At 43.7% G+C, this 144,179-nt stretch overlaps 1 protein-coding gene and 3 long non-coding RNA genes across 7 annotated transcripts; 2 read left to right on the top strand and 2 right to left on the bottom strand.

The window, feature by feature from the left end:
* The first annotated feature begins 43,239 nt into the window (after positions 1-43,239).
* On the top strand, positions 43,240-44,027 carry LOC101829024 (proteasome subunit beta type-5-like). Its single transcript, XM_040737743.1, has one exon. The coding sequence runs from the start codon at positions 43,240-43,242 to the stop codon at positions 43,873-43,875; it is 636 nt and encodes a 211-aa protein (XP_040593677.1). The 3' UTR covers positions 43,876-44,027.
* Positions 44,028-52,068: 8,041 nt separating this feature from the next.
* Positions 52,069-79,068, top strand: LOC121137257. 3 transcript variants are annotated; one of them, XR_005874506.1, is made up of 4 exons: positions 52,069-52,144; positions 53,600-53,831; positions 57,882-57,973; positions 78,775-79,068. It is a non-coding gene; the product is annotated as an uncharacterized LOC121137257 (long non-coding RNA). The 3 variants fall into 3 exon arrangements; XR_005874507.1 differs by lacking the exon at positions 78,775-79,068 and adding an exon at positions 65,284-65,599; XR_005874508.1 differs by lacking the exon at positions 78,775-79,068 and adding an exon at positions 58,381-58,458.
* LOC121137258 lies at positions 70,906-72,940 on the bottom strand. The gene is made up of 2 exons (XR_005874509.1): positions 72,759-72,940; positions 70,906-71,192 (listed from the first exon to the last, which is right to left on the bottom strand). It is a non-coding gene; the product is annotated as an uncharacterized LOC121137258 (long non-coding RNA).
* Positions 79,069-92,242: 13,174 nt separating the features above from the next.
* LOC121136862 lies at positions 92,243-134,795 on the bottom strand. 2 transcript variants are annotated; one of them, XR_005874033.1, is made up of 3 exons: positions 134,568-134,795; positions 126,675-126,871; positions 92,243-92,487 (listed from the first exon to the last, which is right to left on the bottom strand). It is a non-coding gene; the product is annotated as an uncharacterized LOC121136862 (long non-coding RNA). The 2 variants fall into 2 exon arrangements; XR_005874032.1 differs by lacking the exon at positions 134,568-134,795 and having other exon boundaries at positions 126,675-127,436.
* Positions 134,796-144,179: the final 9,384 nt, after the last annotated feature.

Here is a 144,179-nt window from a genome sequence, read left to right as displayed (position 1 = left end):
AATAGAGTATTTGAACTTTTAAGCCTCGCTGTTTATTTTTTTTGTAGTTATATTCATGTAGTGATATACATACACAATATCAGTTAATCATTTAGAGCCCATTTTTAATGAATCCATATCATTATTGCTCAAAGCCAATATAATCTATATTTAGCACCCTTTCTGGTAGATAGTAGAAAGTGAATATTCGTTGAGGATTTTTTAAGCTAAGGGGATGAGAAATAAGCTGTTTATTTCACAACAGTGGGTGTGTGGGAAACAAGCATTGGGGAAAACTGAATCAGATGCTTGCCTCACTTTGAGCTTCCAATTCCAAGTGGGCTATGGAGGCAAAGCATAAAATGTAGCTGTAATTATAACTGTTAGAATCTAGACCATAAGGAATTAATGTTTGATAGAGAAAAGGGCCTTTAGTCTAAAAACTAGGATAGTCATAAATAGGTGACATGGCCTGGCAGAAACAAGGGGGCATGCTGTGTAGACAGAGTATAGAGAAGGCACCAGCCAGTTCAGCGAGCCACTGTTGGCATGAGTGTCATATGTTACTTGCCATTCTGTTCTTCTACAATGTCAGATTTTATTGGGTTAATTAATAATAAATTCACAAGGTCCAGGAGTTTCAAAGGCAATATACTTGGCAGTCTGGCTTAGGCAGACACACGGGTTATTTTACTCCAATCGTAATTACCAATAGCAACTCTCCTGTGCAGGTCACATGTTACATGATAGATCTGTTTCTCTGCAAGTGTAAATGCGGGCTACAGAAAGGATAGGAGTGGAGCTCAGGGTCAGGCTCAGCCTGAAACTCGCCCCGCCCCTCTGTGTTGGACACCATGGAGGCGGGGCAACTTAGAGCAGGACACAAGCTGACCTCAACAACTGTGCTTCATTCACAGTCGAATTTTATAAACCCACTAAGAAGCTACGTACAACAGCAATCCCCAGACTGCAATTTCACAATTTACAAAAGAAACACAAATGGCCAGTTTAAAAAGTTCAAGTTATTTGTTCATCCTTGAAACCCAAAAGAAAAACAGGATGCTATACTTCAATACATCAAAGCAGCAAATCATGAAAGGGAAGCAATGATGAAATCCATTTTTTTATAGTGGTCACATTTCCTCAGAGCATCTCTGGGCTGTGATGATGCAGAAAACTCAGCTCTGGAGCAGGGTCAGGGCAGTGGTGTTGAGTTTTGGAGCAGGAGACAGAGGGGGCTCTGCCAAGAGGGTGAGGGCTGAATTTTTACTTGTCTTATGAGTAGCTCATTGCTTCTAGTGTCCTCACCACCAGAAGACACTTTGAACCATGTGACGATGCAGGCTCTGCTGCCTGTGGTCCAGAGCTTTGGAAAGAGCAAGGATGCTTTCAGAGGCAGAGGTAACCACTGGTCTTTGGGGTCTGTTGATTTTGAATGCTTTCCCATTACCTGCTCCTTGGATTTTTAAAATTTTGTTTATTTATTGAAGGCAGGCTCAGGGAAGTGCATGGAGGCAGGAATAAAGAATGACAGATATTTATTTACCAATACACAGTGATGGTAAATAACCACCACAGTCTTCTGCCCCTGGAGGCACAGGGTCTGCAATGCAGGATGCTCAGACCACAGCCCGAGAGAGGGCCCCAGTGAGTCCCTTCTTTTCCTTATAAGGGGTCATGCCCATGTATTGAAGTCACATTTGAGGCCATTACCTCAAATCTATTGGTAGAACAAGATGCCACTACATTTCCCTTTCTGTCTAAATAAGAGGGTTTTAAACCTGATTCAAAAACTATATACAATGATAATAATAGGTATAGTCCAGGAGAGAAATCTCAACAATTTACTTTTTATTTATTTATTTTTAAGTATTGAGAGTATTAGACTAGAGAAACTCTCATGTCCCTTGATTCTCTTTTCCTGTTACTTACAGGAGACCCTGAACATATGGAATACAACAAGAGGCTTGTATGATTTCCTCCAGGCCATGAAGAGCAGCCAGAAAGGTCTGGGGAAATTTCTGTAGTATTTTCAGGCCTTTGAAGGGTGGAGCTGGCCCTACACAGTGTATTAATGAGGATCTGCCTTGCTCAAGGAGGGAGGCCGGGTCAAAGTTCACCTGTGAGGTGACTTGCACAGAGTGCAGCATTTTGTGTTTGAGATGTGATAGTGAGTGATGGAGAATGAAGACCTGGATGGTCTAAGTGGACAGCTGTGTTTGGCTCCTGCAAGTGCTGGGGGAATCCAGCCTCCCTCATATCCATCTTGGGAATGCTAGAGAGAAGTTGGAAACTTGAATCTTGTATTGGCAACAGAAGTGAAAATGAAAACGACACAATACTATGTTCCAGCAACATTCATGCCAGGCAGGCCTTGAGGTTGCAATCTCCAGTTTAGACTTGTCTGGGGAAATGTGGGGCATCTGGGAGGTCCTTCATGATGACATACAGCTGTTTGTCATGGGGACTCTGGGGTAAACAGAGGCCTCCCCTTCTCTCCTTCAGAGATGAGCACATACTTTCTCACCAACACAAGATGTGCCAGGGGCAACGTCTCTTGTCTGAGAGAAGCCCAAGAGTGGAGGACATGTATCTCTTCTCCCGGTGAGTCCACATTTGCTCTTTTGTGGAAACCAAGGTAAGGTCCAACAACAGTGCAGTCAGCCCCTCTGCACCTCATCAGGATGGGTGTGGATTCTGCCCAGTGCGGGGTTGTTAGAAATGGATTCTTTACTTACCTGGCTTGGTCTCTTTGGGATCAATTCTTAGTTTTTTTACATTCTTGCCTTGCCCTTAATCCTAATCAAGAAAGTATCTGAGTATGTGGAGGAGGGCAGGGATGCACCCTCCTGGTGGCCAGAGGACCCTGGAAGCACCAACACAGACCTGGGGCTCTGTCATCTCCCTCCTCAGGCCTTTGTGGTAACGGCCCTTCCCTTGGCCATTCTGCCATCTTGTGATGCTGAAGTTTTGGGTGATGAGTTCTCTGGTCTCCCAAGCTGAGTTTTTTTGTGGTGATCTCTCCCAATCATACTCTTCAGCAGTCCTCACTGTAGGCATAACTCCCCTCTGCCTGCCCTCAGTGTCATTCAACTTTGTGTAAGGAAGCCTTGAAACTGACCATGCTGATTCTCAGAGGCTGCTTCCTCTGGGGGATGTGGGGAAACTGACTCTTTGCTCATCAAATGGGAACAATAGTCCACGTTGTCCCTTTCTGGGTCTGTGGCAGTTATAGGCACCAGCCAGTGGGAAACCAGAATGGACACCGTCCTTCTTCTGGGTTTTTTCCTCCTTCTAAAACGTACCCCACATCAGGCCGGCAGGAATTTGAATGCTATATATATATTCTTTCTTTCATATTGTGTAGTTTTAGATATGATGTAATACCGAAGGTGAGTTTTCATACAGGCATGGTAGTGCTCGCTTGTAATCCCAGCACTTGGAGTGTGGAGATAAGATGACCTGAAGTTCAGGGTCCTTCTCAGGTAGACAGTAAGCTGGAAGTTGGCCTGGGCTACACGAGACCTTGTCAAGAAGGAGGGGAAAACAATGAAAAAGAAGGTGATTCTAAAATTATGGTCTTTGGAAAATGCTGTTTGTGTCTTGTATTAAAATTGAGATGTTCTAGAGCTGTCTCCACCACTGAAATGGCTAAGCAGTTCAGAGTTCACCCTGGGCAGAACGGTTATCACGGCTAGGGTAACGGAGGCATGGGGTATAGTCACACAATGGTCTCCTCAGCCAGATCCCTTTCATCCTTTTCCCAGAGGGAGACCCACTGTTCCTGCAGGCAAATGAGAAAATGAATGTGATACTCAACCCCTAGTGTTAACCACCCAATGGGCTCACTTTTTTATTAGTTTTAATGAGAGAGGGTTTCTCTGTGTATCAGTCCTAGCTGTCCTGGAGCTCTCTCTGTAGACCAGGCTGGCCTTGAGCTCACAGAGATCCACCTTCCTCTGCCTCCCGAGTGCTGGGATTGAGGGTGTGTGCTGCCATCTCCCTGCTTGAAGGTCTCACTTTTTAAGGAGCATAAATTTGAACATTTGGGAAGGGGAGCTATACAGTGGGCAGAGAAGAGACAGGTCTCTGTGAGATTTGGCAAGAAAATGGCCTTGTAGAATTGGCTCAGTAGGGCTGTTGGTTCTCTGTGAAGAGGAATTTCTGGAAAGAGCCTGACGTCACCATAGCAGCCTCCTTCCAGGTCTGCCCAGTGCTGGATGAGGAAGCCCCGTTCAGCTTGTTCAGCCCCAGTCATTTCTTGAACTTCAGTGACAGCCTTGCAGAACCATCTTGCAGGAAATGTCTGTACTATGTTTTGCAGACATCAGAAATAACCTGAGGAGAGAGTTAATGGGAGGGAACATAATAAGCCTTTTTGTGCAAAGAGTAAGATGTGGAATATATTTTATCTTAACAGTTTTCAACAAAGCCCCTGGAGATTGTTTTTATGTGGTTAGAAGTTTTTCATTAAAATAGAAGTCTATTTTCATTTTTAATTTGAAGCACTATTTTTTTGTTCTTAAATATCTTTTATCCCTGAAGGAAACCTCAGGCCAAACCCCTTCATCTCCTGTGGTCCCCAAACTGAAGTGGTTAATCAGGGTTGTAGATATGCGAGGATCAATGAGGAAGCTTCCTTTTCTCTCCTTTGATAATTTTCCTTGGGGGAGGAGCTCTTTTGACTAAATTTTCTTGTTAATAAGACACAGGAAGGGATAAAATCCCATTAAGTGATCTCAGGGCTGCCTTGTAGATTAAATAAAGCAGAACCTACAAATTCATGGGGTGGTGTGGCGTTCAGCCCCGAAGTGTGAGTTAGACTGAGGTGGAGGCTCAGTGTGGCGTCAGCAGTGACGGCAGGGTCACTGTCCCTCAGTGTCCTCAGGTCCCACTTCTCTGAGCCACACTCACGGTCTGTCACTTCCCTTGTCCCGACATCCTGAGAGCTCCTTTTCTCTCGGTCTGACCCGCTGTGGTCGGCCAGCCAGCGTTCTATCTCTGAGCTACAGCCCAGGGCCATTTTACATAGGTGTTTATCTTTGATTTGTGTACACACATTGAACTCAAGTCACCAGTTTCGGAGGCAAGTGCCATCTCGCCTGTCCCACACCATTCTTATTTTTAATTTTTTAAAAATTTGTTTTGAGACAAGATCTTAACTAAGTTATCAAGGCGGCTTTAAACTCACTATGTAATCCAGCCTGACCTGACACTTATGAGCTCCTTGCTTTAGTTTCCTAATAGTTGGGATTAGAAGCAATTACTTCAGTTTTGTCTCAGCATAGTAAAGGGTGTACATGGTCCACAGATCACCTCATACTGAATAGGAAAGAGTTCAAAGCTTTTTCTTTGAGAAATGGGCCAGGACAAGGATGTCTGCCTTCTTCACTCAGATTCTGGAAGTCCTAGGCAGAGTAGTCAAGACAGAGACTGGAATGGAGGATGCCAAATTGTCAGTGTACAGGTGGCATGATTTTCTATGTGGGAAACCCCAAGGACTCCATCAAAAAACCATTATGACTAATTAACAAATTCATCAGGTTTATTCTCACTTGATATCACATTAAAAAGTCTTGTATTTGCCGGGTGTTGGTGGCTCACACTTTTAATCCCAGCACTCGGAGGACAGAGGCAGTCAGATCTCTGTGAGTTCGAGACCAGCCTGGTCTACAGAGTAAGTTCCAGGACAGCCTCCAAAGCCACAGAGAAACCCTGTCTCGAAAAACCAAAACAAATAAACAAACAATCTTGTATTTAAGAACTGAAAAGTATCCAATACATAAGATCTAACAGTGAAGGTACCTACTCTTAACTGTTGATTGATGATAAGTAATTATAATGAGTTTGGAAGCAAAGGGCTCTGGGATGAATCCCTGTTCAATTTCTAGGTAGCTGCATTGTTACGAAGTATGTTTATGCTTTACACTTTTTTAGAGACTGGTTCTGATAACTTAATATAATGTAAAAGTGGTAAAAATGAGAAAGAGTACTGAGTCACTTACATCTTTATTTATATTTTGTTTTGATCTATTTCTTTTGTTTTTCTGAGGCACAGTCTTGCTAGTTAGCCCAGACTATCCTTGAACTCATGATCATCTTATCCCAACATTCCAAGTGCTGGGATGATGGGTAAGCCAGTTTTAAATAATAAGAATGATGTGTGTGGTATAGGCAACTATGCATTAATTTGTGTTCCAAACATGCCATGTCGCATATATGGGATAGTTGTGATTAGGTTTGTATATAGAGTTCCAACCAGCATTGCTACAAGTAACATAGTATCAGCTATACTCAACACACACACACACACACACACACACACACAATTTTGTTTCTTTTTACATTTATTTTTTATGTGTATGAGCTTTCTGCTTTTGTGTATGTATGTGCAAATGTGAGCCTGGTGTCCATGGGTTCACAAGAGGATATTGGATCCTCTGAAACTGGAATTATGGGTGGTTATGAGCCACTACGTGGTTCTGGGAGCTGGGAATCAAACCCAGGTCCTCAACAAGAGCAACAAATGCTCTTAACTACTAAGCCATCTCTCCATGTCCTGGTAACAGATATATTTATTCACTTGACTTAATCAGTCCATATTGTATGGATGGGCAATAATCTTATTTAGCACCCCATAAATAATTATAGTTTGTTAATTAATAATATTAAAAGATAAGCATACTCTCTAATGTACATGCACAAATATAGAGGACTACCACTATCACAATCTGAAGTCAAAGGAGAATTTATTTGGCTAGATCATAGAACATGCTCTTGAGTTACTGCTTGCCATTCAACTTGGAGTGCTGGCTCTTCTGTGAAACATTGTATGTATGTGTGAGTGCCTGTGAGCTTGGGCTTAGCTAATTAGGCTAATTGTCCTCCTGTTGACTAACTGAATTCTTAGGTTTTCTCTAAGGGTTAGCTTCCAGTGGCTTGTTTATCTTTAACTAATATTGAACCTCACCCTAACCATGGGTAGATAATTGCTTGATATTTTAGCCTTTATCCCCACATAAAAGGGGAGCAATCCTCACTATATCCAAAGATATTTTAAAGGTCTTTCCAAGATGATGCAAGATCTGTGTGCCTTGGGCATGAGAAGAACTTAGTGTTGGAACCCACACAGAGTGAACATGGAGTGACTTCTGGAATGCCCTGCTAGGTTCTGGTTCTGTGGGAGGAAGAAAGGATGGAGTAGAAACACAAGGAAGCCATTCAGCAGCCCTCGACCCGGAAGTACAGTCATGTACCACGTAGTGATATCTTCTGAGAAGTGCAACATCAGGCGACTTTATTGTTTAGTGAGCATCCTAGCACACTCACATTAAGACACAACAGCACTACAGCCTCCAGGACCCACTGGGGAACATGTGGGCTGCTGTTGACTGGAACACTGTGTGGTGGTTTGCATTAGGACGTCTCATGCTTGAATGCTTGGTCCTCAGTTGGAACTGTTGGGGAAGAGTTAGGTGTGGTCTTGTTGGGGAGGTGTGTCGCTGGGGAGCAGGCTTTGCGATGTCAAGAACATGATACCATTTCCAGTGTGCTCTGTTTCCTGTCTGTGGATGTGGTGTAAACTCTCAGTGAGGCAGGAAAGGTCCAGCTAAGGCTGTGGGTTTAGAAGCTCCCTGGAGAGCAGCCAGTTGGAATCTGCATTTAGAATGGGAAGAACTCAGAGTCTGGTATCTGCGGAAGAGGACAGCAACAAAACTTGGGAAGTTCAAGAGGACTCGAGCCTGACCATGGTGCAAGATTCTCTCTGCTTTTGTTCTTTGTTCTATTCGGGTCCTGGGCCGACCGGGTGGTGTCACCCATAATATCTCTACTTGTTTCATCGACTGACAGAGCCAGTCTCTGGTAATATCCTCAGAGACACACATATTGCTTTACCAACTTTCCAGGCATCTCTCAATGCAGCTGACAGCCAAAACAAGACATCTCTTGCACAGAAATTGTGGCAGCCACTGTGGGCCCATGAAGGAGTAGCTGAGGACCAAGGACCCTAGCTGAGGTAGTGACACATAGAGAGAGACATCTGGATCCTCAAGGAACTCACCTTGCCACTGAGTTATCTGACCCTGAGACCTCGTTTCGGTCACTTGAGATCATGAACATATATGTAATGCCCTGCATTTAATACTGTTATGGCCTTATTGACCACAGAAAACACAATAGAACACTTGAAATATCGTCAAGATCATGGAGGTAAGTGTCAACCAATGTAGCTGATAAGCCACCTGAGTTGCAAAAAGACAAGTTGGGAGTAGCAGAGTCTTTTATCAGGAGGCCTAGGGTGCACTGTGCTTGGGGTGGAGGGGACAGTAGCCCTCGATCAGAAGTAGCCACTGTGAGCCTGTACACACACGAGAGGACATGCCATTTCTCCTTCCGCTTCTAAACTTGGTGACTGCTGTTTGAAAACCTGTCGTTTTTACTCTGGTGTCTTCATTAAACCTGTTATTGTGCTACCAAAGGCAGGAAGTGGGAAGCAGAGGATGCTGGCTGGTGACAACATTTGATACTAATAAAACACGCTCAGATGCTCTGGGGTGATGACAATGGTCCTTTACATGACAAGCCCATCGTTTTTGGACCTTGTTAAGATGATAACTTCATGCAGTGTCACTCACAGCCGAGGAGCCTGAGTCCAGTCCTGGGTTGTGACCATGCCGTTGACCTCATTCTCCTATGTGCCACGGCTTTCTGTTACCAGCTCATCTGTATGGTGAATGGATCTGGCCTCACCCCTGCCCAGGCTGGTGGAGCACAGGCCTGGAGGAGGAAGTATTTTGTTTTCCCACACCTAGTCACTCCATCCCTGCCTGCTGGAGCTGAGGCTTGCATTAGAGGGTCATGAAATTCTCTTGAAGTAAGATGAACATTGAGAAATAAGACAGAATAGCTTTAATGAAATTGAATAAAAAAACAGAGTTGGCCAGGAGGCCCCAGAGAACACTGTGACTATAAAACTTATGATGTCTCAGTTTGGTTTTTATTTTTATTCTACTGTATTTGAGATGGTGTCTCACGTAGACTAGTCTAACTCCAAACTTCTGTTCTTGAGATTCTGTTCTGAATCCCCTGCGTCTACCTCACCAGTGCTGGCACTGCAGGCATGTACCACCAAGACCCTGGTTTCTGTGATGACGAGAATTGAACCATTCTACAAACTGAACCTCTGCCCCGCCCAACCTTTCATCTTGATTTTAGATGTATTCTCAAGAATACACTTAAAATATTTAATTTAGATATGTGTGGTGGCTTTTCTATAATCTCTCAGCTCTTGGGAGGCTGAGGCAGAGGGGTCATAAGTTTGAAGCCAGTCTGGGTTATATAGCAAGACTCTCTCTCTCTCTCTCTCTCTCTCTCTCTCTCTCTCTCTCTCTCTCTCTCTCTCTCTCTCTCTCTCCCTGTCTCTCTCAGTTACTCACACACAAGAATATGATAAAGTTTTAAAAAATTAAATAACATCTCCCACAAGTCTGCTCTAGGTGAGCTGTAGTACTCCTTTTGCGTGATCCTCTGATGGTTTGAAACTGTGCTTGTGGCTGGGTATGACGGCACACGACTATAAGCTCACCAGGAGGGAGGTAGAGGAGGAGGCAGGATAGAAGGAGGTCAAGTCCCATCATTGGCTCCATGAGACCGGATAACATACAAACACACACATGCAACAACAACACCCAAACAAACACACAGACAAGAAAGCAAACCAACCCAGCCCAGGTCACTAGAATAGCCTATATTGCTTGTTGAACTCTCCAGTCTGCTTGTGGATGAATGCCTGTTCAGCAAGACACATTTGGAAGTCACTATTCTAGATTAGTACAAATCTGTGCTCAGTTCCAGCACATGGATCCAATATGATTTTTCAAATATTTATATCATCTGTGGGTGTAGGCATTAATTAGCCTTTGACTCAGAATCCCTAAAGCAGTTAGATAGAAGGCCCCCAAAAGTGGCAGAATGCATTGAAAGTCAAAGCTAAGCTCTCTGCTCCTCAATTTTCATCATTTCCTATTTGTTTCAGAGAAACATATGTTCTTGGCAAAGCAACCAGATGAGGGGGTCTGTGGAACGTGGCTGTTAGCATTCTCATCAGAGATGGAAAGGGATAGGCAGGGCCTGGCCAGTCAGAAGGGAACAAAAAGGAGGGGCCAAGAAATTGTTGAATCTCTTCAGGTTTATCTGTCCATTTCTGTTACACACACACACACACACAGAGAAAGAGAGAGAGAGAGAGAGAGAGAGAGAGAGAGAGATGGAGAGAGAGGATTTATTTCACTAAAACACATTTGAAAATGTGCCAAAGTTTAAACCTCAGAATGCTTGCATGTGGTCTATGTATAATGTCTACTATTGTCTGTCTACATATCTACATACACATCAGTCATCTATCTTATCCTTCCATCTGTAGTCTGTTTTCTGTCTTTGTATCATCTATCTATTCATCTAGCACTGTTATCTGTCATCATCATCTATCTCTATCATTCATCTATCTATCTATCAATCAAATATATGACCATCTATCTATATCATTTGCCTAAATATCATCTATCTGCCTACATGTCTATTATGTACCTATCTATCATAATCATCTATCTGTATCATTTATTAAAATATCATCTATCTATCTATATTCTATCTATCTATCTATATTCTATCTGTCTATATATCTATCTATCTACAGCTATTCCAAAGAATGAATATCTATCTATCTATCTACAGCTATTCCAAAGAATGAATATGAATATCTATCTATCTATCTATCTATCTATCTATCTATCTATCTATCTATCTAGCTATCTATCAATCTATCTATATTTATGGCTATTCCAAAGAAGGTTTGTGAGCAGTGGCTCTTAAGCAGGCAGTCTGCTAGTCCCTGGGGTAATGCAGAAATATGGTGAATTATCCTCAATCTCAAGTGTGTCAGTCTCATTCAGAGACATACATCCCTTAGTGGCAAGTAGCATTTAAGTGCTAGATGGAAAGCCATTCAGTGTGTAAACCCAGGTACCTGAACAGCCATGGAGAAAGATGGTGTGAGAAAGCTTCTAGATTAGATTTTAACTGAGTTCAAGGCAGCTAGGAAGTGGAGAGCAATGGAAAGGGTAGGGACAGGTATATAAAAGATTCTCCAAGCTAAAATTTGTGAATGTGTGCAAAGATACAGAGGATTAGAGCACAGGTATGGGAAGAGCAAGTGATGTTGACACATGGGACTTGTGGGGTACAGGGCTGGAGGGTGAGGCTGGGAGCTGGATGGTGTTGGAGTGTGAGTAACGGTAGATAATGAAGGTTTACCTTTTTTCTACTGAATGTTTGAAAGTCCCAGCCTCCCACCCCTCGCTGGTTCTTCTTCTCTCTGTGTGTTACAGACTAGGGGTTCTTCAGAATCAAAATAACCTGGAAGACTTAAAAAAACAGGTGTGTGTGTGTGTGTGTGTGTGTGTGTGTGTGGTGTATGTATATATGCATGTGTGTGTGTTCATGTGTGCATATGTGTGTGCATGTGTGTATATGTATGTGTGTATGTGTGGTGTGTTTATGCATTTTGACTGATTTCTCCCTTAACAACAGGAGTTGGAGTCTCTTGAATTTCATATGGTTGATTTCCACTACAACAAATTTGTTTTTATTTATTATTGTGTGTATTGTACCTGTGTGTGATATGTCCATGTGGGTGTACTCTGATGCATATATGCAGGTTAGAAGACAACTTGGTGCAGTTGAGTCTCTCTTCTCCTTTATGTGGTATGATAGTTTCAGTCAGCTGGAAAAGACTACCTATGAGGGATTAGAGTTGGCCTGTGGACATGTCTGTGGGGAATTCCACGCTATGTTCATTGGTACAAGGAGACCCAGCCCACTGTGGGCAGCACCATTTCCTAGGCAGAGGATTCTGGAGCAAACAGAGTGTGAGCTAAGCTCTAGCAGGCATGGGTATACACACTCCTCCACTCTAACTGTAGACGTGACTTGCTGCTTCAAGCCCCTGCCTTAGCTTCTGCACATGCATCCATTGTGACCTGGAACTGTAGCTGAGTAGACCCTTTTCTTCCTTAAAATTGCTTTGGTCAAGCGTTATATAGTAGCAATGGAAATGATACTAAAGTAAGTGTGTTCTGGGGTTGAAAACAGTTCACCAAGCTCGTGCAATAAGCACCTTCACACTCTGTGAGGGTTTGGATGAAAATGCTCCCCATAGGCTCAGGAATTTGGATACTTGGTCCCCACTTGGTGGTTTGAAGAGGTATAGAGCCTTGTTGGAGGATATCATGCTGGAGATAGGCTGTGAGACTTGGCTTGCTTTCTTTGCTTTGTGTTTGTGGTTTAAGGTGTGGCCTCTTGGCTTCCTGCTCCTACTGGTTGCTTTGCCTCCATGGCAATGTACCCCTATCCCACTAGAACAATGGTTCTCAACCTGTGGGTTGTGAACCTTTTGAGGGGTTACCTAAGGCCCTCAGAAAATACAGACATTTGCATTATGATTTATATGGTTATGAAGCAGCAATGAAAATAATTTTATGGTTGGGGTCACCACAGTATGAGGAACTGTGTTAAAGGGTTCCAGTGTTAGGAAGATTGAAAACCACTGCTCTAGAATGGCAAGTCCCACCACCCAACCTCTTTCTTCTGTGAGTTTCTTTTGGTCGTGGTATTTTACCACAGTGAGGCTCAGAGTGATGACTGGTGACATCTATGAGGGTCTCCCCATCTGCTCATCCTTGAGGTATGTGCTTTTGCAGTTCACAAGGGTATGCTTGGGAGGGATGGTGTTCCCTAGAGTCTTAGTTGTGGCCTTGCTTGGCTGAGTCCTGTGAACGTATGAGCTGGATATCAAGCAATGAATTCATAAATTCCTTTTTTCAAAATCTCTGCCAGGAATCACCTTCTTGTTCTCTTCAATGATTCAAAGCCTTCATGAATTTATAATTTCACTTGATGCCCCATTGCTTACAGCAAGACTTTCCCAGGAGAGCCCTGGACTGGGAGGGCAGCACCCAGAAAGGGCCTTGTATTAGGATCATCCCCATTCTCTTCCTGCAATGGGGGCTGATTCACTTGGAGGTCTTGGAGAACTTCCCAGGTCAGTAGACCAAACATTCCCACAGTGCCTTGTTGATTACAAGTTTAACTGTGGAGCAAAACGGCAAACAGTATGTCTCCTTGGTGGAAGGTGTGGTTGCTGGAGGATTAGTATGCCAAGGTCTAAGTCTGGAATCACCTGCTGATAGCTGAGTCTAAATCCAGTCTTTCATGAAGACAGAAGGTAACTCTAGTAGGGGCGGGGCCTCTCAAACTCACCTCCAGTGAGTGTTGCAAGGATCCTTGCAAAAGGCAAGAACCTCAACCTTTTCTTCTTTCTTTCTTCTCCAGTTCCCTCCCTCCCTCCCTCCCTCCGTCCCTCCCTCCCTCCCTTCCTCCCTCCCTCCCAGGGCTTTGAGCATGCAAACACTATCATTGAACTAGATTCTCTAGTCCCTTGATTTTCCTTTAGTAGATGTAACTCTTGTCCTAAATGAGAGGATCACCGCACTTAGGTAATAAAGCTGTAGAAGGAGAAATAAAATGTGTGTTTATGTGCACATGTTAGGCAAATGGGTAATCAAGGAAAGCTTCTACTGACAGCATAGATATTTTTCTGTGTAAATGACAGAAACTGTGATAATATGTACAAGGGATATTATTAATGTTTGAGACTGAGTCATGAAAGCTCAAATAAAGCAATTCTTTCTAGCTTAGCCTAGATACTATAAAACAAATTTAATAACAATTTTTCATCTACCACTATGCTCTTAAATATATAATAACACATAAAATAAATGGGAACGATGGAGACTCACTGTGAAGGCAAAGTCTCTCGGAAATTTATGAACCTCCTCACAGCTCAACATGGGCAAATCGATGGTGCCGTTAAGCGTGCCAAAGTCTTAATGGTATGTTTCAAGGTCCTGTCTGCTGATTCTCCAAGGGTAGATGTCAGCGTGGTGTCTAGCCGGTGAGGAAGGGCCAACTGGGTGGACATTTGTTAGATGTCCACAGAGAGCCAACACTGAGCTAGGTGTTTCAGAGCTGGGTCACTAAAACAACCTCATGCATTTCTGTCAACCACCCTTAGTGACGAGGAAACTGAAGCCTGAAAAGTTAACTGACTAGAAATAAGCAGAGAGAATCCCACTGGTTCTGAGTTTTCTGTTTTTTTCCCCCTTATTTCTTCCTTTTACATTTTTTTTTGTCACAGGACCTCACATATCCCATGGTGACCTTCAGCTCTCTGTGTAGCTGAGAATGACCTTGACTTTCTGGTGCTTCTGTCCCTCCCTCCTGAGAGCTAGAATTACAACTGTACATCGCCAAGCCCGGTTTACGCAATGCCGAAAAGTTGGACCCAGTGCATGGTAAGTTAGCATTTTATCATTTGAGTCACATTCCCAGGCTTCTGGCTGTGAGTTTTCTGACCTACTCAGGGTATCCTACTAGAGGAAGTGGTGAAAGAGGCATATCTCCTTCCGGGAGTCTGGGCATCCCTGGGAGAAGTAGTTCAAGAACAAAATTCTGGTGTAGAAGGAAAAGCCTTCTCACGTCAATATTCAACAGTGTTGCCATCACACACACCGTGCTCCTGTGCCAGCTGAGGGTTGGGGTTCTGCTGCAGGCAAGAGCTGTGTGCTGCTGTGAAGATGAGGACACAGGGACCTGCACAGGTCAGGATGGAGCAGACAAGGACACAGGGACCTGCACAGGTCAGGATGGAGCAGACAAGGACACAGGGACCTGCACAGGTCAGGATGGAGCAGACAGGGACACAGGGACCCGCACAGGTCAGGATGGAGCAGACGAGGACTCAGGGACCTGCACAGGTCAGGATGAAGCAGACGAGGACTCAGGGACCTGCACAGGTCAGGATGGAGCAGTGCATCTCTGGACCCCTTGATGGGGGACTCTCACTGCAGGACACGGAGCCACTTCTCAGAGACTTCTGCTGATAACAGCAAGCCTGAACTTCCCACCCCAGTCAAGAAAGTGAGTAGAAAGCACTGCTGCCTGTCTGGATACATCATGTCGACCCATGCTATCTAAAGGAGACTTGGGTCTCTGCTCCCTGGGAAAGCAAGGGAGTGTCAAATCTGGAGAGATGCACCAGACCAAAGGTCTCCCAGGCATTTCTTGTCAGGTGGAGGTCTGACATATGACACAGAATGGGCTTGGCTCAGATCTCTAGCATGGGTCTCTAGCAGCAGGACACACCAAGACCAAGATGAGAATCAGACCCTATGCTTCCTCTCGGAGCCAGAGGCTCTGGAGTTGGCAAGGGTGGGGAAGGTTCTTCAGCCTCTGGCTCAGGCAGTGTATGCCGTGCTCAGTCTTCTGCTCCCATCTCCAGACCTCTGCACCCAGTGGAGTCCGGTCCTCAGCGAGCCTTGCAGGGGACTGGCTATGAGGTCGGTTGAATTCTTGTCCTGGGAGCTAATGGATTTCATGATGCAGATTCCAGGATTCTATACTCCAAGCAAGGACAGCACCATAGCAAACCCTGGTCTGCCTTGTCAGTCCCAGCTGGACTTCAGCCCTTGCTCTACCCACTGCCCTCTTCTCTCAGAATGTGAGAGTCTTGAGGGGGGAAGATGACTGGAGGGGTGAAGTTTTGGAGACATATAGTGAAGTTTTAGCATTCTCTCTCTCTCACTGTGTGTGTGTGTGTGTGTGTGTGTGTGTGAGAGAGAGAGAGAGAGAGAGAGAGAGAGAGAGAGAGATTCTTTGCTTCTTTCCCAGTCTCTCTTCCCCAAGAAAAAGAAAATGACTCTGAGGACACAGGCAAGTGTGCTATGCACAGTGTATAGCAAGACTATGGCACGAGACTAAAGATCCTTAGTGGCCTAAACTACAAGATCTTCACTCTTCCTTTGGTGTTAGTAGCTGCTTCCAAGACAGCTTTACAGTCAAAACTAACTCAGAGGCTGGCTAGTCACATTCACTGTTATGACATGCAAATAGAAAGGCCAAAGATAAGTTAGACCTTTGCCTCATTATTAATTTATTTATTGACTTATTGCAGTGATAGGATCTCCATTTTTACTTCAGCTTCTCTTTGAACTGTTTTATTTCCTCTTGGAACTGGGTTGCACTGGGATTAGTGTATTGAACAAATGATTCCATAACATTTGTTGTGCAGAATGGCACAAAGGGGTATAAAAGTACAAGTACACAGCCTCTGGCTCTGGAAGTCTTTGTTGTACACAGAAGACGCACTGGGGCTGTGACCTGCAGGAGAAAGGCCCTTCAGCTGCAGAGGAAGCACACCTCGCCTGTGTGTATTCGCAGGACCAGCACAAGCAGGGAAGGTAGCACTCAAGAGAGATTGTCCAGGTGGTTGTTCAAATGGGGAAGAAACTTAGATCAGAGCCCTGTGATAGAGGAGAGACTGAACTCCACTGCAACTGTACCAGGGACCAGTGGGGATTTATAGACAACTGTTGGATAAGGGAATTGTGTTAGGCATGTTTCCTTAGAGCAACAGTGTACCTGGAGTTTCTTTCCAGCCTGGTCTCATAGCCACTTTGCCCACAAAAAAACACACGGATGCTTTATTGATCATAAAACTGTTGGCTGATGACTAGGGCTTCTTATTGGCTAGCTCTGTCTTAATTATTACCCCATAACTACTAATCTATGTATTTTTAAATAACCTTATCTTACCAGAGAATGCCTGGCACGTCCTATCTTCCGGGTCTCTACACGGCGTCTCCTTGCAGTCTCTCTCTGCCTACATTTCCCAGCATTCTCCTCATCTCCTAGCCCCACCTATCTTCCTGCCTCTACTGGCAAGTCAGTGTTTTATTCATCAACCAACAAGAGAAACACATATACAGAAAGGACATCCCCCATCAGAACAGGACCAGTAAAATGTCTAAGTGATAAAAAGAGACTCACTAGAATGACTTGCAGAGTAGGCGCTTTGTAGTCCACAATGACTATTAACGTCTTGCTTGGGAGTTTGAGAACCTGGAAGTTGCTAAGTCCACTAGGATGGATGCGCAAGCATTCATGATGTGATACTGAAGGACCAGAAGGTTTCTGGAGAGCCACTGATATTCAGTCCATCCTGGGGAGAAGAAGGAGAAGGGATGGAGATGATGATGGTGGTGGTGGTGATGATAAATAGGTACATTATCAGAAAGATCAAAGGGAGGCAAGCTGACCATGCTGATATTTCCTCGGACCTCTTTATATCTGCTAACCTATCCACTCTGCGGGGAGGGCTTTCTCCCCTAGGGTAATTATTCCTAGAAATGTTCCTATAGACTGTCCAGAAGCATGCCCCTTAGTGGATTCCAGGTCCTGTGAGGTGGACAATCGGCATTAACCATCAGAGTGCATAGGAAATTGCTAAGAGAGATGTAGTTAGGTGTTGAGGTGGGAAGAAAGGAACTTGGATGAGGAAGAGCTCAGTTAGATAGAAAAGTGTAAAGGGCTTGGATTCCCTCTGACCGGTGGCAGAATTATTGACTTAAAAAGGACTCAGGATGAAGTTTGATTGAGGAGGGGTCTTGGTCAGCTGTCAGTCTGCATTTGTGGATGAATGAGGAGACTCATTTGGCAAGGGGGTGGTGTAAGGATTCAAGCATTATGCTGGCCTGCCCCTGTCACCTGGCAGAATGCATTCAGGCAGTACCCTGGTCAGCCCAGGGTTCCATGGAGATGCAAAGGGCCCCTTTAAGAGAAAGACCCCGCCCACTTAACAGTGTCTGCTTGCTTGTCTTTTTCTGCTCTCTTCTCTTTCCTTGCTCCTCTCTTTCCTGCTGCTCCCCTGGGGCAGACCGGACTTTTCCTGTCTCCCTCTTCTTTCCTGTCCTCTCTCTGTCTCTGTGTCTCTTTATCTCTTTTCTCTTGCCTTCCTCTTCCATCTCTGTTCCTGGTTGGCTAACACCTACCCCTCCCTCTGCTCCCTTTCCCAAATAAACTCCATGTGGGTGGCGAGGCTATGAGGCATCCTAATCCTGGCCTGAGTAGTGGAACCTGAAAGTCAAGCATCCATAAGTGAACATGCGTTTGCAGAACCAGGCTGTCTTGGTTAGCTTTTATTGTCGATTTCACACAATGTGGAGAGCATGGGAAGAGGGACCTGAATTGAAGAAACACCTGCATCGGATTGACTCATGACCATGTCTGTGAGAATTGTCTTGGTTGATGATTGATGTAGGAAGGCTCAGTCCGCTGTGGGCGGTACCATTCCCAGACAGGCAGGCCTGGAAGATACAATAAAGCTACCTAAGCACGAGCTAGAGAGCAAGACCATGAGCCTATTCTCCATTGTATCTGCCCCAGTTCCTGCCCTGAGTTCTCTCTACAATGGACCCTGGCCTGGAGGTTTATACTGATGAAAACCCTTTCCTCCACTAAGTTTTTTTTGGTCCTAGGGTTTTTATCACAGTAATGGAAAAGGCAAACTGTGTGCACATGCGTGTGTGTGTGTGTGTGTGTGTGTGTGTGTGTGTGTGTGTATGGGGGGGTGGGTGGGTGGGCGGGCGTGGGTGTGTCCCTGCAAGCATCTTGGCTGGCAGGGAAAAGAACTGTGAAGACGTGAGAATGAAAACTCTGTTCATCACGACGTAGTCAGACTGGATCAAGCTTCCAGAGTCTGACCCCAGGCAGTTTATTGGTGGCATATTTAAACACAGTACAGTTTGGGAAATAAGTTCCAGCTATAATATAATACCTGATGCTGAAGGAGGCATAATCACACTGAAACTCAACATGTCCTTTCTTCCAAGAAGATGGGTTCTGGAGATATGCTTCCAGTTTAGGGGCCTCGGGAAGGCTGTGGCGTCTCTGTCATACAGACAGTGCAGAGGTCATTTGGGCTATTAGCCTTCTCAGGTCCTGGCTGCGAGAGCTTGATATGGTCTGGCCCTTCAGAGCATGCAGATCCCAAGGCTATTAATCACCTCCAATCCTAGCCTTGTGGGGAGAAAAACAGGTTTTACACCCTTTCCTTTCAGAGGACTATCCTGTGTGTTTAACATCTCTGGAGATCTGTGGGCACCTTCATGCTCCCAACACAAATTAGGACACAGGCTTCGGTTGCTGGTGGTGTGGTGTGAGTGACAGTAAGGCTCTGAGGGAGGGGGCAGGAGAGGGTGAGAGCCCTCCCTTTTCCTTCCAGCCTCTTCAGAGGTCTTTAGGGGAGCAATCACATCAGCCTACTCACCTTATTTACCCCGACACTTGGCCTCACACACCAGCTAGGCTCAAAATCAGAACACGTGAAATATCTGTGAGCTTGTTCTGATGTCCCTGCCTTCACACCAGGGACTAGAAATCAAGGAAACAAACGCTCATTTTTTTTCAACCTTACAGGAGCCCACAAATGAGGCAGGGGGCAGATCTTGCTAACAGCGGCACCGCTCAGTCAGGAGAGTCCATGGTGGAGACAGGTGTAAGAGTGCCACCCATGGGGCACTGTGGAGGGGAGCATGTGTCAGACAGGCTGGCAGGAGCCCTAGTGTGCCCCTGCAGACTGCGGTCGGCTTTCCTGTTCTCCTTGTGAAATACTAAGCTCTCTCCTTTGAGCTTACAGTTGGAGGGATGGGTTGCATGCTTCAAGGAAAGATCGTTTTAATTTAAAACAGACGTTTGTCGAGATGTCTTCAATTTAACTCTTTAATAAAAGCTTTATTTAGCAGTTATATGAGTCCTTGTTATGACCCAGGCACCACTGCAAGATTCATCTTTCATCTTCAGAACAAACCCATGACGCAGTGCTGTTACCTACTTCATTTGCAGGGGAAGAAAAGGAAGCAGAAAGAATGGGGAGAGGTTACTGTCTCAGGCACTGTACTGGGCTCTGACAGGCCCCAGAGCCCACTATTTGGATCCCTTCAGCTGGATAGTCTCTAAGGCACTCCCTCACCTTAACAAGGGTCCTCCTAACTCCTTGGCTTCTGAGAAAGTGCTCAGGACTCACTCAGGCTGACATGTGGAACACTTTTTGTTTTGTTTTGTTTTCACAAATGGATTAGACCCAAATTCAAAAGAATGGGCCTTTCAGCACAAATATTTACAGGGTACCATCCATGTGCCAGATACTCTGGAATATGGAAGTTCATGGAAATGGACAGACTTGATCTCTTCTCTCTGTTGGGGAGGGAGCTTGACAGGAACCATAAATGGCATGTTTTTTTAACTCTACGTAGAGTAGTGCTGCTTCTGTGATACACAGGAAGACCCTGTCCACACCTGTTGAGGGGTGTTACATTATTCAAGTCAGTGTATATTGTGCTTTCCTCAAGAAAATTCAAAACCTGAAGTAAAGTATAACATAATCCCGCCTGGCTTCTTTGTTTTAAGTAGGTGTATGTATGAGACAGACCCAGAAGGACCCACATGGGTATGTGGACTTGGCTGTAGAGCAGTCTCCCGGCACTAGACACAATCCGATCTGTTCCATGAAATGCATCTAGGACATTTTCCCCTTGCAGCAAACTTCTCCCGAGTGAGAACACAATGTATTTATCTCTTAAACAAGAATTCAGATCTCAGAAGGCCAGGGAAGTCACAATGACACAGAAAGGGTAAGGACAGCACCAGGTCAATGTTGAACTAAGATGGACCTTAGAGTGACAGAAAGATGGAGGGTCGCTTGTTAGCCCTGAGATTGTCTGCCTTCTGAGAATCAAATGATAGTAATACTCACATTATAGAGCTTTTGTGGATATTGCACATATGGTTACAAGTATTCTATGTCCTCGTACATGTTTAGTGACCATCCAGATGAACTCACTGAAGTATTGGCTTGACTCGGCGTCTTCCATGTTGAACATAAGAACATTGCTTGGTCCCAGTAGTCAACCTCTGTGTGAAGTCATTCTAGACAGATGACTCAGGAGCTCTTCTGCATGTCATCTTGACAGATAAAGAACAAGACACCCAGCTGTGTGCCTCATGACATAAACAATGAAAATTCATTTCTTTGTGATCTGACAATTGGTCTGTCTGGCCATCCTACAAATTTCTTTGCTAGACCTGCAACCTTACCGCAAAAGCATTAGTTTCCCAGATACCCCCTTTAAAATAAAACAGTTCATCAACTCATAGTTTCTCTTGTTGAGAACTTTGGAAAAGCATAAATTCCCTCCACAAAGTTCTTTAGCTTCCTGGAATGTATCCGTAACATTGAAACAGCCCACCCTGGGTTCAAGGGTGTTTCCTGGTCTCCTTGGAGCACATGCAATCTGCTGGCTTTCGGCACTACTTTCTCTCATCTCACAGTGCTTGCTCGTGTCCTGTTTGTGAACTGAAAGCATACAATGGGACTTTAGTGGGAAAATGAAGGTAAATAGTTATCATGGAAGTCTTGCTTGGGTGTTGCTCATTTCTAGGAACCTTGTATCTTTTGGTGGTCCCCAAAGTTTCCCAGAGAGATGCTATTGGGAATAGGTGGTACCTTTAAGGAGGGGACTGAGTTGGGATGGCGGTCATTATTAGATTCCAGAGAATGTGCCTTTAAAGAGAGTAGTGGAATCTTCTCTTCTCTTTTTCCTTCCTAGCTATTGGTTAAGTTTTGCTTTGCCAAGCAATCATGCCTCAGTGTATTGCCCAAGACCTAAAGCAACGGGGCTAACTGATAATGGTCTGAAGTCTTCAAAATGGTAACCCCCAAGAAACTTTTGTCTCTATAAGTTGATTGGCCTGGCATTTTGCTGTAATGGTAGAAAGATAAATGACACAAGAGAGGAAGAAACAATGGACTGTAGACCACATAATACACCCAAGGCTCCATAGGCTTAAAGTTACTGCATCGTTCTTGTTTTCAATCATACTGTAATTATATACAGGTGCTGGTTAGACCCTGTGGAGATAGAGTAGCCCTCTGTGGTGGGCAGGGAGGGCTGCTGACAAAGGATACAGTATCAGAGGATGTGATACTGTGTAGTCCAGGCTACCGTTGAGGACAGCTAAGAAGGCTGCAGCGATGCAGGGGTTGGGGGTTGGGGGCAGGGAGGTCCACTGGGCCCTAGAAGGGAGTCATATGGAAAAGCTGACTTTGTTGACTTATTGATATCAGAGGAAGACAGATGGGAGAACAAGGCTGTGTGAAGGAAGGCATGGCTCGCATGAATTGCCAAGTGTGAACCATGGATCTCCTGTTCTCACTCTGATGTCTGTGATTAGGGCCATAGGGCCAGGTTCCTAAGTCTCACTACTTATTTATCATCATTTGTTTCTAGATACAAAGAAGTCATGAAGATTAGATGGGAATGTAGAGTCTTAATGCCATTTATATCGAACACAACAGAATGCAAGAAACAAAAACGGTAAGATGTATTGTGAAAGTACAGCACCCAGTAGGCAAAGGAACTTCCCTGAGCCTCAGTTTCCTCCTGTGCAGTAGAGATCATATGTTTGTCTCTGAGGAGGTGTGGAAATGAAAGGACTCAATTATACTTGCTCAATCTCCACAGGGAGCCTGGCAGAGTTAGAACTTATGGTAGAAGGCTGTATTAAGGCAGTTCAAAGTTGCATAGTTTTAGGCTGTGAAAAATCTGGATTCTATCTCCCACCAAACCACCCCCTCACCATTAGCTAGACTAGAAATGGATTTTTCCTTGACTCCAAATGCATATACCCACAATCTGATGCTGCACTTGGCACACCCACAAGCCTCTACACCCATCAGAGCAGAGCCTCTACACCCATCAGAGCAGACTTCTCACAGGGTCCTGACAATTTCTTCTCAGTTCTTCAACGTCCAGCAGTGGAAGATTCTCTCATACAGTATGTCCCTGAGGAACAGTAGCTGGAAGATAATTAAGCTGATTTTTTAAAAAAAACATGCTATGCATTTCATCTCCGTTGTGCCCAGAGTACAGGGCTGGAGGAAATTTATAGTAATTAATTGCACTAATTATTACATATGTAGAGGTTAGGGCCACTTGAGTGTATTATTCAGATTTATGCAAAATAGATAGATGGAAATGGCATAATCATCACACTCTAATACAATTAGAGTGGTGGCTCTCATCCAGAAAATGTGTTTAGAAGACTACATTAGAATTCTTTCTAAGCTTGGGTTTTAACACCACAGACAGAGCTGTCACCTCACACATCCAACGTAATGGATTGCTTTAGGTCTGGTATTTGAGAAGCTAGTAGCAGTTTTGGTTCTTTCTGGTAATCTCATTGATCAAACTTATGTATATGGATATCTGACAAAGAAAAGGAAGGAAAGATGAACTTTAAGGAAAAGTTGTAATAGTGAATGTTTGCCACTGTGATATAACACAAATAATTGACAAAAATGAAAAATCTAAGGGAAGGACATACTTCAAACACATATAAACACAAAAGAAATAGGCACATTAGGGCGTGAGCGATCATATTAAAGTCCAGTGCTTTGCTTTTGAACATAGTTCATCTTTGGATATATGAAATACCAGCTTTCTTGGCATATTTAAAATGTGACTTCTATTTGGAAAGGGAACAAATCACCCTGGGATTTGGAAGACATTTGAAGAAGTGTCACACAAAGCATTGTCACATAAAGTATTTACTGTATGACTGTGCTGGAATTGTGGATTGGGGATAGCTCCAAAGTGAACCTCAAGGGGAAACGAACTTGACATTGGCTGGGTGGTGAGAATAAGAATCATTACTTTTATCTATCTCTATAGAATATGTGCAGCAAAGAAACACTGTTCAATGAGTGGGGAGACATGCTGGAGAGCGTTTGAGAGAAGGGAATGTGACTTGGGTTTCAGAAAACAACACCCAGGGACCACTGAGAGCTGAATGCTGAGAGAGGGTATCACCTAGGCTCCTTGCTGCGATGCCCAAGTGAGGACTTGATGAAGGGATGACTGGTCACAGTAGTGCCAGACATTCCAACTTGCACTGTCGCAGAAACTGCCTTGGGTACTTCAGTTTTCTCTACTTGCCATTATTATGCACGCATGCATCATGTATATAATGCATGTGTGAATGTGAACATGCTCATGTTACAGCATGGGAGTGGAGACCAGAGGTCAATGCGCAGGAATTAGGAGTCAGTTCTCACCTCTACCATGTGGGTTCTGTGTATAGAACTAAAGTCAGCAGGCATGTTAGACAAGTGCCTATCATCCCTGCTGAGTTATCTCACCATCCATGTGTGGGCAAGCCACACTTGAGTTATAGTAATATTATTGTTTGCTTTGATACCCAAGGCAACTTCTGAATGTCGCAGGAACAACTTAGAAACACCCCCAGATGTGTTGACTCTAAAACCCAGACCTTTAAGTAATTATATGCAGGCACTGGAAAGTTCTGTCCAATTGTAGGAAAACTCATCTGTCAGCAACACTCCGGAAATTCTAACACAGTGCTAAAATACCCACGGTAGTATTTGGTGACAGGGAAGGTATACTTGAAAAGGGTTGACTCTTAGCTTCATTGGACAATCCAATGAAGATCAGGGAAATGTTGGAGAGCGTTGCAACTTTCACGTTGGTGGTTCTGAACCGTTTGGGATTGCACATTCATGGTGACATCACGTTTGGCACAAATGTGCAGTTTCCAGATGTGACAGAAGGACTGTGGTTGAAAATGACACTATTGTGTGAAATGAAATAGGTGTGCGAGCCACGACAGACCTTTTCTCTTGGTAAGTCGATTATCTCTGGGTTTTGTTACAGAAGCTGATTAGCACATGGGCTACCTGAGCCCGCCCCCACCTGAAGCCCGCCCTAGCTGAAGCCACCTTGCTGTGCCTTCCTTTCAGGTCTTTGACCCAGTGCTTCCCAGCTGGGCCCCTCAGTCTTTGTTTCTGGCCTCATGATTGAATGGTTTAATTTAGCTGTCATGAAATATCTTTCTACTATAGCAGTGGGTTTTGGTAATTTGTATCCTGTACTGTCACGTACTTTGGAAATTGTAATTTGGCAAATCCCTCTGTGATACAGTATATATGAAAAGCCATATAAGAGAAAATTATACTGTATTGATTTCTTGGGATCTAATTGTTGTCTTGGGGTTTTGGTGAATTGGATTGTTTTTTTTCCCCTCAGATATATTCTTGTAAAAACATCCGTAGAATTACTAACAACATTTTTTGTCTATACAGTATATTCTGGGTTGTTTTGTTGACTTGACAGGCTAATTCTTTTGTGTCCCAGTTTGGTAGATGGCATGGGAAGTATTTTTTTTGGTTTGAGAGCAGTTTTTAACTTATCTAAGAAGATGGTTAGGGGATGGAGAGATGGCTTTGTGGCTACGATGACTTCTCCACGGAGAATGTAAGATTTAGGACTGGTCTTAAAGAATGAGCACAGCTGTAGATTGGAGAGGGGACTGGAGGGGAAAGTGATGTAGGGAAGCAAAATGAGCCTAGGCATGGGGGTGGGGCTCCAGCCAAGATGTGTGGAGAGTGCAAGAGTGGTACCCAGAGCCCAGGCATGGAAGCCTTGAATGTCAGCCCTAGGAACGAGCACTGCCAGATCAGAGCCCAGGCTCCATTTCCAGCACCCACATGGTGGCTGACAACCATCTGTAACTCTGATTCTAGGGGATTCAATGCCCTCCTTTGTCCCCCACAGACACTTTGTGTCCATGGTTCACACATACACACACACACACACACACACACACACACACACACACACACTCATACATATAAAAATAACCAATCTTTAAAAGTAGAAGATTGAGGGAAGCAATAGGCCATGATTTACTGGCTCATTCCTCTTATTTTGGTGATCACTATGCTGCCTATTTTGCTGAGAGAACATCTCCCATTTATATAATATTATGTGTGTTCACTGAGAAAGACAGTTGGTGGCTCTGCCTTGCTGTCAGAGTGGACATCTCTACCTCCCCTTGGGTGATGTGTGGGGGAGCCCAAGAGGTACTTGTGGCTTAGTCCCTCCTGTTGTCATCTGTTCTGTCCTCTTCCACACCCTGCCAGGTCATTCTATGAAACGGAGCCCAGCAAAGCTCCAGCTGCTGATTTTGGCATAGAATTTCAATGGTTGAGGTCCTGATTAAATTAGGTATTTTGTGATTCTTTTAGTTTTTTTTAAGCCTTCTTTCTTTTTATCAAAACATGGTTGCCTGGCAATTAGTTAGCACCAAATGAATTACTAGATAAAAGGATGGCCAATTACCTTTATTTTAAAATGCATTTATAATTAATTAGCAAACAAATTGTATGTATTTAGTGGAAATTTTGATTTATAGAAATGTGAATATATGAATACACAAAGCAATTTATGTATAAACGTATCTATATATCATATCTGAAATATATCCATATGCAAACATGTTGTTATATATTAATATATGTAAGTTATCACATCAATATGTCATACTTTAATGTATATGAATATAAGTAAATTAGTTAATACCATCATCTTCTTACATATCACTTTTTTGTGTAGCAATATTTGAAGTCTACTTTCTTATGTGCATTTAACCCTATAGCACATCTTGCTGTACTGTAGACCTGGGCCTGAGTCCTCCATCATGCTATACTGCAGATCTCAGGACCAAATTCTCTATCATGCTGTTCTGTAGACCTAGGGCTGAGTTCTCCTTCATGATGTACGGCAGAGCTCAGGACCAAGTCCTCCTGTTTCACTGAGACTGCCTCCTTTTCCTGGTTTGTCCTTACCGTCCCACATTCCCCTAGGCTCTAGCAACCAGCATTGTATTGTCTGCTTTTGCACATTCCTTTTTTCTGCTCCGTATCCAAGTAAAGTCAGGTGATAGTCTTCTATCTGTGCCTCTGCCTCCCAAGTGCTGGGGTTAAGAACTATGCCACAATACTCACTTAGAGCTGGGATTCTTGAGCAGCCTTTGTGACAGACAGCATTGCTGACATACTTCATGAAATCCTGATGACTCAGCTGGTGAAGAGCTTGCCTTGTAAGTGTGGGGACCTGCCTGCAATGCCAGCACTTGTGTATAAAGCCAGGCATGGTGCACCTGTCACCTCAGCACTGAGGGGGTGTAGACAAGAGGACCCTTGGGGCTTCCTGCTCTTTAACTTGTTTCTTCAGTGAATTTCAGTGGCCATGTCACTTTCCCCCCTTTTATCCCCTATCCATTCTACAGCTGTGTTCATTCTTAAAGGCTCGTCCCAGATCTTACATTATCCATGGAGACAGCTGATTCCCCTGGCTCCAGTCATTGTAACACTCTGAATTGAATCATAGATGGTACCGACTATTGATAAGGTCTCTTGGATTGTAAGGTCATTTCACGTTCTGACTTGATAAGACTTTAGAAGGTAGAGAACCCATCTTTTATCCTTCTCTGCCATGTCTGAAATTTAGTAGAAGCTCCAATTTGTACATTGAGGCAAGGCCCCATCATGACTCTGTCCTCTCTTTCTTGGAAATGGTTAATCAAAAATGCAAGAGCAGTTGTTGACTGTCTAGTTGACTCAGGACCTTTTGAAACCATTCTGAAAATGCTTTATAGCTCTTTGGGAGTGGTTAGTACCTGTTTAGTTTGTCATAGTGCCATATAGCAGCTCTGACTTGTAGGGGTTCATTCAGAGAGACAGTGGTATTACAGAATATGTAACTAGCAGCCACTACTCCCTTCCATAGCTTGGTGGCTTCAGCCCATAACTGAGATGCCTGCTGTCTTCTCTGGGATGGATGCTGTGGGTACATTTGACATAGAAGCGGGTTCTTCCTGTGTGTGTGTGTGTGTGTGTGTGTGTGTGTGTGTGTGTGTGCCTGTGTGTGGAGGTCAGAGGACAACCTATTATGTATGGTTCTTTGGGTGTGTCCCACCACTTATTTTTTGAGACAGAGTCTCTCACTGGCCTGAAACATGCCTAGTAGGCTGGGTTGACTTGTCAGTCAACCCTGGAGACTTACTAATCTCCCCCTTATCACTTGGATTATGAGCACAAACCACACACAGAGCTTTTCTAAAACATGAGTTCTGCAGATCAAACCTAGGCCCTCATGCTTGCAAGGGAAGCTCTTTATTGGAGGAGTTCCTTCTTCAGCCCTGGGTGTTCCATTTTTAATACCACTCATAAAGGAAATGAAGAAACTTTAAGCCATTATCCCTGTCCTGCAAAACCCTGCTGTGTTGTCACAGCGGATCTAAAGATTTGGGCTGCTCTTCCCAGGTCCACCTCTACCTTGGGCAAGAGTGTCACCTTGTTATATGGCAGTGAAAGTGGGGTGTGCCAGGGAGTGGTGGCCAGCTACTTGATTTATTGAATTGAGATGTTCCTTATCTACAGACTCTAGCATTATAGAAGCTAGTTGGGATTGTAAACACTAAATTAAATCGTTGACTTGAAACACTTAAAAGTCATGACCCATGGCAAGCATTCAGAAAGTGGCCACATGGACCCCTGTGTTCCAACACCATAGCACCTTATCCTAGGCCATCTTTTCCTCTACATGCTTGGCCTTTTGGGGCTTGTCCTCTCTGACTCCCACCTGCTTAGCAGTCTTCTAGACTGTCCTATTACCATGTATGAACATGTGCTGTAGTCCCAAATTTACTACTGTGTATTTAGTTGGCATCATCTTTGTAAGCCTGCTTCTCTTCTATCTAGAAACTTCCATCAAAGGGCAAATTTGGCTCTTCACTTCATTTCTCAAAGAAGACAGCTCCCCAGTTCTATACCTATACCCTGTCTTGCCCAGTGTGGGGAAGGTAAGTCCAGTGGGAGAGCGCTGGTCCAGTGGGGTTCCCGTTCCTTGTCACTGTTCTGCCACATCATCGCTGAGCATCCCGAGAAAGGGAATGATTTTGGTCTGTTCTGCTCTCAAATTGTACAGTTTAATGCAATTTTTTATGTGTGCGAGCCAGTGATAAAAGTTCTAATCTCTAAAAAGCACGAGAAGTGTTAATGCAGCTTGGGAAAATACCCGAATGTCCTCAATTTCCTGGCATGTTCTCATCTGTCACCAACGCAGAGCTTATCTCAAATAGGCAGCAGATTCTGGGTGACACTCTTCACTAAGAAACGGAAACACACACGCACACACACACACACACACACACACACACACACACACACACACACGCGCGCGCCTGCAGTTTCTTTTAAGTACTCTGTGGAAGCAGTCAGAGTCTCAGAGGGAAGACATTATTGATTTGGATAGCTGCTTTCCTGATTGTGTTTTCTGCAGTTTTATGAGCCACTGGTTTTATAAGGACGTCATAAGTGAATCTAATTTTGAGAGAGAAGGGGAAAGGCTTGAGATCTTTCTAGAAGAGTGCCATGTTATGTGACTGGTGAGCTAGACTACTTGGGACCCTTGAGTGTTTTGCTAGGATGCTCAGCTAATAAATTCTCATGTATGGGCTCATTAAGAGCAGATCTTCACAACTAGATATTGTACAGAGAGAGGAAAACTATGGAACACTCCACCCTAAATGGAATGCCTTCAAGACCCTCCCTCCATAGGGGTCTATGTAGAAGGAGAGCTGGAAAGTTTGTAAGAGTCAGAGGTGTTGGATCAGTCCAAGGACATCACGTCTTCCAGATACAGCAAGGCTGATACACAGAGACAGTGACAGCATGCACAAGACCTGTGCAGGTTCAAACCAGACACAATTTCAGCACTGAGAAGGGGATGTAGACACAAAATTCCACCCCTAATCGTAATTGATTCCTACTGGAAGAGGGGAAATCCATTTTCTCCAATTGGTATATCAACCACATTCCAGGGCAGGCCTCATGCCCAGGGGAAGTTGACCAACAACCAAAGTAAACTCCATGGCTTTCATGCACTTTTTGTTTTGGTGTGTGGTTTGTTTGTTTGCGAGAGTGACACAGGTGCATGAAATTGTCTGGGTAGGCAGACAGAGAAGATCTGGGAGGAATTGTGGGAGGAGAAAGAATATGATAAAACATATTGTATGTAAAAATTAATGAAAAATCAGGGTCTTGTCTTATTTGTCTGTGGTCCCTGTGATGCGCAACCTTTGTTGTCAACTTGGTTGAGTTCATCGCCATGGAGGGCATTAATGACGTACACCTCTGGGTGCATGTGAGAGGGTGCTTCCAGAAGAAATTACCTCAGGAAGGAAACATGAGTGATGTTGGCAGCACTGTCTTCTGGGCTGGGGTCTGAACCTAGTTAGAAGTTCAAAATCATCTCTCCTTGGCCATTTGAACGGCACGATGCAGACTGGGTAACAGTGCCAGAACTTAGTCTTCCTGTCTGGAACAATGTGGGACTCATTTACCCCAGCTCCTACCTCTTCCTGGCTTTCTGCAACCGCTGTTCTACTCTGTGCATCTCTGAATTCATCTGTTGTTTGTCCCACATGTGGATCAAATTGTGTGATGTTTGTCTTTCTGTTTAAGTTAGGGTAATGCCTTCTAGACTCACCCATACTGCATCAAACAGCACGACTGTCTCTTTTTGAGGCTAATTAGTACTCTGGTGCATATATAACCCAGATTTTCTTTATCCACTAGTCACCTTATGGAATTTGGTGGACAATTTTTCTTCATGGGCTTGTTAGCCATTTGTACATCCTGAGAAGTATCTATTTGAGCATTAAAATTCCTTGCTTGTTTTTAAATTGGATTATCACAGATATTCTAATTGCTTTTGAAACTTTTAGTTCCCACTGTGTTCTGGATACTAATGTCATGACATCTAAGTGGTCTTCACATGGGAGGTGCCTCTAAAATCTGAGCATAGGATTACCATATGACTAATTCTATTTCTAGTCATATACTTGAAGAAGTAAGAAGCTAGGAATTAAATGGGTAGGTGTACAAATTCATAATAGCCAAACAAGAACTTCACAAAGCCTTGTACAGATCTGGAGTAAAATAACCATCAAACTTAAATTTTATACCCAGCTGCGGTGATTTAGGAGTAAAAGGTTTAATGTTTAATATTATCTCCAATATAATTTATTATATATTCATTCACTAACTAGTACAATCAGACATAACTATATACAACATTTCATTATAGCAGTTGATCTTGAGGGGAGAATAATCTGATGGAAAAGAGTTACCACTTATAACACCAGAAGTGAAGGTCATATCTTATTCTTCAAAAATTAAGGCAAATATGACCAAATGTTGCCAGGGTGTTTAGATCTATGAAGTATTTAGGGGTTATATTTTCTTTTAAAACTCTTTTAGAGCACACCTGTTGCCGAGGCTTCAGGTGAGCTTGGGTCCTCCTGGGGACCCCTTCCCTGCCCATCACCTTCTCCCTCCATCCTCTGGGGCTGCTCCTGGCACTGAAAGGACCTGCCCACACAGGAAAGACTTGAGTCCTTCCAGTCCCTATCCCCCAGCTCTCCCCACACATGCATGCTCGGCTTCAGTGAGACCAGTGGAGACAGAGAGACCCCACCTGCACCCACTCAAAGAAGAGATAGGAAGATGACAGTACAAGAACACACACAGCAATAGAAAGACCAATATGACTCCACCAGAATCTAGAGACTCCACACCAGCAAGACCTGAAAAGCACAACAGAGATAAAGCAGAAGAGACAGACCTTAAAAATTATTTTATGAAGATGGTAGAGACTCACAAAGAGGAAACGAGGAAATCCCTTAAAGAAAGAGAAGAAAAAACAAATAAAAAATGAAGAAATAAATCTCTTAAAGAATCTAAAGAGAGTCAAGAAAAAACAAACAAGTGAAGGAAATAACACAAGCAGTCCAAGCCTTGAAAACTGAAATTGAATCAATAAAGAAAACACAGAATGAGGGGATTCTGAAAACAGAAAAGCTGGGTAAACAATCAGGAACTACAGATGTAAGTATAACCAATAGAATACAAGAGATGGAAAAGAGAATCTCAGGTGTTGAAGACTCATTAGAGGATATACAGTCATTGACCAAAGAAAATCTCAAGTCCAACAAATCCCGAACACAAAATATCCAGGAAATATGGGACACTGTGAAGAGGCCAAACCTGAGAATAACAGGTGTAGAAGAAGGTGAAGAATTACAGTTCAAAGGTACAGAAAATATATTCAACAAAATCATAGAAGAAAACTTCCCTAACTTAAAGAATGATATGCCTATGAAAATACAAGACTCTTACAGAACACCAAATAGATTGGACCAGAAAAAGAATTTCCCTTGCCATATAATAATCAAAACATCAGACCTACAGAATAAAGAGAAAATATTAAGAGCAGCTAAAGAAAAAGGCCAAGCAACATATAAAGGCAGACCTATCCGAATTACACCCGACTTCTCAATGGAAACTATGAAAGCCAGAAGATCCTGGTCAGATGTCTTACAAACGCTAAGGTAACAAGGATGCCAGCCCACACTACTGTACCCAGCAAAGCTTGCAATTACCATAGATGGAGAAAACAAGATATTTCATGACAAAACCAAATTTAAACAATACATATCCACAAACCCAGCCCTACAGAAAGTACTGGAAGGAAAACTTCAACCCAACAAAGATAACTACACTCACAAAGACATAGGCAATAGATAATCCCACTTTACCAAACACCAAAAGAAAAAGGGAGGGAAACCCACACACAATAACACCACCACCAATAAATACAAAACAAACAAGAATCAACAGTCAATTGTCATTAATATCCCTCAGTGTCAATGGTCTCAACTTGCCGATAAAAAGGCACAGACTAACAGAATGGATATGAAGACAGAATCCATCCTTCTGCTCCATACAAGAAACACATCTCAACATCAAAGACAGAGGTTACCTCAGAGTAAAGCATTGGGAAAATATTTTCCAATCAAACAGACCCCAAAAACAAGCTGGTGTAGCAATCCTAGTATCTAACAAATTAGACTTCAAATTAAAATCAATCAAAAGAAGCCAGGCGGTGATGGCGCACACCTTTAATCCCAGCACTCGGGTGGCAGAGGCAGGCGGATCTCTGTGAGTTTGAGGCTGGGCTGGACTGACAGCCTCGAAAACAATACGGAGAAACTCTGTCTCGTAAAAACCAAAAAAAAAATCAATCAAAAGAGATGAAGAAGGACATTTCATATTCATCACAAGAAAAGTCCATCAAGATGAAGTCTCAATTCTGAACATCTATGCCCCAAATACAAAGGTACCCACATTCATAAAAGAAACATTACTAAAGCTCAAATCACACATGAACTCTCATACACTAGTAGTAGGAGACTTTAACACTCCATTCTCACCACTAGACAGGACCTCCAGACAGAAACTTAACAAAGAAACAAAAGAACTAACAGAAGTTATGATCCAATTGAGTTTAACAGACATATATAGAACATTCCATCCAAACACAAAAGAATATACCTTCTTCCCAGTGCCACATGAAACCTTCTCTAAAATAGACCACATAATAGAAACATAGCAACCCTCCACAGATACAAAAAAATTGAAATAACCCCTTGCATCTTATCAGAACACCATGCTTTAAAATTAGAATCCAACAGCAACACAAATCGCAGAAACCCTACAAACTCATGGAAATTGAACAATGCACAATTGCATCATCCCTGGGTCAAGGAAGAAATAAAAAAAGAAATTAAAGACTCCTGGAATTCAATGAGAATGAAGACACAACTTACCCAAACTTATGGGACACTTTGAAAGCAGTGCTGAGAGAAAAGTTCATAGCACTAAGTGCCCACATGAAGAAACTGGAGAATAGTCACATTGGAGAATTAATAGGACAACTGGAAGCTCTAGAACACAAAGAAGCAAACTCACCAAGGAGTAGATGCCAGGAAATAATCAAATTGAGGGCTGAAATCAACAAAGTAGAAACCAGGAAAACATTGCAAAGTATCAATGAAACAAAGAGTAGCTTCTTTGAGAAAATGAACAAGATAGACAAACCTTATCCAAACTAAACAAAAGGCAGAGAGAGAGAGAGAGAGAGAGAGAGAGAGAGAGAGAGAGAGAGAGAGAGAGAGCATGTAAATTAACAGAATCAGAAATGAAAAAAGGGACATAATAACAGACACTGAGGAAATCCAGAGAATCATTAGGGCATACTTTGAAAACCTGTACTCCACAAAATTTTAAAATTTAAAGGACATGGACAATTTTCTGGATAGCTATCACTTGCCAAAATTAAATCAAGAATAATTAAGCAATCTAGCAGACCTATAACCCCTAATGAAATAGAAGCAGTCATCAAAAGTCTCCCAACCAAAAAAAGCCCAGGCCCAGAAGGCTTCAGTGTATAATTCTACCATAGATTCAAAGAAGAGTTAATTCCAATACTCCTCAAATTTTTCCACACAATAGAAGCAGGGGGTTCACTGCCAAACTCTTTTTATAAGGCTACAATTACCTTGGTACCCAAGCCACACAAAGACATAACTAAGAAAGAGAACTACAAACCAATTTCCCTCATGAAAATTGATGCAAAAATACTCAATAAAATACTAGCAAATCGAATCCAAGGACACATCAGAAAAATCATCCACCATGATCAAGTAGACTTCATCCCAGAAATGCAGGGATGGTTCAACATTAGAAAATCTATCATTGTAATCCACCATATAAACAAACTGCAAAGGAAAAACTACATGATCATCTCACTAGATGCTGAAAAAGCCTTTGACAAAATCCAACACCCATTCATGATAAAGGTCCTAGAGAGATCAGGGATAACAGGAACCTACCTGAACATAATAGAAACAATTTACAGTAAACCAACAGCAAACATCAAACTAAATGGAGAGAAACTCAACACAATTCCTCTAAAATCAGGAACAAGACAAGGCTGTCCTCTCTCTCCATATCTCTTCAATATTGTACTTGAAGTTCTAGCTAGAGCAATAAGACAACAAAAGGAGATCAAGGGGATACAAATTGGAAAAGGAAGAAGTCAAACTTTCACTATTTGCAGATGATATGATAGTTTACATAAATGACCCACAAAACTCTACCAGGGAACTCCTACAGCTGATAAACACCTTCAGCAAAGTGGCAGGATACAAGGTAATTCAAAAAAAATCAGTAGCCCTATTATTTATATACAGATGATAAATTGGCTGAGAAAGAAATCAGAGAAACATCACCACTTATAATAGCTCAAAACAACATTAAATATCTTGGGATAACGCTAACCAAACAAGTGAAAGACATGTATAACAAGAACTTTGAGTCTCTAAAGAAAGAAATTAAAGAAGATACCAGAAAATGGAATGCTATCCCATGCTCTTGGATAGGTAGGATCAACATAGTAAAAATGGCAATCTTATCAAAAACAATCTACAGATTTAATGCAGTCCCTATGAAAATACAAGCACAATTTTCACAGACCATCAGGGAAATGCAAATCAAAACAACTCTGAGACACCATCTCACTCCCGTTAGAATGACTAAAATAAAAAACACTAATGTCAGTTTATGCTGGAGAGGATGTGGAGAAAGGGGAACACTCCTCCACTGCTGGTGGGAGTGCCAACTTGTGCAGCCACTGTGGAGATCTGTATGGAGATTCCTCAGGAAAATGGAAATCAGCCTACCACAAGACCAGCAATTCCACTCTTAGGCATATACCCAAATGATGTACAATCATACAATGAGGACATCTGTTCAACTGTGTTCATAGCAGCATTATTTGTAATAATCAGAACCTGGAAGCAACCTAGGTGCCCAAGTGGATAGAGAAAAGGTGGCACATCTACACAATGGAGTTCTACTCAGCAGAAAATAAATGGAATCTTGAAATTTACAGGCAAATGGGTGGCATTAGAAACCATCCTGAGTGAGGTAACCCAGTCACAAAAAAGACAAACATGGCATGTACTCACTCATATATGGATTTTACACATGGAGCAGGGAATTGCTTGCCTGTCTAGGCAAGAAGGATGGGGTCTTCATGGGCACAGTTGTTGTGTGGGAAGGGTATAGATGGGCACAGACGTTGTACATGGGTGTTTACAGGGGGGGAATTTCCACACATTTAAGTCTGACTTCTTTCATTGCCTCTGGGAAATCGGAGGCAACTATCAACTGTCTGGGGGGGGGGTGGGCAGGGAAGAAGCAGGATGAAGGAGACTGGAAGGTTCAGAATAGGATGCTGGAGAGAATGAAGGTGCATGGACTATGACTACACCCAAGCCTTTCAGGTGGCCTGTGTATTGCTCTCTAGCCATGTGCTAACACACAGGAAGCAGCGTCCCATCCAGCCAAGGTTGAGGGATTTCCAGGAAAAAGGAGGGCAAAAGAAGTGGAGGCTTGCTTAATCGATGGATTCCTATCTTAGGTTGACTGGGGACAAGCACATAAACTAGCTTAAGGTGTGGCAGTGGTTTGGGGATGAGAAGAAAGTGACATGTGCAGTGGATGATAACTCTCAAAGGAGGCCAAAGCTGTTAGATAGAGATCAAAGCAGAGCTGTGGCCATAGCTAGTGACAAAGGCACAAGAAGGGAGCTCATCAATTAGGGGTGTGTGTAAGACCAGACAGTCAAAGGCGATACAAACCAAAGAACTAGGAAGCCATGGTTTGGAAAGAATGCTCACGTAAATGTTCAAATAGCTGAGCACTGTGAGCAGAGTTGTGTTGGAGATAAAGACATTGACCCAGGTCATAGAGTTATCTTGGGATGAGAGACAGAGGGTCAGACTTCCAGATCTTTCTTCTGGGTCAGCAGCACCTACACCACCAGTATGCTGGTTGGAGATATGGACTCTGCAGCTTTATATAGGATTTCTGCACACATTGACCCTTGAGATTATTTCCTTAAAGTCATCCATCAGTGAAAGAGGTAGGAATACAAGCCGTTGAGGAGAACCTGTGGTTTGAAAGCATCGTGAGAAGCAAGGGCACCTTGTGTCCAGAATGTCAAAGAGGACAACGGTGAGAAAAGAGTTCACATCTTCAGCTGGGTGAGGCTGGGTTTCGGTTAGGGTAGATGGTGATGGTGGGGGTCCAGGATAATTTGCTAGTGATTGAGGTACAAGTATCAAGGGGATAGAAACCAGGGCATTATAATTTTTCTCTTTCTCTCCTATCTGCTTTCTTTTTCTATTAATTTATTTTTTACATTCAATCCCAGTTCCCCCTCCCTCTTTCTTTGCCACTCCCTCCACTCCCCCCTCCTCCCTTCTGCTCCACAGAGCGGGTAAGGCCTCCCCTAGGAAGTCTACTAAGTCTGTCAGGGCATTATAGTTTAATTGGACAATGGCTTATAAAACAACGCCAGATGACTTCAGTGAGCTTCTAGAGTTGAGATACAGTTTGCATAATGATTTCTGTGTTGGGAGGGCGAGTTGCTTCTGAGTACAGGGATCAGGCTTAACCTGGATGTTTGGTTACTTTGTTGCTGTGACCGAATACCGGACAAGAAGCAGCTTCAGAGATGGACCACACAGTCCATCGTGGTCAGGGAGGCATGGTGGCAGGAGCTGAAGGTAGCTGGTCACATTGTGTCCACTGTCATGAACTAGAGAGCAGATTTTCTGGGCCACACTCCCAGGGACCCACTTATTCTAACAAGTCCCCTAAAGGTTCTACAACCTTCCCAGACATCACCCCTATCTGAGGACTATGTGTTCAAACAAATGAGCCAGCCCATCAGTTATCACAAATCCAGGACAGATGGCAAGCTTCAGAGTAATTTTTACAGCAGATGACTTGTCACACAAAATAAAATGAGTAAAATTAATTAATGGCATGGATGGAAAGGATGTCCTGGAAGGATGAATTGGTCAGGACCATGTTCCAGATAGAGCTAGTAACTCATATAGAAGCTTCAGGAACAATCTGAGGAGTCTGCAGATCTTTAATGAGTGCTTTCTCTCACTGGACCATGAGTCTGGGAGCCCCAGCCTGCAAAGTGAGATCATGTCCGAGGGAAACCCTGCACTTGTCGGTGGGAGACACTGCTGCCTTTGACACAGGGTCCCCCAGCTCTGTTCTCTACACGCTGGGACCATGGCAGGAAGGGTGGCACCAGCCTTAGAGATGGGTTAGTAACAGCCGAGATGGTGGACCATTGGCCTGCTCTACCTGAGCCATCTCTTTCCACCTTCTGAGAGCCTTCTAGAAAGACCCTGGTAGCTAATTTTACATCTCTTGATGTGTTAGTATCTGATGTGACCTTGTCTCTTGTACACTGTCCAGAGCATGTCTATCTCTTCTCCAATACTGTGAGAGATATACTACTTTTTAAATGGAAATTTTGATAATGGCTCCCTCTACCAACAAATGGGCACAGTAACCTTCCCTGACTCAGGAAAACATAATTGCATTAGGTTTCCTGAATGACAGAGTTTCTGACTTCACAGTTTCTTGCAGCCCAGAGATAAAGATATAAAATAGGCTGGCTGGAGATGTCTGGGGCACATTCTGAAGCTGTAAAAATAAAAGTCAAGGGGGAAGGGGAGGCTACAGTCACTGGACCCCCAGATCATGTGACTTCTCTAATCCAACTGTTTTAACTAGACTCCTTGTTGGGCAGAATTGCCAAGTATGTGTCTTGTGTCTTTCACACCAAGTTGTGACCTTGCTCTAGGGTAACATCATTCCTGCCCAAGGCACGGATGAGCCTCTGAATGCAAATGAGATCATGCATATGCAAGCACTTTTTAAACAGCTCAGCACCCTGTGCACGCAAATCATCTTTACAAATTGCACACATTTATAGTTGTTTACTGTGAACTTTCCTCTACAATCCAGATCTGCCTTGAAATCTTTCAGCCTGGTATCTCAAGTGAGGTGACTCGCTCACAGGGAAGCTCAGATGTGGTAGGCTGGGCAGAGATGTGGGTACCACGTTTATCCACTCCATACTGCTGCTCTCCCCAGCCCTGTCATTTGGCCACATCTGTCTCTTTCTTCTCCATCTGTTATAATCTGTATTTGTGTATATAATCATTTGACAGATATGTTTTGACTTTCAGTAACTCCTCGGCACTGAAGTATATCCCCAGATTGGCAAGTTAATTGTTATAAACCAATTTTCCTTACATACAAAATGATTCCTACTTCACAGAATTACAAGGGCTAAATAGCTTTAAATAGCTTAAACATATAAATTAATTCGAGTATAAAATAGTCAATATATGAAGCTTGGTATATTAAATTGTTTAGCTTGTTTTAAGAGCAGACTGAACCCGGAGAATTTGAGTCACCCAAAGACACACCAGGAGAGGTCGCTGAGCCTACATCAGCCTGCTGGTGTTAATACTGAATCTGCCCCCTTCCATACACTGTGTGCACTGTTGTCTCTCTTCTTCCCCATCCCCTTCCTACCGAGCTCTGCATTGTGCTGTCTGCTTAACCTCCTAACAAACCTAAGTTATGTGAACTTTCATATAGAGCATGATGCTAATAACCCCACTGACGTCTGCAATAGGCTGAAGAGGGTAACTGTGTTTCAGGATGTTCCTGGAGCCAGCCAACACCCTGCCGCCGCCTCCAGGCCCTTTGCATTCGGTGGTCCTTCTGCTCAAAGTATTCTTCCTCTACGCATCAGTGTGATGTCCTTACAGATCCTCCTGGCTGTGCGAAGTGTCACCATCAGTACTGCCTCTGCCTGCATCTTCATGGAATTTATCGCCGTGGCTGCCTTGGTTCACCCTCCCAGTAGTCTGCAGCCCACCCGAGGGCCAGACTTTGAATGACCAGTCCTCCAAGCATGTCTGACAGACAGCAAGCATCAGGAAGTTATTAAATGGGTAGGTCTTGTACCAGGCCTTATCTCTTGGGCCACCAACAAGCTCCCAAGTCACGACACAGAGACTTCTTATTAGTTAAGAATGCTCAGCCTAGCTTAGGTTCATTTCTGGCCAGCTCTTTTTAACTTAGATCAACCTGTTTCTCTTTATCAACCTCTGTCTTGGGGCTTTTTACCTTTCTTTCTGTATGTCCTACTCTGTGTCTGCTGGCTGGTGGCTGCCTGGCTGACCCCAGGTGTCTCCCTCATTCTCTCCTCTCTCCTCCTCTCCTCTCTCGAGCCTAAATTTCTCCTCCTGTTTATTCTCTCTGCCCACCAGCCTCACCTACCCCTTTCTCTGTTTAGCTATTGGCCTTACAGCTCTTTATTGGACCAATCAGGTGCCTTAGGCGGGCAAGGTGCGGCAGATGCAGCACATCTTTACACAATTAAGCAAATGCAGCATAAACAAATGTAACATGTCTTTGCCCGATTAAAATAATATTCTACAACAAGGTCCATTCCACAGACAGGAACAAGGTTCGGAGACCACACAGCCTACCCTGGTCACTGAGGGTTGGGAACCACAGCGAACCTATGCTGTGACTCTCCTAGGCTGGCACAGCTCTTACTCTATAGACCACACCTCAGTTGAGTTTCTGGACATGCATGTGTTATAGATCCACATTCAATCAAGGTCCCTAAATCAGGTGGCTTTCTAAGTCTCCTGCAGGTCTTCCATACGTGGTTACCCTTCTTTCAATGATGTGGGGCTCTACAGGGAGCCCATTTGTATTGCTCTTTGGAAGCCTGAGCTCAGGAGAGTGGACCCACCTCCCTCCTTAGCCCTGGATTGGGGAAAACGTCAATCCTGCCTCTTTGCAAGAGTAATATTTAGAAGCAGACAAAAACAAAACTATGGCCATTTGTGTGTCTAGGGTCCTGCAGTCGTGGAGGAATTAATATGGAGGATGGTGAGGTTACTGTCAGTCACTGAGGGCATCTAATGCAACTCTTCCTTCCTAGTCCACTCCTTATCTTTTTTTTTTTTCATTTTGGTATCATTTGACCTTCCAGATGAACACAGCAGGCGGGTGGGAGGAGGCAGAGCATGCTGGGGGAAGACTGGGGTTCCATCACAAATCCCACTGCCATCTTCATACAGGCACCAGGTATTCATGGAAGGGTGCCCCGCATCTTAGACAGTGAGGCGGGCAAAAACTGCTGCCTGCCTGACTCAGCAGCAAGCTCAGCATAGATGCTTTAGCATAATCTCTTGGGCTAAGTAAAAAGTGTGGCAGGAAGGAGAGATGCTAAACTGAAATCCTGCTTGTCTGCTTTTGGGATTCTCTGCTCATAGCCCAGACAATGGCCACACAGATGCAGACAGTCAAGATTAAAACGGCGCTGATTGGGCAATGCCATCGGTTGTCTTAATGACTGCTTTCCGTCATTAAGATGCCTGGATTGGATTTATCACCAATGAGTGGATCAATTGCTTGGTGCTCAACTGCATCCCAAGTCATTCCGTGCCTCTGCTTCAGCTCTTTCGCTAAGATGGATGAGCGGCTAATGCCACGCCCCCTGGGAGTCTGGCCTGGAGAGTTATGCCTGAGTGGAGCATTAGAGACAAAAATAAACTGAGCATAAAGGGGGTAAAGGAGCAGAAGCATGGGGCTCTTTGTCCATATCCCGAGTGCCGGGCAAGCCACTTAACCTGCAGCTGGTGGTGGCTGCTCATGCCAAGGGAGTCCTGGCCTCCCAGTGGGGCTGTCCACATTTGCTGGGTGTGAATGCAGTGTCGTGGGGGGATTTTCAGGGTTCTATATCCAGACTTAGGTCATCCCATACAAAATCTGTCTTTGTTCTAGCATGGGTCGATCCTACCATGATTGACTTTTCTGGGGAGATTAAATGCCATCATGCTAGTGGTTGGTGCCTCTTGAAGCAGCTACAATAGAAAAGTGTAGACAGTTGTTAGCTTGGGCCTTGTGTTGGTTTGGGTGAGAATGGCCCCTATTGAATATTTGGTCACCAGGGAGTAGCACTATTTGAATGAATTAGGAGATGACTTTGTAGGAATAGGTGGCCTTGTTGGAGGAAGTGTCACTGAGGGTGAGCTTTGAGGTTTCAAACCCCCAGTCCAACCTAGACTCTCTCTCTTCATGCTGCCTCTGTATGCAAATGTAGACATCTTAGCCATTTTTTCAGCACCGTGTTTGCCTGAGTGCTGCCATGCTCCCTACCACAATGACAATGGATTCAAACTCTGAAACTCTAAGCCAGCCCCAATTAAATGTTTTCCTTTATAAGAGTTGCTGTGGTCTTGGTGTCTCTTCACAGCAAGAGAACAACAGCTCCCATAGGCCATGTCTTGGTCCCTAGTCAGTGGAACTGTTTGGAAAAGATTGGGAAGTGTGGCCTTATTGGAAGAGGTGTGTCACTGTGGGGGGTTGGGCTTTGAGGTTTCAAAGGCCCCCATCAGGCTCAGTTTCCCTCTCTCTGCCTGCTGTCTGTAGATCAGGATGTAAAATTCTCAGCTATTGCTCCAGCTACTGTCTGCTTCTTGCCATGACGTTCATGGACTAACCCTCTGACACTGTAAGCCAACCACCAATTAAATGCTTTCTTTTATTGAGAGTTGCCTTGGCCATGGTGACTCCTCTCAGTAATAGAACAATGACTGAGACAAACCTCTTCCTCTTTCTAAGTATAAGCATCTACTGGGCCAGTCTGCTGACCAGTTCCTTGCCTGTTACCTGCTTTGCGATGCTCCGATCCTTCCATTCCCCAGTCTGCTTCCACTGGGACAGTCCAGGAACCATTGATCTGTTCAAGTCGTTGTTACCCTAGTCCTGCAGAATTTCAGGATCACAAGAGTCCTTATGCTTCTAAGTCAGACAGTAGCCCACTGGGTGTGTATTTGAGTAACACCTTACACCCCCATTCACTGTAGCATAGTCTGGTTCCTCGGCAGCCCTTAGCAATCTGAATGGATAGTTTCAGGGGCCTTGGGAACCCCACAAAGACACTGCCTGCATTTCCAAGAACTTCGTTACAGCTTGAAGTTGCCCTGAGCCGTTCCAGACTGTCCTTGGCACAACCTCCTTTGCTCATGAGGACCCATGCCCTAGGTTTCCATGTCTCAGCGCCTTCCTGACCCAGCGGCTTCTCTCCTGTGCACCGGCCTCCGTGCTCTGATTCACCCTGACCTTATTTCAGAGGCAAACTTTACTTATAGTTTTCTCTGAATGTGGTAGGCGCCATTCTTCCCTTTCTGGAACCTGTACTTCAGAAGCTTTGGGGAAATCCCTTATTGGCTCTGCCTGGCCCTGGCTGCCTCTCTCAGCACACAGCTGGTGAACTGACCAATGTACCATGCATTTCCGAGAGGGGCAGCCTAGTCCCTCCCATGTGTGCAACTTCTTCACTCCTCAGTCACGGGAGATTTCGCTTCTTCATCTTGCCTCTTTTCTTTTTCTTTTATCCTTGAAAGAGAGTAGTTAATCTCCTTGGCCTCATGTCTTACCCCTTGGTGTGGGAAAAATTGATTACAAGCATTCATTTGATGTTCTCAAAGCCATTGGAACTTTTAATGAGCTTCTAGAAGTTCAGCGGTGCTTACGGGTTGACTCTTATTTAAGAAATCTGCGCCTTACTAGAAATGGCATTGGCTAGCATGCTGCAACGGCCAATACCGGTGAACCAGCATGGGTTTTTTGGACTCGGAGGTCGTGCAGATCTGCTGGACCTGGGTCCAGGGAGCCCTGGTGATGGGCTGAGCCTGGCGGCGCCCAGCTGGGGTGTCCCAGAGGAGCCGAGAATCGAAATGCTTCATGGAAGCACCACCCTGGCCTTCAAGTTTCGCCAGGGAGTCATTGTTGCAGCTGATTCCCGGGCCGCAGCAGGAGCTTATATTGCCTCCCAGACAGTGAAGAAAGTAATAGAAATCAACCCTTACCTTCTGGGCACCATGGCTGGGGGTGCAGCCGATTGCAACTTCTGGGAGCCGTTGTTGGCTCGAAAGTGTCGAATCTATGAGCTTCGAAATAAGGAACGCATCTCTGTCGCAGCGACCTCTAAACTTCTTGCTAACATGGTCTATCAGTACAAAGGCATGGGGCTGTCCATGGGCACCATGATCTGTGGCTGGGATAAGAGAGGCCCTGGCCTCTACTATGTAGACAGTGAGGGGAACCGCATCTCTGGAACGGCCTTCTCGGTGGGTTCTGGCTCTGTGTATGCTTATGGAGTCATGGATCCAGGCTACTCCTACGACCTAGACGTCCAGCAGGCTTAGGATCTGGCCCGCTGAGCCATCTACCAAGCCACCTACAGAGATGCCTACTCTGGAGGTTCAGTCAACCTCTACCAAGGGCGGGAGGATGGCTGGATCCGTGTCTCCAGTGACAATGTAGCTGATTTACACGGCAAGTATTGTGCACCTGACGTCTGAAGGGAAGTGGATCTGGTTGTTTGCACCTATTGGGGTGGCTCTCATTAGTTATAATAAGTAACAACTCCCCATTCCCCCCCAAAAAAGAAGTCTACATAGTCTTGTTTGAAAGGGGTTAGGACTGAGGCTTCCCACGTGTCTAGCAGGGATGTCTGCTTCCTTGGAAGAGACAGGCAGACACCCTTTGAGACTCGAGTATATTAGAGGTTTGGGAAACCACATTACATCCACAGTGGAGAGCAGAGCACAGTGAACTTATTTTCTCTACTCGTACACAATCCAGGACTCCATGCACAGAGAATGGTCCTGCCCACAGTGGCTAGTTCCTTCTCATCAATTAATGTAGTTAATACCTTACAGCTATTCTCAGCTACATCGCCTTTCTTCTGGGTGAGTCTAGGTTGTATTAAGACAATGATTAGAGCTAGCCACCACAGACACAGACCTGTGAAGTGATTTCTGTTTCTTATTTTTGGTAACAAGTTCTATTTTGGCCAGGATCCAGTATAGCCCTTGGCTATACTGACAATTCTGTCATGGATGTCAGAGATGTTTAGGGACACTCTTTTGGATTCTGGTTTTCCTGCTTTTATATTTATTTCCATTTTGCACAACACTCTAATCAATCAGCATAGCTGTCTGGAAGTGATCTACAATTGCATGCTTTATTGCTCCTACAAGGTGTGTGTGAAACTAAAGACTAACTACCAGGATGGAGAGTTGCATATGCACCTCATCGTGGTCCAGCTGGACTGACCAGCTCACAACCCCACACCTCAAGAAAATCAAGCCTTGTTAACTCCAATACAAAGGCTCTCAGTGGAAACTTCTCTTGTTATATAGGAACTTTTCATGCTTCCTTTAACCCTGGAATTAGAGACTTTCTCATCTCAGGTGAGTAGAATTCAGGGGGGCCAGGCACTAGATGATTAGACAACCACCAAAGCCACCCTGTCCCAGCCCCATGAATTTGAAGAATGAATTTCACAGTCAACATGAGCATGAGGTTCAGAAGGAAGTTTTATTGTAAAAGAGATTTTTAAAGGAAGCAGAGTATTTTATGTCATTTTGTGAGAACAAATTAAAAAAGTAACCATGTAATTTTTTAAAAAATACAGTATCATCTCCACTTAAATAAAGACACCTTATGCAGAGGGTGACTGAAGAGGTAACCCTGATGTGTAGCAATTGCCAGTGACTAAGGTGTACACACTCTCACCATGTCTAACTTCTAATTGCCAGGATTTGTCACTGACTATGGAGTTCTGGGAGAGATATCCAGGGTTGGCCCATATGAGTCAGCATGAACATGACTCAGCATGCCTTTAACCACTATGGAGGCAGAGATATAATGACACCAGTAAGTCCACTTTGGGAGGTTTTGGGAAGATTTTCCCTTATTGCTCAGCATTTTGAGTGTGATACTAGAGGATGTACTGAAAACCCCTTTCTCATTTATGGCCACCAGGCTGAAGAAACCGTGTGCTTTAAGGAATAAAACATGAGATGCATATAAGCACTATTACACCAGAATAAACCAAGGCAGATTTCAACCATGGGTTAATATTGGCCAGAGAACATGCAAAAGAGGCCCCTTAAAAGGATGGTTAGCTGATCTAGCAAGAAAATATCCAAAAGAGATAGCCAAGGATATTAGAGACATGCTTTTTCCTATGTCATAATTCTACTTAGGGTATGGTCTGCTCATAGATCATAGATCATAGATATTGCCAAATAGGGTTCATGCTCCATTATCCACTCTAATGGAGGAGAACTGAACATCATAATTCATAACAATGGGCAACCTTGAGAGGTATATGCAATTGGGTCTGCAGAGGATGCTGGCGTTTCTGTTCCATGAATAGGTTGCCTGCTCTCTCCCTCAGGAGCTTGGACAGTGTAAGAAATCAAGAGAAACTGTGTGGCCTGCACCATCTGCTCCCTTCTGTGTGCTTGAGTGTGGGTTTATGTTGGGGTCCTCAGAGCTTCCCACGAAAACATCGGTAGTCTCTCCTAAGAACGCATTCCAAGTCTGGGGAGATGGTTCAGTGAGCAAAGTATTTACAGAGCAGACATGAGAACTTGAGTTTGTATTCCCAGGACCTATGTAAAAGCTGCAGCTCAGTGTGGTGGCATGTGTCTGTGACTCTAGGGCCAGCAGGGCAGACAGACAGAGCCTGGAGCTCAGGCCCAGTGAAAGACCACATATCAAAAAAAAAATAAGGTGGCAAGAGCTAGATAAAACACTGAAAATTGACTTCTGCCCTCCACATATGAAATCCTGAACACATACACACCATACACATCATACATACACCACACACACACACACCACACACAATACACACAACACATACAATACACACAAAATACACACACATCACACAACACACACCACACACACAATATACATAAAACAAACACAAAACCCACAACACATACAATACACACAAAACACTTACAACACACATCACACAACACACACAACACACTTCGCACACACCACACATACACACAAGTTCCAATTAAAGGTTTGAAACAAATTTTGAAACAAAAAATGCTTTATCTAAGAGTAACATGTTTAGTTATTTTGTAGGGTTTAGAGGCTCTCTCTGTGTTGTGGAATACTACTTGAAGATGCCTTGGGACATCTGTTTAATGACGCAAAGATGTGTTGCATTATTTTATGCTGCATTTGTTTAACTGTGTGAAGCTGCCTGTCTAAAATACTTGATTGGTCTAATAAAGAGCTGAACGGCCAATAGCTGGGCAGGAAAGGAATAAATGGGGCTTCCAGGCAGAGAAACCAAACGAAGGAGAAAAAGAGAGAAGGGGTGAGAAAAGGAGGAGAGGAGGACACCAGGGTCAGTCACCCAGACAGCTACAGCGTAAGAAGTGAAGAAAGATAGAGTAGAGAAAGATAAAAGCCCAGAGGCAGAAGGTAGATGAGATAATTTAAGAAAAACTGGCTAGAAATAATCCAAGCTCAGGCTGGGCATTCATAAGTAAGAATAGATCTCTGTATTTTGGGGGGGGGAGCTGGGGGTGGGTCTCCAAAGAGTAAAAACAAAACAAAACAAAACAAGAAAACCCAGCTACATCTCTCTCTGTCTCTGTCTCTGTCTGTCTGTCTCTGCGTGTGTGTGTGTGTGTGTGTGTGTTTGTGTGTGTGCGCTTGCAGGTGTACAACTTCAGTTGCTGCGGAGTGTAAGAGAAATCAATATTTGTCCACTGGCAGTTGTGGGCTGCTACTGCTTGCTGTCAGCTGATACATTGGTGGTTGGCAATGAGGAGAAAGGCTGGTTTGTAAGCCACCAATTTTCAGAACATATTTTATCTGTATCAGTACCTGTGACCCAATGTCCCATTTATCGTTCTGGCCCATGGAAGAAACAGCTGATAAAGAATAACTTTTAGCACAGATCATGTGCTGATCTGTGTGCCCGTTTTGGCATAGAGAAGGAGAAAGACTTTCTCGTGGAGAATGAGGGTATAGGACAGACTTGGCAATGCATTTCAGGTGCTAGAGAACATGCCTAGTGCACACAAAACTACAGCTTCAGCCCCTGGCACACTTTCTAACTAACTCTTGCATTTTAAGTTAATGCAGTCTTTAGTCACACTCTGCCATGTGACAGTACCTTTACTAGCATGGCTTGTGCGTCTCCTGCTCCCTCTTCAGGCTGAAGGCTCCTCTGACTCCACCCTCCTTCCTCCCATTGTTCTCAGTTTGGCTCTCCCTCCTAACTTTATCCTGATTGGCTATTGGCCAGCCAGCTTGTTTATTAAACCAATCACGGCGACAGATATTCACACAGTGTAAAGGAATATTCCACAGCAGGTGACTATTTCCAAAGGAAAAAAAAATCCTTTAATTCTGTGGTCTGAGCTTCCAAAAGCCTAACCAATGGCAGGCTTTTCCTTTGTGTGTTGCCTCTATTTCTTGTTCACGACTGCCTTCCTCACCATTTCTGGGCTTCCTTACCTCACTAAGAGATAAATGTACCAGTTTCTTTCTGGCCAATGAGAATAACCTCTATATCTAGAATCTCAAAGCTGAGCTCTGTTCACACTTGGCTGAAGGTTGCTCCTACCTTACTCTGTTTAATCTCCACAGCATCCCTGTGACTGGAAACTGAGATTTGGAGCGGCTGAGCCATGGGACTGGGCTTCCCCAGGCTAAGTGAGGGTGAGCCTTACTCTGACTCCAAGGAGCAGACCAATGTCACACAGACATGGGCAATGAATCTTTGTGCTTATAGTTTCTCCTTGTTCTGATATAATACATGCATAATAGTCAGAGTGATCACCCTATTCTCACTTTCCTGGAAGATCTCCTGACACGCCCACCCTAAACACTTGGACCTTTTTCTTCTGAAAGCCCTAGCACTCAGCTACATGCCGAATGACCGCTGGCCACTGTTTTCTTCCTGCATCTAGTGCCATGCTCTCATTACACATCAAGCAGGGGTTCAGTTACACACCCTGTGAGTTCTCATGGACCTCTGTATGGCCTTTGTCCCTGTGGCAATAGATACTAATAATTTCGAGAAGAAAACTTCCAGGCCGAAAAACCAGGTAAGTGGTGAACCCTCAAATTGTTTTTCCTTCTTCTGCCTTTGAGATAATAAATGGACTCATCCTTCAAGGCTTATCTCAAAATGTAAAGCCCTTCCTATCATCTATCTAGCTATTTTCTTTCATCTGTTCATGTAGATATGTATGCTCTATCATATGTCTGCTTATCAATATATCATCTATTATCCATCCATCTTTCTATCATCTATTAGTTAATAATCTATCATTTACCTATCTAATCTGTGACCTATCATATCTATCTATCTATCTATCTATCTATCGTCTATGTATGTATGTATCTATCCATCCATCTTTCTATCATCTATTAGTTAATAATGTCTCATTTATCTAACCTGTGACCTATCATCTATCTATCTCTGTTGTTTTTTTTTTTTTTTTTTGGTTTTACGAGACAGGGTTTCTCTGTATTGTTTTGGAGGCAGTCGGTCCAGCCTGGCCTCTAACTCACAGAGATCCGCCTGCCTCTGCCTCCTGAGTGCTGGGATTAAAGGTGTGCGCCACCACCACCCGGCCTATCTCTATAGTTATCTATGTTATTTATCAATCTATTATTTATCTGTGGTTGTCTGTCATCCATCCATTCATTCTTCATCATCCTCATCATCTGTCAACTATGTGGACAGTTTTCTTATTTTTCCTTTTAAAACTCTATGTTCCCTAGTGTTTTACCTGCAGGTATGTAGGTATACCAAATGTGTGCAGTGTCTGTCTGTGGGGCCTGACGAGGTTGTTGAGTCCCCTGGACCTGGACTGCCAGATTGTTATGAGCCACCATGTGGGTGTTGGAAACTGAACCCTGAAGTGAGACCCACGAAAGTCTATTCAGTAATTTATTAAGGGATGCAAGGGAAAAACAAGCTCACGAATACAGAACGAAGTAGACACCACCACTGGTCCAGCTGCCTTCTCCCTGCCATTCTGCCCAAGGTGAAGAGGGCCAGTCACAAGCCGCTTCTCCACCGCTTGCTCTGGCTCTGACCACACCTTAGTTTTGTCTAGGCACATATCCTGAGAAAGCCACACCCATAGGGCTAGTTGCCCCAAATGTCCTCTACAGGAGCAGCGAATACTCTCACCTGCTTAACCATCTGTCCAGCCTCAGTTTTCTGAGTTTTCAGTCAAACACAATCTACTTTGTGGATCTTTTTTTGGTTACTTGTTCCAACTATTTTTATTTTTTGTATCTTTCTCCTAAATAACCTTTTAATCCTTTGTCAATGACAACAAAGACTTTACAAATAGGAGTTACTCCTTACATATCCGTTGAAGCTCATTGAAATTAATTAGTGTGAAGGCACTCCAGGGCACCAGAAAGCCTTTAAGCAGTGCGATTACTCTGCTGTTTTTTTTTTTTTTGTTAATTAAAAAAACAAGCACTAAGGAAACCTTTCTTTAAAAAAAGTAAAGTTACTTTGTGTGCTGTAAACAATTTACCTTAACATCTGCATTCATTGGTTAACACCTATCCTCATTTACTGATATTTTCAGTGTGGAGCCAGTGATTGCACTTTAAGCATGTGGTCACCGATTTGGGTCCCTGGTTTCCTTCGTGCATTAATCATACTCATAATGAATAATTTAATATATCCAATTTGAGTTTCTTCGGTGTGGAAGGAGGCTTAAAAGCATCTGGGATGCAATTTGAGGACAGTGCTTCTATTCAAAAGTTTCCCTGGTGCTTAAGAATTGTCTCGAGGAGCTGGAGAGGCGGGGCGGAGGTTAAAGAGTGTTTGCTGCTCTTGTAGAGAGCTAGATTTTGGTTCCCAGCACCCATGTCTTGGTGGCTCACACTCCAGCTTCAGGGGGTGTAATGCCCTTTTCTGGCCTCCACAGATACCCATAGACACGTGGCATACAGACAGAGACACATGTACACACACAGTAAAGAGAAAATAATTCTTAAAATCTACAACTCTTCAGTGTTGCACTGCCCACTATAGTACAATGTTGTGTATGCTTTATATATTAGGAAGGTTCCAGAGCAGTCTGTCTCAACACGACTTCCCAAAAGATCTTTCAGTTCTGTTTGCCCCTTCCCCCTTCTCCCCCTCCCCAACTAATTTTTCCTATTTCAGTCTTCTTTAAATCTTCCATCACTGCGTCCCATCACCCCTCCCTTGAAACTTCTCACCCCATTCCCGTACTATGTCCTGACCTCCAGGCATTTCAGATGAAAAAACGCACCTGAAGGTTCATAGCTGGCACCCGAAAGGGAGAGGAAATACGAGATGTTTATCTCTCTGTGTCTTGATTGTTTTACTCAGAATGATTGCTTCCAGCTCTATCATGTACTTGTAAATTTAATAATTTTATTTTTCTTAAGAGCTGAAGAAAAAACGTTTGTGTATGTGCACCACAGTTTCATTCATTAGCTGATTGACATCTGGGCTGTTTCCTGTCTATCGTGAATAGAACAGCGAAGAACACGGGTGAACAAGCATCTTCGAGACGGGATGTAGGGTCCTTAGGGTGCATTCCACGAGGGATACAGACGGTTCTAGCTTCCCAAGGAGCCTCCGCACTTGTCCCCACAGCAGCTGCGCTTCTCCACACTCCCACCAACCATGGAGGGTCCCCTTTCCTCGAATGCTCCAGCATGTGCTGTCATTTGATTCCTGAGCTTAGCCATTCGATAAGATGAAATCTCAAAGCAATTTTAATTTTTATTTCTCTGATGACTGAGGATCCTGAAGTTTTTCGCTTGTTTGTTTGTTTGTTTGTTGAGACAGGGTTTGATGTCCTGTAACTTGAGGTTGATGCATACTTATAGAGATCTGCCTGCCTTTGTCACTGAGGTGCCGGGATTAAGGCCGTCATGCCCAACTAAGGATACTGAACTTTTTAAAAAACTGTTTCTCAGTCATTTGTGCTTCATCTTTTGAGAACTCTGTTTAGTTCTGTAGCCCCTTTGTAAATTGGGTTGTTTTGTTTCCTCAATGTTATGTTTTTTGTTTATTTGTTTTTTAGTTCTTTGTATACTCTGTTTACTAACCTTATGCCAGCAAGGTTATTTTGCCCATTCTGAAGCTGCCTCTTCACCCTAATGATGGCATCTTCCTGCCATCCTACTGGGGTCTTATTCAGAAAGTCCTCTGTGTTGATGACTTCAAGCTTTATTCCCTACTTTATCCTCCAGCAGCTTCAGATGCCAGGTCATTTTATTATTTAAAGTGACTAACACCATACTTGACAGTGGGAAGGGTGTGGGGAGAACACATAGTCTTCTAAAAGATGGTGCCCAGAGCAGCACCAATAATATTCATTTTCCTTGTGTACTATGTGACCCCCCACAGTCAACATGGAGTCCTAGAACCACACTAGAACTAGGCATGGTAACACATGCCTGTAATCCAAGAACTTGGAAGCTGTGGTAGGAGGTACATGAGTTTAATCAGTATGGGTTCTAGAATGAGAAGCTGGAACCAACCAAACAAACAAACCTGACTTCTATGATAAACATGGGAAACAGATGACTTCAAAGAAACAATTCAATAGATTTCTACCAATAATATTGGTAACAAACTATTATTATCATTATTTCTACCATTTATTATTTCTAGGACTATATATCCAAAACCCTACCATGTATTTAACTATCTGTCTATGTATCTATATAATTTTTTCTTTTGAGAAAAGTTCTGGTTACATTCCCTACGAGAATTACAAGCTCACAAAATTTTGGGCTGGAACCATCTTCTTGCCTCAGCCTCCTGAGTAAAGTAATCTTTGTAACAGTCAAATGTCACCTAGCTTCTAAATGATGGGAATCAGATTCTTACTAGTTTCTGTGAGCTTTACTTTATTAAAAGTTTAAAATTATATCAATTTATGTTGGAGGATGGTACATGCCTTAGCACATACATGGACGCCAGAGGACAACTTGAGGGAGTCCAACTCTCCTTCCACCATGAGGGTCCCTGGGATTGAACTCAGGTCATCAGGCTTGTTGGCAGGCACTTTTACATGCTGAGTCATCTCACCTGCCCCTGATTTTTAAATTAAAGCTACTAGAAACAGGCTTGTTTAGAAAACAGTGTTTCTCAAACAAGAGTCACAATGAAACCCCGAGGCCAATACACTCTTGATTTCTTCTTGGCCCCGAGATGAGACAGAACGAAGTTGCTGAGCCCTTAGTTCAAAGTCGCTTTAGGAATGTGGTAAAGAAACCTTGTTTCCAGGAGTTGCACCATGCTCTCCTTTAACTACAGGGCCCGGAGCTCCAGCCCTAGAGTCAGGGTTATTCATCTTACATTTCGGCCAGGAACTGCAGTCCCTTTAGCTGAAGGAAAGTGTTGGCTTCACTGGCTGACAAAGCACTCTTTCTTATATAAATCTCCACGCCTGACCCTGGAGATAATTTGGTGTATGCGACATAGTTGAAAACCTAGGTTCCGGGCTTAGCTGGTGTAAAATGAGGTGCGCAGATGAGACTGTCCCTTCCTGCCGAGGGCTGGCTGTGGATGTTTCCCCACAACAGATGTGCACAGCGGTTCAGCTGCTTTCCCGTTCTATGCTCAGCCTTTCATCTGTAATCACCTTGCTTCCTAATTTTTGTAGCTTTCTGATCTGCAATTTTATTTTTTTCAGCAGCACAGATAGTGTTTCTCTGAACTGCCTTACTATGTATGTTGCTAATAAATGCATTCCAATTTCTTTTATCAAATTCTAGTTAAAAAAATCACTGGATGGTGACTTTCTATTTTTTTAAAAAATGTCTCTATAGGATATAAGAAGGATTAAAACTGCTTCACTAATTGCTTTTAGAACTAGTCTCTGAGAGACCAATGCATTATTTAGCATACCGAGGAATACTGGATGTTATGTGTGGGGGTTTTTTTGATGCCCAAGTTTGTATCTACCTCAACCTCATTGTGAACCTTCACTGAATACATATGCCACCTTCAGTGGGTATAATATTCTTCCAACTAATCTCTTTAAATATGTGTTTGACTGCATATTTCCTTTTTAGGTTTTCACTGAGGGAAATAATGAAGTATTTGGAAGAATAGAAACTAGTGTGGTCACCCATGCCAGTGGTTGTCAGCTCATGGACAGAAGTCTTTCAGACACATTCCCAAACACTCTCTCCAAAATGGCTTATTCTTCACATTATTGGTTCTGAAATTATTTCAAGATACAGCTCTGGAAAATGAAGATTGTCTCAGAAAGTGTGGCCGGAGGCTAGTGAGATGGCTTTGTGGGTAAGAGTATTTGCTACGAAAGCAAGCAAGCATAAGGACCTGAGTTCAAGTCCTCATCACCTATGTGAAAGTCAGGCATGTCTGAGTGTGCCCGTAGCCCCAGCACTGGAGGGTGGAGACAGACAGCTCCTAGGAGCTTGTTGGCCAGCCCGCCAAGCTGAAATGGTCCAGAAAATTAAGGTAGAGAGTGACAGAGGAAGCCACCTAAAGTCCTCTGAGCTTCACTTTCACACATGGACACACACACACACACACACACACACACACACACACACACACACACACACGGAGGCATGCACTCACACTCACCACACCTCATACACACATTTAAAAGGAAGCATAGGCATGGTATCATCAGCACATCTAAATAAATGATTCCTTAAAGTAATTAAATAACCATTCTTTGTTCATCTCCCACCAGAGTCTTTTAAATATGTCTTAATTGGTTTATTTGAATTGGTTCTCCCAAAAGGCCCCATCTGTCTCCCTGGCTGATATGTCTCTTTAAATGTCTTTTTACTTTATAGATTTCCTTTCCATCTCATTTATTGCTTGTGGCTGATAACTGAGGAGCCTGGATGCTATTGATGCTGTTTCCATAACGGATTAGACGTGGCAGGAATCCCATAGAGCTGACAAGTGCCCACCACAGCGTCTGCTTTCCGGGGCGTCTTTTGCCAACTCACTCCTTGCTTCTTGCATAAATGATGGTTCCAGGAGGGATTTGTAGCTCACTGAGTAGTTTCCACGATACTTGTCTTTGAGGGTTTGTAGGGAGATACGCTGTCCACAGTTGTTGTAGAGGTCCCTAATGAGTCTTTGGATTGTTGCCCTGTGTTTATATACCAGGTCACATGATGGAAAGAAGAAAGAAATAATAAGACTCATGAAGATCTTCAAGGGTTCCAAGGAGGAAACCTGAGCATCCTTTCAAAGCGGTCAGGATGTTTGAGGATTCATCAGAACCTACTGGGTTGTATTCTGTGGTGTGTTTCAGATTCAGATGTGAGGAGAATTGGTATAAGCTGCTCTTTGAATTTCTGGTAGAATTCTGCATTGAGGTCATCTGGATCTGGGCCTTTTTTGGTTGGGAAACTTTTGATGACTGCTTCTATTTCCTTAGGGGTTAAAGGTCTATTTAAATTGCTTATCTGTTCTTGATTTAATTTTGGCAAGTGATATCTATTCAGAAAATTATCCATTTCCTTTAAATTTTTGAATTTTGTGGAGTACAGGTTTTCAAAGCATGACCTGATGAGTCTCTGGATTTCCTCAGTGTTTGTTATTATGTCCCCCTTTTCATTTCTGATTTTGTTAATTTGTATGTTCACACTCTGTCATTTGGTAAGTTTGGATAAAGGTTTGTCTATCTTTTTGATTTTCTCAAAGAACCAACTCTTTGTTTCATTGATTCTTTGTATGTTTTCCTAGTTTCTACTTTATTGATTTCAGCCCTCAATTTGATTATTTCCTGGCAACTACTCCTGTTGGGTGAGTTTACTTCTTTGTGTTCTAGGGCTATCAGTTGTGCTGTTAATTCTCTAGTGTGACTATTCACCAGTTTCTTCATGTGGGCACCTAGTGCTGTGAACTTTCCTCTTAGCACTGCTTTCAAAGTGTCCCGTAAATTTGGGTATGTTGTGTCTTCATTCTCATTGAATTCTAGAAAGTCTTTCATTTCTTTTTTATTTCTTCTTTGACCCAGGAATGGCACAATTGCACATTATTCAATTTCCATGAGTTTTGTAGGGTTTCTGCAATTTGTGTTGTTGTTGACTTCTAACTTTAACACATGGTGGTCTGATAAGATACATAGAGTTATTCCAATTTTTTGTACCTGTTGAGGTTTGATATGTTGCCAAGTATGTGTTCGATTTTTGAGAAGGTTCCATGTGGCACTGAGAAGAAGGTATATTCTTTTGTGTTTGGATGGAATGATCTATAGATATCTGTTAAACCCAATTGGGTCATAACTTCTATTAGTTCCTTTGCTTCTTTGTTAAGTTTCTGTCTGGTGGTCCTGTCTAGTGTTGAGAGTGGAGTGTTGAAGTCTCCCACTATAAGTGTTTGAGGTTTTATGTATGATTTGAGTTTTAGTAATTTTTTTTTTACGAACGTGGATGCTTTTGTATTTGGGGCATATATGTTCAAAACTGATGCTTCTTCTTGGTGGACTTCTCCTGTGATGAGTATGAAATGACCTCCTTCATCTCTCTTGATAGATTTTATTTTATTTTACTTTTTTTGGTTTTATGAGACAGGGTTTCTCTGTATTGTTTTTGAGGCTGTTGGTCCAGCCTGGCCTGGAACTCACAGAGATCCGCCTGCCTCTTCCTCCCGAGTGCTGGGATTAAAGGCGTGCACCACCACTGCCCGGCGATTGATTTTATTTTAAAGTCTAATTTGTTAGATATTAGGATTGCTACCCTTGCTTGTTTCTTGGGTCCATTTGATTGGAAAATCTTATCCCAAACCTTAACTCTGAGGTAATGTCTGTCTTTGAAGTTGAGGTGTGTTTCTTGTATGCAGCAGAAGGATGGATTCTGTCTTCATATCGTATCCATTCTGTTAGCCTGTGTCTTTTTATGGGGGAATTAAGACCATTAATATTGAGGGATATTAATGACCATTGATTGCTCATTTTTGTTTGTTTCGGAGTTGGTGGTGGTAGAATTGCATGTGAAGGGAGGAAGGAGAGAGAGAGAGAGAGAGAGAGAGAGAGAGAGAGAGAGAGAGAGAGAGAGAGAGAGGATCGATACTTCTTAGGTTTATAGATGCTCTAGATTTCTTTGGGGGGGGAATTTAACTTTCGGCCTCAAAGCTGGTGGGCCCATTGCTGACTAGTTAGCTGGTGAGCATCTGGAACCAGACCTCATGTCCCCCAGATCTTTGCTGTCATAGCCAAGGTTCTGGTGTAACTCAATGCTCATCGAGAAAGCTAAGAGGGACAGGAGAAGAAAGATAGAGGATGGTGTCTGCAGAGATATGTAGGCTGGGAATGGTAAAAATGTATCGGCAACATCAACAATGTAGGCAACCGTGGAAAAGAAGAGTGTGTGCAAGATGGTCCAGGTTAGGGCTTTGAAAAGGAAAAGCATAGCAAGAGACGAGATCGAATATTAAGACATGAGTGAAGAAAACTTTCCTGAGATTAGAAAAGACGGTTTAAAATACATTGGAAACACTGTGACTGGTGAGATGGCTCAGCAGATAGAGCCGCTTGCTGTGCAAGCCTGAAGACCTGAGTTCAGTCCCTGGGGCCCGTGGCTAAGTGAGGTGCTGACTTCCCAAACTCCCCCAAACCTGCCCCTCATTTCTGCATGCATCTACGTGTGTATCACAACACAATAATACCAAATATTAATTTTCATAAAAAGAGCTTACAGGTAATATGTGGTATAGTGGAGAATATCAATTTGGTTGGACAAACACCTTGACACAAAATAAAATAACATTTAAAACTGTTGAAGAAGAAAATATGGACCAAGTATTTTGTAACAATTAAAACTCATTATCAATAACAAAATAGAAAAAATGTTACCACCAATCAAAGACTTGGTATGTTGTTCTTTTTAAAATATCTATTTATGATCTATGTGTCTATATAAGTGTATGCCATGTGTGTATGGGTGCCTGTGGAGGTCAGAAGGGGTGTCAGATCTGGAGCTAGACTTAAAGGTGGTTGTGAGCCTCCTGACACAGGTGCTGAGAACTGAACTCTGGAGCAGCTGGTGTTCTTGACCACTGAGCCTTCTCTCCAGCCCCTGCATATCATTCTTACCTTACAACTTAGATGCAAACAATGTCTAGAAAGATATTACCATATTGACTGGTGATGACCATTAAATATTTACTCACACAGTTTATACTGAGGGACAGTTCAATATGCCGTACTTAAAATATAGCAGATTATAAACAGAGGTGTGTTGGTGAAAGCAAATACAGAATTCTAATTATTTGGGGCTAGAATAATTTCCTTGATACTATTGAGAATTTAATATGAGGTGTTTGTGTGAGTCATCATAGACTATTTCATTGTCACCCATACAGCCTTCAAAATCAGGAGTCTTGACCTGGAGCAAAGAAGAAGCAGATGCAACCCAGAAGAGTCCGGGTTGATGGAATACTTCATTTCTAAGCATGTAAGTATAAACATCTGCTATTAGCTCTTTTCACTGCAGAGGCTGGGCCAGGAAGGCTAACCTAATGTCACAAACTCCGTTAGTGAACAGCAATGGTCTGGATAGAAGCCAGAGACCCTTGAAAGCTTCTGTTCTGGTGCAAGAAGTGTAGAAAATGAAACCCAAACACCTTTCCTGGAGATCTGGGGAAGCTGTTAAAGGCTGTGAAGTGTACGTGAAAAGCACTTAGGAGGAGCTTTGATTCCCCAAAGGCCAAGCATTAAAGGCTTGACTGCCAGCTCAGAGCACTATCAGGAGGCTGTGGAGCCTGCAGGAAGCAGGGCTCACTGAAGGAGTGGCCGGGTGTGTCCTGATAGGGGACTCCTTCCCGCTACACACCTTCATTGCTCACCCTGTGTATTTCCTAGCTGCCACACCCTTCTGCTGTGATGGAAGTTTCATCTCAGAACCAGAGGCTAAGGATTAGTGATGACAAACTGGGACCTTCCAAACCATAAGGTGAATAAGACTTCCCTCCCTTTTCCCCTCACACGAAGCTTTCACTAGACACAAGGGCAACACTTGAACCACAGCAAGAATAGCGATTTTGTTCAAATAAAGCTTACTGATGTGTTTAAGTTCATGAACTCATAATGATAACTATTTTTTTCATTTTTCATGGGTGGTAGAAGTTTATTGTTTTCAAATGTGAGGAAGGTAAACATAAGGCACTTTTTGATGGGGAAGTCCTGTGTGTATGTCAATAAAGCACTGTTGGCCAATAGGGAAGCAAGATAGGTGGGACTAGGACTTGGGGAGGAGAAACACAAGGAGTCATCATGTAGCCCTTCAGAGAAGTAAGATGTCCGTCCGGTAAGAGAAATACTTAAATGGGTTAAATACTTAAGTCAGAGTTAGCCACTAAGAAACAAGCAAGGCCAACAGCTTCATAATTAATACAGCGTTTTGTGTGTTATTTGGGGGACTACAACGTGGCAGAGCCCAGGTGACTAGTGGGGAAAACCCAAATGGATGGCAAGGAAAAGGCTTCACTCTACAACTTTTTATAATTTTCCTATATGAAATATAGTGTTGGGTAGATGTAGAGTAAATGGGAAATGTTTCGATATGATTTCATCACAGTGGCATCTTAATTAACGAGGGAAAAATAGAGACAGGACTAGAATATCACCATTAAGAGATGCAGACATTCAGTATGAAAGATTAGTAACATCAGGGAATGAAGACATACAGAATGACTCCTAATGAAAGCCATGCACACCGCTTATGCCTTTATTTTTCCCAAAGAACTGAACCCAAGTCTGATGAGCTTTCTTAGACCTAATTTTGTAGAACATACAGAGGACAAAGGCAAATGCCAAACCACACGGTGTATTGTCAAAGACAACCAGCTTTGATATGAGCTAAATGAAGTAAAAACAAACGTTTTGATTTGGGAAGCAGAATTGATAGTAAGGGGAGGAGATGCATGGGTGAAAATGAACTGCATTCTTCCCACAAAAACAAGCAGGAATTTCTACCTGAAGTGCACAGTGGTGGAGGATGGGTGTGGTGGGTGGAATGTTACCAAGACTCAAGCACTGGAGATTATTGCTTTTAAAAACAATTGAACAGAATTCTTGCTGGAGAGAGGCCAGAATGATCGGATTCCATATCAAAGGTGAAAGATAAGAACTGTGATCAGATTATCAAAGGTATCAATCTTTTGTTACTGTAACAAAAGAGCAGAGAGTAGATAATTTATGGAGAGCTGAAGTCTATCTAGCTCATGGTCCTGCCGGTGAGGGTCTGCTGCAGTATCACAATATGGCAGATGCCATCACTTAAGGGGGCAGAGTAAGTGTGCCAGCTCTGGTCTCCTAGTCTTCTAAAGATCCGGTGATCCCACTGGGTTATGGGACCAGACCTCACCTGGACCCAATTACTTCTAAATCCTGATCGCTAAGTAAGAATGGCACATGAGTTTGGAGATTAAGTTTCCATTCTCGGGAGATTTGAGGGCCGCATTCAGAGCCCAGGATGGTCAAAGATCAGGGATGGGGGGACTCTTGCCAGGACTCACCACACAAGCTAAAATTCAGGGTTAGGTATGAGTTCTAGTGGGAAGAGAGCTGTATAAACATGAGTCATGAGCAATGTTTAAGAGTCAGACAGACAGAGTTAACTTAGGTTATGGGAACTGCAGTTGCAATGGTTCTAGGTGGCTTAAAAATGTGCATGGGCTTATACACACATATGCATGAGGTATGTGTGTGTAACTGTGGGTGAACATGTACCCTGAATTTTAGCTTGTGTGGAGGTCATAGGACTTTTGAGGGTTCTCTCTATCTCTGGATCTGGGGGCTGGAACTTGAGTCTTCAGGCTTGCCCCCACGGGTGCCTTTATCAGTTTTTACCCTCTCAACTTGTCCACTCCTAACTTTTCAACTCATATAGTGTCAAGAAAGGAAAGGAGTAAAGATGAACCTGCAAAAATACCACACGTCAGACGTATCCTTAATGGATTCTGTTCCATAGAATCGTCTTCTCAGTATTTTATAGATGTGTCAGTTTGGAAACTGTCAGCCCACCATGAAATGTGTCCTCCTGTCCTTTGCTGATTGGAATATATCACTTCCTTCTTCCCCGCCTCTTTCTGTCTCTGTCTCTGTCTCTGCCTCTCTCTGTGTCTGTCTGTCTCCCAAAATAGATTTTTTTCTCATACAATATATCCTGATTACAGTCTCTCATCCCTTTACTCCCAGTTGGTCCCCACCTGTCCCCCATCAGGATCCATTCCCTTTCTATCCCTCATTAGAGATAAACAAGCTTCTAAGAGATGACAGCAAAACATAAAATAAAATATAATAAGATAAAGCAAAAAGTGGGCAAACCAACAGATAGAAAAGAGCCGAGGAAAAAGCACAAGAATCAGAGACCCACTTATTCACTCGCTCAGGAATACTAAAAAACACTAAATGGAAAGCTGTAACATATGCACGGAGACCTGGTGCAGACCCATTAGGTCCTGTGCTTGCTGTCTTCATCTCTGTGAGTTCTCATGAGCCTTGCTCAGCTGATGTAGAGGCCTTGTTCTCCTGGCGTCTGCCACCCCCAATTGGCTCTTACACTCTTTGCTCCTCCTCCTTCTCGGGGTTCCCTGAGCTCTGAAGAGAGGACTTCGATGGAGACATCCCATTTAGAGCTGTGTGCACATATCGTTTTCAAAAGCACACTTGACTCACCTTCTTTTCCAGTTGACTCTGGTTTTATACCTTCCATCGTAAACGATGCACACACCAGATCCCATCTTTTAAAAATATGGTGTCAGGGTAGAGACTAAAAGTAGCATTAAGCATTTGTCCCTTTTTATTTTTAAATTTAAATTAGAAACAAGGTTGCTTCACATGTCAATCCCAGACCCCTCTCCCTTTCCCTCCCCTCATCCCACACCCTCCCTCCAAACCCCCCACACCCCCTGGTTTCCCCAGGGAGGGTGAGGTCCTCCATGGGGGTGTCCATAGTCTGTCAATTCATCCAGGGAAGGACCTTTTAACACTGCCTTTTGCATGTGTCTCCATTTCTCCCCTACTGAGGTAGGAACTCTTTACTCATCTATCTTCTTTTGGGTGACAGTGAAAGCACAGCTCTCTTTGTCACTTTTAGACGCACTGTGTAGATTGCTGTTTGTTGGTGCCGTGGCATTAGAAGCACAGTGACAATCGCGCAGCATTTCCCTGGCACCATGTTGAACTTTGGCAGCTGGTCTCCTAGCTCATGACTGATATGCCAGTCTTCTAACACCAGCTCTCTGTGTTCAGACATCCTGGGCTTTTTTCCTAATATTTTAGAATCTTCCCATCCTGGGAGAATCTTTTGAGAACTGACAAAGACTGATTCACAGAAGTGCATCAAAACTTTCCAGTTTTGATATGAGATTGTAACACTGTACACATTCTATGGCATTGCTTACACTAATGTTTTAGCTTTCTGTCTAACCAGGATAAGATTTTGTCTAACCAGAATTAAAAACTATAGAAAGGTAGATGGTTATATAAATGTGGGAGGAGATAAATATGGCTAACAGATTTAAACATCACACAATATCTATCTGTCTATCTATATGTATATGTGTGTATGTATTTTAATACTGCATGGTATCTTTTTGATATGTATAATTCTCTGTGGGGTTTGTATGCATTCATGTGTGTGTGAATATATGTATACATGGATAATGAGGCCTGAAGTCAACACTGAGATGTCTTCCCTAGTACCTTTTCAGTCTTCACTTCCCTAGCACTGGGACTATATATGTATGAGACCATGCATTTACACACACACACACACACACACACACACACACACACACACACACACCTCAAACTCAGGTCCCCCTGCTTATGCCACGAGCACTTTACTGACTGAGCATTCTCAGTCTCAGCATGTTAATTTTTATGTATCAGTTTTAAAAGTTTAAGCTTGCCCTAAAGCCTCATGAATGTGTAGAACTTGTAATGTTCACTATGCCTGTGATAGGATTTCATTATAGCTTATTACTAGGAATGTGCTAAAGTCTCCTGAATAGTCTCTCTCTGCTTTTTAATTTGTAAATAAAAATTTTTATTCATGATATATATCAATTAATGTTTGTGTGTGTGTGTGTGTGTGTGTGTGTGTGTGTACATACAGATAGAACAGCTAAGTCAAATCACTTAGTATAAGTGCTACCTCATCCTATTATTATTTTTGTAATTATGGTAAGAACAATTAAAACTTTCTTAGCATGATATACCTTCTATGTAACTGAAGTTTATTGTTCTTTGACCAACACCCTCCACACCCTAGAGATGTTTCTACAGCAGGAAATTCAATAGTGCTTCATGTCTACCCAGAATCTTGAGGTTAATGGAAGAAGATTGTACTGTTATGTAATGACCATACCCTTCCCAGGGCTTTTCATGATTTTCTTTAGATAATAAAAAAAGAAGCTACATTCAGCGAGATCACATTTTGTTTTCTGTAAAGAGAAGCCTTCCCGCCAGCCTGTTCCAAAGCCACATCAGTCCCAAATAAACACACAGGAGGCTATATTAATTATGAAGCTGTTGGCCTTGCTTGTTTCTTACTGGCTAGCTCTGACTTAAGTATTTACCCCATAATTGTTAATCTAAGTATTTCTCTTACTGGAGAATAGTTCCGAAGTTCTTAACCCTATCACAGCTACATCTTGACTCCCTGTGTTTCTCCTACCCAGAGTCCTCCTGAACTCCTAGTCCCACCTATCTTGCTTCTCTATTGGCCAACAGTGCTTTATTGACATATACACAGGACTTCCCCATCAGTTTTCTGTGTTCATTTGCTGTGCTGGAGATGTACCCTCAGGGTCTTAGCATGTGCTAGGTAAGCACTATGCATCAGTGCTAATCTGTTCATTCATTCCACAAGGGCAGAGGTCATTCCTATTTTGTGAGCAGGGTCTTCAGTGCCTTTCAGTAGAGAGAGGTGAAAGGGTGATGCCCACAAATGACGGCTGAATGTTTTCTATACACTGAGGCTCTATAGTTCACAGAAATAGTAGTGAGAAACAAAAAGAAAGTGTAGCCTTTAGATGCAGGCCACCTTCATGTTGGTAAGGGTGACATTGTTGTCCTTGCCATGTGGTGTGGGATTCCAGAAGTCATCTACATCTCCTCATTCTGTAACCTGGGGTCTCACTGGGCTATTTGTCCTCTGTGAAGTAGGAGCACTTTGTGTGTGCCCTTGAGTGACGGTTACAATGCAGCTGACTCTCATGGTTCATGGGCTCCTTATTTGCAAACTCACCTACACGCTAAGTGTATGAGTTGACTTGAGAAGCAACATTCACTGTTCTTTCTCAGTCATTCATGGATTTGAGCAGAGTGTTAACATTTGAACCTCTTATGTGCAAATTCCCAGGCATCTAACATGGAGACATCATGTTTTTGTTTCTGTGAATCATTTAGGATTTTTTTCTTTTCTTTTCCATTTGTGGGCTTTCTGTTGGTGAGTTGCTTGTTGAAATAGGGCCCATGTGTCATGCTGATGTGCTAATGAAAACGGGCAGTGTGGGCTTTAGGAGAAACCACGCACTGAGTTAAGCTCTGCTTAGGTGTGAATTACTGCACATTTGGCCTTGAGTTCAGTGTTTATGAATCAACAGCATACATTAAGCAAGATGCCTGTAAACAGAGGCACACATAAAAGGTTATATATTGATCTGTTGGTGAAATTACTGTTGCCAGGGACCCATAGCAAGCTGCTCTAGATTTCTCCTGCAGCAGTGGTTCAGAATTTATGAATCCAGTTTTCCTGGTAATTTTCTCGAACCCGACTGTTGTGAGAACCAGGAATCTAATGTGATTTTTACTAACAAGTGGCCAAGGGCTTTGCATGCTTATTTCCACTTTAACCTTACATTAAAATCTACACAGTAAGGAAGGTATTATTATCATTTCTATTTCACAGATGAGAAAACTGAAGTGGAGAGAATACACTCACTTTCTGTCGCTAACAGGGAGGAGGAGGGATTGCAAGACCACAGGCAGCTGGGCTCAGGATCCTGCAAAATCAGTCTCTGTACACATGGACCGAGGGTGGCAAGGGAGTGCGTTCAGTGCAGACCCTAGGGAACAGAGCATCTCTGTGGTTGAGCCACTATAGGCACCGGGACAAGAACAGACGAGGTCTTAGGATGAGGAACTGGCAGCAGAGCCAAGTGGCAGTTGGAAAACACCCATTGGGTTAGGGCTAAGAGTTCATTGTATCGCAACTTACCTTACCCTTCTATAGGGAGATACAGCTCAAGCTTTGGGATAGGAAGGGAGCTTAGAGGGAGAAATATGTGCCCAGGATTGTTCAGGGTTGACGATTCAGGGAGGTTGTGTCCTGAACAGGGTGCAGTGGCAGTTGTGATGGGATGAGAGTCAGTGTTTCACTATAAGCAGTCCTCCAGGTGGTTTCACCTACAGTTGTTACTTTTTCATTACCCCTCCCCCCCTTATCCTCTACCCTGACCCCCCACCTTGTGACCTTTGTGATTCAGTAGGGACACACAGTCACTTCCCACTTATCCAGCATCCATAAATCTCTGGTCATGGCAGAAGCTGCTGTAGTCTCAGCACATGGAAGGCAGAGACATGAGCATTATGAGTTCAATACGCTGATGCTTCGTGAACTGAAGACCAGCCTGGGCTACCCAACAGCCTGTCTCAAAAAATTCAAAATGTGAAACTGACAACAAAACAATAGATTCATTGAGCTTTTTGAACAATGGATAATTGCTAAACATGTCTGTCTGATTTTGTCATCAGGGTGGCACAGGGCTTCAAGTCTACAATTAGAGTGACCAGGGCCAACCCCCCTGCAAAGGACTCAGTCATTCCAGACCTTGATGATAAAAGTTGGGAGCTGGTCTGAAGCTCGGCTGTAAAATGGCTGCCTTGTGAGAAGAGAGAGTGAAATCAGAAAAATCGCTTCTAACCCCAACTCCCAGGATTACACATCTCCAGACTCTGTCCCTCCCCCTGTCTTCCATCCCGAGCTTTTCAAAGCCATGTGTTGTCAGCAATTTATGAATGTGAATAATGTGATTTACATTCCTTTGATTTAATATAGTGATTAAGTGTCTTTGTAGTCTGTTCCAAGTCACTGAAATGAAACAATACGTTTTCTTTAAAATCCTTTGTCCTTTATTAGTAATTTTCCCCTTCCAAATTTGCTTGGCTTTGGCAAATGAAAGAAAGATAAATTTTACTTTGATTTGGTAGTGCGGAGAGCACAGAGGGGAATTAAGACATTAGTTGAAAAGCATGGGGGAACTGAATGGGAACAGGAATTAAGTCAGCTGAGGAGAATTACCTTATGTTTGTAAATCAACAGGGGTTCAGACAGATGCAAGGGATTGGTTTTTGCTCCAAATAATTATTCTTGGTTTTCAACAATAACACTGTTCTCCATTAAAACCTCTCTGAGCCTTTGGGTCCCCAGAGCCAATCCTTAATTAAACAGACTTGACGCCTCCGTGATGGACTGGGGATGACCCCAGCCTGTCTCAGTTTCTCTCTCGTGGCTCAGGGTGACCCCAAACTCATCCCTTAGTGAATTTCTCACTTAAGAAAATATGGAACCGAATGAGGCAGGCATAAAGAGACGAAAGAAAGGACTACCAGCCCTCAGAAGGCTTTCTTGTGATGGAGAGAGGGAGCCGGGAGGCAGAGACTGGGCCTCAGCACAGAAGTCACTGGGGATGTGGCTCGGCTGTTAAGGGTGTGTGCCCAGCATGCATGAAGCCCTTGGTCCATCCTCAGCACCCTAGAAACCGGGTGTGGTGGTGCACACCTGGAGTAGCATCACCCTGGAGGCAGAGTTAAGAGATTCACAAGTTTAAGGTCATCATCAGCTGTGAGGCCCAGGCCAGCCTAGACATCATAAGACCACTCCTCATAAACAGCACAAAAAAAAAAAGATTGGGATACTTTTCCTGGAGAATTTTTTTGTGTGCGTGAGAGGAATGGGAAGGTGAAGAGGAGGGCATGTCCAAACACACTTGTGCAGAGGGGAGCTCGTATGCACATTCACCAGGTATGGACTGTCTCTTCCAGACATTCTGTACAGAAGCTGGACACCGTCTCAAAGAGTGAGCCTAGTACCGGGTCTCTGCATGTCAGCAAAGCTGAAGACTCTTATCCAAATCCCCTTGCCTGCAGGCTAGGATTGGCTTTCTGTGCAATCGGGCTTTCTGTTGAGTGAGAACTTAAAAATAAAACACAACCCACCTCGTCAGTGTCAATCCCCAAATTGCAAGGGATGGGGCTTAAAAATGGTTTAATAACCAGGATTGTAGAAATGAAGGAGTAAAAATGTAAAGAAAAATCCTTTGCATGATGGTGGTGATGAATATGGTTGCTAAAACAGACTCTGAATAGAAAGCAAGGGTATCTTTGCTAATGCAGGGAGTATGTTTGGAGCTTTGTATCTTGTGGGCTGTGACTGATATGGAGCCTTGAGTGACAGGCTTTTTTTCCTCCTTCCCTCCCTCTCTCCCTCCCATTCTTTTTTTTTTTGATGAACAGATTGTGGCTATTAATCGCAGTACTTTCATGAAAAGGAAAGAAAAGAGACTAAACATTTTAAGAGTCTTCTTTGGGATAGAAACAGGTATGGGATGTTTTATTTTTCAACATCCAAGTGGTCTCCATGAACTTCTGGGTCAATGGACAAATTCTTGGTTGGTCTTGTTTTGACTTTTCCGTGGCAGACATGAAGACAGGTCTGTTCACTCCAGAGAGAGAACTATACACATTCTACTTGGTGCACTATTGACTTTTGGGGGGTAACTTTCAAAAGTAGGGGTGATTCAAAAGCAGCTGCACCACCAGAAAATGACCAAGAAATTCAACCCTCATCAATTTAATTGACTGTGTTCTTAGGCCAAGGGTGACCTTGAGACCCTGGTCCCCTGCTTCTGCCTCCCAAGTGCTCAGATTCCAGGCACACACCACCATAATTGCTGTATTCGCTGCTGCAGATCAAATTCAGGGCTTCCTACACACTAGACGAGCTCTCTAGCCACACCCCCAGCCCCAACCTGACTCTTATGTAATGGTGATTGGAGTTTTGGGGAGAGTTTCCTAAAGGCTTCCTGAGTCTCATGAGTCCCTCCCTCCCTCCCTCCACAAAGGACTCACATGGAGATTTTGTGAAGGTCATCGCAATCATCCCATTTCAACCCAGGGATGAGCTGCACTCCAGTTCCCAGCAGAAATAACAGCCACGTCTTTCTGCGCTGAGCTCATTGGAGGTTCTGTTGAGCACTGGTAGCTTTTGATAGACTGAGTCCTCACACTTCTCTGTTGAGTAGAGACATGTCTGCCTTCTTGTAAGGGTGTCCTAAGTACCCCTCCTCCAGAGAGGTAACACAGAGTTTAATCAGCTAATGCTGTTAAAAACTTGGATGAGGAGGAAAGGCACTGCGATTGATGTTTTTGCAATTCCGAAGAGAGAAAGAAACAGAAATGTGTGGCCTCGCCTTTAGTCTAAAGATCAATGTAGAGTTAATGTGAACAGCCTCGCCAAGAACACCACAGCCGTGAGCAGGGCTATGCTTGCAAGTCGCCTTCCGTTTACATCCAAAGATCAGAGCAGCTAAGAAATTTTTGGTCTGTATTTCTGCTCACGTATCCTTTAGGGACCAGCTGACTATTTCAAAGGCCTGGAAAACAACCATCCATTCTTTTGCTCCTTCAGCTTGTGATCAGTTTCTACAAGGCATCTCTCCAAACCACTTCTATTAAGATTGCCAGGGTCACAGCGGGACACTGCAAAGCGCCGTTCCTCTGTTCTTCAAGAACATTCACAAACAGGTCGCAAATGCACACTGATTGCTTCCAGTTGCTTTCAAAAACACCACTGCAATTTAATCTCTTCACGTTTTTTCCACCCTTTTAATAAAATAGCTGCCACTTGAAAATCATCCCTTAATAATAATGAAAAAGTCTACATCCTTTCTTCAAGACACGGAAATGTTTAGGAAGCACACCAAGGTAGTAGGCAGTTTTGCAGAGCTTGGTGCTCTACGGAGATACTCATGTTGAGGAACCATGGAGGGGTAAGAGTTGATGATTCTAGTATAATGAGCTATAGGGTCCTGCCCTGTGTCTTATAATCTCCCCAAATTTTTCACAGGTATTAGTAGTCAAATCCACAGAATCTTTGAACCACCCTCAGGCTGATATCGTGTGTAAATTCATGAAGTCCCTCCGTTAACTTTGTGGTATATGTGGTCCAATTCTCCTTGTCCACTGTCCTTTCTGTTTAAAATCACATGAGTCCATTCTTGTCCTTCCATTAACGCAGATGACTTGGGCTCTTATTTCTCGCTCGGAGTGGAGCCATGACCTCATGATTACTTTATCGTGGTTTGCCTTAAATAGCATCATGCTCACCAAATCAGCTACTTAAGCCATAAATACAACTTGAGATTCTGGGTTTCCCCTTTCCCACTCACAGGACCACGTTGTCTCTGCTCTACATGCGAGGCGCTGGGGAGACAGGTCGCTCTCTGCATCTTGAGCCTCCCCCATCCCATGTGTTTGTGATGCGCCTTCTTCTTGCTTTCCTGGGCACAGTGGATGGTGGGAGCTTTCATTCCTCCCCTAGTTTAGGGGAGCGATGATCATTGGGAGGTAGCAGAAAAACCCCACATTCAGTGATTTCTAGAGGCTAATGAGATCTTGAAAGACCCCCAGAGTGGGGAGACCCTCACTCAAGTGTCAGGATAAGCTGACGCCCCAATAATTGAAGAGAGACCGTTCTTGCTGCAGGCACATGAGGTTTATTTGGGGAACCAGTGCACTGGGGCTGAGCTCATGACCCTCGCAGGGGCAGAGGAGTTCGACCCCTAGTAGCTGCAGTCGGGGGGGCTTTAAAAGGGAAAAACTGAATTGGGGAGTTAGGCAAACATCATAAAGGATGAGGAAGTTAAATGATAGCTTATGTCTTAACAGGAAGGTTATCTCAAGCAAGCATTCTTTGGGCATTGTACAGTTAAACATTGAGCAGGAATGTGGTGAGCTAGTTCCTGGATAAGGGAGGGTTATCTTTTAAGTTTATCTTGAGGTCTCCAGTTTCTCAGGAGAGGGCAGAAGGGCAAGTCACTCTGTGATGGGCTAGTCACTAGGGGTCTAAAAATGTTGAGTTGGGAATCTCTCAATCTCTGAGCTCAAGAGATTTCTTCTTCCTGGGGTCACTCACATCTCATGTCTGATTCTCCCTCACCCAGTTAAGCCTAACTAGGTCATTTCAGGCCCATCAGTCAGTAGAGGGCGAATGAAGACCATTGTAGCCCAAATTTCCCTTCAGCCTAATATGGCCTCCTTCCTCCTGTTAGGAGCTGATCTTGGGAGCATTGGCAGGAAAGCTTTCCACATGCCAGTGGCTGTCTACTCAAACCCAGTCTGTAACGGTAGCCATTCTTGAATTTTCTGTGACCAGTTGGGGTCTCTTTTAAACTGCTATAGCATTTTGTTTATATGACTGAATAGGATGCATACCATTTAAATGTCGTAATGCTGGCTCCAAGAAGGCAACATCCTCCCCAGAGTTGGCCTCATGGCATCAGTTCAGTAATGGACACATGATCCTTCCTGGCTGAGGATGGCACACATCACATCTCTGCTATAGAAACAAATCCCTTCTTCCCATTCCCACCCTCATCCCTCAATCGCTGTCTCATGTACCAATCAGGTCAGGAAACAAGTCAGAGATACAATGTCTTTAAAATGCTAGAATGTGCTTCCAACTCCCATTATGAACCGAATGCAGTTAAACCCTAGATTTTGCTCTATTTTATTTTCCTTGTATATGCTGTTTGACAGAGAAGACGCTATCTAAAGCCTTCGTAGTCCTTGTGGCCAAGATAAAAGCTCCCCTAAGAGTCCGATTACATCGGTCTGACTTAGCATGATCACGTGGTGCTTCTGTGCACATGCCATTGGTTGGAGGAAGTCACCTTGTCCCATCATATCTTAAGAAGGGGCAAAGTGCAACCCACACACCTGGAAGACAGGAAGCTGAGCTCATCCAGTGAATGTCCCAGGCTACTGTGACTCAATATAAAACTGAGCCCTTGCCCTGAGTATGAGCATGCCTATCACCTGTTGTAGCTGAGGGCCGCCACCCATGATGAAAGTCTGTAACTGCAGACACAGCTCCGCCTCTCTTTCTCCCTAATTGTCTCTTGAGCCTTGATTCCTCCTCCTACTTATTCTCTCTGCCTGCCAGCCCCACCCATCTCTCTACTACCCAGCTATTGGCCGTTCCTCTTTTTATTAGATTCTTGGGCAGGCAAGTGAAACAGCAGCACATACTTACATAGTTAGACAAACGCAGCACACCTTTACACAGTTAAAGTCATATTTCACAACACATTCAGGTTCATCTTGGTGAATAGCGAGTTTATTGGGGTTACCTACAGAAGCAACTCAGGCTGCTACAAAATCAAAAACCCGCCTCAGCACTGGTGATGGCTCCAGGAAGCTGTGTCACTGGAGTCCCCTTTGCAGTTTGTGCCATCCCCCAAGCTTCTAACCTTCCTAGCAATCATTTGCTAATGGGGGCCTTGAGGGCCTTGTAAATTTGATGGGCTTCCTGAATCTTGTAGACTCGTGAGTTCCTGGAGTGTCTCACCCTCCCTCCTTTCTCTAGGAAGGAATGCTTCAACCTAGAGGAAACAGATACACAATATTTCTTCATGGCATTGACAGAAAGTGAATGTATCTGGGATAAAGCTTTGAACTTAAAATAGGATTGCAGGATGAGATCTGTTTCCACCTGGGACTCCTGCTTTTACCACATGGCTAGTCCACCTAACAGAGACCTTCTGATGGACTTCAAGGCATAGGTTATGCCTGCAGAGTGTTCCTTTACCCCTCTTTGTCAGAAGGTTCTGTATGCATAGCTCCCTGGGAAGGCAGGATAGCTGATGTTTGCTCTCCTCCTAACAACCTTCTGGCTGTACTCTCCTTGCATGTAGTATCATATCCTCTGCTTTACAGAAGTGGGGGAAAGTAGTAGCTCACCCCAAATCTTGCCCTGGGGATTTTCAAGCTAGGATTAGATTAAGACCTGCCAGCAGTGGTGTGCTGGCAATGGCTTGCATTTGGGAGCCAACAACTGTCATTGTCTCTTTCCAACTCTATACACAAAAGCAGCATGTTGAAATTGTGAAATGAGCCATGGTGGGGGCATTCATACCATGGTGATGAACAAGTGTTGCAAAACCAGAGCCTCTGCACCCACTGTAGAAGAGTTAAACATTTACAATTATAACAAAACAGACAAAAGCCAGTTACAGTACTGGGCTTATGTGACTTTAAAGTTCACATTCTTTTCATTGCTCCGTGGTTCTTTGTAAGGGCTTGAAAGAGTTGGATTTATACAAATTGGATCATTTGGATTGCATGTATTATTTATAAGACTATGGACTTGTCTCAAGTGTGGGCTGGGTCCCAACACCAACCAGGAAAAGAGGAACCTCGTAATACAGGCCACTCTTTGGTACCCAGGTCTGTGACCCCTCATAGACATGCTGTTTACAGGGATGAAGACGGAGAGCCGGGCTAGCCGAGTGAACATTCCCAACTGATACACTAGTGCAGGCCTGTGGGCATCAAGTTCAAATGCATCAAGCAAAAGAATTCATCCACATGCAGTCACTTTCTGAATGGAGTTACCAGAAACATGGACTGGAGCAAGTCTTTTAACTTCTCCATGCTCCAGTTTCTACATCTGAAGTACAATTATATTATTCTCAAAGTAAGAAGTAGGAGGCGATGGTATGTGGATTAAAGGCATATAGCTTTGTGGGTTTATTAAGAACGTGGTAAACACTCAGTGAACAGTGGCTTTTAAATGTGGACTTGTAACAAACACAAACTAAACCCAGATGTGCCCGAAAGCTGGATGCTTCTATGTCCTGGTATTTAATAGCATATGTCTCCATCTCACAGAGACCATATATTAATTCCAGAGCAATGTGGCATTTGTGCTGGGTATCATAAGGAGGGAAAGGGAACACCAAAGCTCAGCTCAAATCGTACCGGTCCGACAAGATTATGCATACTCCTTGGTTTTTAAGTTTCAGTTTCCCCCCTCTGTAGAATAACAGCAACTAACATTATCTAGTTTATATACTTCTGGAGCTGACAGACTGTCATGAGTGTGCTTGACATGTGTCTTGTTATATAACTCAGTCTATAATAACCAATGTGAGCCGTTTTGTTGTTACCTTTGCAATGGGCTTCTGGAAGTCTGAAGTGTTGGTCCTCACGTGTTCAGAGACAAGCATATTTCTGTGTTGGGAGGAGAGCGGTAAGCATTAGAGTTGGAAAGGGTCTATGGACGTCCCCGCCCTGGCCTGAGAAGTTGCTGGTTAGAGGCTAGCAGGCCCATTCCTACTGCAACTTCAGGGAACGTTGATATGCAGTCATGTTAGAAAGCAAAGAAGAAAAGCAAGTTGGCTCCATGTGATCTAGACATTGGCCACGTGATGTAAGGCTACTCAATCATTCGTCCCTATTGATTTACATTCTAGGTGATGGGGAGGAGTTACCTTTGCTTTTTTTGTGCCTGGTGCTTCCTGGAAGATGTGATGCTGAAAGAAAGTGGGGTGATTTAGTATGATCAAGGCAACTGAAAGCAATGTTTGCACAGAGAGCCAAACAGTACAACATAGCTCCCTCTGTTCTGACTTCCACATGAAAAAAATGCATTCACTTATAATTTAATAAAGATGGCCCTGAGGACAAACAATGCACTGCCAGTTTTTCCGCCTCTTTGAAGAATTCCCCAAGTGGTAAGAGACTTTGAAATTAGACAGAGAAGCTTACATGATGACTAATTTGGTTGCAGATTTCTGCCTATTCTGGTTAGGCAGCTACTGCTTTCTCTGACCCCTCAGTGACCCAAGTCAATGGCAGATTTATCTGAATTCTTAGTGGATATTGTCAGATAAAGAGGTGTGGCTGACCTTTGGCAAAGCAAGCCCCTTTCTCTAAAGTCAGTGATAGCATTGGACACTCCCCTCCCCCCTTCTCTGAAGTCAGTGGTGTCACTGGAAGACTGAACTGGAGAGCAATAGACCAGTGTTTAGTGAAATCTCTGAGATTATGTCCTGGGGAATGCACTTTTCAGCTGGTCATGACGTTGTTTGTAAGCTCAGTGGCTGAACTCCCTCCAGGTTGGATGAGATACTGAGATACAGGGGTTTTCTCTCTATCGACAAAGAACACAAGCACAGCCATTTCATTTTATGGTTTTCCAGATCTAGCCCCATAAACCTTACTTATTTCTTTCCAGTCCCTCCCCCCATTTTTTTTTTAAATTTTGAGATCAATACTAACTTAGGACAACTTTAGTGCTCATGTAAACTGAGTTTAGACCAGGGGCTTCTTAGATCATTTGTTATGTACTTCCTCCTTTTTGTGCCTGAGAAAGTTTTGTGTGATTCTGGGCGGGGAAACGTTAAGTCTTTGCTTTCCATAATTAAAACGCCATGTTTCTACATCAGCAGAAAATTTTGTAGGTACAGTAAAACCACTGCAGTTCACAACATGCAGGAGTTTGGAGTTAGAGCCGACATGTTTCAGGCAGCATTTGCTGGTATTTCAGGACCGGATGGTCATTCTGTGTGATGGCATGTGATGCTCTGAACCACAGCTGCAGGGAGGCTGCACAGTGTGACAGTGAGCCCATTAGAAACAACTCAGATTTACTGAGTTGTGCTTTCAGAAAACTTTTACTGCTGCCACTTTAAAAATTTTTTGAATTCCACATCCATTTAACCCAGAACAGGATTGCAGTGCTGAGAGCAGGCTGTGAGAGCTTAGCCACAGGTTAGACATCTATGTCACCCTGCCCCCCCAGGTCCCTGCAAGGCTCATGGAGCATTGTGGAGGGCAGCGTGGAAAGAACCTAAGAGCCAGCTAAGGAAGAGAGGCATGAAGTCCTGTCTTCTGGGTATGACACGGCTGTTGTGGCTGTGGTTAACTGCACAATATCCACACAAGATCAAGCCAGTCAGCACTGAATGGGGAGAGGCTTATGAGGCCCACACCTAGGTGAGGAACTAGTTGCAGTTGGTGGCTGCTGGGGGGAGCAAGAGTCTCTTTTCTATGTGAGTGTGGCCACTGGTCAGTTGTCCATGCTCCACACTCATAGGTGTATGGACATTACTCAGTGGGTTATAAAAAAATCAAACCAAACCAGGATATGAACTTGGAAGGGAGATGTGTTGGGGGAGAGCTGGGAGAGGAGTTGGCAGCAGGAGGGGCAAGGCAGATGGGTATGATCAAAACATATTATAAACATGTGTGACATTTTCAAACAATAGATTAAAAAGTTGATTACCAAGATGCCAGGAATTAGATGAACTGCGTTTCTTTATTCTCACATGGAGCAAAACCTAGCCAGTAGATACTTGCTTCCTTCCCTAACATTTTTGCTTGAATCCTGTTTCCTAACAATGGGGTATTGTATGCTCCCATGGCACTGTATCTTGCATAGTAAACAGGGCATTTTTGAGCCAAGGGACATGTTGATAGTTTTGCTGTTTCCACGCAAACAAGTGGTAAAACTTTTGGCTTGAGTGAAAGGGCTTATTGTCCAGAGCTCTGATGGAAGCCTTGTGACTCTTCAGTTCCAGTGCTTGGTGTCTTCCTGGCGTGTCCTTTTTGGGGCATCAGCAGCAGTTTCCCTTTGTAGGAAGGAGTCTGCCATGGGAACGGTGTTCATGAACACGTGTGCACTGAGTACTGCCTTGGAGTCAGGTTCCCTTTGGATCCAATAAGATCCTGGGTACAGCGGCATGGACTGAGCTGTCTCCCAGTTCCCGTGCCACAGAAGCCTTGTGTTATGGTGACTGGCATTACTACAACACTGCATTTAGAGGCAGCGAGGAAATCTAGCCATCCAGAGGGTTTTCTGGGGCTTGTCACTCTTCTTGACTATAGTACGCGGCAGAGTGCATTCTGAGACCCTCTGCTAATGTGGAGAGGCAGTGCTGTTGTCACAGGTCTGGTGCTGGCCCGTGTAAAAGGGCAGACTTCCGTGAGGCTACGTGTTCCAGCCCACCTGCGATGTCTAGTGTCAAACTTATAGCCTACAGAACTGAGAGAAAACGTACTGAACCCAGTATGAGCCGCTGTCTGCCTTATTATGGCCTCTCAGCAAGCTTGGGGATGCTTCTTTTTGCCACAGTTTTCATTTATTCTGAGCAGGTTGACGATGAGAAAATCAGAGCACACATGACCCAGTCCTTTTACGTGAATTCAGATGCTCTTTGGTCTCTCCTTAAAGCAGGCAAGCCCGTCCAGCGGAGAGGACCGCCTGTTTGCGCAGCACAGATGCTGACAGACGTCTAGTAGTCTCTGGACTCAGCCGCGGCTTCTGTGCCGCCCTGCGCCGCCCAGGAGATGAGATGAAATTGCTAGTCCGTGAGATTTGTGACAGCCTCTGCACTCCAGGACTTCTCGCGTCTTTATCATCAGGTCTATTTACAAAGAAAACTGTTGTGAAGGGTCCCCGCGGAACAGGGATGTTTCAAAACGGCATACGGTGAACATGTTACACGAGCCCCAGGCGGCTTTGTCTGCTTGTGGCGCTTCAGTGGGAAAAATGCTCTTGGCAGCTGAGTAGCCCTTGAACTTGTCCTGCTAGCTGTCTGGCTGTGGTGTGAACTCTTGTCTGCAGCCCTTGGAAGGCAGAGAGTGACGTACAAAGGCAGAGTGTGGTCCTTGGATGCCGAGGCTGGTGGGAGGCTCAGCTCAGAGAAACTGGGTTTTGTCTCTTTCTCCCAGGCTGGAGCCAAAGGTCCAGAGTGTGTCTGAGGGACACAGAACACTGCAGTGCGGTACTAGCTTTGGCAGAACACCAGGTTGGTAGAGGAAAACGGTATGGCTGACACTTAAACATTTCAGATGAGTGTTTCAGATGAGTGTCCCCCGAAATCCATATGTTAAAGGAAGCTTTTGGAGGTTGTGGTGGAGCCTTCAAGAATTGGCTAAATGAAAGTAAGTTAGGTCACTGGGGGCATGTCCTGAAGAGGATTATGGGACCACAGTTTCAACACTCATTCCAACACTCACTCCTGTCTTTACTATCTGGTTATCTCACCACAGGCAGGAGGCAATTGGGCCACCTGATACTGTAGTAGAATTATAAGAACATGAGCTTGACAAGCCTTTTCTCTTCCTAAGCTAATTGCCTCATTGAAACTTCATTGTAGTAACAGAAAGACAACTAATACAGGTGACAAGCACATTCATGAAGCCTTTCATAGTTTTTTTAACATAGGTGTTGACTGATGGCTAAATGGATAAATACTGTAGTTTATATTGCCAGTATAGTGCCATTTAGTGGTTGAAGAATGAAATTTTGTTGTTTTTGGTTTTTTGAGACAGGGTTTCTCTGTATTTCTTTGGGGGTTGTTCTGGAACTTTCTCTGTAGACCAGGATGGCCTTGAAATCACAGATATCTGTCTGCCTCTGCCTCCTGAGTGCTGGGATTAAAGGCGTGAGCTACCAGCGCCTGGCATGAAGAATGAAATTTTGTCATTTGAAATACCATGGAGGGAATTGGAGTATATTGTGTTAGGTGAAACAGGCCAAGCGCAGAAAAGCAAATCCAACCTCACAGAAGTAGAGAGTAGAATCGTCGGGTCCCTGCAAATGCCATGTGTAGCTGAGGAACAACCTGTGTGAGGCGAGGAGGAAGTCTGGGTCAGCACAACTGCTAGAGTCTGACCCCAAGAAGTTTATTTTCGACATATATAAACACGGTGAAACTTTGGGGAAAAGTTTCCTTGTGACAATTTTCACAATAAAGTCAAGGCATGACTGCATCGAAACTCCTTTGCAAAGTATATGGGCATAAGAATAGGTTCTATTGACTGAGGAACAACGTCCAGGAGTCCAGGAAGAGTCTGGGATAAACACAGCAGTCTGGAGCAGTGACTCACAACCTGGGAGTCAAATGACCCTTTCACAGGTCACCTAAGACCATCGGGAAACACAGATATTTACACTGTGACTCATAAGAGCAGGAAAATTACAGTGGTGAAGTAGCAATGAAATTAATTTTATGGTTGGGGGTCACCACAACATGAGGAGCTGTACTAGAGGGTCATAGTATAAGGAAGGTTGAGAACCACTGGCCGGGAGGACAAAGATCACCAAGTTATTAGCTACGTCCATCCTCGGATTTCCAGGTGGAAACAGGTATAACTTACCTGGGTTTCTTTAGTGCTAAAGTATGAGGCCCTCAGGCCTTCTACATAGAATATTGGTCAGCAGAGTCTGGTGCATGGGCAGGGGGAGTTGAGAGGATGCAGAAGATGCTCAGTGTGTGCAAAGATGAGTTAGGACAGGAGCAATGACTTCTAATGTTCTACAGCACAGCAGAGTAACCATGGACAATGAAAATTAATGTTTTTTTTTCAAACAGCCAGTAGAGAGGATTTAAAACGTTTCTGAATACAACAACTAATAGACACACGAAGTGATAAATAAGTTAATTTCTTTCATCTGGACATTATATATTGCGTATATGCTTTGAAATGCCTCACTGGGGTCTCTAGAGATTATCAAACAATTTAACAAGAAAAGCAAAGTAGTCAGAGAAAAGGAGTGAGGGATGGCAAGACAAAGTGGCCAGTGACTGCAGGAGAACTCATTTGATCACAGTTGACCAGAGAACTGGTCCCATCCAAGTCCTTTGTCAACTGTTGCCAAAGTCCTGCTGTTAAATGGTGGCTGGGGACAGCGGATATTTTACAGGCTTCTAGTCAGTAACAACAGCTATGAGGATAATTCTTAAAGAAGATCTCTATTTTCTTTCTACATTCTCATTTGGTTTATATAAATGTGGTATTTGCTAGCATAAATAAGAACTAAACCTTCTGTTCCTCCGCTGCCTGTAGTTTCTAAAACCCTGACTCGTTCATCTTCTAAGTCTTTGTTTGCCATTCTTGTCACCCTTGCTTTGTTGATGGGACAATAGGCTCAAAGAGGTCAAGCTTGCTGCACGGCAGAGCTGACAGCCCTTTGAAGGTGTTGAGGCCGGAGTGTGTGATGTCACCCACGGTCTCATGGCTTGGAATGATTCTTGGACCCCCGATGACGGTGCTGTTTTTAAAGGCTGTGAGAACTTAGGGGCAGAGCTGGTGGAAGTAACCCTCTGAGAGCAGGGTACAAGGTGGGTGATTTCCCTGGGACAATTCTCAGTTTGCTCTGTTTCCGCCTGACAGACGGTGTGGAGTTCCCCTCTGCCTCGTGTTTCAACCGCCACAGGGTCCTGCACATGGAGTCAGGCAACTATGGAAGGAGACTTTGAAATTGTGGGCCAAAAGAAACCCTTCCCCAGCTATTCCTGCCAGGGATTTGGTGGCAGCAAAGAGACTTACAGCAAATGCAGAAGGTGAGGGGCCTCATGCAAGGGAAATGATGGAGTCCCAATGCAACCACGGCTTCTCACTCGAGGGGACCTGTCACCTGGGCCTAGCCTGCAGCTAGTGTCACAGCCTCACTGCCAGCAGAGCCACTACCAGCTATCCTCAGGAGTGCCTGGGTGACCCACGCTCATGCAGGTTTCTACCTGTTACCCTAACCCTGCTTCGCAAGAGCACCCTCTTCCACGTGAAATGTATCCCCAGGTTTGCTCTACCCAACCCCAAAGTCTACCTGTTTTTCTCTTGGGGGAATGGAATGAACCTAAGTTGTGACTGCAGGAGGTGGGGCTCTCTGGTTCCCACAGGCGAGGTGGGCTCTTCAGTGAACGGAAGGCAATAAAGGGGGCTAATGAGAATATCTCCCCTTAACAGATCAGCCCCTCGGAGGGTGAGTTGCACCAGCCAGAGCCATATAAGTTAATACATGCTCAGGGGACTTCATACTTTTCCTGGAGCGGGTAGATCACTCCCTGCCCAGGTCCTAACACAGTCACGTTTTTTTTTTGTTTGTTTGTTTTCTGTTTTTTTCCAGACAGGGTTTCTCTGTAGCTTTGGATGTTGTCTTGGAACTCACTCTGTAGACCAGGTTGGCCTCAAACTCACAGAGATCCACCTGCCTCTGCCTCTTGACTTCTGCCTCCTGAGTTCTGCGCCACCAACACCGACCACAGACACTTTTATCTATATCAGAAAAGCAACATTGCCAAGTGTCTTAGTCACTGTTCTATTGCTGTGGGGAGACACCAGGACCAAGGCCAGTTATAAAGGAAGCATTTAAATGAGGGCTTGTTTACAGCTTCAGAGTGTTAGCCTATGACCACCACAGTGGGGAGCATGGACACAGGTAGGCAGGCATGGTTCTGGAGCAGTATAGCTCAGAGTGCACATCTTATCAGGAACTTTCAGACAGAGAATAGGGCTGGTGTGGCTTTTGAAACCCCTCAAATATGGCCACACTTTCTCCAAGGCTACACCTCCTGATCCTTCTCAAATAGTTCCACCAGCTAGTCACCAAGCATTTAAATATATGGGCCTATGGGGCCCATTCTCACTCAAATCACCATGTGAAATATCCTCTAGCTTACTTCATTTTTCTTTGCTAGATTGTCTGACACTAGTATGTTGCATGACAATTAGTCTCCCAGGAGAAAACATTTAGTCATTTCATTAGGTGCCATATCCAATATTGACATATTATAAAAAGTTTTCTATTATCATATGTTAATTATACATAGTAATAAGTTTCATTATGACATTTGCATATATGTATGCAATATATTTTTATCATATTAACCACATTACCTTCTCTTGTCTCTCTCCTTCTCCTAAGTCTCTTCTTCCAGTTGCAGGGAGATTAGTTGATTAAACCCTTTTCTCCTTTCATGCCTCTGTGTGTGTGTGTGTGTGTGTGTGTGTGTGTGTGTGTGAGAGAGAGAGAGAGAGACAGACAGACACACACACACACATACACACACACACACACACAGAGCAATGAGTTTTGTTATTATTTAACCAATTTATGTTGTTTACAGGAGCATGGGCAAGGAGCATTTATAAGAACAGTGGAAGAAAATGTCTATCACTCTCCCAGAAGCCCATAGATCCTCAGGAGGAAGGGCAGGGACTTGTAAACCCTGTCTGCCTCTGTGAAATGTTGATGGGACCAATTTTGTACAAGTCATGGACATCCAATTACAGATGCTGTGAGTTAAAGAATGCAAAGCTCATGTCATGTCATGTCCAGAAGACAGAGTTGCACAATACCCCACCCCTTCTTCTGGCTCAAGTTTCATCTTCTACCATGTTTCCAGAGTCGTGGAAGATATGGCTTCCATTTGTGGCTGAGCATTCAACACCAATATTGAGATACTTAAATTTTTTTTTAGATTTACTTTTGTATGTGTCAGTTTGTGTGTACACATGCTATAACACACGTATGAAGGTTTGAGGACGACGTTTAGGAACCAGTTCTCTCCTTTTGCAATATATATTATTGGGATCACACTCAGGATATTCCGTTTGTCACTGAACCTTCTTGGCCCATATTGACATACACTTCTAAGTAAAGGTTTAAGTAAAAAAAAATGTGGGTATATGTGTACCATTCAGACAAACAGGGCTTGCCTCCTAGTTCTTTCTCTTTAATATAGCATTAAAAAAATGGAATAGCAAATTATATCTCATCATTCATTAGTGTTGATTAAGGCCATCACTGCAGCTCTCTCTCTGTCTCTCTGTCTCTCTCTCTCTCTTTTCTTTTCAGTGAAAAACTTCTTCAAAACTCCACTTTGAGGGTCTGTCACTCATTTGCATGAGTCAGGGAAGTCACTGAGGAGTCTGCATTGGGAATGCTGCTGTTTTGCTTATAATTATAACTCTCACTCAGGGACAGCCAGGCAGAAGGGCCACAGCAAATAACCCCAATTAGAAAATGACATGTTTGCTGAAAAAATTCCCCAAAGACTTCTGCAGGGACCGGGCTTTCTGACACTCACCACTTTCTCAGGCAAACAACTGCCTGGATGAAAACATCGCAAATCAACCAAAGGGCTAGGCTTGCCTTTTGAGTCCCACACGGGGCCTACATTATCCAGCAATTGCAGGCAGGCCCCACTTAAAAATGGAGGCATGGGGAGGCAGGAATTGGAGCCCCTCGGACATGGGACTAACTAGGATCTTTTTTAAATTTGGTGTTTAGAGAAAAGGCCTTGCTTTGCAGCCCCACCTGGTCTTGGGTTTCAGACATTGCTGCCTTAGTCAACTTTCTGAGTGCTGGTGTTGTAGGTGTGTGCCAACAGTCCTCCTTGGACCGGGACTTTAGAGGAGTGTTTAGGGACTGAGTGGTTTTGTGTGTGTGTGTGTGTGGTATGTGCGTTTGTTGTGTGTGGCATGTATGTGTAGTTTGTGTATGTATGCATGTGTTGTATATGTATGTGTGTGTGTTTGTGGTGTATGTGTATGGTGAAATATGTATGTGGTATGTGGTGCTCCTTTGCAGAGGTGAAGATGAACAAGGATGCCAAGGAGCCTATAACTGGACCCACTTTCTCTCCTCTGACTTCTTTCACCACCACAAATAAGGACACAACACTCTTGTTTGTTTTTATTATACAGACTAATCTCCTTGGCCCCTTATGTAATCCAATCTGAAGTCAGACTTTCGAGATCGCTTAGAGAAGTGTCAAGATTAATTAGGGTTCCAGATAGATTGAAATCCTATATTTACCAGGACAGGCAGGCTTAGAGTAAAATTATAAAAAAACTGTGTTTCATAAGGAATTCTTACCTGTGTTTCTGTAACAACTATGCTAACAAAAATAAAATTAAAACAAATAGTGCTGAAAAGATGGTTTAGTGGCTAGGAGAGAACATTGCTCTTGTAGAGAAACTGAGTTAGGTTCCCAGCACCCATGCTGGCTGGCTTTCAACTCTCCATAACTCAAGCTCCATGGGATCCAACTCTTCCAACCTCCATGGGCACCACGTATGTGCATACCCTCTCCCCCACTCCACATATTTACTCATAATTTATAAAACAGTGTTTTCTCCTCCTAATAAGGCCCTAATGTTACCAGCAAGCTGGCATGAGAAGATCCAAGAAGACATCATGAAACAACTGGAAGAAACGGAAGTCTTCCTTCACTTGTCTGTATGGAGATCTCCCTTAGACCTTATGCGACACCCAGAAAGACTCTCAAGTTGTAGTGGACACTCTTGGACTACTACAAGCCCCAAAGATGCTGTACACCATAGAATCTCAGTCAGTAATTAACATATCCAACTGAGTAAAAATAAATAAGTAAAAACAAAAGAAATGTGAAATGAGAGCAAAGGTCTAGAATAATTAAAACCTTCATTATTGCTGGTGGAATTGTGAATGCTACAAATGCTTTTAGGAACTTTTAGGCAGTGTTACACACACATAACACACACACACTCACTTTTTTCTACAATCCCAACAACTTCACTGCAGGGTGTATAGTACTTAACAGACAGACCTGTGCTCAGAGGTCCACCAGATGCCATGTATTGACGTGTTTAAAGGCCATGAGTTTAAATAGCAAACTAACCACATTCCTATCAACAGTGGAATGGCAAAATGAATTGATGCGAGGTGACCCAAGAGAATCCTATGAACAAAAGTGTACATGGATGTACAGACACATGAATGACTCTCATTTAACATATAGAAGTTAGATATAGAAGTATGCATAATATAACATTCCATTTATATACAAAACAGAAACAGGCAAACTGCACAATACTGTTGTTTGTGGTATAGTTGGGGATGGAAGGGTCTGGAAGCAGGTATGAGGAGGGCTCTATGTTACTAGGGACTTTCTGTGTCTTAATCAAGGGCATTCTTTTACATGTGCCATTTTCAAAAGAGTTACTGAGTTCTTTCTGTGGGATGATCCTTCTGTACACTGTAAATATGTCTTATTCTCATTGGTTGATAATAAAGCTGAATTGGCCTATAGCAAGGCAGAATAAGGCTAGGCAGGAAAGCCAAACTGGAGATAGAGAGAGGAAGAAGGGCAGAGTCAGGAGAGACCTGAGCCAGCCACTGCTAGAGAGTAGGTAAAGCTGTGAGCCATGTGGCAATACATAGATTAACAGAAATGGGTTTATTTAAGTGTAAGTACTAGTTAGTAATAAGCCTGAACCATTGACTGAGCTTTTGTAATTAATGTAAGCATTTGTGTGTTTGTTTGGGACCAGGCAGTTGGTACAGAAAAGCTCCGCCTCTGTTTACAAGTTCTATTAAGTGTCTTTTTCTATACTTGCATAAGATTCCATTAAAACATCAAAATGTTTGGCACTACTTAATGAAAGCTTTGCATTTCCTCCAAAGCTAAGACTCTCTTCTCATCCCTGGGTAGGTTGTGCTGGCTAATTTTATGTCAGCTTGACAAAAGCTAGAGTTATCTGAGAGGAGGGAACCTCAGTTGAGAAAATTCCTCCATGAGATCTGGCTGTCGGCAAGCCTGCCAGGCATTGCCCTAATTGGTGATTGATAGGGGAGGGCCCAGCAATTGTGGGTGGGGCCATCCCTGAGCATCACCTGAGTTCTATAAGAAAGCAGGCTGAGCAAGCCACGAAGAGCAACCCCTCTATGAACTCATCAACTCCTGTCTCCAAGTTCGTACTCTGACTTCCTTCAGTGATGGGCTATGATGTGGATGTGTAAGCCAGATAAACCCTCTGCTCCCCACCTTGTTTTGGTCATGGTGTTTCATTATAGCGATAGTAACCCTAACTAAGACAAGTTGGTACCAGGATAGTGAGGTGTTGCTGTGACAGACCTGTCCATGTTTTTTGGAGGGTTGTGGAAGGACCTTAAACCTTGGGCTAGAAAAGCCATTGAGTATTGAGAGCTCATTGACTCGTTCTGTAGGAGTTTGGAAGGGAAGAATGAGAACAGTGTAGATGATGGAGGCTTAATTTGTGAAGTTTCAGGGGGGAAGCAAAGACTCTACCAGGACTTTTGTGTGAAGACTCTGCGGTGTGTGGTCAGCAGGAGCTGAAGAGTCACTAGTGATTAATGAGGGACCAGAACCATTGAAGTCAAACCTTTTGTTACTGGGACAATCCGTTCTGGTCAGCTGGAGCTAAAAAATTAGCAATGATTAAGAGGAGACCAGCATCACTGAGGTGAAATGTTCTGGGAAGTGCTTCCTCAGGGTCAGCACACAGAAGCTGTGTTCCAGAGGCAGCCAAGGATATATCTCTTACATTACAAATTTTGTAATGTAAGAGTCACCCTGGTGGTATTGATTTCGAGGTCATGAAGGGCCTGGCTGAGTAGCTGAGTCCCTGGAACGATGAGAAACCAGGAGAGGCCTCGGGAACAGTTGAAGACTCAGGATTGAAGGGGTCATGCAGAGAAGTTGAGATCTGGTTCCATGAAGAGGCCAAGAGAGGCTACTGGTAAAAGTGCAGCCCAGTTGCAGCAGAGACCCCAGCCCTTTGGAGATGCCAGTACCATGGGAAGATCACCAAGAACAGCGGCAGCAGTGGAGTGGAACCAGCTGGAGCCTAAAGCAGCTGTGTGTGCTGCAGAGGGTGGAGGCAGACAAGTGACCCAAACCCTTGGAGGAGCCCAGAAGGTGGTGAGTGAGCCCCAGATAATTGTATATTGAGGTTTTACACTTTGGGGAGTTTGGTTTTGGTTTGGTTACACAGTTAGTTGTAACTGTGCCCTGGTTCTTCTCTCTTGAGGTAAGAAAGTATTTAACTTGTTTTTGATTTTACAGGAGCCCAAAGTTGAGAGATTAAATGTTTAAAAAGATAATAGGTTTTAAAAGAGACATTGGATTTTTTTAAAGGAGACTGATTTTGTGTTTGATGGGATGTGGTGCTGCATACCTTTAATCCCAGAACTTGGAAGACAGAGGCAGGTGGATCTCTGTGAGTTCAATGCAAGCATGGTCTACAGAGTCAGATCCAGGACAGGCCCCAAAGTTAAACAGAGAAACCCTGTCTCATAAAACCAAAAAACAATAGTGTTTGAATTGGTAAAGACTATGGGACTGTTTATGTTTGCAAAATGTTTTATATTGTGATATTGATATTAATGTGTGATCTTGGGCATGAACAAGAAAGGAAAAATCATGGTTTAACAGTTACATGCTGTGTGTCAAGTCTGTAAGTGGTCAATTGTGTTGTCTAATTTTATGTCAACTTGACAAAAGCTGGAGTTACTTGAGAAGAAAGAACCTCAATTGACAAAAGTCCTCCATCTAGCTGTATGGCATTTTCTTAATTAATGATTGATGGTGGAGGGCCCAGCCCATTGTGGGTGGTGCCAGTGCTGGTGGTCTTGGGTGGTATAAGAAAGCAGGCTGAGATTCCATTCTTAGGCATACACCCAAAGAATGCACGTTCATACCATTCATACCACATGGACATCTGTTCAACTATGTTCATAGCAACATTATTTGTAATAGCCAGAATCCGGAAGCAACCTAGATGCCCCTCAACTGAAGAATGGATAAAGAAAATGTGATGCATTTACACAATGGAATACTACTTATCCATAAAAGTAAAAAACCCAAAATCTTGAAATTCACAGGCAAATGGATGGAACTAGAAGAAACCATCCTGACAGTGAGGTAACTCAGATACAGATAGACAAACATGGTATGTACTCACTCATAAGTGGATATTAGACATAGAGCAAAGGATAACCAGGCTACAGTCCTCAACCCCAGAGAAGCTAGGAAACAAGGAGGACCCTAAGAGACATACATGGACCCCCGAGAAGAGGAAAGGGACAGATCTCCTGAGAAAATTGGGAGTTTGTGGGGAGGGGATGCAGGAGAAAGAGGAGGGGGAGGAGAACATGAGGGATAAGGAAGGCTGAGCTGGGGGTAGAACAGAGGAGGGCAAGGAAAGAGTTACCATGATAGGGGGAGTCATTGTGGGCTTAACGGGAAACCTGGCGCTAGGGAAATTTCCCTGTCTCACTTTCCTCTGGAAGCACTCCTTTAGAAAGCTACTTTGCAAGATTCAGGCTTCAGGCTCTGGTTCAATAGATCCTAACCTTTCAGACTGGCAACCTTTAGGGAGGTTGGAATACCTTCTGATTCCATTGCAGGGCCTCTGCCCACTGATGGTGTTGTACTTGCCAACAGTCTTGTTTGCAGGGCTCTCCATGCAAGTGGTGACATGTCCTCATCAATGCCCAGGAGGCTCTGCTGACCCCTCAGAGGGTCTTTGGAAATACTGAGTGCCTTGCCTTGACAAATCCCAGGAGGCCTAATCATCTAGTGTTGTTACCTGTCCTGTAATGGGCTGTTTCTCCTAGTGTAGGAGGGCTGGCTGGGAGGAAGGCTCTCGTTCATGCTAGTCCCTAGAGTATGAAGGATGTTAGGTTGGTTAGTGTTGGTAACCAATGTGTCAGGATTGGGGATCACGTAGGAGACAAGCCTCCAGTTACACATATGAGGGATGGTTTCAATTAGGTTAACCTGTGGGCATGCCTGTGAGGGCTGACTTGGAGACAAGCCTCCAGGTACACATATGAGGGGTGGCTTCAATTAGGTTAACCTGTGGGCATGCCTGTGAGGGCTGACTTGGACTAGGTTGATTGAGGCGGGGAGACCCAGCCTACAGAGGGGTAGCACCATGTCCTGGTCTCAGTCCTTGAGTGCATAAAAAGAAGGATGCTATCTGTGTACAAGCTTTTACCGCTCCCTTCTCTCTGACAGCAGGTGCAGTGTGACCACCTCCCAGTAGTCTGGATGCCCAGCCTTCCCCACTGTGATGGACCACACCTTAAACTGTGAGTGATAACCCACTTTCCTCCAGCTGCTGGGGTTAGGATGTCTTATCACAGCACAGAAAAGTAACTAGGTCAGGATCTGTGGCTGTCACACTTTTGAGGCTTCTCTTAAAGGGAGGGTTTGGACATCCAGCTCACCCACGTTGAGAGCTGTGTATTCTTAGTATGATCTCCTTTAGACAGAGGCCACAAGAAGGTGAAGTTGTTATTAGATGACTTTTTTGTATATTTATACCTGATGATTATTGAGTCCTGATAAGACAGTGAAAATGCTCTATTAATATCCCACTACACTGAAATACTCAATGTTTTAGAACAAGTTCCAGAAAGAGCATTTTTCTTTTGCTTATTGCATTATTCATTAGTCCCTGGGTTGTCTTGATATTTTCTCTCTTTAATTTTCTTGTGTGGCTCATCAGAGTCTTTGAATTCTTTATACACTGGAAAGAAAGCTGGTTAACTCTTCTCAGCTTTGAGAGGATGCTGTCAGCAGCAGGACCCCAGATGTTGCACTTGGAGCCCCTGGGAGCCTGTGGTCTTCTTCCGCATTGTCTCCCCTGGTTTTGTGGTCAGGTGTGAAACTCTGCAGCCAGGTCCTATCTTGAGGAGCCAGGTAGTTCGTTGGGGAGCATGATGAACTAGTGGGAGACCTCTGCAATTACCTCCGAAGCCCAGTCTAGTGATCTCTGTGGTGTAATCTCCCCTGCTTCAAACGAGGCAGCTTTGTCACACGAACCCCAGATCACCATTGTCTGCTACTGTGATTTCAGCTTTCTTGAAATTTGTGCTTATGTGGAATTAGCTGGTGTGGTAACAGTGGCTCTCAGCCTGTGTTGGTCCCCACCCCTTTGGCAAACCTCTAAATCCAGAAATATTTGCATTATGATCCATAACAGTGGCAAAAATGACAGTTATGAAGTAGTAATACAGTAATTGTATGGTTGGGGGTCACCACAACATGAGGAACTGTATTAAAGGATCACAGCTTTAGGGAGGTTGAGAACCACTGTGTTAGAAGAAATTGATGTCACCATGTCCTCGAGACAGGCTGATCCCGGCTCTCCCAGTATATCAGGACAGCGTGATGATTTGGAGGGATGCCAGGCCCTCTGAACACATGTCTCTTCAGTGATGCTCCTGCCCGTCTCCTTTTAGAAACTCTGATTCTGTCTTGGAAATAAGTTCAGGGACACAGGACCTCTGCAGACAGCAGCCTTGTGCGTTCCTACAAACAGAGCTGATGTGGTTCCTATTTTAACCAACTCACCCGCTTGGCAACTGAGCGAAAACACTAAACAGCTTGTTGCTAGCTTCTGTCACTGTCAAAGAAAGCTGTTTTCTCAAAGGCCTCTGAGCCCTCTTCTATTAAGAAATTTGATAAATATAGTTCAGCAACTGTGTAGTCCATCCTGCATTTGCAGCCAACGTTCCATTCTTACCAGGTAGGACCGCAGCGACTTAAAAACGTCTCGTTTGGGCTCTGATTAAAGACTATGGTGAGCCCAGTTTCTTCATTCTGTTTCCCAGATCTGAGTGTCTGTCCTTCCCTCACCACACCGTGATCCTGCACCTTCCTCCTCACAGCCTGTTTCTGGAGCCGCCCGGGGCTTTGCTCACGGGTGTGACCTTTTCACAGTCCATTGGCAAGTTTGAAAATAAAGGCAGCAGGGTGAAGGACAACACGCGGGTCATAGGAAGATGAAAACTGACCATTTTGGCTTCCCCGTGGGAGGATTAGTGAGCACTGGCTGTCCAGCCAGGCTGCTCCTAGGTGGCCCCCCTTTTCCAGGCTCCTGTGGAGTTGGGCATACCTGGCCTCAGCTATCTGCCCGTCACCCTGGTCCACTTGTTCCCTTCTCAGACACCCTAGAGCTGTGCGTGAGCCATGGGCTGCCAACTGCCCAGATGAGTCCCAAAGTAAGAAGTGTGGCATAATGAGGGAAAGAGGGGCTGCAGGGGCTGGAAGTCTAAGGCAAGGCTGAGGAGGAAGGCCCAGTCTGTGATCTTAAAGCCATGTGCAGGGAATCTGGAGTTAGCACAGGCTGATGGGACACGGGCCCTGGAGAGGCTGGCACTATGCACCCCCACTTTCTCCTCAGTTCCCCTGTCTCCGCTGTTTACTCACAATGGTATGTGCAGTGGCTGCTTTTGCTTTGAAAAAAGAAATTTTATTTCCTTGCCTATCTATGTATGTTAAAATCTCTTTAGAAAAAAGCAGTCGAGTGAAGGTTTTCTGGTATTCAAAGAGAAGCAGGAGGCGGAGAAACAACGAGACTGCTGCAGTGTCCACTGCTCATACGAAGAGCTCACAAGTGTCTTATTTTGAAAACGTGCTGGCCCTTTTGCTCACCTGTGTCCTCGTACCCCCTTCTTTTTTATTTGTTTATTTATTTACTTATTTATTTATTTTTATTTTTAAATTTCAATTTAAATTAGAAACAAGGTTGCTTCACAAGTCAGTTCCAGGTCCCTCTCCGTTTTCCTCCCCTCCTCCCATGTCCTTCCTCCCAACCCCCCCCCCAATTTTCCCTCATTTCCCCAGGGAGGGTGAGGCCATCCATGGGGGTGTCCATAGTCTGTCATTTCATCCAAGGCAGGGCCTAGACCCTCCCCCAAGAGTTCAGGGTGAGAGTGCATCTCACATTGTTGGATGGGTACCCAAAGTCCATTTGTATGCCCAGGATAAATACTGATCTACTACCCAAGGCTCAATAGATTACCTAGGTTCCTCACTGACACCCACATTCAGGGGGTCTTGATCAGTCCCATGCTGGAATCGCAGGCATCAAGAGCTAACTGTTGTCAGGTCAGCTGTTTCTGGGTGTTAAACCAGCCTAGTCTTAATCCCTTTGGTCATCAATCCTCCCTTCTGTCACTGGATTTCTTGAGTTCAGCTCAGTACTTTACCTTGGGAGTATGCCTCTTCTTCCATCAGCCACTGAATGACGGTTCTGTTTCCCAGACTCTCTGGCCATGGGATTGTAGGCTGGCACCCCCTAGATCTATGTCTAAAATCCATATATGAGAGAGTACATGCCATGTTTCTCTTTTTGTGACTGGGTTACCTCGCTTAGGATGGTTTCTTATAGTGCCATCCATTTGCATGCAAATCTCAGGATTCCATTGTTTTTTTCTGCTGAATAGTACTCCATTGTGTAAATGTACCACATTTTCTCTATCCACTCTTCGGTTGAGGGGCATCTAGGTTGCTTCCAAGTTCTGGCTATTACAAATAATGCTGCTATGAAGATAGTGGAACAGATATCCTTGTTGTATGAATGGGTATCTTTTGGATATATGCCTAAGAGTGGAGTTGCTTGATCTTGTGGTAGGCTGATTTCTGTGGTAGGAGATTCCTGAGGAATCTCCATAACTGATTTCCAAAGTGGCTGAACAAGTTGGCACTCCCACCAGCAATGGAGGAGTGTTCCCCTTTCACCACATCCTTTCCAGCATAAATTGTCGGTGTTTTTGATTTTAGCCATTCTGACAGGAGTGAGATGGTATCTCAGAGTTGTTTTGATTTGCATTTCCGGGATGGCTAAGGATGTTGAGCACTTTCTCAAGTGCCTCTCAGCCATTTTAGACTCCTCTATTGAAAATTCTCTATTTAGTTCTGCAGCCCACTTTTTAATTGGTTCCTTTGGTGTTTTGGAGACCTGCTTCTTGAGTTCTTTGTAAATTTTGGAGATCAGCCCTCTGTCAGATGTGGGGCTAGTGAATATATTTTCCCATTCTGTGGGCTGCCTTTTTGTCTTGCTGACTGTGTCCTTTGCCTTACAGAAGCTTCTCAGTTTCAGGAGGTCCCATTTATTAATTGTTGATCTCACTGTCTGTGTTACTGGTGTTATGTTCAGGAAGCTGTCTCCTGTACCAGTTTGTTCAAGGGTACCACCCTTTTTTCTTCTAAGAGGTTCAGTGTGGCTCAATATTGTTCACCCCTCTGGTACCCCACATTTATTCAATCCACATTCAGCATTGCTGTCTAATCCATTCTGACCAAGCTTCCTTCTCAGACAGTGGGATTTGCAAGATGAAAAACATGAGCTCAAGGCCTCCAGATGCCTCATCAGGCAAAAATCTCTCAAACACATTCTTTTTCTCTGTGGTCTGCTGGAGTGGGTGGTCACATGGCATTCTGAAGTTAACTGACAATCAGAATGTTCATAGTTGTCTGAAAACTGGAATAGGAAAAGATTGCCCAGAGAAGACAAGGCTGAGGAACTCAGTAAACGGTTTCAGTGGAAGTCCCTGTCCTTAGAGAAACCAAAGACCATGTGGAGATGCGGAGTCTACACTGATGAAAAACAGGTAACTTCAAAGATTATCTAGGATACTTTGCCCCTTCTCCCCAGATATGCACCATGACTCCAGTCGAGAGCACCTGTGTTCCCTAATTGTTCTGTTTAAGCAGCTGTCTCCACCAGGAATGCGGTTTCTATTAACAACAGATCTTTCTTGAGCACTTGGGTAGAAGATTGTACTAACGGCATATATATGTCACCCTTTCTCGTTTAGTCCCCAAGGCTAAATTCTGAGATATAGATGATATATGCATCTTTAAGCTACATAAGTGAGGTATGAAATCTTAAGATGTCCAAGATCATTTTGGTGGTAAAAGGCAGACTTAGGTGCTCCGGCCCAGACAGTCTCTTCCTAGAGAGTGTCTTTATCTCCCAAGTACACCTGACAGAGACAGTGACTGCCCTAAGTATCCTTCTAGGGCCAGGCTGCATTCATGAGAATGTCTTTTCCTGGGATACAGCAGACCTTTGTAAGTGATCTCACAGTCTAGGCGAGGTTTCATGTTCGGTGTGGCACTTCATGCTGACCTGTAGCACAGCTGTGCAAACCCCTGTGTAGGCTTCTTCAGGCCCATGCTGTGGTACGCGTGTCTCTCATCTCTCCTTACTGCTTACGGGAGGTCCCCACTATTTTGACTAGTATAAAAATTAACCAGATAAAAAGCTGATACTTTGCTAGGACTCTACAGTATAGGTTAGTTAATTCATTATCAGTATAATACCATTTGTCAGACTCCAAAGCTCACCTCCCACGGGACCTTGACCTCCCGGTGGGAGGGATGGCAGGCAGTGCAGGGTTGTCCACTGTTAGATGAACTGGAATGGCTGGAGGGCATTCCTCGGAGGTGAACTCCTCCCAAGCAGGGTTTCTGTTTCACGGCATAGGAAATCCAAGCATCAGCAGCAGAGACAGCCCCAGTGCTGGAAAGTGGCAAAAACAAAACAAACGGATCGACTCCAACAGCCGGAGAGCATGCCCCTCGAGGTGATGTCAGACACATGAACCATCGGATGTAATCAGAATTCATGAGCACTGGTTTCTCTTTGCACAATTAAAACTAGGTTTTGCTATTCCTGGGAATCGTATTTTTAGTTTAAGCTGGGTGTAATGAGAACTCTAAAAATAACATTGTGAAAGGTGAAGCTAAGTGGAGGGGGCTGAGTTCACCCTAGCGCTGAGGCAATAAAACATTACCCACAGTCCACTTAAAGCCCTTCAGCCCTGGGGTAACGTTCTTGCTTTAATAGAAGTTTGGTTCATCCTGTTTGGACCCAAGTCAGTTTCCATTGACGTGGTGGTGGTCTGGCGGACAGGAACTCTGAATGAGCTATTAGACGGTTTTATAGCTGTTGAAACAGCCCCCCCAGGGGGTGTCAGCTGCTTTCACAGGGGCTCTGGATACACTGAGGTGGGAGTCTCAGGGCTTTGAGTGTTGGACCACCACACAGCTGGCCAGGTCACAGCCTTCCAGCATGATGGCTCCTCTCAGAATCAGGCTTCTTAAGCTTAGACTGCCCCAAGGGAAGCCGATAGTAATGATCCCTGGGCTGGCAAGTGAGAGGACTCTGGCACGCCTGCAACCTCAGACCCAAGCACGGCACAGTAGCGTGCGGAGATTATGATACATGCCTTGTAACAGAGGTGAGAAACGCCAAGATTTTAATAAGTCCAGGCTTTGGAAGGGACATAGACTTCCTGGATTGAAAAGCCCCATATTAACTGTTCCACCCACAGTTTCTTCAACACACATGTGCCCTCACAGCACACAAACCCCTCCATGCGCGTGCGCATTGCCAGGTTCCTGCTTTCCTTGCTTGAGACGGACCTGACCTCAGCAGTGACGGTCATTATCAAGTTTCTTATCGCATCCTTGCCATCCAATAACTCGATGTCTCTTGTCCCCAGGGCAGTGCTAATGAGGCTGATGTCACTGACCTTCTTCTGCTGATCTACTTGATGTCAGTCTCTTGTGCCCAGGGATGTTTTGATTTGCTTTCGTTTGCCCGTTTGTTTAAATTTAACCTGCAAGTCTGGGTCTGGGGTAAAATCGCTGACTCTGCTGTCTCTTGGTTCACAAAAATCTTGCTTTGCTTGTAAATAAGATCTGAGATAAACTAGTCCTGTACGGGCACAAGTGTATGGAGAACACTGAATGTGTTCACTGGCAGGATTGTTACAGGAAGGATAATATCTGCTAGAGTAAAGGAACCCTGGTTCTCTGAGCAACGTTACCCCAAAGCAATTCCAGCAATGAGTTCTGGGATCTTGGACATCTGACCATACTTATTGTGTCTTCTTCAAGGATAGGCAAGAGCCAGTTACTTTCTTTTCTAACTTGAGCAAACAAGCAATTCTTATTTTTCTGTGTACACAAATGCTTCCTGGGGCTGAGGTTGTCATGTGAGTATTGTAAATACACAGTTACTATCAGTAGGTTGAAACAACCTCCTGTCCTTTCCTTCCCGGTCAGAGAAGCCTTGGTTTTAACAGTGGCAGGGTGTTTGCAAATGGTCAAGTCTAACTCCATCACTTTTATACCCATGTCAAATTGCAGGCTGGAGAAACTGCTTTCTCAACATTAATTGACATTCAGTGTGGTTTTGGAGTTAAAGACCCAAGGCAAGCTCTTTCAGGGCTTTGCTGTGGATTCTTAAGGTCTACCCAAGAGAGTTTTCAGTGGCTTCGATTGTTTTCCCTATAGTCTTTGTTTTTGTGCCCCTTTGCCCAGTGACAACATGGAGTACATCCACTTTTGTTCCCCCTTAACAAGTCTTCCCTAAAACCACAATCAAGAAGTGAGCAGGCCAGCGTGCTCACACTGCCACACGAATGACTGACCAGGCCGCTTTCTTATGTATGCGCCCTGTAAACATTAGACTGAACTTGTGGTCACATCTCTTCATAGCATCCAAGCAGTCAGGAGTACAGTGTGGGAAGAGATGGGTAAATTAGTCCATAGCTTGGATTTTAGGAGGCCAGATTTATACCTGTGAAAGAATTGTAGGCTGATAGACTTGGCAAAAGTCATTAATTCATGCAGCTACAGAAATGAGAATCCAAAGGAGAAAAGTGAGTTTTTCCCATGTTGAAGGAGCTGGTTAATGATGAGGTCAAAGCAAGCCTCTGGGATCTTTATGAAGGGCTAAATGGGTGTGATCGAACAAAGATGTCCCACTGGTGGTTCCTTCTCAGTCTTCTAAGAAATACTTAGTGTATATTTGTGTGGTATGTTTGCATTTATATGTAAGTACATGTATGTGTGCATGTGTAATGCACAGTATGTGTGTTTAAGGTGTGTATCTGATTGTAGTTTGTCTGGCATGTGCTATGGGTAATTGAGGAGTATACATTTGAGTAGTTTGTGCAGTGTGTGTGATGTATATTTATATAAATGTATATTTGTATGTGTGTATTTTATGTATATTTGTGATGTGTGTTTGTGTTCACTGAATGTGTGATATGTGTGTGCCCATAAGTGTGTGCATGTATGTGTGTGGGGTGTGTGTATGTACCACCCTAGCTGCCACAGCCTTTGGCTCTGAATGGGGGCAGAGCTTTAGCCCTGTCCTGTAGATGTTTATGTTCAATGGACTGTGAGCCCAGCAGAAGACACATAAGTACACAACACATAATTAGACCAGATTGGGCGCATTCAGGGTGGTATGGCCGTAGACCACAACACATAATTATAAACTGTCATAAGACTCCTGTAGCAATGATGCCTTGTTGTGAGAAGGAGAGGAAGTTCATTCAGACTGTCTGGATGAGGAATTAGCATTGGTGTGACAACTTCCATTTTCCTGAGTGCAGTGTCAGTTTTCTCTCCAGCTTGTCATCAATATTTGGCACAACTGATTAAACATGTCCTCTTAAAAGATGTTCCTTGACCCACGGGATCTCTCTCTCTCTCTCTCTCTCTCTCTCTCTCTCTCTCTCTCTCTCCCCCCTCTCTCTCTCTGTCTGTGTGTGTGTGTGTGTGTGTGTGTGTGTGTGTTTCTATCATAGAGCAAACATATCTTCTTTCTTCCTTAGCTGGTTCCTTCTCACGTCTTAACTTTCAAATAGTGAAGTGTCTGTCCAGAAATCAGCCCAGACTTTACCCTCAAACTCCTGATCCATATGCCAAATGGTGTTTTTGACTGTTTATCTGACTACTTAATAGGTACCTCTAACTTGACATAGACCCAAAGTAAAATTTCTCATCTCCCACCACATTTCCATCTCAATAAGCACAAATCCATCTGCTAAACAGCTAATGTCAAAACCTCAGAGTCATCTTGCATTCCTTCCTTCCTCTAATACTTCATTTCCAATATATCTGTAAGTCCTATAGAATTTGCTTGCAAAGTACGTCCAAGAACTAAACCACCTTCAACCACTCTAGACTTCCTACCTCTCTAGTGGTAGTCTCATTTCTTGCATGGGATTTCAGAAAACTTTCTAGTTGGTCTCACCATGTCTGCTTTTATCCCTCTGTGGCCCAAACTCAACGCACCAGGGTTAGTGGTCACTTCCAAATGTAGGTTGCACCACTTTGCTTAAAATGTTCACCTCACTTGGAATAAAAGCTGAAGTCTTCCCCATGGCCAGCAAGCTAATGCCTCCCTGCAGGTCCTGGCTCCAGCAGTCTCGCTTCCTCTGGCTCTCCTTCCCTTGCCCCTACTTCCTCCTGATTCCTCAGGCCTAGGGATTTCTTGCTCACTGCTCTTCTATACAGCCTGCTTCCTTTCTCTCTGTGGGTCTCCGCTCCTCCATCTTGCTCTCAGTAGGAGTCTTCTGACTCCTCCAATGGCACCCCATACCCCCTTTCCCCTAAGTACTTACCATACCAGATCTAGTCTATACTTACTGAAGATGCCAGTTTAAAGTCATGGTTAGAACTTAGATTTGGGCCTGAGCGCAGGCATGGGGACTTACTTAGGTTCACAGAAACATCGGGTTTTCACATTTTTCTCTGACCGCACATGCATTAATCCTCAATTATGAAAACTCCTATCAGAACGGTACATTTGCTACACTCAGTGACTGCAGTATTGTCACATGGAGTTCACTCTAGGTGTTGTCAGTGTGATTGGTTTGGGTAGATAAGCAGTGATGTAAGCTGACTGCCACAGCAGAGTCATGCAGATGCACCAGTGTCTGGGGCGTCCCCTCTGCTCTTCCTTCCCACCTCCCCCTTCCCCTGAACTCTGACCACTTACATCGTGTCTGCTTTACCCACGGCATCCTGCAGTTGGTGTTGTCCATCATGCAGCCTCTTCGTGTTGGTTCCCCTTGATATGTACGTAAACTTCCCTTACACACTCTTGGAGCTGCCCTCCCTCCCCGTCCATTTTAGAATCAGGCCTCTTGCTTTTTTCCCTTGAGTTTCTAAGAGCTGTGTCAGATATGACTCTTAGAACTCTGAGTTTACTTTCCTGGTCTGAACCAGGAAGGGCGATTGGGAGACACACGCATGGCGCATGAGGCAGAGTGAAGGCAAAAGAAAACAGGCGGTGTGACAGCTTGAGTGTCTGGCATCTTAGGGAGCCCTGTGTGTCAGAAACTGCCAAGGAAGAAAACGTGTTTCTAGGTTGATCCCAAGTGTGGCTGACTTCCAAGTCTGTGTCTTTTCGCACACTGTGCTGAGAAGTGGCTCTGAAACGAAGGGGAAGGAGGCAGCTGGGGTGGAGTGGAGGACCTGAGGAGACTGGGGTGGAGGACCTGAGGAGACTGGGGTGGAGGACCTGAGGAGACTGGGATGGAGAGGACCTGAGGAGACTGGGATGGAGAGGACCTGAGGAGACTGGGGTGGAGGACCTGAGGAGACTGGGGTGGAGGACCTGAGGAGACTGGGATGGAGAGGACCTGAGGAGACTGGGATGGAGAGGACCTGAGGAGACTGGGATGGAGAGGACCTGAGGAGACTGGGGTGGAGGACCTGAGGAGACTAGGGTGGAGGACCTGAGGAGACGGGGGTGGAGGACCTGAGGAGACGGGGGTGGAGGACCTGAGGAGACGGGGGTGGAGGACCTGAGGAGACGGGGGTGGAGGATCTGAGGAGACGGGGGTGGAGGACCTGAGGAGACGGGGGTGGAGGACCTGAGGAGACGGGGGTGGAGGATCTGAGGAGACGGGGGTGGAGGACCTGAGGAGACGGGGGTGGAGGACCTGAGGAGACGGGGGTGGAGGACCTGAGGAGACGGGGGTGGAGGACCTGAGGAGACGGGGGTGGAGGATCTGAGGAGACGGGGGTGGAGGACCTGAGGAGACTGGAGTGGAGGACCTGAGGAGACGGGGGGGGGGGGGTGGAGTGGTTAGACCATGTATGTGTATATGGGCTGCATGCGTATAGAGCATTTGTATGTGAGCTGCATGTGTGTAGACCATGTGTATGTGAACTGTGTGTGTGTAGAGCATGTGTATGTGTACCAGGGAGTGTTGGGGAGTGTAGAGTATTTTTCCAGTTAGTTCTGTGCCTCTGCTTTAATCAATAAGGATTCTCCATCAATTAATATTTCCAACAACCAGGTCTTATTTACTCAAAGCAAAGATTAAGACAGGATGTATTAGCCGGGCGGTGGTGGCGCACGCCTTTAATCCCAGCACTCGGGAGGCAGAGGCAGGCGGATCTCTGTGAGTTTGAGACCAGCCTGGGAGGCAGAGGCAGGCGGATCTCTGTGAGTTTGAGACCAGCCTGGTCTATATAAGAGCTAGTTCCAGGACAGCCTCCAAAGCCACAGAGAAACCCTGTCTCGAAACCCCCCCCCAAAAAAAGACAGGATGTATCCACAGTTATAAGGATCACATGCACTAAGAATGCTGTGCTCACGTTAACAATGCTCTGGTGTTGCAAACGTAATATCCCATTAATAATTGTCATGGCAGAAACTTGTCATCCTGCCATGCCCAATTCAAACAGCAACTGCAGCAGAGTTAATATAAGCTCAAATGCCACTGTAAAAGTCCCTGGCAGGTGGAATTTATCCCCCCCCCCAGAGCTAAGCTGTGCTTAATGGAAATCTGTGGTGTAATTTGGGAAACCTCTGTCAACGACACACATTTTAAATACAATCCAGGCAGGGTACAGACGACCAAATCAGAGCTGGAGGACAGCTGGAAGACGTGCATAGGAGGGCCCACCCATAGCGACAGGCCTGTTTGGACCACTGCAGAAGGGTTCGTCTTTTGCTCCTGCAGTCAAAGGGGGCATTAAAGCTTCATTTAGATCATTGATTGAAGTGGGAATGAAAGCGACTTGAGCTCATCCGGGAAAAATTCACCCAGTCACCACACAAGGAAGGCCACCTAACATTTCCTGTAAGCCACCACAACAAGTATTTAATAAGGCTTTGCAAAACGTAGGTTCTCAACTCTATTTGGTTCCACCATTGTGGGATACAAGCTGCTGTAGAACTTTTACATGAGTGGGAAAGACCCCATGGGGTGATTTTATTCATGAAATGTGTATCTGGGCTGTGTAACCTGTGGTATAAATCTCTTAATCTGAGTGTCCCTAAGACTCTCTGGTTCTAGGTCATGTCCTTTGGCTCTGATACGATGCCTCCTAACCTCCGAGGACATGAGCACCACCTGTATGGGGCATCCTTTCTTTGGAGTGGTGGCAGATTTATGTAAGGGTTTGGGAGGAGCTATGGAATCAGAGGATGGCCTTACCCTTACAGAGTGTGCTTCAATATGTACCTTCTGTGCCGCCTCAGGCCACACTCGGCTTCAGCTTCTTGCTTACTTGTGAAAAGAAGAGAAATGGGACAATGCACTCTGGGTAGAGAAACAGATAGAGGGGTACAGTAACCCCAGTTCCATTTCCTGGGTACTGATTGTTAGTATTCAGGTGTCTGCAATGCCCTGCCCTTGAGGTTCTGACAGGACGCGCCCTCAGCTGCAGCCACTAAGAGCACCACCTGTGCACATTCACTATGTTCCCTTTTAAAAGGGCCCTGCCCACCTCCCTCTCTCTCTCTCTCTCTCTCTCTCTCTCTCTCTCTCTCTCTCTCTCTCTCTCTCTCTCTCTCTCTCTCTCTCTCTCTCTCTCTCTCTCTCTCTCTCTCTCTCTCTCTCTCTCTCTCTCTCTCTCTCTCTCTCTCTCTCTCTCTCTCTCTACCCAATTCTCCTGCTGCTCCTGTCCCCAGAGGCTGGTCTCCCCCATTTCTCCTTTTTTATGATCCCATTCCCAAATCAAAACAAAACAAAACACCTCTGCTTGAACCCTGTCACGTGGCCTCTCTCTCTCCTCTCTCTCTCTTCTTTTTTTAAATTACAGCTCTGACAACAGATAAGTTTAAATAGATGAAGAATTTGTGTAAGAGGAAATAGGTATGCATAGTTAGGCATTCCCGGTCACTGAGCATCTACTTTGTGTGTCAGAAGAGCTGCAAGCATGGTCAGAGACTTGACCTTTGTCCCCAACTTACTGACAGTATGTGGGTACACCGCAGATTTTCGGTAATAGGCTTGGAATTTCAGATTTTCAATAAAGCAAATTAAAAAAAGCATCAGAAAGATATGAAATTTCTCTAGTCAGCTGACACTGTCAAATTGCTCATTTGAATTTCTAATTTTTAAATTACACTTCCCCATTGTGCATGTGCGTGTTGGTGCGTGTGTGTCATGGTGCATGCATGGGGGTCAGAGGATAACTTGTGGAAGTTGGTGCTTCCTTCTACAATATGGGACCCAGGGGTTAAACTCCAGCCATCAGGCTTGGTAACGGGCATCCCCACCTCCTGAGTCATATGGTAATTCACTCACTTGAATTTCATGCCATCCAGCTTCTAGATTCTGCTACCTCAGGACCAAGCTTCTGCTACACACCTGCTTCCTTTTGTGTGGATGGTTGATAGAAGACAGGGATTAAAAAAGTTAATGTATTTCTAGCAGCAACAGAACCTGAAGGCTGACAGAGAAAGGTGATTTGGTTCTAGTTCATTGAGATGGTGACTATATTAACTTCCTAGATTCCACAGCCAGTGTGTGGTCTCAGATAAACCCTGACAACTAACAGGAGGAGGGCTTGGCGAGGCCTTAGCCCACTCTCAGTCCAGCTGTCTGCAAGCCCAGCTGCAAGCTTGTCTGTGAGATTTTATGCCCTCTGGAGGTATCTAATCGCAGGCAAGATAAATTTATCTAAATTGCTAAGATATCATGGTTAGAGACTCAACAAAGACCCAACATGAAGAGTTCAAGAGTTAATCCAAAGAGGTCAGTGTTCTCACCCATACACTGCAGGATCAGTGAAAACATAGCCTTTTATCTCTACCAGGCTGAGAATTTCCAGCAAAGCGTCAGCGAGCATCTTAGTTTACAGAGAAGCAGAAGGATCCTTCAAATAAGAAACATACTAGCATACACGTGGAACAAAACTGCCATTAGTTAGTGGCAATGATTTTCTCTTTTACAAAAAATATTCATACAACATAAAAACTGATTATTAGAATAAAGGATTTTTAGTAAGTTTCCTGTTCTAAAACTGAATTATGTCTATATTCCAGCAATAATCATTTTTCTTTAGTAAAAGGAAATTCATTCACATTTAAAGAACAAATAAACAGGAATAACAAAATCCCTCTTGAGAAGGATGGGCTGGAAAAACAAACTCTTATGTAGTATTTTTCAAGCCATGCTAGTTAAGACACCCTACCAGCAGAACAGGGAGAAGCCAGGCCAATAAGATGAAGAACTGAGCTGCATCCCCTATGCACAGAAAGCTTGAGAGAAGACCGAGAACACAACACAGGGAGCAGTGAGTAGCCACAGCAAAGAATGAGGTGCTGGCATCACCATCACACTGTGAAGAGAAATAGTTCTAGGAGGGGGGTAATGATTTACTAGTAAAATGTAAAATTGTAAACACTTAAGGGGAAGTTGGTTGGACACATTTGTAGATTCAGGCTTAAGAGACAAATCAATAAAACAGTGACAATGTATAAATGCATAGTTTCTAGTAAAACATCCTCTTAATAGAGTAAAACCAAACCAAACTTTGAAATCATAGCTGATACTGTAGTACATATAACTGGCAAATGGTTTGCATCAAGAACAAAAAGTTCCTATAAGTCAGTAAGAAAAAGAACGTGTCAATTTGACATAGAGCTGGACAATCACTAAGGAGAGGTGGAACGTAGAACAGCTACAAGAAAATATTTATTCTTATTGGCAATCAGAGAAATATAAATTAAAGTTAGAATCAGGTATTACTTATTACCTACAAGAAGACTCCAGGGAAAATTACCAGTAAAGAGCAGATACTGACCAACATGTAGTGGCCTGGAGCTCTCACTCATTGCTGACGGGTGTGAGCCTTTCTGCAAAGCAGTTTTGCCATGTAGTACTTGGACAGCTTGAAATCATGCATACTTTCAGGCACAGCTGTTCTCCCTTTAGGGATATAATCTAAAGTGTGCACATGAAAGAGAAAGCTCAAAGTAGCAGTTTTCACTCCACCCAGAGGTACAGAAGTCACCCGTGTGCATCTACAGAAGAGTAGATGCACAGTAGTCACCCGTGTGCATCTACAGAAGAGTAGATGAACACTAGCAAAGCATAAAACAGAGCTACCTGAGAATGGGGGATTGGATGGCTGCTATCTGTGGGTTTCCACTGGGGAGGAGTCTTGTAAATACAGCTTATATAGCTGGCAACGAGAAAAGTGAGCCATATGTATTATATGTAATATTGTTACCTACTTAAACTCCAAATCTAGCAAAATTACATATATTGTCTTGAGATGCACATATGTTGCCAATGTGTAAAGCAAAGCATTGAGCAAAACTCTAGATTTGTCTATTTCTGAAGAAGGGAGGAAACAGATGATCAGGAGTTTGTTTATAATGCTCTTTTGTATGCAGATTTGTGTATATATACATGTTTATTTAATTTTATGTATAATATAGATTTTTGCATATGCCAGGAACATTCACCTTTTTTTAAAGAGAAAATGTGTAGCATTATTATAAATCAGTGCTATGATGGTAATTTTTTAATAGAGCTAAAAATAAGAATACTGATGGGCATTGGGGGCAGCCCCATCACTAAAACACTTGCTTTCCGGACACAGGGACCTGAGACCAATTCCCAGAACCCACATAAACATCAAGGGTGTGATGATGTTCACTTGGAATCTCAGCACTGTGAAGAGAGAGCCAGAAGGACCTCTGTGGGTTTGTTGCCCAGCCAATCTAGCCAAGCTCCGTTGGAGAACTCTAGGCCAAGGGGAGACCCTATCTCAAAGGAAGTGGGTGGCATCTGAGGACAGACACCTGAGATTGTCCTCTGGTATCCAGATGCATGTACACACATGTGCATGCACATGCATCTGCATACTCACTGGTATGAGCACACACAAAAAATAATAAAATGATTTCTTTTTAAACAAGTTCATTCTGAGGTCACCGAAAAGTCTCATCTCTTGAGGTGTACACACTTCATTCACAAGATCGGTCTCAGGACAGTGTAAGGGGGTGTCAGTGGCTCTAAGACCTAACATGTGGAGTGTAGACAGTTCACTGTTATTCCAGATGTTGTGCCTCTGGTGACAGGGTCAGGTTCTACATATATTTCCACCTGTAGAGTAGAAGTGGCTATTTCAAATTCCAAAGAGAACAGAAAAATGACATTGTAAATAGTGTGGAAGACAGAAGATTGGGTCTAGATTGTCTTCCCTGTCTGTGAGGGGTGTAGCTTTTCATCTTAAGCCTGTAGGCTTCCACTCAAGCTGGTGGCTTCCACTCAAGCTGAGTGTTATTAAGTTAATTTTCCCCCAGAGAACTTGAAAATTCATATTTTATATAAATCTCTCAATTTTTAAATGTTGGCAACTATTTTATATCAAATACTGCAGATTGGCCAACCCATGACAGAAAGTTGCCCTCGACCTATTAGTTTGCACTCTTGTATGTGACTAAGTGTGGCCTCCTGCATTCAGTAGTGGTCATCTGATAAATCTTTGAAATAAATGATGAAAAATGTCCTTGTCTTTCTACCAGTATCTGATAAGGCACTAATACATGGTCTCAAAGTCTTTCCGATTCTTCGCATTGAGAAGCAAGGTTTACATCTTGTCTTGTCCTGGGTAGACTTTTTTTGACCAAGTGACAATAGCGCAAATGTCACTAAGCTTCCTTTGAGCAATGAGAGTTTGTCTTTTGGACAACTTGCTTTGTAGGAAGCCTGCCATGTCATGTTAGCAGCCCTCTCTCCTGGGACTGACGTTCTGGAAGGACGATGGGTGGATACTCTGATTGCCAGTGTATCTCAGCTTAGTCTGCCAGCTACCCTCGCGAGGTGGTAGGCTCATAAGCGAACCCTCTGCTGATCCTCTAAACCAGGGTGATCTCTTTAATACATATTTACCACGTAGAAAAACAGAGCGCTGATGTACCCTGAATGCATGCATCCTGTATGCTGCACCCTACATGCATGCACCCTGCATACTGTACTCTGTATACATACGTGACTTACATAATTGTGAGAGATGATCAAATATTTGTATTAAGCTGGTAGGCACTGGAGTAGTTCATTATGCATGCACAGATAACTAAACACTGTAAAGTTTTCAATTAGTGTTGAATTTATCTAACCATGAACCACTGTCACTAATGAACTTTATTATGATTTGCTTTGAAGATAGAGACAGATGATTTCTTATCAGTTCCACGTGTATTATCTCCAGGAAAAGGGGGCCTGAATGAATCTGTAACAAAAGAGCAATCACCCAAGGATGTGATGCCTCAGGATGAGTTGGGAAATCAAAGCCTACATATTATATGGAGTTGGCCTATGGAACTTTTGATATGAGCAATATTTGAGAATCTGGGGTTAGTTACTTAGCTAATTTGGAAATTCTGTTCTATAAACTCACCAAAGAGTTTGTTTGAATAATATATTCAGACACAAGTGTTTTCTATCAAGGGGAAATCTAGATTTTGCACACACAAGCAATCTAAAGTCATTATGTAACCCCGCGACCATCTAGCCTGAACATGGGTGCATACTGCTACACGGTATGGTTCAGGGTACTCATGGACCCCTCAAAAGACATGGCTGCTTTATTCAAATAGGAAAAGATGGCAAGAGGCCTGTTGGGATGTGGAGGGAACCCCTGGGGAGAAGAGTGATACCCGACACTAAAGTCTAGAGTAGTCTTGTTTGTGCAGGCATTAGTGTATCTCTATGAGCAAAGCAACAGTTGGCGTTTACAGCTGCCTGTGTGGAGGGAGGGAGACAGCGAAGTTAAGAGAAGGCCCTGGAGCAGCGGCCTATGCAGAGGTGGCAGTGCAGCTCCACCTTCCTGGTTCCCATGCAGAGGGGCAGAGTGGGTGCTGTCACTGAGTGACAAAAGTTGACCAAAGGTGGGAAGGGACTCTCCACAGGCTATAGGAGATGCCATATACATCACCCCTCATCTTCATCCTTAGGAATCTCGTCCCCAACTCTGGAGCACCAGGAGCTAAGATTGGGAGTGTATCCGTAATTTTCAATATAACGGAGGCTCTAAGAAACAGGACTGTACCCCATAGGGAGCCTTGAGACAGATATAGCATCATGAAGGAGAGGGGCCTTTGCCTGTCTGAGCAGAAACAATACCTGCAGCACTGGCCACAGGGGCTGCTGCTGTTACTGTGGTTTGCACACCAGAGGCAAGTGGAGCCTGTGCCCATGGGAATGGGAGCTCTAAAGTTCCCAGGAACAATTCCATATGCTCATTTCCGGCTCATTTCTGCTGATCTCCGTCACCACGTATGTGTTCCCCTTCGTATGCTCAGTGACTGAGCAGCACCGTTGCCCTCAAGAGGCTGGTAGTCTAGTTTAAGGAACGATTGTCCAGAGTTCAGAGTCACAAGGGCGGGCATCTATCCTAGTTTAGGGTCTGGGTCAGGAGCAGACGGAAGTGAGAATGACTGCGGTGGGTTTTGAAGGACGTTGGTAGGAGCTGGCTGAGTTACGGAGCTGCTAAGAGCACTGCTGGCAGAGGACAGAGAATTAGCAAAGCTGCCGGAGTGTGAAACAGCACAGCCTGGGAGACGCAGGCAACTGTCCAGGGACCGGAAAGCCCAAGGTGATCTGAAAAGGAGAGGCCATCAATGAGGCCGGCTGGCCTGGGACGGTCAGGTTCTCAGCGCCTGAGGAGGCTGTAGGTAGAGCAGTGACACAGGACAGCATTTCAGTCGGAGCATTCTGATACAACAGTGTGCCGGCTCAGAGGAAGCTTTCTGATACAACAGTGTGCCGGCTCAGAGGAAGCGAGGCTGAAGGACGCAGGAGGCTGGAAGTTATCCCCAGACCTATGGGAAAAGATCCAAACAAGGTCCTAATACCGGGCAGACCTGTTTCACTGGAGAAGTGAAGGCTGGGTGGCACTCAGGTTTCTGACTTGTGAAACTGTGGATGGTAGGGACATTGATTGAACTTGAGAGTAAAAACGGAGTGATGTAGAAGAAGCTTGGTGGGGGTGGTTGTGGGGCGGAAGCTTAGAAATTAAAAACAAAACAAAAATATCACTTAAATTATCTTAACCCGGTTCACCTTCACCCTCTGAGAAAACACCTGGGAAGGCATGGGTCACATGCTGCATTTATATTACTTTTGGAGAGGAACAGTGATTGAATCCACTCAGGCCTCAGTTATGCTCCGTAAGAACTCAGCTATTGAGCTAGGAAACCCACCTACGTTTGGAAAGGCCAAGTATTAGTTATCACTGTGAGGAACCTAGCCATCTCTAAATGTCATGCACTTAAGATGTTCTAGGAGCTAAGGAGATGGCGCAGTAAAGTACCCACTGTGCAAGCGTGCAGACCTGATTCAGGCCACCAGGCCACCAGTGCCCACATACAAGCTACTCTTCTGCTGTCACTGGTGGGGGAGAGACAGGCAGGTTCCCAGCACTCACTGGCTAGCCAGTATAGTCAATTGGTGAGCTCAGTGCCCATTGAGAGACCTTGTTCCAAGAAATGAGGTGGAGACCGAAAGGGGAAGATACTTAATGTTAACCTCTGACTTCTATGTGCGAGTTATTGTGTTGCATGGATGGCTGAAGGCAACAGTAAGCCTTCAACATGAAACCAAATGCCATGATGATGACTGTGTCATCCAGAAAGACATGTATTCCATGTCTTCTTCCTGGTTAGATAATGACCACATACTGCTCCACAGACATTTCCATGAAATTGTGGAAGTCTGGCACCCCAATATGGGCACTCTTAATCACTCCCATGTGAATTGCATCATTTAGGTGCTTGGGTGAGTTGTAGACTAATGACAAACTATATGATAGCTAATTCAATTTGAATTAAACAAGTAGTCTTTAATTTATGTATGTCTCAAATATTATATCATATATTCCTATTTGTTATATTTGTTTTCTCTCTTTCCTTACTACCAAGGAGTGAAACAAAAACAAAACAAAACAAACATCAACAAAAGATGTACCAAGGATAACTTGGTGCAGGAAGTGGCCAGGTTTGAAATAACCTTTGCTTAGACAGTAATAAAGCTAGTTGTCAAAGGCAGTTGTTTTCTCTCTGAGGCCCTTGAAACGTGACTTGAAGATCAGACACACAGGACTCATGAAGACTACACACACACACACACACACACACACACACACACACACACACACACACACACACACACACACGAGGGAACAGTGGCAGCCTAGAGAGTGCCTGTGTGACTGTTTCTTGTAAATGGAACTCCAAGAGGCCAATGGATAAAACACAGATAGTTTTAGAGGAAGCAGACTCCCCACAGTTAGAGAAAATTTCCTGGAGAAAAACAATGATGTCAATGATGATGACAAGAGCAGCAGCAACAGCAACAACACAAGTTCTTCCTGCAGAGTGAGAGTAAACAGGGATTCAGCATGTTGGCTTAGTTTATGTCCCTTTGCTATTTTCAAAATCCGTATGTTGGAAATTCTTCCGAGTGGATAATGAATGGGCAAGTGTCATCTTCTTAGTCATTTCTTGAACCCATTCTGAACAGTTTGCAGATCATGAGGTCAGATCCAAGGCAGGTTGAAGACAAGCACTTGGTCCAAAAGAATTTAACATGCTCAGCTGTGTATGATCCTGCCCTCTTTCTTAAGAGTCTTTCTTTAGGAAATTGAGGTTATACTTTCAAACAATAAATAAAAGAAACGATTGCTTTTTAGAATACTTTAGACTCTTAAGTTCCACCTTTGAAACACAAGTGTTTGGAGGAAGGTAGAACATTTTTGTTTAGAGTCTAAGTTGTTAGAGGGCTCCCTTCCTTGCCCTCCTCCACCCACACCATAAATGGGGCCATTCCAATGCCGACAGTAGCACACACAGTGAGAGACCAAGGACTTGTATTGATGGGAAATTTTCATCACTTGTAAGCAAGCCACTCTTTTCCTGAGTTTTTAATCTCATTGCACAGAAAATAAAGGCATCATGAATTCATCTCTCCGTTGCTATTTCTCTATATTACATGTTTAATTACTTACAGTTCATTTTAGAACAGTATGGTCAATATCCAAGTACTTATGATAGAATTCTCATAGCTCTTATTTGATCACTGTTTACATGTTAGTAGACTAAGACTAAACACAGGGTGTCAGCATAACGTGGTTAATTCTACAACTGCTTTATCATCTTACATATTGTTTGTAAAACAGGAATACTAAGGATTAAATAATCAAGTACACACAAGATATTAATTGGTGCCAGTTCATAAGGCTCTCAGAATAACGCAGCGTCTCTGTGAAAATGTTTGTAAAGCTAATCACCACACAGATGAAAACCAAATGTCATGACTACCTCTTTGATTTTTCCAACCAGTGTTACCTGCCAAATAAATCCTCTAATAAGGAAAAAATAGACAGAGGCACATCCCTGAGTATCAGCAACAATATCCCTAGACCACAAAACTTGGAGAAATTTTTGGTGCAAATGAGGCTGTAGGAAGGGAGTGCAACTCAAAACACGAAACTATGATTTCTGGTCAGCTGGGATATATAAATGTAGACCCTCTGAGTAGACTTCAAAAGTGCGTGTCATTTTGTGCAGCCTTTTGGCTGGGCTTGAGATCAAGAGCTTCAAGTTAATAAGCAAAGGGAAGTTCACATCCCGTCTAAATCCAAATCCACATGCAAACATGCAAGTTCAATTTGCAAATTGGAATCAAAGTCAGATTCTTGTGAGGCTTGCCTATCTCTAATTAGCAGCTAGTTAGCCTCTGTGCCCAGCTAGGCAGAGCCAGAGTGGTGAGTGCCATCAGCCAGATTAAGGGCTCATCCGGGGTCCTCTAGCAAGAACACCCACCCTCTCCCACTGCAGTTCATTTACTTTGGCAAATATAGGAAGAGAAGGTGATATTTTAGGTGGTGCATCTGGATTTGCAGGAAGGGGTGTACTTTGGGTTGAGAGGACAATATATAAATGAAATGATTTAGTCAACTGTAGCTTCTCAAAATTTCTTATTGCAAAATTAAGTAGAGTCTCGCTAGAGTAACTGAGAGCAGAGGAAGGAGAGGCCATTGATCTATGAAGGAGGAAGACAGTGGCTCCTGAAGAGGTTGAAAACAAAGACTCAAGACTTTCATGTTCAATGGTGGGACAAATTCAGGGAAAGCCTTATGTGTATAGAGAAGTGAACTTCTTAAGCATGGTGTCTTCACAATGGGACAAATCTCACAAAATAGATGGGCTCACTACAAGGATTAATTACTTCTTTGCATTCTCTAGGTTGCTGGGGTCAACAGAATGACTTGTCTGCTGTTTTAACTTAGAGTCACCCTGAAGGCTGCCATCACCTGGCAGCTTGAGTCTAGAAGGTGGAGGATGGTCTTAGAAATGGAGCCCTGGCACTGCCCGTCTCTGTGGCTCATGCTACACAGTTGGTCTCATTCAGTTGTCTTGCATGGGTCTCCTGACATTGTGAGGAAAAGTCTGAAAGAGTGAAAAGGGGGAGCTCCAAGGTCTCAGAAGTCTCCTCAGCACCATGCAATGTCACTTCTGCAGCATTCTGGTCAAAGAAAGTCCCAGGCCAGGCCCCATCCAAGTGGTAAAAACGATCAGTTTCGTCTCTCAGTGGAAGGAGTGGAAAGATGACAGTGGGAGAGCAGCAGACACAGAGGACATCGCATATCGGAGGGTGTTACCACAGTGATTTGCACACTAGGGTACCCTCACTCCCGTGTCTTGGTCATCCCAGCACACACAAGTGCAATCACACTCAACCAACAATCTATATACCCCTACTCCAGTGTATGCAGCTGGTGAGGTGTTTTATACATATTATGAAGTTTTCACAGTAGGGAATGTTAGGCTTCACTTGAGGCAGTAGCTGAACTTTTAGAACATGTGGTCCTGATTCTCCCTGCCAAATACAAAAGCCCTGGACTGAGCGATTGCATCTTATTGATGTGCACGTTTTATTTCTTGAGCATCCAGTGAAATTTCTTCCTTTTATTTCTTCATTCCATACAACCTTTGAAAAATCTATTTATAGGCCTCACTTTCCTGTGGGATATACTTTAAAGGTCAAATAGCCCTTTTGATTGGCACTTAGGCTGGATAGGACAGGCTGAAAAAACTCATGGGAAAGACCTGTGAGGTGCTCAAAAAGAAACTGAGAGGATAAGCTAAGCACAGACAATTTATCCATTCAAGTTCAGCCATTAGATAATGTAGACTGCCTTTATTGAGGCAGCATGGATGAAGTGACAGAGACAATAGAAATGCCACTTGAGAGGCACTTCCTCTAGCTGACAGTGAACATTGAAAAGGGAGATGCAGGGCACTGGGGATATGACTCAGGCAGAAAAATGCTTGCCTTGCAAGCGTAAGGGCATGAGCTCAATCCCCAGAATGTAACAAAAGTCAGTTATTGGATTATACACTTAGAATCCCAGTGCTGGGGAGGCAGAGACAATCAGATCCCTGGGGTTTGCTGGCCAGCCAATCAGTGGATCCCAGGCTAGTGAGAGACCCTGTCTCAAAAAAAAAAGAATGTGGTGCCTGAAGAATGACACCCAAGGTTGTCCTCTGACTTTCGTACACATGTGCATACATGTACATGTGTACCCCCTCACACAGAGTATGCATGTACATGCTTGCAGGCAAGCACTTCACAGCTTTGGTTATTTAAGTGGTATTTAAGTGGTGTTGGTATATTACTAGATCAAGACACTCTAGTTGGCACACTCTGATCAGGTCTGCATGTAGAAGAGACTCTATACCGAAATCAGATGGCAAAGCCCTTATACACCATTTTGGATATGATAATGCTAAAGACTGTAAGATCATTACCTAGTTGAAGAGGAAAGAGCAGTGTGGCCATTTAACAATGTCTGCCCCAGGCAAATGGATGGCACTAGAAGAAACCATCCTGATGAGATAACCCAGTCACAAAAAGACAAACGTGGTATGTACTCTCTCATATATGGATTTTAGACATAAATCTGGGGAGTGTCAGCCTACAATCCCACAGCCAGAGAGTCTGGGAAACAGAGCCTTCATCCAATGACTGATGAAAGCAGAGGCAGACTCCCACAGCTAAACACTGACCTGAACTGATGAGCAAAGGGGTTAAGACTGGGCTGGTTTAACCCCCAGAAACAGCTGACCTGACAAGGGGGAGCTCTTGAATCCCAGACTGATGGCTGGGAATCCAGCATGGGACTGATCAAGACCCCCTGAATGTGGGTGTCAGTGAGGAGGCCTAGGTAATCTATTGAGCCTTGGGCAGTAGATCAGTATTTATCCCTGGCATACAAATGGACCTTGGGTGCCCATCCCACAATGAGAGATGAACTCTCACCCTGGACTCTTGGGGGAGGATTTAGGCCCTGCCCTGGATGAAATGACAGACTATAGACACCCCATGGAGGGCCTCACCCTCCCTGGGGAAAGGAGGGGGTATTGGGGATGTTGGTGGGAGGGTGGGTGTAGGGGAGGGAAAGGGAGAGGGACCTGGGATTGACATGTGAAACAACCTTGTTTCTAATTTAAATTTAAAAATTAAAATTAAAAAAAAGACAATGTCTGCTGCAAGGGCAATGAGACTAGAGCCAGCAGTGTCTGTGTTTTGTCATTCCTGCTATAGTCTGTGGAATACTCTCCCATCCTGGCCTGGTAGAAGTGTCTACTCACCTCTCAAGGCTCACTCGGCTTGTCTTTGTACCTGTCCCTCACCTTACTGTAACTATTACTGATCTTCACTCCTGTTTTATCATCAGTGGCTGCATTCCTATTACCCTGTTTTATCATCAGTGGCTGCATTCCTATTGTCCTGTTGTGGGATCTTGCTCTGTTTTCCTCTCAACCCCCTGGTCTTGGTGAGCCTTGTTGAAAGAATTCTGATTAAGCACACATGGTGCAGTGCAGAAGATAGGTGGAGCATATTTCATGGTAAAGTGGATGGCTCTTAAGGGGTGAGCGTGAACAGTGACCAAAGAGACTATCTAGTGTACCAACCTCTACCTTTAGGCTGACATTCTATCATTTCTAAAGTCCCTGGAACAGACACTGTTTCCTGAGGGGTGTTTTCCTATACAGGTGATTGATAAGCCAATTTGATGAATTCTTAAGAGAGAGGACAATGATAGATCTTAGTATTCTTTATGAAAAGGCCTTAGTTCATGACCTTCTAGACACTTTAGAATGGCGTACCTTGGCCCAGGGCCAGAGAAGAGATTGAGATCCCATTATTATAAGTGACTGATGAGGGATGTACATCCGATGACTACCAAGCATGCTTGCATCCCACTGGCTACCTAGCCATACTACCTATCTCACATGATGCCGCGGCTTGTTTACATAGTTACTACTTTGATATACCTAGTAGTTAGCATTATCCTGACACCACTGAGGACTCTACCATTTTATATTATTAATTAAACCTTCTTCCATAAGCTTTGGATAATTTCATTAGGCTGGTGTGCATTGAGACAGCTCTGGGAGAGACATGCCATTAGCCCTATTTTTTTCTGTAACAACTAAATTCTCCTGGGGAGCATCTAGGCATACTAGTTGGAGTGAGATCTTCTTCAATGATTGTGAGAAAACACACAAATACTTCGAGCCATACATGCAGCAGTGAGTGAAAATGACAACAGGTTGTGTATGGAGGTAAACCTCTGCAATCCCAGAAACCTGAGGCTCAGGTGGGAGGATTCTGAGTTCAATCCAGGTCAGGTTGTATAACAAGATCTTGTCTTGAAACAAGGCCATGTCAAACCAAACCAAACCAGGAACATCCCAGAATAAAAGAGTTAAACCCAGCTCTGCAGACTTCAAGAAATTACAGTTTAAGTGAAAGTCAAAATCTTAGACCTTCAATCTTTTTTTTGGAAGACAGTAGCTGAATTCCTGCTATCTTGAGATCTCTGCTATGTAGTGTACTGAAGGAAACATCTGGTGGGTGAAGGTAGGGATGTGTTCACAGGCCTTGTCTCAGACAGGGGGATAAGCTCTGAAATATATAAGGAACTCTGACAACTTGGTTAAAAGAACAAGATAACCTAATAACTCAATTTAGAAAGAGACTAAAGGCATGAATAGGCATTTCTGCAAAAGTGTACAAATTGTCAATGGGTATATGAAAAGATTTCCCAGTATTATTAATCATCAAGACACAGCAAATCAAAGTGCACTCTGAGCAATATAAAGTAACCTGTCACGATGGTTACTTTATATTGTGGGCAAGAACATGGAGAAACTGAGCCCTAGTATGCCCTTATGGGAATGCAAAATAGTGCAGCCACTGTAGAAGGCAGTGTGAAGTAAGGGGAGTGGAAATCAAAACTGTTCCGTCTCATCAGTCGGAATGGCTACCCTCAGAAAACAAACATCAGCACTGGTGAGGATGCCCTGGGTGGGGCTGGAATACTATAGGCATATTAGTTCAACTACTGTAAAACTCAGCATAGAGTGCCTTTAAAAATCTTAAAATATAACTGTTGTATGATCCAGGTAGACCGCTTTTGAGTACAACCACAAAAGATGGACTCTCTAAGCCAACATAGCAATGGGCAGCCACATACTCATACTTACCACTGTACTGTTGAGAACAGCTGAACTATGGAGTCAGCCTAGGTTCCCATCAATAGGTTAATGGATAATGAAAATTTGATGTATTTATACAGTTAAGTTTTTCTCATGTGCAGAATCCACATTTTAAAAGATATGCAAAATGGGGCTAGAGAGATGGCTCAGCAATTAACACTACTTGCTGTTCTTGAAGAGGACGCAGGCTGGTTGGGCTGCTCCCGCATGATGGCTCACCACCCTCTGTAATTCCAGTGTCAGGAGACCCAATGCCTTCTGCTCTCCTAGTACACCAGGCACATACATGTTGCACAGACACACATGAATGCAAAGCATCCAGACATAGGAAATAAATAAAAAATGTGAAGAGATAGAAAAGTAGAAGAGCTAACTCTTTGGGAAGAGGAAATCAACCAACAAGAGGAAGGAAGCAGGGAAGGTAGATGTACTATGGGTGTCTAGAGGAACAGAGCCAACAGAGTGAAGATGTATTATAAAGGAATTTATTAGCTTGGCTTGCATGATGTGGTCCAGGCAATCCAGCACAGGAGAGAACAAAAACCAGTAGAATCCCATTTCATGAGGCTAGCTGCCTCAGCTGTCCTAATCTGGAGTTGAAGGCCTCTGGGATTCCTGGAGGCTTTCTCATCTTCAGCTCATGCTTGAAATCTAAAGAGGTTTGGTTCTAACATCAGTGAAGGAATGGAGAAGCATCAGAGTTGATGAACCAGTCAGCAACAGTGAAGGCAAACAGGCAAATGCACAGCTTCCTTTCCCATTTCCTGTTATCTGGGTTATTGTTCATATTTGTGGTGGGTCTTCCCACTTAAATAATCGGACAAGGAAAATCTCTGATGGGATCGCACAGCTTATCTTTTAGTTGATTCTAGATCTAGTCAAGCTGACAACCAAGATAACCATCCCAGGAGGGGAATAGGTGGGGGAGATGACCAAAGAACATAATGTGCAGTAGGAAAATTTCACAATGAAGCCTATTTATCCTATACAAACATGAACCATTTGTGATGGTTAATTTGTCACTCAGATGACTGCTGGAGTTACCTGAGAGACAAGCCTCTAGGTCTGCCTGTGAGGGATTAGGTTAATAGTCTTGATTAGGCTAATAGTCAAATTCACAGACTCAAAACGCATACTGATGTTTTATAAGGACTGATGGGGGTGGGAAATAGTGAGTTACAACAGATGGGCATAGACTTCAGTCAAGAAAGGCAAACTAAGATCTGTTAACATTATATCAATAGTCAGCAGCAATATATTGTACATTTGAATATTTATCAGGAGCTTATGTTTAAGTTTTCTTTTTATACCAAAAAGGAGATGAAGACAGGAAAAGAAAAGAATGGTAGTAATTTCTGTGCAGTGTCCAGGACTGTGTATATTATGGTTTCTAAGTCACTATGCAATTTTACCCCAGGGAGGAGCAACTAGACTCACATGATAAGCTAGTATAAGTCTCCAGCAGGCTCTCAAGGTGCAAGGTGAGAATTCTTTATAACTGTGCTGTGTGCAGAGTAGATACACATATCATGCTGGCACCACAGAGCCTGACTGGGACAACATAGTAGCTCCTTGGTAGATGTAATGTTGGGAAGTTTACCTTAGGTGTTTCTGAGGTTTTTGTTTATCCATCATGTGAAGTGGGCAATGGTATTCACATTTCCCAGCCTCCCCAGCCTTGTAATAACTGTGGAACATTGTAAAAGAAAGTAAGAGCCCACACGTCTACTGAGAGCTATTTGTAGTGTGTATTATTGTTTTCTTGTAAGCAGGTAATTATGGTGGGATTTCAAATGCTTGAGTGTTATGAGCATTTGCTATTTTCAGATGGGAACATAAAACTTGGGGAGTGATTGACATCTAAATAAAGCCTTTGGCTCTAAAATTCCAATATCACAGTGTTCTCCTTTTCAATATCTAAGCACAGGTTTTTGGTGTATGCATTTATACATTGCCATCTTGTTCTGTGGTGGGGTTGAAGGGAGATACCAAGTTGGGTAAACTGAAGAATGCTAACAGAGTTTAACACATATGACTTGGGCCCCCTTTCCTCTATCTTGACTTCTAAGTCTTGTGTCTTTTACCTCAGCTAAGATTAGTCTATCTGAATAACTTTATTTGTGAGTCCTGAGTTGAAATACTGGCCAAGATGGTCTAGTTCCCAACCTATGGGTTAAAACCCCTTTTGTAAACCTCTATCTCCAAAAAACATACATTATGATTCACAATAGTAGCAAAATTACAGTTATGAAGTAGCAACAGAAATAATTTTATGGTTGGGGTCCCCATAGCATGAGGAACTCTATTAAAGGGTCACAGCATTAGGAAGGTTGAGAACCACTGGTCTAGACAGACATCCCAAGTTCCTGCCACACATAGAGTGAGAAACGAGGAGGAAATATGGAAAACTCAGACATTTTATATGCTATCAAAGTCTTAGGTGAGATCCCCAGTCTTTACCAAGGAGGACTAGGTTCCATATAAAGTAGTTCTCAACCCTAAATGACATAGCAATCATCTGGAGAAATCATCTTCTTAGAAAACATGGGTCCTGAATGCATGGATTTGCACTGCCAGCTACCTCTATGTCCCTAGTTCATGGACCACACTAAGAGATGAGAGGAAGGGACTTCATTAAGGAGCCTCTCCTGTTTGGACGGCTCTCTAGCAACACACAAGTGTGGGTTCTCTAACCTTCCTCTCAGTGAGCAGATGCTCCCAGGAAGCTCGAAACTTTGAGGTAGGAAATCTACACTTAACAAAAGATACACTAGTGCCTGGGATATTCCACCTGCATTTCAATGGGAGCCAAGTAGTCAGATGGGGGAAACTGTCACTCCCTGCTGAAATACAGCTCTCTATCTAGACAGATCAAGAGGGGCAAATGGATTGTTCCTACCAATGAGTAAATGCTCCATGGAGCTAAAATGCTAGCCAAGAAACCCTGCTGCTGGCCAAGAAAGCCTGCCTCTTGTTTATATGATCAGTCACACCCAGCCACCAGCTAAAGGATGGACAGTGATGGTGTGGTGATGTCTGCATCTAAGGCTCTATTTCTCTATCAGTGTAACTTAAAAATAGTTTGTTTTGTAAGTGTAAATGCTTTTGGCACTGCCAAAAAAGCTTTCAACTTTTTGTTTTTGGTTGGGAGAGAAGAGGAGGGGGTGTTTCTATATTTATATGTGATACTGAAATAACCATTTAGAATGTGAAGAAGAAAATTATGCAGACAAGTTGATCATTTGCCTTCATGCCAAACAACTTTATTTGGCTTTTATTTATTTATTTTGTCGAGGATTAATTTTAGTTATAGTAACATTAAGTTTCTGACTCTCCCATCTACTCCCAACACACCCAACAAAAATGATACAGACTTTAATTTTAACTTTAAATTCTATTTATTTGTGTGTGTGTGTGTGTGCGTGCGCGCACACGCGTGTGCATGTGCACTCATGCGTGCACGTGCACTTGTGCATGTGTGACATGTATGGAGGTCAGAGGACAACTTATGGGACTAAGGTACTCTCCTTCCACAGTATAGGTCCTGAGGATTGAACTAAGGTTATAAAGTTTGGTGGCAAGCACCGTCACCCATGATCCATCTCACTGGCCCTTACTTTGTATTTTAAGAGCCCCATATTTGCATACAAGAAATTTTAGTGATTTTACCCCACCCATTGTCCTCTTCCATCTCTCTTCCATCCCTCTTCCATCCCTCAGTGAAAATTTTTCTCCCTGACAAGTCTCCCTTCCACTGATGTGTGTGTGGCCCACTTAGTTTTAACTGGGGTTGCTTGCATAAGCATGGGCTGAACATTACTTACCACTGTATAGGCAACTTATTTGTGGCTACACTCCTGAAGCAAATGGCACCCCTGCCTCAGTAACTATTAACTACCAGCAGTCACTCATGAGTGGCGGGAGCCTCATAAGCACCTTCCAATCCATTTTTGGTATCGATGGATCTGGTCTTATACAGCCCTTGTGTGGGTAACCACAGCCACAGTGAATTCACTGTAGTAGCAGAAATTCTGTGTCCAGAAGGTGTCGTTTCCTAGCATGCCTTCCCCTCCTCAGGTTCTTATATGATTTCCACCCCATCTTTTGTGATGTCCTCCGGGCGTTGGAGGGGGTGATGATGTAGATGTCTTGTTTAGGGCAGAGTACTCAACCATCCCTCACTGTCCACGCTTCAGTCAGATACGTCTGCATCAATCACGGTCAGCTTCAGGAAGGAGCTGGAGTGGAGGCTCCGCAGCTGTGCTCTCCCAGGACCCCGATTTGGTTTCCAGTACCCACCCTGTGTGACTCACAGCCACCTATAACTCCAGCTCCAGTGCATCCAATACGCAATTACCATCCTTCCAAACATATAGGTATATAATTCAGTAAAATAAAGCTAGTCTTAAAACAAAACAAAAGAAGCAAACTCACCCAGGAGGAGTGGACGCCAGGAAATAATCAAATTGAGGGCTGAAATCAATGAAGCAGAAACCAGGAAAACATTGCAAAGACTCAATGAAACAAAGAGTTGGTTCTTTGAGAAAATCAACAAGATAGACAAACCTTTGTCCAAACTAAACAAAAGGTAGAGAGAGAGCATGCTAATTAACAAAATCAGAAATGAAAAGGGGGACGTAACAACGGACACTGAGGAAATCCAGAGAATCATCAGGGTATACTTTGAAAACCTATACTCCACAAAATCTAAGAATTTAAAGGAAATGGGCAATTTTCTGGATAGATATCAATTGCCAAAACTAAATCAAGAACAGATAAACAATCTAAACAGATCTATAACCCTTAATGAAGTAGAACCAGTCATCAAAAGTCTCTCAGTCAAAAAAAGCCCAGGCCCAGATGGCTTCAGTGCAGAATTCTACCATAAATTCAAAGAAGCGCTAATTCCAATACTCCTCAGAGTGTTCCACACAATAGAAGCGGGAGGTTCACTGCCAAACTCTTTTTGCGAGAATACAATTACCTTGGTACCCAAGCCACACAAAGACATAACTAAGAAAGAGAACTATAGACCAATTTCCCTCATGAACATTGATGCAAAAATACTCAATAAAATACTAGCAAATCAGATCCAAGAACACATCAGAAAAATTATCCACCATGATCAAATAGGCTTCATCCCAGGGATGGTTCAATATACGAAAATCTATCAATGTAATCCACCATATACACAAACTGCAAAGGAAAAATACATGGTCATCTCACTTGATGCGGAAAAAGCCTTAGACAAAATCCAACACCCCTTCATGATAAAGGTCCTGGAGAGATCAGGGATAACAGGAACATACCTGAACATAATAAAAGCAATATACAGTAAAGCAACAGCTAACATCAAACTAAATGGAGAGAAACTCAGCACAATTCCTCTAAAATCAGGAACAAGACAAGGCTGTCCACTCTCTCCATATCTCTTCAATATTGTATTTGAAGTTCTAGCTAGAGTAACAAGACAACAAAAGGAGATCAAGGGGATACAAATAGGAAAAGAAGAAGTCAAACTTTCACTATTTGCAATGATATGATAGTTTATATAAGTGATCAGAAAAACTCTGCAAGGGAACTCCTAGAGCTGATAAACACCTTCAGCAAAGTGGCAGGATACAAAGTTAACTCAAAAATATCAGTAGCCCTATTATATACAGATGATAAAAGTGCTGAGAAAGAAATCAAAGAAACATCACCCTTTACAATAGCCATAAACAGCATCAAATATCCGGGGATAATGTTAACCAAGGAAGTGAAAGACCTGTATATCAAGAACTTTGAGTCTCTACAGAAAGAAATCAAAGAAGACACCAGAAAATGGAAAGATCTCCCATGCTCTTGGATTGGTAGGATCAACATAATAAAAATGGCAATCTTGCCAAAAGCAATCTACAGATTCAATGCAATCCCTACCAAAATACTGGCACAATTCTTCACAGACCTTGAAAGAACAATTCTCAACTATCGTCCTGAAAACAGCATGGTATTGGCACAGTAGAATCAAATTGAAAACCCTGATTTTTTAACCCACACCTATGAACACTTGATTTTTGACAAAGAAGCTAAAATGGAAAAAGAAAGCATCTTCAACAAATGGTACTGGCATAATTGGATATTGGCATGCAGAAGACTGCAGATAGGTCCGTGTCTATCGCCATGCACAAAACTAAGTTCCGATGGATCAAAGACCTCAACATAAAACCGGCCACACTGAAACTCTTAGAAGAGAAAGTGGGAGATACCCTCCAATGAATTGGTACAGGAGACCACTTCCTGAACATAACACCAGTAGCACAGACACTGAGATGGACAATTAATAAATGGGACCTCCTGAAACTGAGAAGCTTCTGTAAGGCAATGGACACAGTCAACAAGATAAAACCGCAGCCCACAGAATAGGAAAAGATATTCACTAATCCCATGTCTGACAGAGGGATGACCTCCAAAATTTACAAAGAACTCAAGAAGCAAGTCTCCAAAACACCAAAGGATCCAATTAAAAAGTGGGGTACAGAACTAAATAGAGAATTCTCAATAGAGGAGTCTAAAATGGCTGAGAGACACTTGAGAAAGTACACAACATCCTTAGCCATCAGGGAAATGCAAATCAAAACAACTCTGAGATACCATGTCACCCCTATCAGAATGGTTAAAATGAAAAACACCAACAACAATTTATGCTGGAGAGGATGTGGAGAGAGGGGAACACTCCTCCACTGCTGGTGGGAGTGCCAACTCATATACCCACTTGTCGTCAAAGGTCTGTCATTCTAGAAGATACCAGCTGCAGTGTTGTGAGGACAGTCGGGTAGCCACACAGAAGGGGCACATGGTGGTGGAGAAAGGCTGCTTAGCAATCACACCGTGGAACCCAGGCCTCTGGCCAACAGGTATGTGTGTGAGCCATCTTGGGGACAACTCCTATCCTAATGAGTCTTCAAAGAACTATAACCTAGACAACCTGCAGGCAGCCACATTATGGAAAACTTAAGCAAAATCACCCTGCTCTGGAATATCCAGTGTACAAACCTAGGGGTCTTTGATTAAGTTTTGGAAGCAATTAGTCATTCAACCACAGATAGTAAGGATAGGTGTTACATCTGTCATTATCACAGAAACAGCTATTGAGGAGTCATGATATTTCTGTAGATTTAGGGAGAGTGTGTAAAACACAAATATGCATGCCAAGATGCATTCATGTCAAGTCTAAATTGTTTATTTGTAGTGTGTGTGTGTGTGTGTGTGCTTGTGCGTGTCTATGCACTTTTGTGCACACAGAGGCCAACTCTGGAGAGTCATTTCTTTCCTGCCCCTCAGCAGGATTTAGGGATCAAACTCAGGCCACAGGGTCTAAGTGCAAGCCCTGGTACCTGCTGAACCATCTCGATGTCCCTGCACGTCTGATCCAAACAGAGCAAGAGTGTCATGGAACTTGGATAATTGAGAATAAAGCTTCAGCAGAGTCCCGACCCTCTCAGTGATCCCAAGGCATACAAAAGCAAGAGCTCTGCATTTAGGTCAGTGGAACAAACTTTCAGCAATTGTTTCAGAAGTTCCTGCCTTCTCCAGACTTGGATGTGGGGTGAGAGGAAAGGGAGTTTGGAGGGTTATGTGTGGAGGATGTGAGGAATGACTGTGGCCTGTCTTTCCACAGGGGATGCAGCACTCTTGGAGGGCGCTGCCTTCGTGACATGCAAATTAAGCAATGCACAGTCCCTGGCTGTTCCTCTTGTGCCTGGGGGGTGGGGAGGTGGGGGGAGTGAGGGTATGGAGGGGCAGGGAGTAAGGGGGTGCTTGAGTTCAGGGTTCAGTGACTCACAAAGAGCAAGTCTAAGAAGCCTGTTGTGAGGATAAGGGGCTCCTACTGAGCACCCAAGAAGACCTTACTGCACAAGTTGTTCCCGCAGAGTTCAAGGGGAAGGGAGGCTCTTCTGGAAGGCCCTCATGGGCATGCCTCTTCCTTTGAAGGGTCTCTGTGGCATTCAGATGCCCTTCTTCAGGGGGAGGCCAGAGCTTTCGTACAACCCCCAATACCAACCTTAGACTCTGGGTGGTAGAGCTACATGCTTTTCTGTTCATTTCTCTTTTTTGACTTCTTCCAGGGACACAACTTAGACCAGTTTCCACTGTGTGGAGCCTGCATGGACGTATGATCCCTGTGGAGACACGGCTCTGGTTTTTGTTGTTTTTTACACATTCCATTTTGAATCATAAGCTGTTTGTGCTGGGCAGGAGACTTTTTAAGACCCATTCGGTGTCCTGATCTGTAAACTGAATTCCATGGAGCTCTGGAGGTCATCCAAAGTGCTCAGGGTCACCCCATTACCTCTTCCCTATATGCAGCCACCCCACTGGTGCCAGCTAGGGGAGGGCAAAACCCGCAGATGCCCAAGTCACTTGCAGAAAACACTGTAGTGTCCGAAAGTCATGGACAGTTAAAGAATAGGGGAAAAACCATTAAAACAAATTTGAATGGTTAAGAATGTAGTAGCTCTTTTCTTCACACAAAACAAACAACAAATTGCATTTTTACTTGGGTTGGATCTAGACAATGTGAAAGTGGCACAGTAGGTGGCGCTCTTGAGCAGAAGTGAAGAAGCCTGGGTTTCCTGCCTGGCAGCAGTGCTGCCCCTCCCCCCCCCGGGGGGGGCGGCACCACCTTTCTTACCATACCCCTCCAGTACTGGCTGGCTGGTACTCAGACCTCAGTGGCTCTGAGAACCCACCTATGCAGAGTCTTCAAAATACAATTACCCACGAAGTCTAAAAGAAATAAATTCAGTTATCAAGCAAACTGTTGTTAAGTTTATTTCCATTTTTTCCACATGAACAAATATATTCGAACATTGGGTTAGTTTGGCTCATATGGCAGGCAGGGGCTCTTTCTAAGCTGCTCCCAAACTCCAGGCTCTGAGCTCTCCTCTCTCCACACAAGAATCTGTCAATGTTTGTAAATGACTGGACACATTCCATGTATCCAAATCCTCAAAAATGTCAACAGCAGAAGGAATTTCCTTCCTTAAAAACTGTTTTTTTTTCTTTATGGGTATATGTCTATGTTGTATGTATGGAAATGAGCACACCTGAGCGCTGGTAACTGTAGAGGCCAGAAGGGACGGTCCTTGAGTCCCCTGGAACTGCAGTTACTGGCAGTTGTGAGCTGATTGGTGGGTCCTGGGAACTGAACTCAGGTCCTCTGCAGGAGCAGTAAGGGCTCTCAACCTCTCCAGCAACACATATTTGGTGATGTGACAATTATACCACACAGAGGATTGAATTTTCTCAACAGCTCTTTAAGGTGGATGTTGATAGTGCCATTTCATTCATGATGAAGCATTGTGACCTTCTGAGATCACACCATGAAGGAGCTCAACAGTTTATAGCTCAAACTTGGCCTATCTCCAGTTTGACAGAGCAAAAGGAAAGTGCAGGCAGGATTTGACTTTTGTCTCCTTCATCTGCTCAGGAACTCTGGTTCTTGAGATGGTACACTATCCTCATTACCTTGATCTAATTGATCAGTGGTTTGCACTGGGCCTGCTATTAATCATGTATATTTTATGAGGAAAGCTAATTAAATTGCTTTTTTTAAAGTGGCATCTCATTCATCAAAGATTTGATTAGTAAGTACCCTAAATAAATTAGTACAGATGTTTTATTTAAAGTGTGAAAAGAACATCTCTCAAAAATACTGTTCAACTAATACAATGTTGATTGCCGCTACTTTTGTTGAAAGGGGTTTCTACTTGGAGGGTGAGTGATATTGAACTGCACCACACACAGAACTGTAGAGTTTTCTCAACAGCTCTTTGAGGTAGATGTCAATAGCACCATTTTATTCACGAAGAAATAGATGTGAGTCTTCTGAGATTACACTGTTTAGGGCTTCTAAGTGGACTTTTCTCCCTCCCTTTATTGCTTCCCCGTTCGCTATTATGCATTAACGTGCCAATCATTAAACTCATTAGCTCGTGTTAAGTGTATTTGAAGTTTATGCCCTCTAGAAACATGGACTTTCTCCTAGTGAAGGACAAAAGAAGATTTTGGGTAGGACATGTCTACCTGTGACACTTCAGATGCCATGTGACAATTAGTCTCTTGGGGGTGATTGCAATAGTGGCCTAACCTGCTAACAAATACTTAGTGGAAAAAATCAGCCCTCAATTTCTCTTTTTTAAGAAAATGATAGATTTAATTTTTTTTCTTATGTGTATGAGTGTTTTGCCTGCCTGCATGTATGTCTGTGTACCACATGCCGGCCTGGTGCCAGCAGAGGCCAGGAGAGGGCATCATACAGACAGTCATATGCTGCTGTGTGGGTGCTGGGAACCAAACCTTGGTCCTCTGTAAGAATATCCAGTGCTCATAACTACTGATCTATCTTCTTGGTCTCTCCATTTCTTTTACGTAAGGATAGACAAACCCAAAGACAACAGTGTCAAACCAATGGAAAAAGGGGAGAGTGCAAGCGTTCACTGTCTGAGGGGGTACTGCTTGAGGAAAAGCACATATAAAAATAAGGTAGGGAGCGGGTGTTGGTGGCGCACGCCTTTAATCCCAGCACTTGGGAGACAGAGGCAGGCGGATCTTTGTGAGTTCGAGACCAGCCTGGTCTACAAGAGCTAGTTCCAGGACAGGCTCCAAAGCCACAGAGAAACCCTGTCTCGAAAAACCAAAAAAAAAAAAAGGTAGGGTGATATTTTATATGCATTTTCAATAAACACAAGCAGGGAGCTCACAGGATAGGACAGAGTCCAAGGAACATGAAGCTACAATGGGAGAATGAAAATTTACCTTGAAGGCGATGAGTAGAGTGGTTACCTGTTTTTTTCCCCCACCTGGGAATTGAAACCAAAGCTTTGCCCATGCCAGGCAAGCCCTGTACCACAGAGTTACATTCTTAACCAGCAGGATAGAGATGAAGGAAAACCAAATCTACATTACCATCATCACCATCATCATCACCATCATGGTCATCATTACCATCACCACCATTACCACAACAATCACCACAAACAGAGAGCCAGGAGAGTTGGGATTCAAGGGACTAAATTCCTGATAGAATGCCAAATTCTTGGAGCTGTTTTCAAAGGAGGAACTTATAAAATAATACCCTTTACAAAGGAAACTCTTGCTTTTCTTGCTGCTTCATAAAAAGTGCACAGTGCAGTTTTAAAAATCTGGATCATTTATGGAAATGTTTTAACTTGAGAGTTCTGCAGTTAGACGAGATAGGATTTCAAATGCTGGACGTGTTTAAAGGCAAAGGAAGAGTATGCTTATTAGAAAAGAATTCAAAAGGAAAATAGCATTCAAAAGGAAAACATACAAGAACTGCCCCAAAGATGAGTCAAAAGTTCCCACCACAGGAAGCACTGATTCAGCTGTGAAAGAATATGGGTACAAGCCACTAATGTTGAGTGCAATGCATTAATTGAAAACAATTGTTACAATTATGATTTTTAAAAATAAAAGTAATGTGGTATGAAAACACATTATGGGAAAATTCAATCATAAAACTTGGATTCCACAATTTTATAAATATTGGAAAATGAGAAGGAAATAAGGAGAATTAGAAATGTTCTGATTCAGTTTGCTATACCCAGAATTATTGTAGGACACTCTATATTTATAATGAAACATTGCCCCGAGTATCTTAAAAAGAAAATGACTTAGATGTGAAGAGACAGGACTGGGGTCAGGGATAGCTCAGTGAAGTGCTTGACTTGCAAGGGCCTGAATTTGAACTCTGATCAATCACAGTTCTGGAGAGGCAGAACAAGTGAATCCCTGGTCCGGGGTCTACCTGGCTAGCCAGTCTAGCCTACCTGGGGACTTTCAGACCAGTGAGAGATGTGGTCTGACAAAAAAACCTACAAAACTGGCTTGTATTTGAATATTTCCATGTCAGTCCACACAGATCCCTGTCTGTTCTTATTTATGACATATTACCCCATACTATGGGATGTCTACATTAGTTCAGCTTCCATAGGGGCTAATTGTTTTGGTTTGTCTTTGACTTTCTATATTTCTTTTGTGAAGTAACTTCTAAGATAAAGCCTTCGCATCAGAATTTCTGAATTGAATAGATGTGGACTTTTAATTTGACAAATATCATCCAATTGTCCTCTAAAAATGAAAGGGAATGTGCATGCCTTGCTCTACACTTGCCTAAAATGAGCCTCGCATGTTAATGTTTGGAGTTTCGCTAGTTTCCAATATCTAAAGGAACATTTATTATGGTTTTAAATCATATTTCTTTAATTTCCAAAAGGGTTTGGCACTACTTCAAATTATATTGCCCATTGTATTTTCTGTGTTTGCAGCCATTGATCATTTCATTACTGATTGCGTCTCTTCTGTAAAATATAGAATTGGTCCTCTGCCATTTAACTATTTTTAGCATGTTTCTATTTGTCTTTTGACTGTGGAGTGATTTCTTTCTATAAGAAAGTTGAAACGACTTGGTAAGTAAATGCATTTCCCTTTTCCATCTGTCATAGCTTCTTGATTATGCCAGCAGCATTTGTAAATTGTTCCATTTGCTCACTTTTGAGAACATTTGCTGTACAGGTTGATCTCAATGATGGGTATGTATGTGAAAAGTATATGCTTCCGTAAAGAATTGACGAGCCGGTTAGGTACTTGCCATGCAAGCATGGCTGTGTGAGTTTAGATCCCCCATCACCCCCGTTAGATGAGCAGATGTGGTAGCACCTGAGGAATGGAGGAAGGGAGATTATTAGAGCTGGTCGGCCAATCAGGAGCTCCAAGCCCAGTGAGAGATCTTCTTTCCAAAAGTAAGATGAAGGGGGATAGGAGGCAGTGTGTGACATTAATCTCTGGCTTCCACATTCATGAGCACACTCATGCACACACATGAACATGTACACACATGCACACATCTATACAAAGGAATCAGTGATACTTGCTGCCAGGAAATAGTCTACCTTGAGATTCAAGAATGGCTTCCTACTAATACATTACAGCACAGCAATGCTTCAAAAGAGCCGAGCATATGGTAATTTCATCAGATGTCAAAAAAGTAGGGCACAACACAGCGTATTACTTACAGATGATGAAGAAAGCCCCAGGAAACAAGGACCAGTCTTTCTGCAGATGATTTGAAGTACCATAAAACGTCAGCTGGCTGGAGGCTAACGGTGGAGCAGCAGAGACAATCCCAATTAAAACCAGGAACTCGACCAAGATTCCTGCTGCTGCCATCACTGCCTCCCTTCCTCATGAACGCGCTGTCCAGTGCACTACACTAAGAAATGGAAAGAGGCTGTATGAATGTTTGAAGAGAGAACAAAATCATCATCATTTGCAGATGATATAATTAAATGCAGAGGAAAATCCAACTGAGAGGCTGGAATGAGAGCTAATGCAGCTTCAGAGAAGGGGGCAGTGAACATAAAAGCTGCGAGGGATCGCGTCTTCTGTGAGTAATAGTCAGTTAGGAGAACTCATGGGGGAAGAGCTTTCAGTTTCCTTTAAAATGAGAACCAAAAGGTCATTGCCGTGGCTAGTGACATACATGTGGAGGTGATCTGAAGACATGTCAGATGATCAATATCAGAGCAGACACAAACCAGAGACTGTACTTTTTAATGTCCTCAGATGAGGATAGTGAAGTATTTGGGGATATTATTTCCACCACCCCCCGCATTCATTTTATGCTAAGTACTATTTTGATGGAAGTTTCAGTGGGCGATAATTTGGCAGCATGATCCCGAGGCTCTCATCTCACAGAATAGATGGACAAAAATAAGAAATGGTTTTGCAGAAGAGTGGCAGTGCTGGAGGAGACCTGAGAGTTGTCTAATGGTGGCACTGAGACAGTAAAGGCAAAGCAATGAATGTGAAACACACTTTACATAGCCTCTCTGTCTTTTGTCTTGCACTGGGGGCGTGGCTAGATGCATCTTATGACTCAGAAATTGGGTCTTTGGTGAGTATTCTTGACCGCATTCTAACCAGGAACTTGACGGTTTCCGATGACTCCAGGCCCCAGCCGTCTACTCCCCGCAGTGTGCCCCATGGTCACATCTGCCGACATTTCCACAGCAGAACTGGGGGACATAACAGCCACGACCAACTTCCTACTGATTTGGGGCGTATTTTGCTCTGAAATGAATATCGGCAGCAGCTCTTGGAAATAAAAAGTTCAATGTTTGAAATTTTACTAATTTTAGATCTGTAGATTGTCCGTATATGTAGGTCAGAGGCTACATTCCCAGTTCTGGGGTGGAGACTGGATAATAAGACATGCCTTAGGGGCTGCTCTGTTGGTGTGCAGAGAGGAGAGGAGGGGATAGGAGGGGAGGGGAGGAGAGGGGAGAGGAGACGAGATGAGAGAGAAGAAGATTCAGGCAGAGGGGCGATGACAGCAGTTCTGGTCATACAGACAAGTATGGGCTCAGATACCACCGCCACAGCTGGCCTTCTACGTCCCACATGGTCCAGTGGCTGGATGAGGCTGCCTCCAGAGGAGATAGCTTCTACGTCCCACATGGTCCAGTGGCTGGATGAGGCTGCCTCCAGAGGAGATAGCTTCTACGTCCCACATGGTCCAGTGGCTGGATGAGGCTGCCTCCAGAGGAGATAGCTTCTACGTCCCACATGGTCCAGTGGCTGGATGAGGCTGCCTCCAGAGGAGATAGCTTCTATGTCCCACATGGACCAGTGGCTGGATGAAGCTGCCTCCAGAGGAGATAGGACCCTCCTTAGGCAGATTTTATTTCCTCTGAGGTAATCCCGAGAAGAACAGCAATTTAGTGCTGGCTTCTCCAAGGTGGAAAGGTAGATTCTTCATTATTCAAGGAACGTCTAGACAACACACCACAACACCTACTATGTGTATCAGAGTTTAGCGAGTCAAGCATTCCACACAGATGGATTAGCTATCTGATAGTTTGCAGAAAAGTCTCCCCTAAGTCTTCCCATCATAATATATGAAAAATAGGAAATAGATGAACTATGAAGTTAAATGTTAAAAAAAACAAGAAAATTCAAATATTCTTCAACCTTCAAAGTAGAGACTGAGTTATAATCATAAAAGCATAAGAGTGATAATGACATAAAAGCAAAGAGGGTTGAAAACAAGAAAATGTAAAAGTTTGAGGGTTAAAATCATCAACAAAATTGAAAGATGACTACAAATGGAAAAAGGATCAATGTGTATGCACATGCATATTTTCATACAAAGTTTGTAATAGCTTATACAAATAAAGATGCTCTCAATATAAAAATTGGCCAAGATTCTAAACAGAACATCCTGGAAGAATATGAAAAATGTTCAACTGCACGAATTAACTAAAAATAACATCTTGAGCCATCACTTGTCTTTTCCTGCACAAAGCTCCAAGCATCACAGAACTGCAATGCCAAAGAGGTATTGTCTGACTGTAAGTAGACGTTGCCATGTATCTGGAGAGCTTTTTGACCATTTATTCAAGGGCCTTAAACAAATCTTTATGAAAGGCTATCATGATCATATTATGTGAAGTAAGGACTGGAAACACTATTTCAGTAATAAAATACAGAACTGTATAATAAATCATCATACTTGGATGAAATTAAATATGAAAATATAAACAAAATTAGAAAGTATTTTTAGAAAATGTCTAATATCTAAAACATTAGAAAAATGATATGAAATTCTTATGAACAACTAAAACATAAAACACAAAAGTATTTTAATAATGTCTATCGATTATCAATCTGTCTGTCTGTCCATCTACCTTCACCTATCAATAGTCTTTCCATCTTCTACCTCCCTTCCTATCTGTCCTAGTTTTCTGTCTGTTGCTGTGATAAAACACTGATCAAAAGCAATGCAGGAGAGGAAAGGGTTTATTTAAGCTTACAGGTTACAGTCCATCATTGTGAGAGGTCAGGGCAAGCAAGAACTTGAAGGCAAAGAAGATTACTGATCAACCTACGAAACTCACTCCCAGCCAAGGAAGCATGAATAAATGCTGCTTGATGGCTCACACGTACAAGCTCATGCTCAGCTAGCTTTCTTTCTTTTTTTCTCTATTTTTTTTGTTTTTTGAGACAGGGTTTCCCAGTAGTTAGGGAGCCAGTCCTGGAATTTGTTCTGTAGACCAGGCTGACCTTGAACTCATAGAGATTAACCTGCCTCTACCTCCTGAGTGCTGGGATAAAAGGTGTGTGCCACCACTGTCTGGCTCATAGCTAGCTTTCTTATCCAGTTGTAGACCATTTACCCAGAGAGTTATGCCCTCCTGCATCAAGATAGTCTCCCACAGACATGTTCATGGGCCAACCAGATATTGACAATCCCTCAATTGAGACTTAAATTGTGTCATGTTGACAGTTAAAGATAACTAGGCACTACCTATCATCCATCTATCTATCATCTTTAATTTATATAATTTTCACCATCATGATAAAACTACTCATCTATTTATAATCAAACTATCTTGGAGCATAGAAAAAAAGAATAAAATAAATAAATAAATTACTTGTAGGTATCCCTGAATATTAGATGATAGTTACTTTACACTTTCTTTGATGCCTTTACTGTATTTTCCAAGGGTTAAGTAAACATGCAATTTTGATCACAAAATAGAAATCAAAGTTTATCTAAACTGAAGCAACATATAGAACTTTGAAGCTATAGTCTTATATACTAATTTTATACCTTTTACCAATAATAAAGAGTTTTGTGTGGTGTTTTCAATCCATTCAGTTTTATGCTTATGTCATGTGATTCCCATTCCTACAGTAACTGTTATGTTACAATTAAACATGAGGAGCCTGTTAAAAACTATATCAATAGAGGAAGGGTTAGGTAGCACAGCAGGATATGATCCTAGGATGTTTGCCCTGAACATGATCTGTTTATTTTTCACATATTGTGAAGTGATTTTTAAAGCTCTTGAATCAGTTGTAAAATTAGCTGTCTAGGTAAATGGCAATAATTTATACCCTGGAGAAAACATTATCAGCATTAAGGAATGTCATGTTTTATTAGGCATGGAGCTTTATATAGGAAAAGCAAAGTGGCACCTCTACATTTTGATTAAGATTTCATTTCCATCTAATTTGTGAAGTTGTCCATTCTCATTGCAGATCTGTGGACTTCTGAATCGGGACCATGAGAGCTAATCTCCCTATGGGATTCTATTCCATGTCATAAAGGTCTAAGGGACTTACTCAGTGCAATGACACCCACAGGATACATCACAGTGACATCAGATCCTAAGGCCCCTGCTGGCTGAATCACTCTGGAATAAAGATATGTGGTCCCACTTGGACCTGAGAGTCCTTGAGCTGATAAAAATCTCCAATAAGTGTTTACCTTATCTTACCTCAGCCTACCCTGTCCCCAAGTATGTGCTATGCCTCATCAGCCAAAGCATTAATCATGTAAACTAAACAGATCTAGTTTCGGAACATCCTATTGCTTGGTAGAAGACACTTGGCCAATATGGGAATTCCAGCCTCAATACCTATCACTCCCCAGGTTACACCAGTTAATCTCTGCACACATACTACTAAGTAGCTAACGGGTCCTACAGCAGTGCAGCTCAAACCAAATATTAGTCAGGCTGGAATGTTCCTTGGTTGTATATAGGAGCCGTGTTTGCAGTTTGGGGTTATCCACATGGCCCATCTCTTATTATCACAGATCACAAAGAACCAACTGTACTCATAGCCATATGAACATTACTCACACAGGCTAGATTGTATGAGCAAGAAAAAAACAGAAAAGAGTAAAATAAATGGAGCAAGGAGAGGGACACAGTCACGAGATTGTTGAACTGGAAGAGATCTTGGAGAGAAATCTATGCTTCTAAGCCCAGCATTTCATGGCTTGTCTTCATAATGAAGAAAGTAAGCAAAGAGTATTCAGAAAGCCATCAGGGGTGAAGCAGAGGCCAGGGCGCTTAACTCTTAGAAAGCTGTGCATTATCTCTTAACTCTTAGAAAGCTGTTACCACCCTAAGCCACAGAAGGGAAAGAAGCTATTGGATGAGCACTGGAGAAGTGAGTTCTTTGGTGGGGATGGAGATGAAGTCAGTCACTGCTTTTTAATTGAAAGAAAAAATGTCACCTGCTTTTGCTTACTGTTGGAGTCAGTGTGACTATGAGTGAGTGAGCATTCCAATCTCACTTTCTCATATCCTCTTGGCCTCTGTTTGAGTTCCCTGAGGCTGTATGATTGCAGTGTGCTCATTCATGTGTTTACTGAAGTCACTCCTCTGCCACTACCTTCGTGTCATCCTACCAGCTCTCCTGGAACTCTGCTGAGGGCCTCCTGGACTGAAGCCTCATCTTCTCTGAGGACAGATGTGACTGAAGTGGTCTTGAACATCATGAGTCAGACAACGGGGTCCAACACCACCAGTACCTGGCTCCTGGATCCTGATTACCTCCCATTTAGGAAAGCACGGCTGATGTTTGAGGATCCTGAATGTTCATGCATTCACAAGCATACACACACACACACACACACACACACACACACACACACACACACAGACCCCTCTGCCCTCCCCCCCTCTCTTTCTCTCTTTCCCTCTCTCTCTCTCATGATAGAAGTAGAGTTAGAGATCTGCTTGTGTTGGAACTCATTCTTATATATACCTGGGAGGGTTTGTAAGACTTTATATCAGATTTCTATAGGTCCATCTCTCCAAACATATCAGTGGACCCTGAGGTTCTGATGACCACAGTGATTTCTAAAACATCCTTGTAGGGATTTGAAAACCTTCAGAAGCTGATATTGCTGAAAGTGACACTATAGTATGGCCCCAAAGATCTTAGACACCACTAGTCAGTTCCTGATATCCCTAGAGTGCTAAATGCATACCCCATGGACTCTCCTGGGTCATCTTCATCTATCGAGAGGTCACAGGAGGACAAGAACCGGCACAGCCTTCATCTGTTTTCTAGGATGCTATCATTTCCTCTCTGCTCCTCACCCCGGCATCTGTTCATCATGTCTGGAAATGAGTGAGTGAATCAATACAATCCCACTCTTTTCCAACCCATCCTTCACAGTGTTGTCAAAGCATGGGCTTTCCTGTGTGGAGTCAACTGAATCATTCCAATTCTGTGGTTCCTAACTCTGGAAACACAAGGGCTTGGAACAGCACACGCGGCTGTGTGTCACCCACCTCCTTACTCATCTAACGCTGAGCGCATCTGTCATGAAATTCTGACCACTAGTCCAAATCAGACCTCAAAGGTAGGGCTCATTAGCTGCCACCCCACCCACCTCCCACACACCTGTAAACTTCCCATTCTCCCCTGGAGGCACTGTTTACAGTCCAGGTCAAGGTCCAGTGCTACCGGGATTTCATATTCGTCATGAATCCAGGTGGAGTGCTGCTCTTCCTACACTGTGAATGTAAAAGGATTCCTTACCCTCTTCCTGCCCAGTTTTTCTGAATTACAAAAATCAGTATGTATTCAACAACAATTCATGTGAAGATTGTTAGATGACAGACTCAGACACAATGAGATTGGAATAAGAGGGAGGGGACTTTGGCTGTCATTGTGGTTTGAGTGCTGAATATCCTTTCTGTGCAAAGCATGTATTCAGGCCCTGGGTCCTTCCTGTGCAGAGCAAGTGTTCAAACCATGGGTCCTTCCCATGTTCTACCACTGAACTCCATCCCAGACCTAAACTTCTCATGGTTTGATTTAAATGTCCCATGATTCAAGACAACACTAGACCACATCATTCAGAGACCCACTGGAGGGTGAAGAAGGGAAACAGAAGGTATTTGCAGAAAGAACACATGATGGCTATTCTTGGTTGTCAATTTGACTCCATCTGAAATAAACTAAAAGCCTGTGGGATCCTGAGTCTGAATGACCCCAGTGAGAAGTTGTTTCTTCAAATGATAATCAGGGTTGCAAGATCCACTCTAAATCTGGGCCACACCTTGTGGCAGTCTATGTAAAGGATTAGAAGAAGGAAGCATTTCTCTTTGCCTACCTGCCTGCCCTTGCTCTCAGTCACTGGCATCAGAGCCTACTTCTTCAGGAGTTTATACTGAAGACCAGTTGAGACACAGCCTCATGAACTGAACAGCTGCTGGATTCTCAGACTTCTGTTGGGAGTCAGCCATTGGTGGACTAGGTGGACCACAGCCTGTAAATCACTCTAATGAATATATATGTATGTATACATGTGTGTGTACATATGTATATATGTATGTATACATGTGTGTGTACATATGTATACATACATATATGTGTGCATACATATATATTTATGTATATGTTCATATGCATATATACACATATATGTATGTATATGTTCATCCTATTCTGTTCCCTGACTAATACAGAACACAAAGAAAATATTTGATCGGCTACAGGGAAACTTTCCCAGACGGGGTTATTGGTTTTGATTGCTGCCTTCTAGCTACACATTATTTGGTTTCTGATAGGATAATATTAAACATTTGTTGTTTGCATTGAATTACATTTTATTTGCTTAAGTAACTGTTACAGCCATTATAGGACAAAGGACCTTCATTTCATATTTCAACAGGTTGAATATTAATGTACAGAAAGAAGTCAACTTGGTACCTGGAAAAGTAGCTCAAGGTCTCATTTTGCTTATTTTTTTCCTTCTAAGTTGCAATAGTTACAACTATCGCTCTCATTTCCTTGCCTGTTGAGAGCCAGGCATGTCCATGGCTTTCTCAGAAGCCCTGATGAAAAGTCAAAAGGAGCCTGGTTCCCAGTCCTTGCCCAGGAGCAGACTTGGCATGGCCTAGGATGTGGCGGGGATTGGTTACTGTAAACTTGTCCCCCACAAGAGAGTGGAGTTATCTGTCTGAATGCTGCTGTGTGCTTGGTCTCTGACACCCTTGAGATAGTCTCGTCTCCCTTGTACAAAATTGCTTGGTTAGGTTCTACTGACTTTGTCCCATTTCTCCCCTTAAAAACTGTATATAAGAATCTGTACTTACTAATGAACTTGTTTGGCATAAGATGTAGCTTGTGCAAGATGTCCTGACCCCAGCTTTTGTGTCTTCTTCATCTTCTCATTTCCTGGAAGACTCCTACTTGGGACCCTGTCCCTGAAGAATGGCCCACTGGTCCTGGCCACTCACCATTCTGCTTTGAGGTCTTTCCCAAGCCCATGGGGCATCACCTCTGTTCTTGTGCCTTCCGTACTCCAGGACAGCAGTTCCTACAAGTGCTCAGGACTTTGAAGCCAAAGGCATGTCTTGTCCTTTGCACTTGGACCTCCAGCTTAGACTCAGTCTACAGCAAGCAGCAAAGCAACGTGGCACTGACTAACAAAACATGTGAGTGAGTGGCCCTCCTGGTGGCTTCTCCCCAGGAAGGTGGATGACCTAGAGCAGGCAAAGGTTGAGTCTCTTAGAGAGGACAGAAACCTCTTCTCTGCTTAACTTCCTTGAGTTCTCTGTGACACTGAAAAGGGATCAAGATTTGGGATTATGGGACCTTGAAGCATTGAGACAACAAAAGGAGTACCAGACAGTTAGAATAGAAACCCAGCATAGACCAGGCCTGGCCCAGTGTTTTAGGGTGATGACAGTGGCTCTGGCACCTTGGGATCCCCCGCATACAGTAAGAGATGCCAAAGAGCAGGGACAGTGAAAAATTCCTTAGTATACTAATTAGAAAAGAGAAACAAAGCAAAGCTGTAATCTAGAGAGGAACATTCTTTCTCCACCTACTTGCAAGTATTACAGAATGCTCCTAGTTCAGCAAGCTGGAGCTGACTCACTGGAAGGATTACAGATGGAAACATTGGGGAAAATGAGTTTGTTTTCTCTTTCCCAAGTGATTTCTTTTCTTTTACCCCTCCCATTTATTTAGGAGGATTTTAATTATATTGATTTTTAATTTTAATTAATGTTTTCCTTGATATTATCCTTCATATGACCATCTAATTTTGTTAATGAATTTTTTCCATTTAGGGACAATAGTTTTTCTTTTCCTTGGTTCCTTTTTTTCTCCACTTTTTGTGTTTTTTTTGTTTTGTTTTGTTCCTCAGTCTCCCTACTTACAAATTAAGTAGTGTTTTGGCTTTACCTTATTTTTTTATTTTAATACTCTCATGTTCCTTAAGATTTATTTTTATTTGTGTGTGTGTGTGTAAGTGCCTATGGAGGACAAAAGAAAGTATTGAATTTCATGCAACTGACGTTACAAGCAATTAATTGTCAAGTGCTAATATGGGTAATAGGAAGTAAACTTTAGTCCTCTTACGAGCAGCTAGTGCTCCTAACTGCTAAACTGTCTCAAGAGATCCACTTGCTCCTGTCTCCCAGGTGCTGGGATTAAATGCATGCACCAACATGCATAGCCCTAGATTTCATATTAGATGTGGCCTTAAATCTCTACCTCTAAGTGATTCTCAAATGGACTACTTAGCCCTCAAAAGCACCTGCTAAGAAGGCTTCTCTTTGTCAATTATAACAAGAGGAAATCCAAAGCCCAGCAAAATTAGGTCATTTGCACAGGACACTCAGGGAGTCACAGGGAAGGCACTGCACAGCGGTCATCACTACCCCAGCCACTCCTCCATTCTTACCCAGTAGACCACACTCTCTTTTGAGCACAGGCGTGCAAGCCATGCCTGAGTCTTCTGATGGAAAACTGTACCCATTGAAGTTACCTTTCGGGTTGTATTTGGAGAGGCACGCAGAGCAAAGAAAGAACACTGGGCACGCTGACTCCATTTAGTCTACAAATTTAGAGAGAGCCTAGGTGTCAGGAGAAGTGAACAAATCCTGAGCTCTGTGCATTGAAAGTGGCTACCCAAGGCCACGTGCAGCATATTCACAGGGCACATGGCTACTGACTGTATCTGCATGACTAGTAATCGTGAGTACATGTGTGGAACCCATGGCCTCTGTGAATCTCTGTTCTTCACAGTGGTAACTGGGGAAGCAGGAACTCCCAGGGCCAAATGAAGGGGGAATGAAAGCCCCCATCTGGGAGGACTTTAGAGTGCTCTGTGTAGGGTATCTCTCTGTGTGCAGCTCAGAGTTCCACCCTCTACCTGTTATTCCTTGTCATCATGACAGCTCCATTGATGTTGGTTGGGGACGCTATTGTGTAGAATATGACAACTTTCCAGATGAGAAGGGGTAAGCAACAGATTGTATTAGTCAGGTTCTCCAGATTCACAGAACTTATGGAATGGATCTCTCTATACACACACACACACACACACACACACACACACACAGAGAGAGAGAGAGAGAGAGAGAGAGAGAGAGAGAGAGAGAGAGAGAGAGAGAGAGAGAGAGAGAGAGAGAGAGAGAGAGATACACATACATACACACACGGCGGGGCGGGCGGGGGGGTACTGGAATGACTTATAGGCTACAGTCCAACCAATCCAACAATGACCAGCTGTGAGTGGAAAGTCCAAGAATCTAGTAGTTACTCAGTTCCACAAGGTTGGGTGTCTCAGCTGCTCTTCTGTATACACTGGAATCCCAAAAGTAGAACCCAATGCTAGCGAAGGAATGGTTGTGCTGGCATCAAGGGGGCAAGCAGACAGAGAAGAAAGCTTTCCTTCTTCTACTGTACCTACATAGGCTTCCAGTGGAAGGTGTGGCCCAGATTAAAGGTGTGTCTTCCAGCCTCAGGATTCAGATAAAAAGCCTGTGTCTTGCAGCCTCTAGCTCCAGATCACAGATGTGCCCTCCGTTTCTGGATTGTAGTTCATTATAGATAGTCAAGTTGACAACCAAGAGCAGCCATCACATGGACTATGGAGGTCTCCTCTGTAACTAAGATAAGAGCAAGCCCTTCCAAAGTGTTTTCTCTCCCCTTTCAACTTTCCTATGGCGTTTGGACATTTGGATGAGGAGCTCTTACCGCTGAGGCTTGGAGCTCAGGCAGGGGTGGCTGAGAACTTCTGTGTAATGAATCTCTTTATTGGCCATCATCTGAGACAGGGCTGTGACACTGTCACTGAGGAGAAAATTGAGCCTTTTATACATTAACTGCCCCAAACTACACAATCTATACATTTGGGCTTAATGACAATGGTGGCTTGACTTGGGACTGTACAGTAACACAGTTTTTCATTTTCGAATGCTTCCCAAGGTACTTTGTGTGTCTTGTGGCAGATTCTGAGTCTTGAATAGGGCATTGCTCTTACTGGTGGAGGGAAGATGGTAAGAAGGGAATGTGGAAAAATTCATTGGACTGGACCAAAGGATTCACTTAGGCCAGCTATGTTGCTATGACAACTGAACTTAGAGAGTATGAGGCTCTATTCTCACAAAAGGTGACAGATAATCATCTGTCTTGGTGGAAGGTAGAGCCTTGACCCAAATTTTCAGGGCAGAGTTGCAGCAGGGTTAAAACTCCAGACACGATATGTCTCATTCCACAGCCCCGCAGCTCTTACCCCAGGGAGGGGTGCTGGAACCTTTTATGTAAGGGCCTGTCACTGGTCATTTGTGACTTTGATTAGGCATTTCATGGTCCTAGGTAACCCAGACATCTGTCAGATGTGAGTTCATGGTTTTCCAAAGCAAAAAACCTGTGCTCGAGGCGAAGTAAAGGAAATGTGTTTTAGTTTATTCTCATTTTAAACTGTGAAGCTTCTATCAAGTGATGATTGCTGTAGTCCTCAATAAAACATCCGGATTTGGCTCAGATGCCAGGCTGTATTAGTATCTGTTTTCTAACAAGACAGGAAAATGTCAAACCTGAGCATTTAACATTGCTGCCTCTGCACAGATATTTCAGATAAGAAAGGCTTGGAGTCTTTAATCTGTGATTCTCTGAACACTGTGTGTGTGTGTGTGTGTGTGTGTGTGTGTGTGTGTGTGAGTGAGTGAGAGAGAGAGAGAGAGAGAGAGAGAGAGAGAGAGAGAGAGAGAGAGAGAGGTCAGTCTTTCAGTCTCAGTGGCAATCCATGCCAGCTTTAGAGACCCAGTGTGACAGCTGTCATGGGTGATTCATAACCATGAATCATTTAACTCAACTCATTGAGGAATGGCAGGACACAGGACATGCCACAAGACACATTTGTTCTTTTTGGGAAATCCCTAAAATTCTGAACAGCTGTTTTATTCCTTAAATGTTCCATCCTGATAATGGGAAGGAAAAAAAGGATGGTGCATTGTTTTGGGTGGCAATTAAACAGTGTGTCACTGTCCTATTTGTAGACAAAAAAGAGTTCCCAACTAAGCCCCCAATTCTCGCTGAGAACACGTCTCACTTTTAGGGGTTTAGTGCCTGCTCCTTCTCAAGTACTTACTATCCTGGGTAAGATCAATGTCCAAGGGCTTTACCCATCCAGGATTGAACTTCATGGTTAGCTAGCATCCACAATTTCAAAGTCCTTCATCTCCACAAAAGCAAATAATGGAGTCCATGTCAATGCCCCAGGGCGAGTATAAGTTCTGGAAGCTTACAGTGTCTCATGACTCCTCTGCACCCATGGCCTGCTCATTCTCCCTTGTTTGCAGGACTTTGATCATGTTGAGGCTTCTCTTTCCTTCCAGTGTTTTCCTCATGGCAGATGCTAGTCTACCAAAATGGCTCTCATCAAGGTTAGCTGTGCAGTCGAGCCAAATTTTAGTCCTCGGCTGTGACTTCTCATTAACATTTGTCACCATTGATCACTATCTTCATCCGGAAATACTTTATTTCACCTGTAAGGTACCAAACCTTGCTCATTTTCCCACTAGTTGGTTCCTTATTGTAAGTTCTATATCTTCTTGGTGGATTTTCTTTTCCCAACTTCTTAACATGCAAGCATCCTATGGCTCAAAGTGTGAACACTGACTCTCTGTAATATCTGCTCATTCTCTAAGTGATAGCATCCTAGTGAGTGCTTTAAAACTGCATGTATCCTGACAATCCCTCATGGATAGCCCCAGCCTTGCTAGCTCATATCAACATACTAATATCCTTGTCTATATCTCTAATAAATATCTCTAAATTGCTTTGTGCCTAACAACACTACTGATCCCTCTATATCTAGGTAACCTTCCCCTTCCCTGTCCTTTTCATCATCACAAAATAGTAATCAAACCTTCTAGGTAACAGGTCAGAAAACTTGTCATCATCTCAGATCCTCCCTACACCCTTCTTATCAGTTAGGAAAGGTATTTTCCTCAACACACCCCCAAATCCAACTACATCTCATCATGTTTCCTACTAATACCCATTTTATTGTTTCAACCTATCAAGAAGTCTCATTAGATTCTTATGGGAGCCTTCTAGATGGCTCCCTTGTTTCTGTCTTTGCCCCTCCCAGTGTATCACAATACAACTAATTTGTTGAGTAATTGATAATATGGAGCAAATCATGCCGCTTATCTACTTGAGATGCTCTAATGGATAGATACTAGACTTGAACATTCATACCAAAACCACATTGTTCTCAGAAGAAGCAAGGAAATGCATTTATGAATGTAGTCCAGATAAGAGTTATTTAGAAGGAAAAGGAACTTTCAAAAAAGAAAGACAATGAATTGCCAAGATGAAAATTTTCTGATTGTATGATATGGGGCACAGTAAAGATACTGCCAGCATGACCACTCCATGGTATGGTTAAGGGGGAGGTTTTATTGTAGGTATGAGAGAGAACAGAGACAGAAAGAAGCAGACTGGTCATGGCCCACAAACTGGACATGGCCAGGGCTGGGGAAGCAGGGGAGAATAGTGAAGATAGTGAGATAGCAAGAGGTAGAAGGTGGAACACAACGAGAAAGCAAGAAGATGGCAAGAGACAGTGGGAAAGAAGGAGAATTAGAGAGGGTGGAGGGAAAGGGAGAATAGCAGGAATTTAAGAAGGATGAGTAGCTAGGTGGAAAGAAGCCCTTGAGCTGGGAGGAGCTTAGGGTAGGGTAGGAGGTAAGAAGGTTGAGATAATTACAAACCCTGAGTCATTCAGTAAGTGTGATAGTCCAGGTTCCGGTGTACATAAACATGAGGACTGGAGTTAAGATCCCCAATATCCATGTACACCTGTAACACCAGTGCTTAGGAGATGGAGACAGGGGATCCCCAGAGCAAGGGAGCTAACCTTGCTAGCCTTACTGGCAAGTTTTCAGTTCAATGAGAGACTGTGCCTCAGTGAGGAATGTGGAGAGTCCTGACACCACCCTCTGGCCAGGTTGTGCATGGGCATACAACTACATCTGCATCCCTCCTCCATGGCTCTGCACACATGCAAGTCCACACACACACTCTCTCTCTCTCTCTCTCTCTCTCTCTCTCTCTCTCTCTCTCTCTCTCTCTCTCTCTCCACACACAAAAGAGAAAGAATTAGCTAAAGCCATAAACATTAAGAGAGGAAGTGCTAAATCAACATAAGCAAAGCTCATGTGGACCCACAGAGATGAGGGAACACCCACATCTGCAGAGGAACTGCACCAGGTCCTCTGCCTGCATATCATGGCTTTCAGTTTAGTGTTTTTTATGGAATTCCTGAGAGTGAAAATGAGCGGGTCTCTGTTTCTTGTGCCTTCCCTTGGGCTCTTTTCCTTCTGTTGGCTTGTCTTGTACAACTCTGATGCATTAGTTTCTGTTTTATCTTATTATATTTTATTATTATTATCCCTTAAAAGCCTGTCTGTTTTCTGATGAGGAACAGATGGGAATGGATCTGGATGGAGGGGAAGGCAATATGGGGAGGGACTGGGAGGAGCAGAGGGAAGGGAAACTGTAATCAAGACATATAATATGGGGGGGATCTATTTTCAATAAAAGAAAAAATGTTAAAAAAAAAGAGAGGAAGTGCTGTGGAATAACCCTTCTGTATGCTGTGAGTATTACTTCATTGGTTAATAAAGAATCTGATTGACCTATAGTAGGGCAGGATAAAGTTAGGTGGGAAAATCAGACTGAGGATACCAGGATGAGGAGGGGCGTAGTTAGGAGAGACTCCAGCCAGCTGTGGAGGAAGCAGGGCATACAGAAAATGAGGTAACAAGCCATGAGCCATGTGGCAAAGCATAGATGAGAACTGTGGATTGGTTTAGATGTAAGCGTTATGTAGTAATGAGCCTGAACTATTGACTGAACATTTGTAATTAATTATAAGCCTCCGAGTCAGTTGCATGGGAACTGGCAGATGGGAGAGAAACAGCTGACTACAATGAAGTTTGAACAAGGATATTTGAAGGCTATTTTCCAATCTGGAAGAAATTAAATTCTAGCACAAGCAACAACAACAACAACACACACACACACACGCACACACACACACTCACACACACACTCACACACACACACACTCACACACACACACACACTCACACACACACTCACACACACACACACACACACACACACACACACCCTTGCGGATGCTACATTAAGTGTTCCAAGCCAGTCACAAAAACAAATGCTGTATGATTTGACTTATCCGAGTTATGCAAGGTAGTCAAGTTCCTAGAGCTAGGAAGTAGAATAGGGGCTGCCCAAGACTAGAACTGGCAAGAGAGTTCTAGGCCTGTAGTCCTCTGCCTTCCCAGTGTGACCCTTTATCACAGTTCTTCATGCTGTGACCCTGTAACACAGTTCTTCATGCAGTGACCCTTTAACACGGTTCTTCATGCTGTGACCCTTTAACACAGTTCTTCATGCTGTGACCCTTTAACACGGTTCTTCATGCTGTGACCCTTTAACACCTTCTTCATGCTGTGGTGACCCACGCCCATAGAACTATTTTTGTTGCTACTTCATAACTGTAATTTTACTACTGTTATGAATTGTAATATAAATGTTTTTGGAGACAGAGGTTTGTTAAAGGGGTCAAGACTCACAGTTTGAGAACCACTGCTCTAGGGTGATGACTGACATCCTTGCCTCTACTTGGGGAATGGGCCACATGAAGGGAGGCAGGGAGTTTAGGAGCAATTCTCTACACTACACCACAGTCTGCAGCCATTATTTTACCTTCTTCAGAAGAGGAGACAGGTGAGGCTCAGAGAGATTAAATAACCTGGCCAGGACCCACAACAGGCTGTGGCAGAGCCAGGGGTGGCCTTGCCAGATGAGGTGATTCAGGATGCCAGGTCTCTGTGGAAGGATGAAGAAACAAAGCTGGGGGAGGGGGAGGGATAGAGCATAGGTGGCAGAGAGAAGAATTAGGAAGCTTCATGAGAAAGATGGGTAGGAGGAGGGAGAGGCTGAGCAGGAGGGAGAGGCTGAACAGGAGGGAGAGGCTGAGCAGGAGGGAGAGGCTGAGGAGCAAAAAGTTCAGTATAATAAGAATATAAGAAGTAATTCCAGGGAGGCAATAATAGCACATAACTGTATCTATCTATTTTGATGTAATTTCTTCCCAAGCTACCTTTGTACTTAATTACTTCAATTTTGTTGAGAACATAAAGCAAATGAGTCTCATTTTCCTTGATTCTGTTCTATTATGAAGTTTCATTTCAGAAAGTCACTCTATGCTATTTCCTACTTAATTTTTGATTCTGTTGCTTGACCCTATTGAAGACGCTAATCAGAAGTGGCACCCAGATATGTTTTCATTTAGCAGTTTAATGTATCGCCCCAGGTTGAGCAAATTTATTCAGACTGGATTCTGTGGCTCCCAGGTCTAAGATGCTAGCTTCCAATTTGCTGCTGCACACACATGCACATGCACACATACATACACATATGTGTACATACATATACACACATAAACACACACATGTACACATATGCACATGCACGGGTACACACATGCACACACACATTGATGTACCAGATGTCTCAGGGTGGTCCTGTTACTCCATAGGGCTGAAGAACATGAATGCTTCTAAATCCTTGGCTTTCAGTGTAGAGATTACAGTAATTCATATTGAATTAAAAATGCTGTGGTTGCGCAGGCTCTTGAGGTTACTGTCATTATCGTGGCAAGATATCAACAAGAAATGCTTAAAACCTAGGGTACTGCTCAGTAGGACAGCCCTTGCTTAGCATGTGCAAGGCTCCGGGTTGTACTCCTAGAACAAGAACGAACACAACACAACAAAACTTAAATGATCCACTTAAAATCACTAAAATGTGACCATAATACGCTGGTAAATTCTAAGAGAAGCAGAGGCCTTTTCAGAGTGCCATCACGTATCACGCATTGGGTTAAGATGAACAGAGTTTATGTGTGGGGAGGGGATCTCTGGTTTCACCCTTCCTCCAAGTACTTCCCCGATTTTCTCCCCTCTGTTTCCTGGAACTCTCACACATGGGGTGCGGGCTCTGGGTGGGAGAGGGCCCATGGGATTGGAGATGATTGTTCTCAGTAGTCTGGTGGAGACCCGTGGTTTCCATGCTCCCACACAGATTCCCAGCATCTTGGCTTAGTTCTCCCACAGCCTCCTGAGTATTTCAGCTCTTTTCTCTCCTGCTCATACACTGTCCCGAACTCTTCATCCTCGTCATTCTGTGTCTTTGGCTATGTCATGTTTCCCCAAAGAAAATGAAATTTTCCTGTGGTGCATGCATTTCATAGACACACAGGGCCTTGATATTCCCAACCTAAGTGAGCCTTGTCTCATGCTACAAATTTCTTCATTTATGAATTTGCTCATGTGTGAAATGGGGTTAATAGTACAATAATAATAACACGC

Source organism: Mesocricetus auratus, unplaced genomic scaffold, assembly GCF_017639785.1.
Source record: "Mesocricetus auratus isolate SY011 unplaced genomic scaffold, BCM_Maur_2.0 Super-Scaffold_100676, whole genome shotgun sequence".
Taxonomy (NCBI): Eukaryota; Metazoa; Chordata; class Mammalia; order Rodentia; family Cricetidae; genus Mesocricetus; species Mesocricetus auratus.
This window is presented reverse-complemented; position numbering and strand designations above follow the sequence as displayed.

Bases quoted from the DNA above. Each gene is read 5' to 3' on its own strand.
- LOC101829024 (XM_040737743.1), top strand. From the start codon at position 43,240: ATGGCATTGGCTAGCATGCTGCAACGGCCAATACCGGTGAACCAGCAT.